At 47.0% G+C, this 131917-nt stretch overlaps 1 protein-coding gene across 1 annotated transcript; it reads left to right on the forward strand.

Moving 5' to 3' along the window:
• The first annotated feature begins 6653 nt into the window (after nt 1–6653).
• On the forward strand, nt 6654–116803 carry Sel1l3 (SEL1L family member 3). Its single transcript, XM_075943538.1, has 24 exons — nt 6654–7021; nt 21932–22502; nt 34479–34605; nt 36555–36676; nt 37654–37769; nt 40817–40875; nt 46641–46773; nt 48871–49003; nt 50897–51037; nt 65421–65632; nt 66845–67024; nt 74770–74889; nt 77273–77413; nt 81583–81645; nt 84839–85015; nt 86710–86837; nt 91359–91442; nt 99329–99419; nt 99554–99638; nt 101700–101809; nt 106494–106621; nt 107150–107252; nt 107329–107401; nt 115729–116803. Exons 1-24 carry the CDS (start codon nt 6944–6946, stop codon nt 115866–115868), a joined length of 3315 nt encoding a protein of 1104 aa, XP_075799653.1. The 5' UTR covers nt 6654–6943; the 3' UTR covers nt 115869–116803.
• The last annotated feature ends 15114 nt before the right edge of the window (nt 116804–131917 follow it).

Consider the following 131917-nt stretch of genomic DNA (forward strand, 5'->3'; position numbering starts at 1 on the left):
CCCCAGCAGCTGGTGAAGCAGTGACAGAGATCTGAGTCTGAAATCCAGGTGGGACCCCTCATCCCAAGCAGAGCCTGGCTGCCTCTTCACTCGTCCCTCACAGCCCGAGTCTGACACGCTGGTGGGAAAGCCTTGAATAAAACTGCGTTGGGTGAAACTGGGGTGCTGCTTGGTGGTGGTACGCCTGCTGCGCACACGCAGCACCCAGAGCTCAACCCCCAGGACCACAGTGATGTCACTAGCTAATAAATAAGCAAGTGTCAGGATTCAAACTAGCTCTGCCACCTTTCATCTGTGGGCCTAGGACTTTGATGTACCTTAATTTCCTCATCTGTGAAATAAGATTGATGGTTCTGACGGTGCCTGCTTCAGGGGCTTCTCGTGGGGTTGCGGTGACTGAGCCTAGCAAAGGGATGTTTGATAAGAACACGGAAGACTCGCCTTTGTGGGAAGAAGTAGAGAAAGCAGCCACCAAGAGGACCCGGAGCTTGTTAGCACCTTCTTCGATGTTCATGATTGGATGTGGAACTTATTAACCAGTGTCTGTCTAGCGGTTATTGTCACTGCTTCTGTTGTTGTTGCTGCTGCTGCTGTTTTTTGTTTTGTTTTGTTTTTCTGGCTTGATGCAGAACATTCTCAACAAATCGGAAGCCCCAAATCCATGCTAATGGCTGATGGAGGACTGTAGGGTCAGTTATGAAACACAGCTGTGACTTATAGGCACATCCTGCGTTCCCAGGGCCTCTTGGGTACACTCAATCTCTCCTTGATGATTTAACTGATACTTTGTCTCCTGGGTGCAGACCACTTTCCCCTTTAACTCTGTCTCAACAGCACCTGTGTGTTCCTGCTCACTCTCTCTTCACTGAAATCCTCTTTTTTTCAACTTACTCCCCCAAAGATGCCCCTATGCCTACACACAGACCCTTGGCTTCCTGTATCCTGGGTACCTTCCCCAGATGCTGGTGTGGCTGTGCTCTCTCTGAGCCTGCAGTGCCTCCATCTTATCCCAAGTTCCCATGAGGGTGGCTGAAGAATCGGAAAACATGTTTGCCGGGGGCGGGAGGTATGATGAGGGTATGGGCACCTGCATCTGCCTGCCTAGGGATCCTGCCTGGGCACGTTCAGTCCACAAAACTCTTTGATGCTCCAAGAAGGCCAGAGAAGGTGTCTCCCCTTAGCCCATCTGTACTCTGCCCAGACACCTCTTGCGCAGTCCAGAAAACTGCTGTTGTGAGCTGTTGATGGCGCAGGTGCTCCTGACCCAGGAAAGGCTTGGCTAAAGGAAGCTGCCTGTTTCTCCCAGCTCCGGGCGAGGGAAGAATTGAGCTGAACGCGCACCTATGCAGAAGGGCAAAGAGCCAAAAATAACTAGGAGCAACGACATTTCATTTGACAGGCCCAGAAATAGAGCTCATTCCGGAGCACACCAGAGATCCAGCCAGAACGATTCCGAGACATTCGGCAACCCCTAGAAACAACCAGGACAGCAGCCCTTCAGTCCCTCCTCGTTGCTCTTCTCACAGAGGTAGGGAGGAAAGGGAAATGGGGAAAAAGCAAACAAAGGAGAGAAGGAGTCAGTGAATGGCTAGGCTCTGCGGCCTCAGGAAGCACCGGCTGATCATAGCACAGGGTTCAGAAGATGGTGCTGAGGATGAGGCGATAGCAAGGTGATCTGATGTGGTGATCTAAGGACAGAACACGCAGGGAATGGTAAGAAGTGTGGCATCTGAAACAAGGAATGTGGGGGAGACACTCTAGGAATCAGCAGAGAGTGGAAACATCAAATAGGAAAAGAGACCTGCAGGGTATAGCTGGACCCCAGAGGTCCATGGCAGAGAGGAAAAGCCATGGTTTCCCTCCTGGGATGGGACCCTGGCTGATGACAAACTTCTCTTCTCTGTTGATGGGAAAGACAAATGGTGCCGTTCATCCAACACCCTTTGAATAAACAAAACTGCAGGAAAGAGAAGGGGTCCACGTGTGGAAGCAGACTGGGAGATTACATGATTGCAAGAGGGGAAGAGGCAGGGAGGGAAGGAGAATGGGGAGGAAAAGCAAGCAAACGAGAAGGACACAGTGAATGGCCAGCACATAAGGCGTGTGGCAGGCAGACAGCAGTGCTCAGGAGACATGCCCTGTTTCCAACACCTTCTGTTTTATTTAGGAGAATAAGCTACCAGCCAAGCGCAGTCTTAGAGCGAAGTGGCCAGTGGATACAAGAGAACTGACCAACTGTCATTTGAACTGAGCGGGGAGAATGTGTGCTGGCTCCAACCCAACACGAGCTGGAGTCCCTGGGAAGGAGGGAGCCCCAGTGGAGAAAATGATTCCACTTTCTGGACGTCCAAGATCTGGACACAGCTGTAGAGCATTTTCTTAGTGATTGATGGGGGAGGGCACAGCCCACTTGGGGTGGGGCCACCCCTGGGCTGGTGGCCATGGGTTCTATAAGAAAGTAAGCCAAACAAGTCATGTGGAGCGAGCCAATAAGCAGCATCCCTCCATGGCCTCTACATCATCTCCTGCCTCCAGGTTCCTGGTCTATTTGTGTTTCTGCCCTGACTTCCTTTGATAATGAAGTGCAAGCCAAATAAGCCTTTCCTCCTCAAGTTACATTGGTCATGGTATTTCATCACAACAATAGTAACACGAATTAGGACAGAGGCTTCTTAGAGTCAGTATGCCAAGTATGCCCTTTGCCTGGGGCATGGTTTCCAAGTGCCTATATGGATTATGCCAGGCCAGAGGTGAGTTCCTACAATTCCTACATAGTCAAGTAGTGAGTTCTTCACAAATTACATTTCGTCTAAAGATCTATCTATCTATCTATCTATCTATCTATCTATCTATCTATCTATCATCTATCTATCTTTCTATTTAACTGTCTGTCATCTATCTATGTGGTGTGTGTGTGTGTGTGTGTGTGCAATATACATGTGTGCTCACCTATGTGTGCAGGTGTGGAGGCCAGGAGTCAACATGGGACATCTTTGATTACTTCTCCATCTTACTTCTTTTGAGACATGGGCGGTCATTCAGTGAACCTGGAGCTCCCTGTCTTAGCTAGACTGGCTGGCCAGCACAGTCCAAAGACCCTCCTGTGTCTGTTCCCCACTGGTCGGGTACAGCCTGGCTTTCCTGTGGGTGCTGTGGTTCTAAGCTCAGGTCCTCATGTTCACCCGTGGAGCTGGAGCCGTCTCCCCACTCCAGGACTCTCTATTGTGAACTGAGATGATCTGTTATTACAGTGTTGGATGCTTCCCAATTAAAACAGATTTTTACTACATTTATCTATTTATTGGGGGGGGGCATGCGTCATCATATGTGTGCAAAAGTCAGAGGACGGTTAGGAATTTGTTCTCTTCTTCCTCCGTGTAGGTCCTGGGGAGTGCACTCGGGTTGGCAGGCTTGGTCTTACGTTTTCTATCCTGGGCTTTAGTTCTTGCTCCTCTTGCCTCAGTTTCCCAAGTGCTAACTTGACAGGCATGCACTGACTTCCCTCTCCACCTCCCCAGTTCTTTGATTCATATAAAAAGCCTTGTCCTTTTGATAAAATGATGTTGACAGAATACAACGTATTTTAGATCTTTTTCTAAATATCTTTCTTCATCACGCTTCCAGCTGGCCAATCACATTCCCTAAGATTTTGCTGATCTGAAAGTGCCTCAGAGTTTGAGAACAACTGGGTGAGGGGTAGTCCCTGCAGATCCCAGAGATGAGCAGGGTTTTTTCAAAGTGGGACTATCTTCTTACTCCTCAGGGTTCTAGATCTTGGCTTCCTCTCCCACGAGGTCACTTAAACTCCCTTGACTGCCGTAGTCTCTGTCGGGGTTGGGTATGGATTTGCTCTTCTCTCCCTGTCTCCTTAATGGGGAGATGATAAACTATCTCACACTGAGGAAGGCACAAGGGAGGCCAGATTCAAACAGTCTCCTCCTGGGGGCCTTTGGGTTTTAGTGGAGTATAAAAATTTAATCCAAACCAGTGAATTCTGATGATGGAATTTCAAGTCCTTCCGCAAGGCAATGGGGAAAATACATTTGTTTCCAAACAAAGGGCTTTCTTCTGAACGTCACACCCTTCAAATAATCTACTAGAACAGAGGCAAGGGTAAAACAGAGGCAAGAGATTGTGTCTTCTGGACCAAAAGGTCACTGTGAGACTTCCTGACCTTTCTCCGCCCCTTTCCAATACAGTAGTCATCAGGCAAACCATTCTCATTCCCTGGGCAACAAAGTCACTAAGTGATATTTTAGGTGAGCAAAGTGACCAAACTGTGTTTAGGTCAGTTCTCCGAAGCATGTCCATTGCCCCTGATGAAAATGGAAGGTTCTGCCCACCTCTGAATTCCTAAAAAGTGGGCTCATACTCAGAAGACAAAGGAACGCACAGCTGGATACTGAGGGCTACACCAAGAGCCGCCCAGCTCCAGTGGGGCACCTCTGCGTGGACTGCACTTGGGGAAATGCAGCTGCTTGAAGTTCACAAAGCTTTGGAAAATGTGCCCCTAACGGCGAGCCACATGGGAGACTATTCAGTTCCCTAAGGATAGGAGTCTGGGCCCACGAGGAAGGACAGAAACTCTGGAGGAATGCCCGGGAAGACAGGTGGACACCCACAGACTCCGTCTTGCCTCTGACACCCCCTTCTCTTACACAAGCCAACATTTCCCCATGCACATATATTAGCAGTGCCATGTGGTGGCCCCTGCCTGCAGTCCCTGCCTTCAGGAGGCTGAGGCTGGAGGATCTCAAGCTCCAGGCCAGTGTGGGTACATAGAATCATGACCTTGTCTCAAAAAAGAAGAGAGAGAGAGAGAGGCAGAAAAAAAATTCTGTGGAGTATTTTTTTTCTTTTGATGGAAAAAATACAGATGGGATCTGGGACAAAGCCACCCCATCTTTTGTTCCCTTGGACACTAAATGGAATAAATAGTTTCCTGCATCACAGAGAATTTTAAAGTGCTTTGTTTCTGTGGAAGTGGGACAGGGATCCTGGCAACATCTGTCAAAGCTCCCAAGTGCTTCATTGTGCTTGCAGCTGGCTGGGCAGGCGGAGTCCTGCCTGTAAGCCCATGGCTAGGAAAGGGAGGCCTCCCTGATCAGGCACTGTCACCCACCTGGAAACTCATGCACCAGGAGACTTCTCAACCCTATCCAAGACCTGCTGAGACAGATCTCAGGGCCACTTCACCATCTAGCTGCTTTGCTCTCCGGGTACCTTTGATGGAACTAACATCTGAGAGCCTTCCAGCTGTGATTGGGGTGTCAGGGGCCTTACACCGGCCCACAAACTCAGGTGACTTAAGAAACAAAAAACGAACAAGGGAGACCTGACTATCTGCTGATATCCCCAGCCAGCGTGGCCAGGGCCAGGATAACCAACTCTGGGCTTCTTATCCTCACTCTTGCCCAACCTCACAAGCCTGGCCAACAGTAGTGACAGCTCCTCAGGGAAGGGGCAGTGTTCTGTGGCTTCCAATCAATAAATACTTCCCATCCACACAAATCCACACCAATGCCAAAGGGGCAAACTTTCCAAGATGGGTTAACTATCTCACAGCACTAGCTGTTGTCTCCCCGCGCCCAATATTTTCTCAGCAGCAAGACAGCCAAGCAGTTCCCTGAACTACAAGGTACACCATGCCCTCAGCTGCTTGCCTTGTCCCCAGGCCCGTCTCACCTATGACTAGCTACAGAATCCGGGTCTACTAACAGTCCCACTCTGCCTCCACAAAGTCTAGGATGTGTCCTGATTAAAAAAAAAAAAGCTGTTTGTGCACTTCAAGGGCCTCACTCCCTTTCATACTGGACTTGAGTACGATTGGACTGGCCTAATTAATTCGTTTTCTTCTCGGTCCAAGTGGAAGCTGGAGCTCGAGGATGCAAATCAAATACAAACCCGCTCTGGGCGCCAATACTCCGGACAATTAAAACAAAGAGCGCCGTGGCAGCGGCGGCGGCACCGCGCAAAACCCTGAGGAAACATCCAGAACGTGTCGCCAATCAGGGGGCAGGGTGGGGCACAGCCTGGGCTCTAAACAGCAAGCAAGAAAGCGGTCCCAAGCCCTGCAGGTGGACAGGTGGAGGTTGGCAGGGGTCAAGATCCATCCCAAAGGTTTAGAAGCCAAGCGGTTGTGTGGCCCAACTATAAGGAAGCACCTTCAGCCCCCACCCTGAGGGAATGGCGCCCCGGCTACAACCCCACACACACACCCCGGGGCCCCCAAGCTACCAAGCAAACCCCACTGCTCAGTGCCCGGGCGCGAAGTGAGAATGAGCGGCATGCAGCAGGGTGGGCACGGGCGGGAGATACCGGAGGGAGAGATGGTTAAGGAGGGGAGTTAGGGAGAAAGGACGCGAAGGAAAGGGAGAAAGTGGGGAGAAGAGGGGGTGGGGGGATCGTGGACTGCAAGGGCGCGGAAGGGGAGGAGGAGGAAGCAAGAGAATGGGATGGGGGCGGCCGAGAGCCCAGCTAACCAGGCGGCGAACAGCGGCGCCGGTGGGAGGGGGGGCGGGACCACGCGGTCCCCACCTGCGTGGGCGCCCACGGCCCCTAGGGGTGGACGCCGGGGGCTGGAAGGGAGCGACCGGGGAGGCGGGCTGGGCAGAGAGGCCGAGGGAGGGAGGGGACCGTACTGCGAGCGGGGAGGAGCCGGCGCTCGGCTGGGGCTGCAGGGGTGGCGGCGGGAGCGGCAGTGGTGGCGGCGGCGGGTCCGGTGGCGGCGGCAGGTGGCCCCGCGCGCGGCGGGCCGCCGGCCGGGGGCGGGCGGGAAGGTGGCGCCTCGGGCGGGGGCCGGTCCCTGCACCAGGTGACCTGTTCCGGCCCGGATCCGGGCGGCCTCGCCAGGCAGTGGCGCGACGCGGGGCTTTGGTGGCCACGGCGGCGGCAGCAGCAGCAGCAGCCCCCGCCGCCCGCGCTTGGTCCCCGGGCCTCAGCCATGGTCCCCCCGAGCGGCGGTGTCCCCCCGGGCCTCGGTGGCCGCCCTGCAGGCGCGCTGCTCCTTCTCTGCTACCTGGTGAGCACCGGACCCTACTCGGGTCCTTCCTTCTGCCCGGGCCCTGGGGACAGGCGGGTGGGGTGGCCGCGGACCCCAACAGCAGGAGGTGGGCACGACAACTCGAGTTTTCTCTCTTCCTTGTCAATGCGCCCCGGGCGCTCCCAGCAGCTGGGATAAGTACCCGGGTGCGCGGACTGGACTTGCCGGCTACTCTCATTGGAGTCCATTCCCCTTCCTCACGACCTCGCTGAAGACCAGAGCCAGGTTCCCCTCAGTGACACTGGACCCTCCCTATCTTATATTCGTCTCCAGCCCCTCGGATCGTAACTCCCCACCCTGTCCCCACCCATGTTTGGCTTTTCATTCACCTTCTTGAAGCTTCCTTCCTTCTTGTCCCCAACTTCTTCTTCTCCCCTGCCACCCACCCCATCTCTCCTTTGACTTTTTCACTGGGTCCTCCCGACCCGGACGGTTCTGTGCCACCGCACCTTGCGTTTCCAGAGGCTCTTCAACTCCTTGGTCACTCCAGCCAAGTAGCAGCTGCCGGAACAAAATCTACTTCTTTGTACCACGCTTACCGCCAGAGTGGTGACTTTAGCTGCGTCTTGAAACGTTGTCATTTCAGAGCTGCGTTTGGCTTATGCACGTCAGTTTGCAGTTTGTACATTACTTGCCTTCTGTTAGACTTACGAACTAGATGGCACTAACCTATTTTAAATACTAGAGTAGTTGATACCCAGATATTTCCCAGCTCTTTGGATGACTCCCTTTCTCCCATTTGTTCCTGAGTTCTGAGCAGTAGTATATTTACAGAAGGCTACACCCTTGCTGCCCAGCCTACCTTATGTTCCAGGATCCTGCCGAAAGCTTGGGTTATCTCACCGTATATTACTGTAAATAAATGAAAAGGAAAATGCTGAATCATGAAACTGATGTAATAGGAAATTCACAGAATGCTTTAAAAAAACGAGCAATGCCCTTGTCCAGAACCCCGTTCCATGTGGCAGCCGGCAGTGTGTGGAGTCTGGTCTTCTCGAAAGCTCAACTGCTTAGAGATGCTGACAGGAACTGGAATTTGGGTTTGAGGAAATTTGTCACCTAACCCCAGTTTGCTGTTCTTTTAAATACTCTTTGATTCCTGGTGTCTCATCTTTTGAATCAAGACAGTGTAAAAATGATAATAGTGTCTGTGCCCCTCTACCTGTTGAGCAATGCTTGCTTATCCGTGTGTTCTAGAATTTGCCAATACCAATTTTCGTGGTTGGGCTTACTTCCTATTTTTATAAGAAGTTGCCAGGTAATGGGAATGATTTTCTTTTTTGCCCGAGGGATGTTATTATTTAATATTTATGCCATAGGGTTACAGTACACAGACTCATAAATAAAGCTGCCATGACAAATGACAGGGTTTTCATTTAAACAGATGATCCTGCATACAGGGCACTGCTGGTTAGCGTGGAAACAGAATTTATGTAGTTGAGCAGTTCATGAAAGATGTCCATGCAGGTAATCTGGAAAGTTCCACGTGTGAATCTCAAGGCCTTGCCGGGGGCGGGGATGGCTTTTTTTTTTTGTCAGCTGATGAAATCAGAGTAACAAGTGTAAAACCCAATGCCTAATGTGGTAGAGACAGAAGGTGGATCAAGTATAGATGTTCTATGCTCACCAAGGGGGGGTTAGAGGAACAGACCCAAAAGGGAACAGGATAGGGGAGTCAGCAGGAGCCACAAAAGGAAGTGGTGAGGTAGAACTGTCCCTTGGGGAGCAGAGCGTGGATGAATGACTTGGTAGTTGTTGAAGGGGTGGTTATGAGGACACGATGGGGAGGAGGGCAACCGTCACTATCCCTGCTTCCTTCTGGGGGACTTATAACATCCTGCTAACAGACGTGAGTGAGCAAGAGAGCCGTGCAGCACTGAGTGAGAGGGGTTTGCCCACCTGAGTGAGCCAAAGCTAGGATCCAGAGGAGGCCTCAGTGCTTCCTTAGGAGGGCCCAGCAGTATGCTGATGGTTGTACTCTCCCAGGGTGGACTACCTGAGATGTTTGCCAAAGGTGGAGCCTCTAGATCTTGGAGGAGCTTTGGGGTGTGAACTGGGGGAAATGTAAACATCTCTCTCTCTCTCTCTCTCTCTCTCTCTCTCTCTCTCTCTCTCTCTCTCTCTCACACACACACACACACACACACACACGGAGGGAGGGAGGGAGGGAGGGAGGGAGAGAGGGAGGGGGGAGGGAGGGAGGGAGAGAGGGAGGAGACCGGGAAGCAATGAAGATGCGATATCATGTGGGTTCTCCTGGAGTGCTTCCTGGAGGAGCTGACTGGTTGGGAGCTAGAGGCAGGCAGGTGGAGCAGAATGTCTAGCCAGGAGATGGTGAAAGCCATTCCAGAATTGAGAAGCCCTAACAGCTTCCATTGTGCTAACTCATGTGTGGTCACTGCCTAGTATTAATCTCAGAAATACCCTTTGTAAGGCAGGAGCTGTGAGCATCTCCGCTCTGAGGACAGAGCAGCCTCAGAGAGGTTAGCAAGCTGCTGCAGGCCACACAGACAACCTGAGAGGAAGCTCAAGCGCCTCCTCTCCAGAGCCCTCGCTTTGACCTACGCTAGCCCGTTGGCTTCTGGATGGTGCTTCTTATGGCCCATTCCCCTCTTGCATAAATGTACAGTCCATTAGCAGAGCTCCAGCAATTAGCAGCTATGGTCTGCTGTCCAGGATGTGAGGTCATGTCTCAAGTAACCTAAAATACACGGAGCAGGAAGGACAGACCACAGAATAGAAGCAGGATATTAAAGAGGAAGAAAAAAAAAAGTAAACTCAGAAACTATTTGCCATTGGTAAGGGTGAGGCAAAAACGGAGGTGCAGCCTCTGAGCGTGTATCATTGTGTCCCAAGCAGATGGTGACCAAGCAGTAGGCTGCACTTACAGTGCTAAATCACGGATGCCTTGGGGGTCGTTCCTATTTTATAGCAGCCTGCCCACAGGCTGGGATGCAAGCAGCTTGGTGAACACTCCCTTCCGGGGAGCCTGTCCCCTGGAGTCGGGGTTCTGAGGAAAGGCACCTCCCTTCTTCATCAGCTGGGACAAAGTCACAGGAGTGCTGTGGCTGTAGCTAGGATACTGCCAGAGCATAAATAATTGTGATGAGGCCTGAAAGAAAAGTCATGAAGCCATGTCAGGCAGATTTCTGAAAAAAACGGTGTCTGGTTCCAGTGACTACCAGAAAATCCTGAGGTCACCGAAGGGCAAGATGCAGACAGCCTCCAGGGAGAGTGAGGGCCTCCAAAGCATAAGGATGTATTGCTTCTGCTGAAGTCACTGCTACAGAGAAGTCCCCTCACAGGGGGCTATGCCCCACAGAATGACCTCTTGCTGTGTCCATACACCGTCAATGCTTCCCCTCCTCACCTTACCTTGCCATGTCCTTGAACTTGCCCTGTCTCTCTGAACTCTAGTCTCAAATGAATAATTTTTTTCCCCTTAAGTGAGAAAGTAAATCTCACTGTAGGCAATATTGATGTCAGCTGTATAGCTGAAGTATTCAGCATGGACATTTGGGCTTGTCAGACAACTAGGGCCAACAGAATAAAGGGACATTAGCATCACAGATAGATGGAGAGATCGTTAGCAGGCGGCGGCTATGATAGTCTTGTACCGGAACCCCCGTAAGTACGTACATCCCATCCATTACCCATCTAGGAATATTCATTATCCTTTCACGTTGTGCAGCACAGGATATAAAAAGTTTAAGATAAAAAAATGTCAGGGACCATCAGCTTGGGGAACTGTGGTTATGGATATTTTAAATTCAGAGGTAACCTTCAAATATCAGATCATTGTCTTGACTCTCCCATGCTTTTGCCCCCTGCTTTCCCTGGCTGCCAACAGTGCAGAAGCCATAGGAAATGTGTAAGAGAAGAAATAAAGAACCCAAGCAATTCTCTGCGATGATGGATAGACTGAGCAAACCATAAATAGCCCAGAGTGAATTCAGTTACTCTGTCTACTGGCTTGTCCTGTCCCTCGGAGGGAGGAACTGAAGGAAGAGGTTGAGGAATTGCTGACGAGCTTCTGCCTTGCCAGCTCCTGCCTCCTGTCCTTCCTGGAGAATGGCTTACTCATGCTGACGTGTACACCCAGGCCCACTGTGTGACAGACTATCTCGTCCCCCCAAGATTGACCAGAGGAAGACTTGGTCTTTCCCACTTGTAAGATGAGATACAGAGGATTCCAGTTCTCCTGACCTTACGTCGAAGGGTAGAGACAGGAAGTCAAGTGAACTGAGGGTGTCATTTGGAGTGTTTCTGGAAGGCAAGAGACACGAGGCTAGGAAGTGAGTGAGAAAAGAAAAGGAAAAGATTAACTGCACCTGCCACAGTAGTCAGCACACAGTAGGCCCCAGGGAAGCAAAACGAACCCTGTTTGTCCTTACAGGGTCTGAGTCAGAATGGAAGAGCAGGCTAACCAGTATTAGGGTTTCTCTTACACAAGTAGAAATATTGATCGTTGTTGGGATGGAGCATCTCTGGCCGGCTCTGTCTGGGAATGGATAACGCTTGACGGGAAATGTCTCCCCAGACAGATCTTGATGGTGAAGGCCATGTTGACATCATTGCCCGTTCTGTGTAATGGCATGCTTTGTGGAGAGCAAGAGAATTTTTTGCTTATTTAGTCAGCAGAAATTGGACAAAATGGGACTTTAAAGCCAATACTTGCTTTTTTGACCTATGAAAGTTTGATCGAGGCAGTTTGGAAAGAAAGAGTTCTGAGCCAAGGACTTCTTAGGTGATGGATGGATTGAGCGGGCAGGCACGAGAAAAACAGACGTGATTATTGTTTGCATATCTGATCTGCTCCCACACACGGGTAAGTGTAAATGAACTTCCTGTGGTGAGAGTGAATGATTTTAGATTTCCCCATCCCTGTTCGTTCCTTCGATACCTAGTGGACCATGTAGAGAAGAAAGCCAGTTTCCCAGCTCTGTGGAACAGGGCTATTTGAACAGAGCAACTCCTTATTGATTTGCTTAAAGGAATCAAATGCACTCATCCTAAAAGAAATTTAGCCCATGTGGACAGTTTTGTTTCTTTGCCCAGAAGATATATGGACTCATCTGTCCTTGATGCCCAGGCTGAATCAATGAGTTCAGGTTTCAAACCAGTTCCGGCCAGTTCCGACCGGTTCTGACTGGTTTAAACTGGTCTGGACCGGTTCCAACTGGTTTGAACTGGCTCAGACTGGTTCAGACCGGCCTAAATCGGTTCAGACCGGTTCCAACCGGTTTAAACCAGTTTGAGCCAGTTCCGAACGGTTCAGACCAGCTCAGACCACTTCCGGCCGGATCAGACCTGTTCAAACAGGTTCAGACCAGTTCTGACAGGCTTAAATCCGTTCAGACCAGTTCAAACCGGCTCAGACTGGTCCTGACCAGCTCAGACCGTTTTGAACCGGCTCGGACTGGCTCAGACCAGTTGAAACTGGCTCAGACCGGTTTAAACCAGTTCTGACTGGTTCAAGCTGGTCCTGACCAGTTCAGACCAGTTACAACTGGTTTAAACTGGTTTGGACCTGTTCCGACCTGCTCAGATCGGCTTAAACCGGTTCAGACCGGTCCGGACCAGTTCAAACTGGTCGAAACCGGCTCAGACCTGTTTTGACTGGTTCCGACCGGTTTAGACTGTTTTAAACCTGTTCAAGCCGGCTCAGAAGTTCAAACTGGCTCAAGCCGGTTCTGACCTGTTCAAACTGGGTTCACCTGGTTCTGACTGGTTCCGGCCAGTTCAAACTGGTTCAGACAGGTTTAAACCGGTTCTGATTGGTTCAAATCAGTTCTGACTGGTTCAGACCAGTTCAAACCAGTTCCGACCATTGTTTCTTGCTAAGAAGAGAGGACCTCTATTCACAGAGAAGCCTGACATCTCACAGAAACCTGAAATCACCATACTTATGTAAAGTCTCTTTAAGTATATTGCTCAGAAACCTAAGTCTATGAGCCTATCTATAAATAATATTAAACTTATAATTATTTATGTGTGAAATAGCTTGTACACTTTTAAGTCTACTGAGCATGGGGCTTAGGAAATGTTTTGACAATGCTTTGATACAGAAATTAAATATTTTACTTAAAATTAAGTATTTTGCAATGAAATTGTTATCAAATATCTATTATCAGATTGTTGAAATTAATATTTTCTTGGTACTTTATAGAGATGCTTCCTGACTAGCAGAATAACAGCCTGTAAGAAATGAGTTCCTTTGGAGGGGGCACCTGAAACATGAAGGTTCCTATCTCACAAATGGTATTATACCTTTTTAGAAGGGTTTCATATTGGGGCTCAAAAGATGGTTCAGCAGTTAAGATCACTGGATGCTACTCTAGAGGACATTATTTCAGTTCCCTGCATCCACATGGCAGTCCACAGCAGTTTGTTCCTCCAGTTCCAGGGAACCTGGTGTTTCTCTTCTGGCCTCCATGAGCACCAGGCACATGTATGTCTGTAGTGCAGACATATGTGTACAGGCTGTACACAGCCTTGACCACTTCAGTCCCCAGACTTCATTTTCACAGCTCCTATCATGAACACACATCAACTATCTATTTCATTCTCTAAAAATGTTACAGTACACAATTACAAAGGCAAAAAGGTTTCTGTTTTCTGACCGTGCATGGCATTCTCAAATCTGACTTTGACTGGGGCTCCCGCCTGCCAGAACCCGTTATCTGAGGACTCTGGAGTCTCTTCCAAGCCCCGAGTGTGCAGAACGGTTCTTTAGCTTCTGGAGTGGAACATTGGTATGGTCGCTTACACAGCATGATATGAAGGGGCCAGGAGTGCCCTTTTCCCACCTTGAATGCCTTGCTTAGAGCCACAGAGCATTTGAGCTGTGTGTGGTTTTGCCTCTTGTTTTTCTCTTTTCTTTTACGGCATCATCCCACAAGGCTGGAACCCAAGCGTGGGGATGTGGTTCTATCATATTATATTAATCTGGATGAACGCACCAGAGGAACCAGGATCCAGCATGAATGAGGTGGCGGGGGGGGGGGGATTTCTTAATTCAAGAAGTAAGTTTTAAATTTTTCTGGAGGCATGGGAAAGTTCCAGGTCATAGAGCCGTTGTCTGAAAGGTCAGGAGGGGTGAGTGAGCTGTGAGAGTCTACCCCAAATGGTCCAGCTGATGGCACTTCCGCGACCTCTCAGGTTCCTTCTGCTGGCAATGCTGATGTCAGGAGCTCTGCAGAGGAGACCAAGAAGGCTGAGTGAGGGGTGGGCTGGCAATATTACTTATGGGAGAACATGGGACAGCAAGGAAGGACAGTTTGGATCAGATATTTTGGTGTCTAGGTACCTGCCAGGGCCGTGAAGTTGTAGCAGGAGATTGACCACCAAAACACCTGGCAGGTGCTCTTTCCCACCTGCTTTTTTTTTTTTCAGGAAACACACAATTCCTACTGTATGCCAAGGTCTCTTTTAGAATCTGGAGTTGTAACAAGGATGTAACTCTGGCTTAGGAGTTTCTGGACTAGGGAAAGTGCAGGCAGGTTTTTTAGTTTATGTTAATGCGCCCTGGCACAGGAAAATACCTATGAAGCCTGGACACGTGTCAGGCCTGAAGCTGGAACTCTTCAAGTTAATTGCCTTATTTTCCTGGCAGGAAGCAGCTGACAACCACACACATGACTTGAGCCAGGAAATCAGCTTTGGCTTAATCAATATTTAGAGTGTGATGTGTTACTAATCGGTGTTAGTTTTGTACATAGCAGAGGTAGGCACAGCTCATGGCAGAGCAGCTGCCCTCTGGGTCTTCTCCAGCCCGGAAGAGGCCAGCTTCCTTCACTGCAGAGATGTCCCAATGACGGAGATCCTCAGGGTTCTCAGAGGACGTGGGCCAATGCTCCGCACGTGACACATAGGGTGATTTTTGGATCCTCTCTGGGGCTAGCATACCCCCATACTATACTATAACATACTATATTACAGAAAGGGCCTCATCCTAAAGTCCGTCTTACACACCAACTGCCACCGCCCTTCTCCCTATTCTCAAATAAGCTATCTCTCTGCACAGCCTAGCATCAGGGTCAGATCCAATTTGATTCTTTTCTGAAAGAAGCCATAGCAGGATGTCAACACCTCTCACCTGGGAGCCTTAAAAAATACATAGTCAAGCTTCATTGGGTCATCGTGCCAAGTTGAGTCTTTCCATCCCTTCTCTCCCATAGCAACTCCATTCAGGGCTCAGCTTCTATCACTCAGAGCTTCAGAACTCTGTCTAGGAAGAAAGCTTGGTGTTGTAGAGCAGTGGCTGACAAACCACAGGCCAACCCAGCCAGCATGCCTGTTTGTGAGCAAAAGTAGTGTGGGACAGCAATTTCCTTCGGTTATATGCATCCTGTTGGCTCCTTTCCTGCCACAGTGAACGCATGTGACCCAAGGTGAGTCAATCTTCATATCCCATGGCCTTCAAGTCCCTGGGATTGGACCAATCAAGGGTCAAAACTGTTTGAGAAACAATTGCACCTGTACTGGACATGTACAAGTATTGTTGTTGTTATTTTCTGAAACAGTATAATACAGCAAATATGCACAAAGCATTTATACAGTTTAGACATAAATCACTTAGAGACCATTTGCAATATACAGCAAGAGAGTAGGGAAGATGGCTTGACATCCAGAACACATGTAAAAACAAGTTGAGTATTGACCAGGCATGGTAGTACATACCTTTAATTCCAACACTCAGGAGGCAAAGACAGGCAGCTCTCTCTGAGTTCAAGACTAGCCTGGTCTTAATGAGTTCAAGGCTAGCCTGGTCTACATAATGAGTTCAAGACTAGCCTAATCTTAATGAGTTCAAGGCTAGCCAGGGTGACATATTTAGACTTTACCTCTAAAACCTATAAATGACCAAACAAAGCCAAATGTATATGATGGGGTGTATTTTTATTCCTAGTCCTGGGGAAGTGGAGACAGGAGGATACCAGGGACTTGTTGGCCAGCTGGCTGAGCTTGTTTTGCAAGTTCCAAGCCAACGAGAGATCCTGTCCCAGAAAAACAAAACAAACAACACCAACAACAAACCCAACATTCCTCACCCACAGCAAAACAAAAAAAACACAACCAAACAAACAAAACTAAGGTGATTGGTGCTTGTGGAACAATAGCTAAGGTTGTCCTCTGGCCATCGTGTCCATATGCGTGGACACACAGCTGCATGCATGTGCCCCTGTACACACAGATGAGGATCTGTTCGTCACAGTTACCCTGTCCTGTGTAAGGTCCCTGAGCATCACATTATTGGGGACTGGGAACCAGTGCCTCTCAGAAACTGAGGGATGACTGGTTTATATCATGTGGTCATTTTTTTTTAATAGAAAAAGCCAAATGATCTCCAATCTAGAATAGCACCATCTGTAGACAATTCCAGCCACATCTATAATTTTATGTTTAGTAGTCACCACATTGGAAAAAGTAAACAAGAACAGGTATGATTCATTTTGATATATTTTATTTAATTTCTTATATCCAAGTATTATAATTTTCACATGCAACCAGTGTAAAATCATTAATAAAACCCTTCACAGCCTTTTGTTAAATAACGAGGCTTTGAAATTCGGGGTCTGTTTTGTTCTTCCAGCCTGTCACAGTGGCTGTCCTGCCTCTCATGCTGGAGAACATATGTCTAGGATCTGCATCCTTTTTTGTTTGCTTTTGCTGACACAAGACTTAGAACCAGATGAAAATACATTCATCTGCGTGTGAATATCGAGACATTTTCTTTGAAACGGAATTTGGAAGGAAAGCCCCGGAGAGGTGGAGGGTAAGGTGTGACTCCACCTCCCTCAGCCACAGTGTGACGAGTGTAACACTCTAGGCAAACCGTGGCACGCTGCCCTTATTAATGCAGAAAAGTGTGACGAGCGCATTTTCAAGCAATCAGATGTAAAATAATGAACTGGGTTATTAGGAACCACACTTTTCAGGGGGAATCAAATGGCTTTCAGCCCACATTTCTGTTTAAAAGAGAGGTCTCTGCTTTTAATGTTGAAAAAAATGTGCTAGGAAAAAAATAGCAAGAAAACAGGACCTGGTGAGTTTTTCAGAGAAGCATGGAAAGACTGGGATTGGGAGTCATTCTTTGGAAGAGAACACGCTATGGTGTGCACTGTACCAAGGCAGGCTCCGGACACTGGGCCTTGTCTGGCCTCATGAAGTGAACAGCTCCTTGCACGGATGTCCCTGGGGAAATATCTGGGGCATCACTCGAGCATAAGATGCGATGTCCACCTGTCTGCTGTTCTTCTGACCTAGTTCCATGGGCACCAAGGACTGTTGGTAGAGCACATGTTCTGATTGGTCTTAATAAATAAAAACCCAAAGTCAGATATTAGGGGGTGACAGCTGAGAGATCAGAGAGGCAGTGGAACCATCCACTAAAGAGATCTTTCACCTCTACCAATGCTCAGATTGAAGGAGCAATCCTGTCTCTACTAATCCTCAGACTGCATCCTCAGACTGCATCTGAGTTCCTGTCTCTTCCTGCCTTATATTTCTTTCTCTGCTCAGTCATACCCCTTCCTATCTCCACCTCCCTAGTACTGGGATTAAAGGTGTGACTCACCGTCTCCCGGCTCTGTTTCTCTTTTGTACCAGATCAGTTTTGTGTAGCCCAGGGTGGCTTTGAGCTCACAAAGATTTATTTACCTCTGTCTCCTAAGAGTTGAGATTAAAGATGTGTGCCACCACTGCCTGGCCTCTATGGCTGACTAGTGGCTTAGCTCTGCCCTCTGATCTTAAGGCGAGCTTTATTTGTTAGATTACAAACAAAATATCACTGCAGTTGGCTCTTGGGAAATTCTTTTGGGTGTTAAATGAATGCATCCTTCCTGTGAACCAACACTGGATCATCTATTTGTGCAAAAGGAAGAGGTTGCAGCCCAGAGTTCGCAGGCTACGGTGGATCTGTCTTTCCATGATGTGACTTGAGGTGGGCATTGTGTTGGTGGGTGGGTGGGGGTGAAGAAAGAGCCAGGTTCCTGGCTGGACTCTGCTAGCCCACTCTAGTGGGGCGATGTGAGATACAGTAGTGTGCTTGCTGTCTCATCCTCTGCACAGTGAAGGACAGGACCAGCCATCTCCAAGGGCTCACAGTGAAGGACAGGACCAGCCATCTCCAAGGGCTCACAGTGAAGGACAGGACCAGCCATCACCAAGGGCTCACAGTGAAGGACAGGACCAGCCATCTCCAAGGGCTCACAGTGAAGGACAGGACCAGCCATCACCAAGGGCTCACAGTGAAGGACAGGACCAGCCATCACCAAGGGCTCACAGTGAAGGACAGGACCAGCCATCTCCAAGGGTTCACAATGAAGGACAGGACCAGCCATCACCAAGGGCTCACAGTGAAGAACAGGACCAGCCATCTCCAAGGGCTCACAGTGAAGGACAGGACCAGCCATCACCAAGGGCTCACAGTGAAGGACAGGACCAGCCCTCACCAAGGGCTCACAGTGAAGGACAGGACCAGCCCTCACCAAGGGCTCACAGTGAAGGACAGGACCAGCCCTCACCAAGGGCTCACAGTGAAGGACAGGACCAGCCATCACCAAGGGCTCTCCTGCTCCACTTCCAGCTACAAGATTATTTTTATGGGTGTTTTCTCCCTGTAATTTAGCCATAGTAAGTAGTGCAGGAAACAAGCCTCTCCCAGAGGGGTTGGGCAGTTTGAACTGTCCTCACTCCTTCCAGATTTCTTCCCCCAGGTTTCCCATGATGAACACGAAGGAACGGCCAGCCCTTCCTTTCCCTTTCGGCCATTTGTGGACCCTCACTAAGAATGCAAAAGCTAATGAGATAGCATCTCTCTCTCTCTCTCTCTCTCTCTCTCTCTCTCTCCTGGCCACTTCGTCCTTCCATGTTCCATGGGAGAAGCTGATGCTATGTGTATTCTAGTGATTCTGTTTTTACACCATGTATGGGTTTGTGCGCTCTGTAACCCACTTTATGAACCCACTTAAAAATGTCAAGAGCAACCAGAGTTCCAAACCCGAAGTACCCTTCAGAGACAATCCCCTCCTCTGTGTGTGAAGATCTTGAGTCTCTTCATGGCTACGGAGAGCTCCAGGGTTGGAGGTACTTCGTTTACATAAACAGTGGACATCTACACCTTTTCTCTTCCGCTGAGATGGGGAGTGCTGACATAAGCCTGTACTTACACCCTTTCCCACAGAGCTAGTGTATCTGTAGGATAAATTTCTACACGTGGGGTTGTTGGTCCAGCAGGTGACTGCACTTATCCTTTCGGTAGGTATTGCGCGATTGCCTTGTAGAAATGACCGCCAGCAGCAGCACACTGGTGTTCCTCCCCCCGATGCAGCCAGGGGAAGACAAAAATCTGACCTTGACCTTGAGGGTCTAATAGGTCAAAAATGCTACCTCTGTGTGGCTTTACTTTGCTATTCTGTTCCGTGAGTGGGGCCTTACTCATCACTGAGTTAGGACTAGCTCCTCATATGCCTGCTTGACAGTCACTCTCACCCGTGTGCGTGGAGTTCAAAAGAAAACCGCACCCCTTCCACCGAAGCCTGCACGCCGAGGGGAGAGTTCTTGCCCTGGGCTGCCACTCACTGTCCCCAGAGCCAAAGGCTCTCTGTTGTCTCAGGTTCCCATGGCTGCGTGCTCCTCTGCCGTAATTCTGTTCTCTGGCCAAGCCAAGCTGCTTTCTCCTGAACCCTTGGGTTCTTCGCCGCTTGCTTCTATTGAGCCCTCTCCTTTGCCTCTCCCTTGCACTGTCCCCAGAACTTCTCCTCACCCCTCAAAGCCCAAATGGAATCTTATTTCTTCCCTAAGCTAATCGAGACCCCAGTCAGTTGTGCATATGGTGCTGACTGCGCTGGGCGTGTTCCTTGTTTGGTTGGCATACAGCTATATTTTGCTTTGCTTTGTTTTCTTGTTTTGTTTTGGTTTTGACTGCTATTGACAGGTGTGTTTCCCTGGTGCAAGAATTCAGTTCTCTTCCCCCTTTGCTTCTCTATGGCTCTAAGCCAGAACAAAGAAAAGAGCCCCTTCTCTTCCCCTTCTCTTTCTTTGTAAGACCAAAGTAGTTTAAAATTTTTAAGAATTATATTTATTATTTTGTGTGTGTGTGTGCATGTGTACTATGGCATATCCCTGGTAGCCAGAGAGAATTCTATGAGTCACTTCTTTCCTTCCACCATGTAGGATCTGGGATTGAACTCAGGTCATCAGGCCTGGCAACAAGTGCCTCCGCCTACTGAATCATCTTGCCACCCCCTTTCCCCATTTTTAAGGCAAGGTCTCATTTTGTACCCCTGGATGGCTTGGAGCTCATTAGGTAGACCACACTAGTCTCAAACTTGCAGGATCTTCCCACCTCTGCCCTCAGAGTGCTGGGATTAGAGACATGCATCATCGCAGCTGGCAAATGAAATGGCTTTTCCTCACAAATTGTGATACAGTATTTATAAAGCTTGCTGTTTGGAAGCGCGGAGTTCGGTGGTGTTAAGTAAGCTCACATTCTGCCCAGCCACCACGTCTCTCTGCCTCCAGCACGTTCTCATCGCCTTGCAATGAAACTCTAACATGAACCACCCATCCTCTGCCCCTAGACCTTGGCAGTCCCTTTTCCATTTTGCCCCCATGAGGCTGACTCCTCTACCTTCTCCTAAGTGCCTCATACAGTACTTCTGTTTTATGTTTGGCTTATCTTACTAAGCATATCTTTAAAGTTCGTCCATCTTATGTGGGCTAGCGAATCCCATTCCGCTGTAGTGCACTTAGACGGCTCTTCCCGTCATGGATGAACACTTGAGCTGCTTTTAGCTGTCGGGGAGAGTGTGGCTATGGATGTCACCATATAGCTACGTCCTCAAGTTCTTGCTTTCAACTTTGTGGGTATATTTGGAAGAGGACTCATGGGATCAGATTACATAGTTCTTTTTTTTTTTTCCTGAAAAACAGAAGTGGCTTTCGTTTTACCTTAGGATCTGCGCCATTTTACATCGCCACCTGCAGTGCACAGGGATTCCAGTTTCTCCACACCATCACCCACACTTGCCTTTTAGGTCTTTCTTTTTCTTTCAGTCCTAACCATCAACATGGGTGTGAAGTGGTCACAGTGACCTTGTTTGCTCTGGACACCTGAGTCACAAAGTCATGTCAAGAAGGGCTCAGCTAGCCGTAGTTCATGACCTCAAGTCTCACAACTTGACTGCATTTTGTAACCAAGCTCCTCAGATTTCTGGAAGACAATCACACAGGGAGGGGAGGTACTTATAAAGAAGCCACCAAATGGGCATCCTGCTAGAATTTTCCTGTCATATCATGTATAGTGAAAAAACAAGGCTGTGGTCCTAGCTTGCCAGTGTGGAGCAGCAGAGACCCCCAGCTGAGCCACCAGCCTGGCAGGCTTATCCTGGCCCCACACTTACAAGAGATACATACACCAGGCTGGCCTTCTTTTTATGTTCCCTGGTGATGCTTTTTCAGCTTTCCTCCAGGCCTTTGATTGGCAGTGTCTGGCCCCCATTTGAAGTAGCTTGTGCGTGTCTGAAGTTGGCTTGCCTCTTTCATTCTAAAGCAGGACCCTTTCGCTCTTACCTCTGCCAGGGACCAGCCTTGTCCTTCAGAAAGCCAGCTCAGGACTGGCTGCCACAGAGCTTTGAAAGCCAGATTTTGATCAGCAGATGTTCCTGAGCCTAAGAGAGAGGCCAGCGTGATCTGGTCTTCATTTGCGTATGTGTGTTGGTTTTTTCCCAGTCTAATAGTCGTGCTTTTGACATCTCTCACTGCCCAGATTCATCGCCTTTTCATAGACCTATAGTTTTTAATGCCAAGAAAATAACAACCCCTGAATGTGCTAATAGGATGATATTTTAAAGCATTCTGTATTGCTTTCTCTCTCCTTTTCAGCATTTTGTGCCATCTCTGGGCAGGCAGACTTCCCTGACGACGTCGGTGCTGCCCAGTGCCGAGCAGGGTGCAACGTACGCAGACTTTATTTATTTTACTGCCTTTGAAGGGAGTGTGCGCAACGTCTCAGAAGTCTCCGTGGAGTATTTATGCTCTCAGCCTTGTGTTGTCAATTTGGAAGCAGTCGTCTCGTCCGAGTTCAGAAGTAGCATTCCCGTGTACAAGAAGAGGTGGAGGAATGAGAAACATCTTCACACCAGCAGGACACAAATAGTACACGTGAAGTTCCCAAGCATTATGGTGTACAGAGATGATTACTTCATCAAACACCCCATCTCTGTGTCCACGGTGATCCTGCGAGCCTGGATAACTCACAGGCACAGTGGCGGGGGCTTGAATGTCCGAGGGGAGGAGAATTTGCTGCACGCAGTCGCAAAGAATTACACCCTGCTGCAGACGGTCCCACCTTTTGAACGGCCTTTCAAAGACCATCAGGTGTGCCTGGAGTGGAACGTGGACTATATTTGGAGCCTCTGGGCCAACAGGATCCCACAGTGTCCTCTGGAAAGTGGTAGGTCACTTGCCTCATGGCAGAGCACAATTCTTGTGTTTTCAGATGGCCAGTGCCATCAAATTACAGCAGGTGCAAATTCCTTTCATAAATTACATGTGTGTGAGTGTGTGTGCATATGTGTATGTGTAAGTGTTGTGAGTGTGTGTATGCGTGTGTGCGAGTATGTGTGTGTGCATGTGTGTGTATGTGTAAGTGTGTGTGAGTGTGTGAGAGTAATGTGTGTGTAAGTGTGCACACATGAATGTGTGTGAGTGTATGTGTGAGTGTGTGTGTGCATGCGTATGTGTGAATGTGTGAGTGTGTGTGTGTCCCATAGACATCAGAGCACAGGTTTGCATGAGTCATTCCTCTTTTTCTACCATGTGGGTCTAAGGGATTGAACTCAAGTCGTTAGGCTTGGCAGCCACCACCTTTACCCACTGAGCTATCATGCTGGACCCCAAAAGCAAATTATTTAAGTTAGCATCAATAAGACAAGGAAAGTGGAGAGGTCCATTGTGTCTGTCATTTTGAATTTGGGGACAAAAGCGAGCGAATAAAAAAAATGAAAGAGAGGAGAAAGATTAAGGGAGAATAGGGAGGAAGATGAAAGACAGAAAGGAATCAAGGGGCCATGGAAGGAGAGAAGCGAACCTTTGAGAGCTTCTGAGATGCTTCGAAGTAATAATGCCGCAGAAACAAAGCCTGGCTCCCCAGCAAGCCCCACAGCTTTTGTTATTTATAAGAAAAAATGTTCTATCCTGGAGGAGATGAGAGAGACCTCCAAAAGCAATGCTTGTGCCAGATAGGGAGGTTGTGCCTCAGGGTAGCAGCTTGTAGCTGGGGCCTGCCACTTCTGAGTGTGTAGGTAGAACTTGCCTAGCCTCTGTTTCCTGACCTATAAAACAGGCTAATGGATCCTCCCCTCAGAATCAAGCGATGTCTACTGAGTCCATTGCCAGTCCTCAGCACCAAGCCGCTGCACTGATGGGCGAGTCTCAGTTCTGCATTTTATCCTAAATGCCATGTGTAACAGCCCATACAGAATCCATCCAGGGGCTCCTGGGTTGTTCCTCAGCACCCCCTCTACCTCAGGATGGGAGGTCTACGATGTTCCTCCTCTGCCTAGGACTGGGGATGGAGTAGACTCAGCATTTGAAATGGATTCTGTTGCACCCACAAATTTCAATCTCTGGGCTAGGGAGTGGGACTGAGCTGAGGACTTTGATCTTGTTTTGACTGTGGCCCAAACCCCCAGGCTGGCTTGGCAGGTGCATGAATTCCACAGCCCATGACACCAGACTTTCCCCAGTCCATTCCTCATACCTAGTCTTTTCCAGATCTGCTATGGGGGAAGGTGACTTAAGGACATGATTCTGTGTTCTTCCTCTAGTGACATGCTTTTTCTCACCTTTGAGATGGGACTTTTGGATGAACAGTGGCTGGGGTAGTTTCTTGGTAAGGCTCCAAAGTGACTTCATATAGAATAAAAACGTGTGTGTGTGTGTGTGTGTGTGTGTGTGTGTGTGTGTGTGTGTGTGTGTCTGTATAGGTCCTCAGTTCTTGCTGAATGCATTAAACAGCTGGCGTCTTGAAAACTATTTTACTCTAATTGTAGAGTCACAAGAAACTGTACAAATGGTAGAGAAAGTCCTTTGTGCCACAGCCCAGCTTCTCCCGTTGCTACTGTGTTTTGTAATCACAGCACAGTATCAAAACTAGGAAACCAGTGCCGTTGAATATTGTTAACTGTAGACTGAATTCAGGTTTAAAAGTATTTGCATTTCTCTCTCTCTCTCTCTCTCTCTCTCTCTCTCTCTCTCTCTCTCTCTCTCTCGTGTGTGTGTGTGTGTGTGTGCATTGTGGGAAGAGCTGGGTCATTAGATATCTGGAATATGGGAGCTGTGTGCCCCTTGTAATGGGTGCCACCCTCCTCCAGGCAGAGCCCTTCGCCAGTGCCTATCTGGACTGCCTTCCACAGGGATTCCTAATTTGTCAAGCAGAAGGGAGTACAGGGCATACACAGCCCCGGTTTTGCTTTGCCTCTGCCTTCATCAGGGCTTAATGATTCCATTTCATGTTTTGCAAATGTATATATTTCTCATTGAAAAATGACCAAATTGCAAGCAGGACGTCTTGAAATGAAATCATTTATAAACTGGCTCATTCTCAGGGCGCCCTGAAAATGGGAGCTGCCTTTTCTTCTGTCGTTTCCTGCCCTGCTTGCAAGGCCCAGCAATGGCACAGTGGGCATTTTCTACCCGCCTTCTTCGGAACATTTCTTCTGGCGTGAGAGCCAATCTAATCAAATCATAGCACAGAGGAAAACCTTTCTTAGGAGTTAAAAATCTCTGCAAATGGAGGCGGGAGTTCCTTGCCCTCTCAAACCATCTCTGCACCTGTAGCTATGATTTGTTTACCAAAATGAGTCCATTTTACCTCTTTCCTTAAGAGACAAGTCACCTGAGTGAGAAGCAGCCGGCTGTGGGAGGTGCTTTGACCTTTGTTCTGGATGAGGCTGTGGGCTGAGGCGGGGCTCTGGGTGGGGCCTAGGGGTGGGGCCAGGCAGGGGTGGGTGGGGGCCTTGTTCTTAGCAGGGCCCTTCTCACTTGCTTTATAGCCCCACAAGGGTCAGTTGAAACACAAGACAGTATCAGGAGACCCCCATCTGAGCTTCACCTGTTAAGTCTGGGCCTCTTTATAAACCGCAGTCCCCTTGATTCAGGGCTTGGGAAGCGGTTTCTGAGTCAGGCATCTCATGTCCTATATGGTCTTGCCTCTGAACCTCGGTACCCCTATCTGGGTTCATCTTTTTTGTTGTTTGTGCCTCGGTTTTCCAGGAGAATGGCTCAAGTCCCCGCTGCTGCCAGCTTGGCCTGTGCTCAGGGATGGGACTGAGTACCCCCAGACTCTCCTCTTTGCCAGGCCCAGGCTGGGTTACTGGTTGCACTGTTGGTGGACAACTGGCAGGTTTTCATCCGGCCCTGCTGAGCAAGCCCAACCCAGATCAAAAGTTAACAGCCTTCAGATACGTTGTGCCAAGGCCTGGCCACGTCCTTCTACATACCTGTCCCTGCTATGTTCTAGCCATGGAGCCATAGGTGGTTGGGCAAGAACTTACTGTTGTCTGTTTCCTTGGGGGAAGGGATGGGCATTATCTCTTATGTCCCCTGTGGGTCTGACTCATTCCTGAACTCACTGAAACAATCAACCACCTGGCAGTGGGGTGGGGTGGAAGGTTAACATTCAGGCTAGCCTGGGCCACCCTCAGAACACCTCTCTGTCACACCCTAAGGGGAGAGCCCTTCAGGGCCGCTGGCTACAGTTTCAACTGTATATGACTTATGTCCAATCTCTCCTTGCCACGTGTACTCTTGGCACTGTGGTCTAAGTCCCCACCCTTCTGGACTCTGGCCACAGCCTAGTGGTGGCTTTCCAACTTCACCCTTGCCCCCTCTCTCTCCAGGCTGCCTGTACAGTACAGGCCGGCCACCTCATGTCCCCTTTAAGGAGCTCACTCTGCTGCTCGGGATCAAACCACCCTGTTGTGTGGCGTTTGCTGGCTTGATCTCCTGGCATGCTTTCGTCCAGCCACGTGAGCCTGCTTGCTTCTCCCTAGACAGGCCATGTTCAGCCCCACTTTGGGACATTGAGGGACAGTTGCCACCTAACATGCTCATTCCCCAAGTCTCTGTCCAGTTTGCTTTCTTGCCTCTTTTGTGCCTTTGCTCAAATGCCCACTTCCCTGACCACCTGGTCTGAGCTGGTGTTCTTGCCTGGCATTAACCCCTCAGTCTCCTCTATAGCCTACATTCACTGGACCATGTAATTAAATACCTATATTTTCTGGTTTCCTATAGACCACCATAATGTAAGCTCCTGGTGCTATGTTCCAGGGAGGACCATACCGTGACAGTACCCTGATACCCTAACCCCTGTGGAGGGCGAGGAGGGGCAAAGCTGGCCCTGAATCTTCCTTTGGCCCCCTGCAGACAGGCCCACAGGCTGCAGCTTCCCGGGTGGCCCCTGAGAGCCACATTCGCTAAGGCTGCAGACTCCCAGTCATTCCCTTGCAAACTCACGTGCCTCAGCTCCGCCTTAGTAGGCTGAGGCTGATACTCCCACTTTTATGTCTCCCTAATTCATTTCCTTTGACCTAGAAGAGCCTATTTCCCTACAGCATCCCAGCCAGCCCTGCCAGCACCGTCAGCGCGCAGCCTTACCTCCGCCACCACACCCATGTTTCCCTCCCGAAATCCTCCCTAAACTTTGACAGCCAGTTCAAATCGCCGCTTCCCTTTGTCCCAACCCCAAATATCCATGTATGTTCATGAGCGTATTTCATTTCCACAATCAGAAATTGCCTCTCTGACCTCTGGCTTCCCAAGCCCTTGACGAGTACCTCTCCTGTGACGTGCATTGTGTTCAGTTAAATGGAACAAAGGCTGGCCAGGCCTCTATGGACCAGTTTCTTCCCCTAAGCTGGAAACTCATGGATGGAGACCTAGTCCCTCCCTTGAAGGTGGCTGTGTGGGAGACAAACACGGCTACGGCACAGTCACAGCCACTCTGCAAGTCCTTGTCATGTGCCAGACGCTGTGGGAAGAATCCAAGCGCTCTTGCCCACACTCTGCCTTCAGACTTGCTGATGAGGAAGTGGGCTGGAGTAAGCCCAACGACCCATCTCAGGTCGTACAGCTATTAACTACTGGTCTAGAAGGCTGGATCATTTGCCTCCCAAACTTCATATTTAATCCTGGGTTATACAGCTGGCTGGGTTTATGAAGTTGTTTATTTATTATTTATTTATCCCGTGTCAGTCGCCTTGGACAAAGCCCCTGTGTGTTTATTAGTCGCTCCGCTGGGGTTTTCCACAGGGCAGGTGACATTGGGAGGGACCTGATGGAAAAGCTCCGCTTCCGCAGTCAGAGGACTAGAGGGGAGGCCATGGGGCGGAAAAGGACAAGGGGAAGGGTAGTGATGGGTGGAGAGGGGATTGTATGACACAGCCTCATTCCTCCATGGGGGTGGCAGGCTGGCTTCTCATGCCTTCCCAGAGCTCTGAGGCTGAGTCTGCCCCGTGAGAAGGATCATGTCAGCTGACTGCCGGCATCTGCCCTGGGATGAAGGTGCAGACTAGCAGCCTGAAATGTGTTTGAAGTGCTTACTTGAACTTGGAGGCAGAATCTCAGGTGTGAGGGAGGTTAGGACCAGGCTCTGAAGATTTTCAGGAACCACACTAACAGCAGGAAGCATTCTGCCCTGGGTTCTCCCTTCATGGCAGTTCTTGTGGTCTCTGAAAAACTCTGGGGAATAATGGAGGCTTCTTCTCCTTTCAATAAAAGGCCATCCTCACATTTAGTTCCAGTGGATCTGAAGTATGATATTTTGATTATATTTGTTTATTTATTTGGGGTGGGGAGGGGGCATGTCCATGCCGTGATGTATGTGTGTGTGGAGGTCAGAAGACAACTGGGGGGGGGGGTTGGTTCTCTCCTTCACCGTGTGGATTCCACGGTTCAAACTCAGATCATCTGGGCTGAGCCATCTTGCCCCTCAGTTCCTTACAAGGAAATCCCATTACAACAAAATTGTTGAAATTTAAGTCCGACTGGAGCCAGGCTTGGCTTGGCTTTGTGGGGAGAGAAACAAAACAAACTCCCAAACAAACTGCATATGCATCGGGATTATTCAAGCCAGTGACGTGATGATCCATTTTTAATTATAAGCTATATATTTGGACTTTGAAAAAAAACCTACAGACTTAGTCCCCCCCGTCCCCAGTTAATCACAGTAGTCTGAGTTTCCCAGTAATAACACTAATTAGTGCCTCGCCTCTGCGTTGCCCTTTACAATGTACAAAACACTTTTTCCGGGCACTTTGTCTCATTTAATCCTTATAACAGTCTCGTGGGAAAGACGGTATTATTCTCATCCTCTTCTTAATGAAGGGGAAAAACAGAGGCTCGGAGAGATTATTTCACTGGAGTCCGAACCTCCATCCTTTCGACTTTGCTATGCCGCCTCTCTGAGATATGCTAATATAGCCCTAACCCAGGTTCCAAATTAGAAGACTTTTTTTTTTCCAGTTGAATTTTTATCGATGTGAATCATGTTGCCTTCACCCACTGGACTTCGTCTCTTTGAAGCGAATGGGCTGAGCCGAACAGCCTCAGAGGCCCGGGGTGGGCAGGCCGGTGGAATGCAGCTGCCTTCTTCTCTCTGCCTGCATGGAAATCTTCAGGGCCTTTGTTCTTGCCTTCCTTGGCTGCAAAGGTGGTACATGTACCTGGTAAAAAATTCAAATCGTGGAAAAAGGTTTAGCGGGAAGACGTTCCGCCCATCGCAGTCTTCTTTCTGGTCCTTTTCCCAGAAGCAAACTCGGTACAAGCATTTCTTGCTTCTCCTTTCAGAATAATCCCCTGCACATAGAAGCATTAAGCTTAGCTCCTTGTCTCCACAAGCAAATGATAGCCCGGGAGCAGCGCTGCCTTACGCTCATTAGCGGCACAGCAGAGATTTTTCTCCATCAGGCCGTGTTACTTGGCCCTGTTCTTTTTGACAGATCCTTAGCATTCCATTGTCTGGTAGTCTATCACTTGTTTAACCTGTCTGCTTGGATGGCCTTGCAGGCCAAGTGTGTGTGCCTGAGGGTGTTTTATGTGTGATTGCACTCATGTATGTTGGGATGCGTATACCGGCGTGCGCACATAGAGGCCAGAGATCATTATTAGAGATCTGTTACTCTCATGAGCCTTTTGATTTGGCTAGATGTGCCGGCCTAGCAAGCTTCTAGCATCCTCCATATTCATCTCCCGGTACTGGGTGATGCCATACCTAGCTTTTCTTTTCTTTTCTTTTTCTGCATAGGCGTGGGGAGCTGAACTTGGGTTCTCATGCTTTTGGAGCAAGGGATTTACTCACTGAGCCACCCCAACCTCCACACGGGGCTTTTCTTTCTATTTGTTTTTTTTTAAACAATCTTTTCTCATTTTGCATACCAATTCCAGTTCCCTCTTCTTCCCCTCCTCCTGCTCCCCCCACCTTCCACCCACCCCACCCACCATCCACTCCTCAGAGAGGGTAAGGCTTCCCATGTGGAGTGGAGTGAACAAAGTCTGGGACTTCCCTCACTTTGAGGCAGGAGCAAGGCCCTCCCCCGTATATCTAGGCTGAGCAAGGAATCTCTCCAAAGAGAATGGGTTCCAAAAAGGGCTTTTCTTTCACTTCCCTGAACATTCTTACAGGAATCTTCGTGTACCTGTGAGCATGTTTGGAAGATGAGTTCAAAGGACTCAAACCTGTATTCTCCAGACTCCTACGAGTGGATTTTCCACATACGTCCTAAGGAATCCAGTCCGTTACCCAGATACCTTTGGGGGGCATTTATGATTTAAATCATCCATACTGATTTGATCTTCAGGTTTGACTTTAAGGGCAACAGTACATTCAGTATCCACTATTATTTTAGGGATCTCTGTTTAAAAAGTCCCTCTGAGGATTGAAAAACCATACCTTCTTTTCCCTAGGTTCTGCCAGCAGATGTTAGCCCCAGAGATTCCCTGCAGGGAGATGCCTCCCTGTGCAGGCTGGAGGTCTTTCTCAGTGGGTCCTCCTGCTAGGTCTGAAGCTCATCCTGAGAAAGGCCTTGTTGCATGGAGACAGGACCTTCCCCAGAGTTAGGCTTCCATGTCAGGGTCCCAGTTCTCTGATGGGACTAGACAGTGGGTTACAAAATTCTCCTAGCCCTGACCCACCCAAGGTTGAGATTAAAGTATTCAACAGGGACCAAGAAAAACGATGTCAAAAAGGCATGAGGACCTAAGTTTAATTCCCAGAACCCATGTAAAATGCTGGGCGCTGTGGTATTGCACATGTAACACAGTGCTAGGCAAGGAGAGACCAGAGGGTCCTTGATTTTACGGACCCACCAGTCTAGCTGAATTGGTGAACCCCAGGTTCAATGAGAGACCCTGTCTCAAAAATGTGAGGTAGAGAGAAATAAGGAAGACTCCAGATATGAATCATTGACTCTTCATACACATACACACAAGCACATACAAACAAACTCTTGTGTGCACATATGCACACATGCACACACACACACTACAATAACCAGGGAGAGACAGGGACCCCCGTCTACCTCATGGGTGCGATGCGAGCCTTTGTGATGAAGCAGGGTGGTGCTGGAGGACCCCTACCCTCACCCCGGCTATGTCCAGCCAGTCCCTAACCTGAAGGGGAAGCAGAGAAGGTGGCGGGGCCTTGAGAACTCAAGGTGGCATTACTCAGCTAACCAATATCAAAACATTTTAGTGTTTCAGCAGCCAGTAGGCATAGCAGATGTACATCTGTTCTCTCAGAGCGCTTGTAAGATGTAGTTAGGTTAATAAAACCCTCCCTGGTGTGTATAGGGAGCTCCAGTTTGAGTCAGAGCTGGGTCCCTTACTAGTTACACAATTATCACCTGGACAGTGACATTTTTCTTGTCTCTCAATGAAGGGATTTGTACCATTTAGGAGCTAATGCCTCTTGTTGTTCTAAAATTTAAAGAAACAAAGCAAAAGCGATTCAGAAAGTATTCCAAACATGCATTTCTTTTATGATGTGTGTGTGTGTTTGTGTGCATGCGTGCACGTGTATATGTTAATGGTGTCTCCTCCGACCTCATCTTATACAAGAGTCAAAGAAATAGGCTTGAAGTAAGGATTTGAATGGATTGTTTGTGTTTGGTAGAGTGGTGCATATTCTAGAATTGTAGAAAGTGTTGGAAAAGAGAGACCCGTTTGAATTCTAACTTGTCTATAGTTACGTGTGTTCATTCATTCATCAAGCACTGGGCACTGTTCTAGGCTCTGAGAACAGAAGTGAATGAAGGTGGTCCCTGCTTTCATGGACCCTGCAGAGACAACTGGATAAGTCTCTAGATCTCTTTGGACCTAACTTACCTATAAACAATGTGATGGTGAATGGTATTGTCACTCCCTAGCCTGCTCTTGTGATAGACATCACTAGTCAACTGCAGATGATCCTTGATTTATGACGAACTGACTTTGGCTTTTTCAACTTGTGTGTGTGTGTGTGTGTGTGGTGTATGTGTGTGTGTATGTGGTGTATATGTATATGCAAATGTACGCACCTGTGTGTGCAAGTGGAGGATTGGGTGTCCTGCTTCATTACTTTTTCCTTTTTTTTTTTTTTTGAGATTGGGTCTCTCCCTGAACCTAGAGTTTGAATTTTTGGGTTAGGCTGGTGGCCCACAAACTCCAGTGATTACAAGTGCTGGGGCATGCACAAGACCATGACTGGCTTATTACATTGTTACCTCTATGTGACTCCAGGAGAGGACTCTTAACCACTGAGTCAGCCATTCAGCCTTGTATTTTTCTACGTTTGACTGCGGAAAATCATTTCTCCCCACCACTGAGGTTTTCACTGTTAGTAGAGTTTTAGTGAGTCCAAGGAGCCAACCTTGACTGTCAGATAGGTTTTGTATAAGATGATTTTGTTCAACTCTAGACAAATGTGTGCTCTAAGCACATTTAAGATAGACTAGGCTAAGTGATAATGAATGGTAGCGTAGGGTATTAGGTACATTTTTTTATATTTAATTTTTGCCATTGACGTTTTGGGGGACATTGTCCCATTCTAAGTCAAGGACCATCTGTTATTCCCAACAGCCTCTGTTAGCTATTGGACAACACACCTATATGCTCCCCTGTCCTATGTGGATTCTAAAATGTCATTCTTGCCAATAAACGTTGCTGGTAAGGGACACATAAGATGGATACAGAGGGGAAAAAAACAACAGAGCTATTAAACCTACAGAGTTGGTAAGAAAACGTCCATGCTTTTGATCTTGTTGGCCATCAAAACTATGTATTTTTGCAGAGTTATTTAGATGTTTTGGTTGAGAATTGTCCCTCCACATTCCTTGGCTGCAGGGCACTTTGGCCCCAGCATGAGCAAAACCTCTTTTGAGAAGCTTCATTTTCCCGTGTAAGGTTGCTCTGCTGTGTGCTTCAGGCTTCCTGGCACACATGTGGCTCTGGCCGCTTCCCTCCAACCCCTAGAAGCCAGGCGAAGAGTGAGCTGAAATCTGTCTTTCTGATGAACTGTCTTCGGAGTCTAAAGACCTCTGCAGTACTTCAGTTCACGGTCTCAATCACCGCACTCATAACAGCCCAGCAAGTCCTCTGTGCCCAAATGGAGCTCAAATTCACATCATGATTTAGATGCTTTTGGGGAAATGGCTTGCTTAATCCTATTAAATATATATATATACAAGGGCTGGTGATTCTAAAAACTGTTTTTGGGATTTTCAGATCGTATTAAATTCAAGGTACTTCTACATTTAGTAAGGTTTGTATCTCTTTGGAAAAAGAGCTGAGCTGTCTGGCCTCCCAGGCTGAGGATCCTGAAATCTGTGCCAATACTGTGTTTTTGACGACTGTTACAGATAGCAGCTCTTCTCTCCAAGAGTCCCAGGAAGAGTGGGCTGTGTTTCTCTCGTTGAATTATGGATGTTTAAACCCAAGAGCATTTTAAGAAAGAGAAAGGCATAGTTATTCCTAGGTCAAGGGAATATAGAAAATAGAAATGTATACTTAGCCTTCATTAAAGCAGTGGCTGTTAGCTAGAGAACCTAAGAGCCTGGTTTCCCCTGGATTTGCTGTGGGTATGCCTATACTCTAGAGCCCATGCTTGGGAAAGACAGTGGAGCCTGGCTCCCTTTTGAGGGATGCTATTAGTGATGTTGTACAGAGACAATATGTTGAGTGCAAGCGGAATCTGCATATCCAACTCAAAATGAGGTTGATCTACAGTAGGGGTCGGTGTGTGTTTAGCATGTGCAAGGGCCTGGGTTTGATCCCCAGAACTGCAAAACCCAAATAACACAAAAATCAGTGCAAACTCAAAAGCACAGATTTTAAAACCAAATTGCTTTTGTTTGAATCCCAACCCCATCTCTGTTTTGTTTTTTTTTTTCCCCTCTGTAAGGCTCAGGTTCTCATGGGTCAAGCACTGTGCTAACGGACCCACTTGGTCACTTGTTGTGAAGTTTAGTGATATTACCTTTGAGCTATGCTTGTCACGCTGCCTGGCACACACCAAATGTCAGTTACTACGTTGGCAAACTGTGCCTCTGTTTCCCCATCTGTACGCTGGCCATGCTAATGAGGCCTCAGTAAGGTAGTACATGTGTAATGTTTATACTGCTATAAACTGACTGTGTCACCATGAGTTCTGTCAGTGTTAACATCATTATAACCATAACACAAATTGAAAATGCTTTCCCTAGCGTTAAAGGGCTGCGTGCAATGTGGTTAAGAACAAAAAAAGCCAGCTGAAGATGTAACTTAATGGCAGAGTGCTTGCCTTTCTTGTGCAAGGCCCCTGAGTGCCACAAAGAAAACAGATGATAGACAGATACATACATATATACATACACACATAATATGTACATACATAATTAGATGATACATACATATATATGTGCATGCATAATACATACATAATACATAAATAGATTATAGATACATACATACATAAATAGATGATAGATGCATACATAATACATACATACATACATAGATGATAGATACATGCATAGATGGTGGAAACATAGATACATAGACACATAGGTAAGATAGGTAGACAGATGATGGATAGATACACAGATAGATGCCTGAATTTAAACCTGAAATCTGTCTTTATCACTTCTGAACGTTGTATACTTAACCTTGGGCTTTCTCTCCGCAGAATGGGACTAAGAATAACAATTTGGAGTAGTCATGAAAACGAATGAAGACTGTGTTGCTCAGTTAGCATGGTGGTCCCTGGCTTAGGTTCCGTGCCCTGCACATTCTTGATCATATTTTTAGGCTCTTCCTTTAACCGTGTGGCTGGGAGTTGAGGGTGCCAGAAGGGGGGTGCCTTGGGAAGGCGCGTTTCTCTGGAGAGAACTGAAGGTGAATTCTTTGATGGTTACAGATGCGGTTGCCCTCCTCAGTTTCCCGTATGCCTCCAGTGGAGAAAACACTGGCATCGTGAAGAAGCTCCTGAGGTTCCAGAATCGAGAGCTGGAGGCCACCCGAAGCCAGCGCGTGGACTACCCCACGTAAGAAGGGCAGGTCGTGAGCTAGTGGTTGGGCCTATTTGTAGCTGACCATCTGGCAGCTAGGGGGAAAACCCCTTCCAGAGACACAGCTTGGCAAGGTGCTTTGCACAAATGCTTAAAGAGAAACGGAGAACCAGGAAATGTAAGTGGAAATTATTTCCGTACCTAGGAGCTTTCCACTTTCCTCCATCTTTCTGGGCTGGTCCCAGAGATCCCATGAGCAAGCAGCAAACTGCTGAAGCTCGGGTCTTCTGAGGCTTCAAGTGCAGCCATCCAAAGCCAGCACGGATTGTAGTCGTGGCCTTGGCCCGTTCCGTCCTGGAAGACTGGATGAGCTGCTGGAACACCCTGGGCCTCTGATCTCCTCCACTGATTTTCAGCAGAACCCACATCTATTTTTCCTTCTGCCGAGCTGGAGATGCTGGAAATGGCTCCTAGCTCACCTCAGATCAGATGGATTTAGCCGAGTGATTTAATTCTTCCTGTGCTGCTGGCGGTAGAAAGATCTTGAGTCACTCACCGAGCGTATGTTCTCGCTAAGCTTCCTTGTAATAACTTATCTTCACGAGCTTGCTCAGCTGGGCGGGTCAGGAGGGACGTCTGTGACACCATCTGTTTGCACATTGTGACACTGACTTCAAGGCCAGCTTACAAAGCCCAGAATATTCTGAAAGAGTTCTTTGGCTGTATCCCCCAAAGAATTGAGGGCCACTGCTCCCGTAACCCCGGCTTCAAATTAGCTACCGGGCGAAACAGAAAGAGCAGGCTGCGTTTGTTTTACACTGAGTCATGGCATACACCAAATGGGCCGATTCCCGGCTGCGTGACTGAACTAATGGTCTCTGGCAGTGTGGAGCATCCCACTAGTGTTTAGCAAATATTTCCTGAGTGATGGGTGTATCATGTATCTTGGCTAAAACTGTCCTGGTTGAGTTTGCTACTGTTATTTTAGCCTCGTTTCATAAAGCACAAACATACCAATTCTCCCCTCTTATATGCGTTGCATGTGGGTGCGCATGCGTTCTGTATGTGTTCAGGCAGACATATGTGTGTGCTTTTGGAGGCCAGAGGTCAACCTTTGGCTGTTCAAGTTGAACTGTCCAACTTGTTTTTGAGGCACCGTATCTCACTGGCATGGAACTTGCCAGCTAGGCTAAGCTGGCCAGTAGACCCCAGGGATTCTCCTGTCTCAGCCTCCCCAATACTGGGATTACAAGCAAGCACACCGCTCCTGGCCTTTTGCCTGGGTTTCTGGGTATCCACCCAAGTCTTCATGTTTGTAAAGCAAGCACTTTATCAACTGAGCCGTCTGCTCTGTCATAATGTCCCTGCAACTGAAATAGCCCCATGCAGGAATAGAATAACTAGATGAGTTGTGCCTTGTAAGTTGGCCAGAACTGGGCTACTGAATTCAACACCTTAATGTGAGCATTAAGATGGTGCATTTGTGGCCACATGTCACATGGAGATGCCATTTGCAGTGCACGACACTCAGGGCTTTTATCTTTGAAAGAAACAAAATTGCTCAAAAAGCCCTAATTATGGGTTTTTTTTTTACCTTTTAATCACAGATATTAGAATAGCTCCTTATCACATCACCTCTTATTAAAATCCGTATTTTTATTCACTGTCTCGCTTTATCAGCCTCAATCAAGAATTCAAATTGCTGGCACGTGAGCATCTCAGAGAGCCCCGGAACAGTTTTGGTGCGAGGTAGAATGTCAGCGCATTTTGTACAAAGGAGCTTAACTCCGATCTTTGCAGTTACTATAACTACCTCCTTTGTCTCAGGATCTCAGGCTTTGCAAGCCGATCTCCCATGATGAACACTAAGGCAAATCCACCCCCTTCGTTAGAAGGAAAGCAATTTACTTGGTCATTGTTAGCTGTAATTACCTGTGCTTGGATGATATCAATCTGCAGAATTTTCTTCCGCCTCCCTTCTTTAGGGTTACTGTTTCGCTGTGGCTTTATTTACTCCATTATTGCGAGGCCAGTCTCTGTGGAATTCTGTACTTTGTTGACTCTAATGAGATGTACGGCACACCTTCCGTGTTTCTTACGGAAGAGGGTGAGTATAAACAGAGCCTTGAAATGATCTTGTCGTTTTCTTATACTCTTTCTCCTAGCAGAAACATCTGTCTGGGATAAGGAAGATACTGTCAGCATCGAAACTCCATGAGGCTAAAATGTACATTATTCTGCAAGCGGCCAGTGGTGATTGTACGGGCATGGCAATAATGCTACTTAGATGTGGGATCCAATAAAATAGGGATGGGGAAAGAAAAACGTGTCCCTTACACACACCACACCACACACACACACACACACACACACACACACACACACACACACACACGAAACAAACCCAAGGTGCTTATTTTGGGAAGACTTGGTCAAGTAATGTTACTAAAAATGATCATGGAATTACGACCGCTGTGTAAAGTTGGGAAAAATCAATTGATGAGCTCTACATGAGTGTTGGGTTCAGGTGGTCAGACAGAGGCGTCTCTGTTTTCTTTTCATTTGGAAATAGAAGTTGAAACTAGAAATGGGCTGTTGTTTATGCAGACAAGACCATAGGGAACCAGCCATGAGCTTCAAATTAAGTCTTTTTCTCCCCTTAGGGACTCAAAATAAATACCTTATTTACAAAGAAATGCATGTATGAATACTTTTTTGGGAGTTGCTGGTTTTGTTTTGCTTTTCTCTGCTCCCTTCCTCCCTCCTTCCTTCCCTCTCTCCCTCCCTCCCTTCCACAAAATCTCCCTATGTGGGAAGGTGGAAATTCACTGTGTAAGGCAGACTGGCCTTAAATCCTAACTCTCCATCCTCCTGCTTCAGCCTCTGGTGCTGGGATTTCAGGTGTGTACCACACTGCACCTGACGGCTTGGCTTTTGTTTAAAGGAGGGAAAAGGGAATTTTTATTTCCTTTTTTATTCTTATAACTTCTTAGACAGATTATTGAAAAAGCATTGCCTCTTCGCATACCATGAGGGGCTCCTTGAAAATGTCACAACCTTTCTTTTTTTTTTTTTTTTTGGCAGGCGCTTTGCACATTCAAATGCATCTTGTCAAAGGAGAAGACCTGGCTGTAAAAACAAAATTCACCCTGCCTCTGAAGGAGTGGCTCCGACTGGATATCTCTTTCAGTGGAGGCCAGGTACCTCTGCATTCACTCTGCCTGGAGAGCTAAACATTGCTGTGAACCCAGAGAGCCACAAAGCCTGGGAGGAAATTTGGCCAGCGATGGGCCCTTTACAATTACACACTTGCTAAATCGAACTTTATAGATGGAAGTTTAAATCATAAGAGTCTCAGCCCATTTAATTAACTTTTAAAGTGCTTCTCTCCACTCTGTGGTGAAGGAGTAAATAATATAGCCAGTTCCGTAGCCACAATTATCTGAGCGCTCCAGGCCTTCCTTCTCCCCTAGGGAGATAGGCTTCGTGCAGGTAAGTGTCAAAACCACATCTGCCATGTTTACATGGCCTTATTCAATCTACAATTTTTTTTGGTAGGGAATTTATTGGCTAGTTCAGCTAAAAAATGATTTGACTACTTTTGGCAATTGAAACAATTGCTTATGTTTGGCACTAAACACACTCATAATAACCAATGCGTATAAGTGATGATTGTAGTGGGATGGAGGGTCTCTATCTATTTTGTACATAAAGCATTGCTCATAGCTGTTTCAAGCCTCCCATAGCAGAGATTTTTATGGATTGTGGGAAATCTGTTGTTGTAATTGAAGACAATTCCATTTCTCCATCGATGCGATGCTGGCACGCTGGCTTTTTTCTGGTTACTTTATTTTCTCATCAGCTTTTCTTATTGATTTGTGATTTTCCTGGAACAAAACTGGAGGAGACGTTTTGTTTGTCTCGTGCATTAGATAATGCATGGTCCTCTCCAGTGCTTACGGTCTCCACGGTTCTGCTTTCTGAGGAGGAAAAAAAAATTAATCAGGTTAGTTTTTGCTGCCTTCCTGAGAAGACTGAGTAAGAGTCTAGCTGGGAATTTTCATGTGTTACATTTTTTTCCTTAAAAGATATTCAGTAACAGAGCTGAGGTCCATGTCGCCCATGCCCATATATGTGAGGCACATGGCACATCACCAAGACAGGCATCAAATCAGAACAGATTCATAGGTCTTATCCTGCACCTGCTGTATGTATGGAAGGCACCGGCTCCAGTTACTTATAGACTATTTATGGAAGTAACATTAAGCACGTGAAGAGAAGTCATAAGGCAAGCTTAATTGCCAAATGATTCATATTGATTTCTAGGAGGAAGACGGCGTTCCATGCTGGGATGCTCGGGGAAGCATTCGTGTACAAGATTTTTATGTATGGGCAGAATTTAAATGGAGAAGAAAGGAGGGTGATTTTCTGCACATGCTTAGCAAGTTCACAGACAAGCCAAGTTGACTAGCGTTAGTCTATTGCTACAGACTCTCTGGAGACAAAGAGGTTCATTCCTCGCAGTTTTGAGAAGTTATTGCGCATCTAGTGAGAGTCCTCTTGCTGCGTCACAACATGGCATGGGCAACCCTAGATGATAGCCAGAGGGAATATTCCGACTCAGGTCTTTCTTCTCTCTCTTCTTCTTAATTTATTTACTACATCTACATACATATATGTTTATTTTCATGTGTAGGTATGATATGCATGTGTGAGTGCCCGTGTTCACATGGCACAGTACATATGTGGAGGTTGCGGGACAACTCATGGGAGTCGAGTCTCTCTTTCCACCATGTGGAATCAAGCTCGGGTCATCCGTCTTGGTGGATCCACCCTTAACCATTGGACTATCTTTTGTGCCCTCTCTTCTTAGCTGCTAATCCCATCAAAGGAGCCTATCCTTATGGATTCCTGTAACACGAATCCTAGAGTTTTCACCTCCAAATAGCATCAACACATACATTTAGGATCAAAGTTTCAATATATAAACTTGAGGGATATAGAAAACTAGTAGAAGAAAAGTTGTTTCTTTGGGGCAAGAATGTGCAGAATCTGGGATTTGGACTCCAGCTTGCAAGGCAGTAGAGAATCATAGGTAGTGTTGGTTATCCTAAGGGTACAGTCCCTTCCCATGAGAGATGAGCTGCGTGATGTAATGCGTATGTAGCCACAGAGGAGTAGGAAGAGCAGAAAGGTGGAAAGAAATCAGTACTCTGTGTGTGTGTGTGTGTGTGTGTGGTGTGTGTGTGTGTGTGGTGTGTGTGTGTGTGTGTGATGTGTGTGTGTGGTGTGTGTGTGTGTGGTGTGTGTGTGTGTGGTGTGTGTGTGTGTGGTGTGTGTGTGTGTGTGTGTGTGGTGTGTGTGTGTGTGTGTGTGTGTGTGTGCTCTTTTGCCAGTGGGTGTCAGATGCTTTCAGACTTGTCTTTCTGCCTCCTCTAGACTCCTTAATGGATATTGGCCCAGACCTCTGATAAGATTGCCACACTCACTGCTTTGGCCGAGTGAATCACTCACTTAAAAATAAATGGTTGCTACGAGAGACAACTGGTTGAGTCGTTTTCTCTTCTCACATGCCCCATGACTTCTAGTGTTTTCGTTTGTCTTCTGTAGACATAGGGTGACCTCTAAGTCCTGTCAGTGAGACTCTAGCAAGGTCAGGCCACATTTGCTAAATATGTCTTCTGGAGTGCCAGAGTAAAAGTGTCCCCGTCAGTCCAGGAATTCACACAGTATCCCTGAACCTACTGAGACAACACATAACATCATGAGAAGCATATTGTCCTTGCCAAAATGAGGGTGATGACTATTGTTACTTAGGGGAAGGGAGGAGGGACCAGCAAGCTGTGTAGAACATGTCTCCGTCTGTCTCCTCTATGGCCCTGGTAAAATCAGTAAAACTTCAAAACCTACTTGTACTACCAGATGTACTTCCCCGTCTTCCTTATGAATTTAGAAGCACAGACACATCCAATCAACCTCTGGCGTGAAGTCTGGGAGCATCCAAATTCCACTGGCAGAAATTGCATTGTAGATATTTTTAGACACACCATCCAGTCACTTGGGAAAGCTAAATTTATTAAGTCTTAAAATATACACAGGGCTAGTAAACTGTTAATTTTATTTTTGTAGAAATTAATCAGGAGAATGACAAGTACATTTCATGAGTAATTTATACCAAGGACCGTATGTAGCTGTAGCGTGGGCTGTACGGACCTACCTGACGCTTTTGTTCTCTCTCCCGATGTAGATAGTGGTCACTGCCAGCCTTGGATGGGACTTGAAAAGCTACCATAATCAGACCATGAGGTAAGTGTGGTTTTCATTCACAAGTAGACCACTCTAGGGCTACTTCATGTGTATCTTCATGCTACAGCCCTCAACTGTGAGGTTATTCTACATACCTTTGCCAAGCCAGGCTTTGTGGTTGTCGTCTTCAGTTTGTTCTTGTTTTTCATGTGTATCCCCTACCCTGTGTGTGTGTGCACACACTTGCCTGTGTACAGATGCTATGGCATATATGTGGAAGTCAGCCTTGTTGGACACGTTTAGGTCAGCCACCATGTGCACATGGAAGTCAAAGGATAACCTGCAGGAGTTGGTTCTCCCTTTCCATCATGTAGGTTCCTGAGATCAAACTCAGGTTGTCAGGTTTGGTGGCAAGTGCCTGAACCCACTGAACCATCTCTGAGCCCAAGCTAGACTTTGTACTTTTAAATTTTACCAGGCATCAATTTTTCCTGCATATATGTATACACACACACACACACACACACACACACACAATTTGTACTAAGCAAGGGAAAGTAGTCGATCTTTTTTCCAAATCTCACCATAAATTCTTCCTTTGTAGCACTTTGTAATTTATTTTCTTTGAAAATTATCTTTTGCGAAGGATTCTAAAGAAAATAAATCTAAGTATTAATGTTGCTTATTGTGAACAGCTGGAAACTTTGGCATAGTGGAGAGCATAAAAGTAGACAGTCTTCATATTTATGTTCATAATCTCGACTTGAAATGTGTGCAGCTATTGATATCGGCACAGCTTTTCATCCCCTGTAACCATCTCCACGTGACTTAAAGAAGCTGAGAGCTGGGTCCCTGGCCTTGTGCTTTGTCGTTTCTTAATTTGTTCCTAGATCCACACAGAATAGTGGGTTTTATAATGTCAACCACAAACAGCCTTCGTTAGGTATCTGGGAAACCTTGTTATATCGAGATACCCAGATTCCCTCAGAAACTGGCCACTGAGGAAACCAGAGCAGAGAGAGCGTGAGACGGGACTAAAAGCTACACTCTTTTACACAACCATTCCTGTTCACGTGTAAATCCAACTGGTTTCTAGTAGGCTCCAGGAGTTTAGAACAATTCTTGGGTTAGTGTGTGTGTGTGTGTGTGTGTGTGTATTAAAGGATTTTCTTCCCCCTCCACCCCCCGCCCCACCAAAAGACCAAGGATCTATCATCACTTAGCTGCGGAAAGGTCAAGAGTAATTTGATAGCTACATCGAAGCCTGGAGAATGAAGCTAAGGATAAATCAGAAGTCTTGAGGTGTGCCAGAATTGGCAGAAAGCACCCGACACAGGCAGGTTTTCTTTATGGAAGTGACTTCTGTGACTAATTCAAGGGATAGAGAAGCCCAACAGGATCTGGGGCTCCTTCAGAGAATGCACCCCCCAACACACCCTGCCAGTAGAAGAACGGGGGTAAAGCCAGGACCACAAGGTATGCAACCCTCTCCTGGGGTTCCTGTGAGCAGGTGTATAGAATCTCAACCAGAGTCCTACTTTCACGGTGATGCAAGTATTGGAAAGACATCCTCCTTGCTCTCATCTTTGCTCTTGGAGTGTTGCTCTAGTGTTGGCTATGTCTACATAGTGGGGGGAGTGTCAGAGAAACAGAAATTAAGTGTTCAGCAACATAGTGCTTGGTACAAGTAAGAGGCTATGAATGACATTCAGTAACAGGAATGCCTTCAGATTACATCCATCTGTCCATGCATCCATCCATGCATCTATTCATCTGTCCATCCCATACTTACTGAGCAAATTTTACATGCCAGACACAGGCTTGATTCAGGGGTGGGGGAGAAGGTAAACAGAAGGAATGAAGTCCCTATTTCCAGGAAACTGAAAAAAAATTCAATAAAGGGAAGTGATACCGAACAATAAATTCACAAATAGATTTAAAGTTTCAGGCTATCAGAAAAATGCTAGGAAGAAACGAATAAAGTGTCTTTAGAGAGTCAGAACTTATATCAGGTCCTGAGGAATTGACACCAGATAAAAACTATGGTCAGAGGTGAGGTGTCCTTAAGTCTCCTCTCGAAGAAACTGCAAGTCTGGCTGTTTCCTAATTCTGAGCAGTAGCCTTTCTAACAATGTCTGTGAATCTTCTGGGCTCTGGTACTCTCTGGTAATAAACGCGAGCCCTCTATGTCCAGATAAGGGGAAGATCGTTTGCCAGAGTGTCTGCGGTTTCCCAAAGAGACTAGTCGGAGCTCTGGAAGAGTCTAGCTCAGCTTTCGTGTCAGCGAAATTGATGACCATCAAGCCGTGCACAGCACATGGGTTCTCTTGCCATCGTGTGCAAACGCTGAGCGCCTCAGAGGGGAAAAATGTGGAAGCCTAATGTAGAGATGCACATGGAGATCAGGCTCCTGATGGTTGATCATGATGACAATTTAAATATTCTTGGGCAATGACATAGAGATCAAGTAATTTGTTATTAGGTAAAAAAAATAAAACAGTTAAAGCATCTTATGCTAATTTAAAAACATACAGTAGTTCCTCTTAGGCAGGGGTTCACTTTCCATGGTTTTACGTAGGCACAGGCAGCAGAGATCCAATACAGTGAAGTGGAAAATTCCCCCAAGTAAGCACGGTGTACATTTTAAAGTACTTATTGTTAGGAGTGGCAGCATGAACTCTCCGCTCCGCTCAGGTGCCTTGTCCTATATTATGTATCCATGCGGTGGGTGCTACTGTTACTTCTCTTGGTCTTCAGTTATCACACCCACTGTCAAGACATCAGTGTTCCTCCTGTCCCTACTCTACTTACGAACTTCCCAAAGCACAAGAGTGGTGTGGCCGGGGCTTGTGAAGCCCCAGGGGAGCTGTTAGGAGCTTCTACAAAGTATCATCTCACTCCCACAAGAAGTAGGAACACAACACCGAAAGGAGACCACATTTGCATATGTTCATGATGGTATGTTACCCGGATGGCTCTACGTTATCGTTTGCTATTGTTCATCCTTTACTGTGTGGAGTTTATAACTAAAGCTTATCATAGGTGTAGCGATGCAGGGACAGAAAAGCAGCATAGGCAGGGTTTGGAGCCATATAAAGGTTCAGTCGTTTGTTGGTGGTTCTTGCGCTGCACCTCCTGGGTGGTTAGGGATTGCTGTGTAAGTCTGCACTAAATTTTCTAGACAGGGCCTGCCTTCCTTGGGTTCTGAAAATTGGATTTTGCTAAGGTTTTTGTTGTTGTTTTTGTTTGTTTGTTTGTTTTGCAGAAACCACACACAATTTCTTCTTTCCTTTCCAAAGTAGGAAGAGAGAAGACACTTGTGAAACAGTTTGAGGCTCAAAGCCCTTCAAGATTTATCTTGTCAGTCTTTCATGGTTATTTATCAAAATGCCATGACTAAAAACTTCCCTCTATTGAGTCTACTCAAAGTAGTAATGAGTTTGCATTTGTGTGTGTGTGTGTGTGCGCGCGCGCACTCTGCCACTGAGTCGCTTTGGCTTTGTTTCCAGACAGTCTCACTATGCTATCCAAGACAGCCTTGAACTTTTGATCCTTCTGATTCATCTCCCTGAGTAGCTGGGATGACAGACCCAGGTTAACGTGGTCTATAATAGAAGGAGCTGTCAGTTCCGGGGAGTTCTGTTTTAGTAGAGTACTTATTGGAGTAAATGCCAGGATTACAATGAACATATATAGTTGGCAGTATTTTGTTTGAGAAATGAACACATCCTGGTGTAAGCCTGGGCCTCAGATGGTGGGAGCGGAAGTCCAGCTGCGAGATGAGCCGTGCCCACCACTGTACTAAACACATTGTGTATTAGCTGTTAAGTATCCAAAAATCTAAAACCTCGATGCTCAAAACCTGGCAGTTTCTGAGTGTCACATCGGATTTTAGAGCATTTTAGATGTTCAAGACATTTCTGATTTTAGAGCATTTGGGGAGTTTTAGATTTTCTGATTCAGGATGTTCAGCCAGTTGCATCTATGCATGCCCTGGAATACCCAAGCCCTCTGAAATCTACAGTACTTTTGGTCTGAAGCGTTTGGCTATTCAACCTGTATCCATTCAACCCTCACAACAACCATATAAATAACCATTGTTATTTCCATGTTTAAAAGAAAGGGGCAGTGTTAAGGGCTCAAGAGAGCCTCTCCTAGGAGCACCCAATATGTTGTGAGCCTTCGCCAATAGAGTTGCAGAGTACAGGACCTCTAGCAAGCTGGTTCATTAACAAAGCTTCTCATCCATTCAGCACCAAGTACTCCCACGAGAGTTGTTAGAGCATTCCAGTCTTCCCAAGGTCCTGAAGAACAGAGCCTGTTCATCTCTCAGAGTTACTAACTTTGTGATCTCTCCTGGAAAGAGAGAAAGGAGAGAGAGAGGGAGGGGGCAGAGAGGGAGGGAGAGAGAGAGAGAGGGAGGGAGGGAGAGAGAGAGAGAGAGAGAGAGAGAGAGAGAGAGAGAGAGAATCTTCCCTCCTCCATCAAGGCTGAGATTATGAAAAGACAAGTCCCCAGAGTGGAAGCCCTTTGTGACGCTGGTTGCCACCAACACAAGCCTATTCCCTACACTCCCACCTCCTCCCTGCCTCCCTGGCTAGGAACATCTGCTGGAGAACTAGAGACCAGGGTCTTGCTGAGGGGCAGTCAGTCCATCTCTGTCCTGGAATAACCGCCGGCTGCCTGGCTTCCCTCACCCACCTGTCAGGAGCTTGCTGGCTCCCTGGCTTCTGGCGGCCTGCCTGTCATTTTGTGCCCTCTTCCTGGCTTTCCATCTGCCCTCTCTGCCCGTGGCTCTCTCCTCTTTGCCTGGCTTCTCACTTGATCCTTGCCTCGAGTACCCTGCTGTTCGCATATGCTCCATCACCCAGTTCTAGTTTGGGTTTTAAGTGGGTAATAAGTGCACATGGTTTAAGAAGTCAAAACTGAGGAAGAGAAAGGAGTAGAAAGGAAGATGGAGCCGAGCCTTGCGTCCAGCGCCCCACGTACTCCCGCCTCTACTCCCCACCCTATGGGGAAATGGTTTCATTAGTCTCTTGACTATATTTCAGAGTTTGTGCAGATGCAAAAAATAGTCACTTTCTTTATACAAATAGAACCCCCTCCCTCTCTCTCTCCCTCCCTTCCTTCTTTCTTCCCTCCCTTTCTCTCTGTCTCCTGTGGCTCAGACTGGTCTTGAACTCACAGTGTAGCTGAGGATGACCCTGAGTTTCCTACCTTCATGCCTTATAGATTCATACTGCTCTTCCTGGTTTATGTGGTACCGGGGCTCGAACCCAGGTCTCTGTGTATGTACCACTTAGCTCCCTTCCCCCCGCCCACATCTTCATTTTTAAACTTAGCAACATAATTTGGGTCTCCAGGTTTTTTACCCCTTTTCAGTTTACATTGCAAATAAAGTCATGTCTGAGGCTTGCTGGCTGGCCATCCCTCGCTGGTGCACACCTGGGCTTCTCCAGTCTTGACTAGATCACCTTTATGCACTTGATCCACACCACCCGCTTGTCCCTGTCTCCTCCCTGGTGGGTCACACTCTTTCCGGTAGCGTGGACATTCAGCACATCCCCTGTTGTTGGGCTCTTGTCTCTGGTCATGACCTTTGACCTCGCTATGGATACCTCCTCATCACTGATTTTTACTTATCATTCTTGTCAAGTCATCTGCATTTTAAGTTTCTCCTTCATCTACTCTCTGTTCACTCAGTAAGAAATTTGCCTTTTAGAACAAAAAATTGAAGGACAGTTCTCAGTATTTTCACCGAGTCTCTTTCTAACTAAGCGGGTCCCAGCCCCAGGACTGTCTTCATCCTTTGTGCTCCTCTCTAGCTTCCACGAAGACATCTATTATAACGACACAGCTGGATACTTCATTATTGGCGGGAGCAGGTACGTGGCAGGCATCGAAGGGTTCTTTGGACCAGTGAAATACTATCGCCTCCGCAGCCTACACCCTGCACAGGTGAGCCTGGGGGATCGGGCAGTTTGCCGGGAGCGTGTGGGACAGTGGGCCACGGGAGACAGGAAACACTGTAAACAAAAGAGTTACCCAAGCGGACTGAACCGTGCCTGGGCTCAGACACCAAACATAATTAATATCGAGGCTTCCCCTGAGCCGGTCCAATAATAGATTTCTGTTACTGTGCGGCTCATTTAGTACTCATAAAATGGAAACCATTTACTTCCTCTGTTTTAATAACTACTAGCTTAATTATAGAGTAGATTTTTATCAGGCTGTTGCCTATCCAGTGATTAAGCTAATGAAAGGAGAGAATCTTAGTTATTTGGTAAAGCGTCTTTTCTACGCTATTATTTAAAGTATCGGAGGATGCGATACTCCAGCAAATTAAAGCCCTGATGCCCGTCCTCCAGTCTTTCTCCTTCTCGGCAGAAGCCCGTCCTGGGGTAGGCAGACCGAAGAGGACTTTGGGTCCCAAGCTTGAACTGGCTATACCTTTATCACACATCCCAGCCCTCCCACAGAGGGCTACCCCAGCCATCTCCAGTCCTTCGAGAGGATACAGGACTCCCTACTGTGTAGCTTCCTAACAGTGTCTTCTCAGCCCTCCTGGGAGATTGGAAACCCTACCAGATGTCTGACAGGGGACTGTTCCCTCATTCCCTTGACCCTGTGGGGTCCAGGCCGAGACTCAACAAGAGAAAATAGGACTCCTGATTTCCTATCTTTGAGATGTCAAGGAAAGGAAAAGTCATGTGTTCACTTGTTCAGTAAACACTTCAGAGTGCCTGATTAGTGCCAGACCCTGGGCAAGCATCTGGCTTAGGATGAGTTTCACACACTTTGCTGTTGTGGCACGTGGTGGTGCGTGCCTGTAGTGCCAGGAGTCAGCGGGTGGAGGGGAAAAAAATCAAGAGCTCAAGATCAGGTTTGATGCCAGCTTGGGATGCAGGAGACCCTGTCTCACAAAAACAAAATAAAAATATTTTTTGTTCCCAGGGATCGAACATTGGGCTTTATACTTTCTAGATAAACACTTGACCACTAAGCTTTCTCTCCAGATTTAGACTCTTTCCTTTCTTAAAAATATTATTTAAAAAATTCTTTTTGAGACAAGTTTTCAGTAGGTTGTCCAGGTTAGCCTGGAATTCACTCTGGAGTTCAGGCGGGCTTTGAACTTTTGATCCTCTTGCCTCGGTCTGTTGAGTAGATGTGATTGCAGATGTGTGCCAACAGGCCCAGCTTTTAAAAAGTGTTTGAAGATAGCCTGTTTAATATCACGAACAACACACACACATAGTCTATGTATTCATACATGAAACTGAAATAAAAGTGTTACCAAGAATACCTCCTCCTGCTGGTTGAGATGGCACACACCGTAGGATTTGCTGAAGGAGGCAGAGGCAAGGAACACCACGAGTTCTAGAACAGCCAGGGCTACAGAGAAACTCTGTCTCAAAAAGCCAAAAAAAAAATCCTCCTTCTCTGCTGTGTTCTAAAGTTTTGAATCCTTTTATATAAAAGCAAAAGAAACCACTGCTGCTCCCAACTAGTGAGTCCGTTTCATGACGACGTGCATGCGAAAACGCGGAGTTAAAATTAATTCCCCTGGTGCTGAGGGGCTTGCTCTTTGGGATTTAGACCTGTTTGTCATAAAGAAGTCACATGACTTGACTTTGCTCACTGAGATGCACATGTGTATCTGGCCACCCTTCGGGCTGTAGGGAGCTGTGTTTTGGAGCAGTGGCCCTGCATTGGCTCTCGCAGACTGAGGATGCTGCCAAGCAGAAGGAAGTGGGAGGAGGACCTCAGGTGACAGGCACAGCTTGGGGAAAATTAGCATCCCTGGGGAAGATTGGGAAAGGACCAGGCCTTCAGGTCACACGGATGTGCAAGAAGCTTCGCCGATGAGATGGGACACCAGGCGCCCGGAGCTAGCATGGCCTTGAATTGATCCTAGTGGCAATGGTATGCAAATCCAAGTGACATGATTTCTGGTGACGTCCACGAGAGACCTCAGTCCGCTGAACATACTTGACTCAGTATTAGCTGTGGGCATTTGATAACTTGTAGTTCATGCCATCTCTTGCCTTCCTGCAGATTCTTAATCCCTTCGTTGAGAAGGAACTGGGGGAACAAATCAAGTTATACTATGAGCGGTGCGCTGAGGTGCAGGAAATAATAGCCGGGTACACTGCCACTGTCCAGGTCGGGCGTGAGAGACGGGACACATGTAAGTACAGGGCATCCTAAGCTCTGAGTTTGCATGGACATGCTTGGCTGCGCTCTGCGGGGGACTGAAACAGAAACGTACACTGTGTATCACTTGGCCCAGACAGCAGCAGGATCAGATGCACCTCCAGCCTTCCACAGACGGATGGGAACCAGAGCGTGCCCTCCACGTCCATCCCCACCCCCCCTACCTACCTAACTCCCCATACCTGATCTTATTTAAGAAAACAGATGAATGAGCATGTTTCAAACCTTGCCTAGAGGTCTCCCTACCTAGAAGGCAGTTCTAAAAAGAAAATGCTTTGGAAAATTTAAATTAATCACTAGAAATCATTGTACACATCGGTGTACTTTTGTCTTGGACCATTAATATCTGAACAATGATTTTGCTGTCTGGGGCCCTGTTCTATTCTCAAATCCTTAGAGTCAGCTCAGGAAAGCACTGGGGAACTTAGCAGAAGGAACAGCTCTCAAACAGACTGCTTTTCGGGGTGCTCATTTTGTCCAGGACCTCCTTTCGCACCCCAGGGTCCCAGCTCAGATTTAGCACTTGTAAATGCTTGTGTGCTTTAGATCTTCACGTTCGATGTAGTGGCACTGCAGTTAGCCATGCATGTCCCATTTGGAAGAGAAATTCCTGTGGGACATTTGTCCTTAGCAAGAGCAAGTTCAGTATCTCAGTCTTGCTTGCATGGTGTAGGTCCTCCAGAGTGGAACTTCCAGTTCCAGGCCAGCGAAGGAGGGGTGCATAGATGTACCCCAGTCATGCCCCAGCCTGGTAGGGTCACACAGCTGTCAGAGAGGGTGGCGGGTGATAGGCACACCTGCAGTTCTAGTCAAGAGTGAACTCTCAGGCTGGCGGTGTAGCCCAGAGGGTAGAGCCACCAACAACCTAAATTCAAACCTGACAATGTAAAGTCATTCTCTGGGATCCACATGGTGGAAGAAGAGGACCAGCAGCTCCAGTTGTCCTTTGATCTTTTCTTGAGCCCTATGTACATCCCCCACCCTCCACATGCATACACACATAAGATAAATAAACAAAATCTAATAAAAAAAAAACTTGATCATCCTGGGCTAAGGAGATGACTCGGTTGGTAAAGTATTTGCAAGTGTGCCCAGAACCCACATTAAAATTCTAATATGGTGTCACTCGCTTGTATTCTCAGCGCTGGGGAGGTAGAGCCTGGGGCTTTCTGGCCAGGCAGGCTAGCTCCCGGGTGAGCTCCCAGGACAGTGAGAGATCCTAAAGGATAAATGACATCCCTGAGAGTGACACTGAAGATCGTCCCCTGCCTCTGCGTACCCACACATGTGCACCCCTCCCGTACACATGGAAGCATACGAAATGCGAAAGAATAGACCTTCCTAATCAGCCACTGTGCTTCCCGCTGAATCATGCAGAAGCAACAATGCTGCCAGGAGAGGGGCAGACACACAGGAATAGTGATGCCCCAAAGAGGAAACGCTTTTGGGTAATTTACACAGCACCAGGCGTGAGACCTTGAGGCGAAAAGCCGGTCCTATATACTGACTTGTTTGGTGACATCAGGGAGATTGTCCTAGTCTTTAACTGTTTCACTTCCTTGGGGGCTCTTGGGCCTTGCTCTTCAACACACAAAGTGGTCTAGATCTTGGCCTCCTGGGGGCAAGCCAGAGGCCAGCTGCTCACTCTGCAGAATTTAGTCAACAGCCACCAACATCCTTGGCTTGTTCTCTTGGATTTGACCCCAAGGCAGGGCATGGCTAATTTCAAATCCCCGAGGGACCCAAGCCAAATCCAGGAATGTTAGTTTGACACCTCCTATTCCAAGCACCCCTCAGGGAGGACCGTTTTGAGAAAGAAAATGCCTTTGCTACTCCTGAAGGGGTGATGGCTTGTACTTTTGCACAGGTGACGTCTATAACTCCTACCTGGACCTCAAGCGCAGGTATGGGAGACCGGAGGTGTGTCGAGCGTTGCCCTGGGAGAAGGAGCTGAGAGACAGGCACCCCAGCTTGTTCCAGACACTACTGCAGATGGACCTGCTCACTGGTAACCGAGCCCCTGCCTAGGTTTGGGGTGCTAACTGGAAAGGCGCCCTGCTTTTCTGTCTCTCTTACTCACTCACTCGGTGATTTATGCCTTGATGTTATTTTTAACTCTAGTGTTCCAGTTTAATTTTCAGATTTAAATTCTGCCCTTGTGTGTCCACGCGCTGAATATATCTATGCACATTTCCAAAAACTTAAATTTAGGGATCACTCAAGCGATTCTTTATCTAAAGCCAGGGCTGCACACGGACAGGCTGCGGCCAGAATTGGCCTCCAAATGGAGTTAGTTTGCAAAATATCTTTTTGTGTATTTGAAAAGAATTTCATTATCGGTATCTAAAAACTTTCAGAAAAATGCAAATTTCTAGCTTTACTTGAAAAAAATCTTCAAAGGGGCGGCTTCCCTGGGCCTCTGTTCCTGCGATCAGGGATCCTGGAGGGAAGGCCCAGGTGCGGGCATGCTGTCTACACACAGCCTCTCTCCTCTGATTTTCACTCCTGCCATCTACTGTCATAGACGTTGCCTGCTGGGCCCTGAGACATTTGAACTTGAGCCTCCTGGTTTGAAGTTCATTTCATTGTAGTCTCAGATTTACGGGTCCCCCCTGGATGCTGGCGGTTTCTTCTTAGGCCCACTGCCATGTGAATTTGCTTAGTTAAGTACACCCTGTAGGGCCACAGCGGATCTTGAAACCATGCCTGTTAGAAAGAGATGGTCACGTGGGAAGCACACCAAGCAGGTACATGTATAGATCCTGGTGATAAAGACCCGTTGTGTTCCTGGTTACAAAAGCAGGCCTTTGAGTCGAGGACATGAGAGCATGACCTCTGATGAATGACAGTGTCCCGGGGCACAGGCCTTCTTTATATACAGGATATTTGTTCTTCTATTCTTTAATATTGACTGAAGGACTGCTCAGTCACTTAGCTTGATTGAAGAGATGACAGAAGGTGCCTCCTCTTGAGTGATGGGCTTCCACACAAAGACAAATTGTAAGTCATTTTAGGAAAAGCAATGGAGGTGAAGGCACAAAGAGAGGCATGGCTGCTTCTGGGCCCAGGTGTCCCAGAGGGCTTCCTGGAGGAGCTCCCATCGTGACTGCTTCTTGAGGTATTTTTTCAGATGAGAGAGGCAGGAGTAGGTGCCGAGGCAGGGAGGAGGGAGCAGCACAGTGTACTGAGTGAATCCTACAGAATGGGAAGCCAGAGATGACCAAGGAGATGACTCAGGCAAAGCTCAGTCACCAGTTGGAATCCGCGTGTGCCTATAACTTGTCGGAGGGCTTCGGACTGTAGGTGGAGAGTTATCAGAGGGCTTTTCTGATGTTGCTCTGGCAGCGGCCGGGGCAGGAAGGTGAGCTAGAAGAGTATGGAGCAAGAAGGGGATCGCATAGTCTTCGGAAGAAATGGTGGAGGCCTGAGTAGGACAGTGATGGCGACAGAGTCTAAGGACTTGACAAGGGTGGCTTTGTAGCACACGTGTCTGCTGGGTGATGTGACAACACACATCACGCTCCATGACACCAGTGTCTCTGGAGCTGGGTCACCTGGCTCCAGTTAATTTAACATTGACTCACTGTGTGCTTTTAGACAAGTGTTTGTTCTCGCTGAGCCCTGGGTGCCTCATCTACGTACTGAGGATGGTAGTGGAGGTGGTGGATGTTGGGTGGTGGTGGGAGTGGTGGTAGAGATGGTGGTGGTGGTGGATGTGGTGATGGATGTTGGGTGGTGGTGGAGGTGGTGGTGGAGGTGGTGGTGGAGGTGGTGGTTGGTGAGTGGTGGTGGTAGAGGGGGTGATGGGAGCCTCCTGTAGTAATCCTTCCCTCCTGGTTCAGTGAGCGGATATGCGTATGAAACACTGGGGGTTGGAATGGGAATGTAGCTAAGTGGTAGAACACTTACTTGCCTAGATTGTGCAAGACTCTGACCCTAGCACTAATAGATAGATAGATAGATAGATAGATAGATAGATAGATAGATAGATAATAGGTAGATAGATAGATGATAGGTAGGTAGATAGATAGATGATAGATAGATAGATAGATAGATAGATAGATAGATAGATAGATAGATAGATAGATCACTCCAGACTTAGCAGCATCCCTGATCTTCAGCATTGTATTCATTTGGGCCGGAAGGGTCTTTGTTTCAGGGTCCCCCTGTGCATTGTAGGGTACTCCACTACATGTTCCCTTCCACCCAGATAGTACCAGTTATGTCCACCCCTCTCTTCCAAAACGTCTCTAGACACTGACCAGTGCCAGGGTCACCAAGAATTCCAGTCACCCCAAATGCTATGATGACTGAGAAGAGGTACCCCATTTTTCCCCTGTAAGGTGGTGGAGATGTCTCACACCTAATAAATACCTAAGGAGACGGAGTGCATGCTGGATGTTGAGGAGTTCAAACCAAGATTCCGACCACAGCCACCAAAACCGGTGCCTGTGATTTCTGATTGTAGTTAAATATAGCGTCACTGGTGGGAAGAGAATCGAGTCATTTTCACAATGCATTCTTTTTAAAGAAAATACTCTCAATACAAATGCTTTCCTGTTATTTTTACAGCTCACAGTTTTGTTTATTTGTATTTAGGACTATTTTATTCTCCTCAGAGGCCTGGAAATAAAATCAAATGAAAAACTCAAATCATGAGCTCGTAGGACAGCTAGAGCTAGCAAGTCCCACCGGCAGAGGCCAAGCTGCCGAAGCCCTCAGGAGAAGTAGGCCTCCCCGCCCCCAAAGCCAGATACTCCACCCTAGGATCTACCATTAGACTTGTCAGTCAAATGCAGACAGAGTTCAGGCCAAATGAGATCACCAGGAAGCAATGCTCCCAGGCTCTGTGCCTCTCCTGAAACCATAGCCGTGGCCTCCTTGGGGCACACAGCCATGACTTGCCTCCTCTGCCTTTCCCTGGGGACCTCAGAGCAGGGGTGCAGGAGTGGAAGAGAAGGTGCATTTCTGGAGCCAACACCCCTTTCTGCCAGAGGCATCTGCTTTCCTTGGTTGGGTTGGAAAGGCCCCGGAGCCTCCTTCAGGGGCAGGGTACACACACCATCAAATTCATCTCTGCCTGGCATGATGCCCTTGCTTGGGGCTGTAATAGCATCATCTGGCTAACCCAAGAGAGAGCAATTGGTGTCATATCTCATACCCAGCTTCCTAACAAGGTTGAGAAAAATGCAGAAAACTTGATTTTAAAAATTGAAGGTAGAAAATCAGTTTACATGTTTAGTGGCCTTCGCTATGGTCTCTTACCAAAAGAATGGTAGTAAAGCTGCCAGGCCTGTGTCCTTGGTCTCTTGAGTACCCTTTCTGACAAGGTCACCCTTCCGTTAGAATCTGGCTAGCCCCAGCATGCTCCTCACAGCTCATCCGTAGAAAGTGTGTCTGCATTCTCTCTCATACCGTCTCCCTGGCATGTCTTGCCTCATTGATCGGCAGACTGGTGTAGACTTCCCTTCACTATGGTTTGCTTTTGGCTTCTGCCACATGGGTTCAGGTGATAGAGACTTGATCACTAGTGTGGCATTGTGGGATGGAAGGGAAGGTTCAAGAGATTAGTGTTAGGGGCTGGAGGAGTGGCTTAGTCAGTTAAGGAATGGCTGTCCAGGCAAGAAGACCTGAGTTTGGGTCCCTAACACCCAGATGAGGTGGCACATGCCTGTAATTCAAGTACAGGAAAGGCAGAGACCAGAGGATCCATGAAGCTGGCTGGCCACTTAGTCTTGCTGAATTGGTGAGGCCCAGGTTTGGGTAAGTGGCAAAGTCTCAAAACTTAAGTTGAGGAGAGTGAAAAACCTTTGGCTTCCACACAGGTGCATACAAGTGCATGTGTATTCTTGAATACAAACATATGTATGAGACACACACATGAAGTCTTGGGTACTACAGGCACTGCCCTCAGAAGGGATTCTGATTGTTCTCATGGGATCTCTGAACTTTAAAGAGACTGAATTATCATGAGACTAAGTGCAGACATGGACTCTCTCTTTAGACTCAGGTTTGGCCACGTGGCACCTCTCACTTGCACTAGCTCTCACCATCAGATGGTCCCTAGGGTCAAGCTGAGGCCAGCAACATCTCCTTTAACTTCCAGAGCTGTGCCTTAAACCAAACCTCTCGTCCTTACAGGAAAATACCATGCCCTGAGCATTTCACTTATAGTAATCAAGGCATGTAGGTGTGTGCATCCTGTTTTCCACATCTGAGATAGGCTTGGAAACGGACTTGAGTGGCAGACGTTTGATCTTAGAACTCTTGCTGCAGGGCTGGGATAGGTACAGAAGATAAGGCTCTCGTACTCATGAGTACGTTCTTAACTCATTCTCAACGGTTCACGCCTTAATTCCCTGAACAGGTATTGGCTGAATGGTCGCCGTGAGTTAGAATAGAACAATAGAGTGTTTTTTAAAATATTTTTTCAGTGTGTGGGTGCACGATAAGTATTTGTGGATGTTCACAACACCGTGTGCATGTGGAAGTCAGAAAACCATTTTGTGAAATTTGTTATTCCTTCCACCTTTATGTGGACTTTGGGGATCAAACTCAGGCCACCAGCCTTGCCAGGCAAACGCCTTACCCCCTGAGCCATCTTGCCTGCCTAAGTTATGTTTAGACAAGATGTTTTTATTTTCTTACACTGGGGATTGATCCTGGGGCCTTGTATGTGCTGGGCAAGCATGCCAGCACGGAGTCGCAGCCTCAGCAAGGCCGTGTTTTAAACAAGAATTAGTTGGGCCAAAAGAAAAGGTAAACAACAGCTTTCTTCATTTCCTCAGAGAAACTAATTTGTGGAATTAATCTTCCTGGTTTTTTAGTGTGTGTGTGTGTTACATATATGTATATCACGTGCATGCCTGGTGCCCAGGGAGATCAGAAGAGGGCATTGGATCCCCTGGAACTGAAGTTACAGACATCTATAAGCCACTGTGTGGGTGCTGGGGAATCCAACCCAGGTCCACTGGGAGAGTAGTCAGTGTTTTTAACTGTTGAGTCCTCTCTCCAGCCCGATGTTTTCTTTTTTTAAACAGAGGAGATGAGACAAGACAGTGGAGATTCTGATTTCTTATGAGGAATCCTTTTTCTTTGGAAGCATCTCCTTATGTATCCAGCCAACATTCTGCTTCCGGGCCTCTGCATATGCCCATTTAAGACTTAAGAGTGATTCCCCCTCCCTCTGCCCGCCCCCCACACATTGTGTAATTTCATATGGTGCATCTGCTCCCCCCATTGAAGCCAGCATTTGAAAGGAGAGATTGATCGGGAACTTTGCAGGGGTGGGGAAGCTTCCACTCCATTGGCAAATGACATGAGCACAGAGTAGTCTGCATGTCCCCACCTTGTTAGGTCAGCTGCTGTTCACACCGTTTGAGGGCTGTGCTAACTGACTGTTCTTCGTACAGTTCAGTACTGTCAGGAGTACGTACACGCTATGCTTCAGATCACCAACACTCTCTGTCTTGAACAAACTGAAATTTACACGTTTGTTTTTAAAAATCCCATCTACCTGACCCCAAGACCCTGAAAACCACCGTTCTACTCTCTGTTCCTGTATCACTACTTCAAATGTTCCCTAGAAGTGGCACCATCTAGTTTTTGTCATTTTGTGGTTGGCTTATTGCACTTAGCATAATGTCTTCACTCCTGGTATAGCACGTCAAAATCTTCTTTTCTTCAAGATTCCATTGTGCGTCCTGGCTGCATTCGATTTATCCATTCATCCATTGGTGGAGACTTGGGCCCTTTCCACCTCTTGTCTATGTGATAATGCCGCTTTGAACATGGGAATGCAAATGTCTCTCTTCAGCCATGTTTGCTCCCAATGCTTTGGGTATGCTGAAAGGAGGCTGGAATCTTCTCAGTCCTGCACAGGTAGTATGCACTACCAAAGGATTTCGGAAGCGTGGCTCATCCTCTGATCTCTGGTGGCGAGGTGTACAGGTGGCCAGATGTGAAGGAGTCTCCGAGGTTCATTGCAAAGCCCAGTTTGGGACCCATAGACGGAGCGCCTCCTGGCTCTGTGCTAGGCCCTGGGGCGACCACACGGAGAGTGAGACTGCCCCCTACACAGCTCTAGGCCAAGTGCCCGGGGGTGCTGTGGGGGAAGCTTGCTAAATGCTGACAGCTGATGTGCTAACATGCTGTACAACTCAGCTGTTCTCACTGGTGTCTTCCCTCTCGTGTATAACAGGGCTTGTTCTCCACCTCACAGAGTCTGCGAGCCTTTGAATTAAAGATGGCAGCACTCCTGGGGTACCCAGCTGCAGTGCATATAGATGCTCCCAAGACCCTTCGTCCCCTACCCCGCATTCCAGAGATGGGCTCTACATCCCGATTGCCTTACTCGGTCTGTAAAATCCGCCATGCCTGCTGTCACTAACTTCCCACTGTGCACGGTGCCAGGGTCGCATCCAATACAAGACCCTTTGATCAGGATGTCAGCAGATTGGTCAGCCTTAAAACTGTCTCCTGAGCCTTGAATTCTCTAGGAAAATGGCAGTTGCTGGGGCATAGAAATGGCCCTGTTAGCATTTGGGTTTTTTTTTTTTTTTTCCTGATGCAGCAACAGTAGAATTTAGCCTACGTGGTTTTCATTATTTAAGAGTTGTTCTGGTCGTTTCATTCTTTTCTCCTCCTGTCACACCAACCTTGTCAAAACGGAGTAGTTTGAAATCAGAAGCCCGTTAAAGAGTGCTGTGGTACCAGGGCCAGCGGAGCGCTGGGCAGAGTGACACTGGGGGCTGGACTCCGGGGCTCGAGGGCCGGGGACAGGGAAAAGACCACAGAGGCTCACATTCAGGTAGGCAGGGGTCCGTGGGGAGAACCAGGCGCCATAAGGTCAGGAGGGATGTGCGAATGAAGCTGCCGTGATGTCCGTGTGCCCCTGGGGACATCTGCCCCAGGCCGAAACTGCGCACCATCTCCTTGCCCTCCTTTCTGCGGGGCACCACTAAGCCCACATGGCTGGTGCCAGTGCCTGGAGGAAGTCTAGGAGCTGCCAGTAAACCGTGCTCTGGGACGAGGCCAGGTCCAGGCCTGGGCTCCTCTCCCAGGGCTGACACCATCTGCCTGGTTTCCGCAGAGCCTCTTGCCCCCCTCCACCCTCACCCCACCCCTCCACCCCCTCCACCCCCGGCTTTGGAGCACAGTGTAGAGAAATGGCTGCTCTGCACAGTCTGCCGAGGGGAACACGGCTTCGCGAGAATGCCACTTTGATCTTAATTTGGCCCACAGTTCTACTGTTCTCCCGAGGAAATGTAGAGCGTGGGCATGATGGACTTGTGGTTATGTGACCCAGTAACACCAGGGCGCCCCTTCCCTTTAGAGCTACGCTTGACTGTTGGAGAGCCATCGCCTGTATCATTAGGATCTGAAAGCATTGTATTGTAGGGTTTTCAAATACGTTCGGACGGAGGTGATGAGGAAGAAAACAAAGAAATGGGTTACAGTTTTCCCACCTGCAGAATTACAATACTGAAAGGAGAGGGGGAGGAGGGTGGGATTAAAGAAAGGAGGAAAGAAGGAAGGAAGGAAGGAAGGAAGGAAGGAAGGAAGGAAGGAAGGAAGGAAGGAAGTCAAGTTTCTGAACCTTAGGTAAATATTCAGAAAAGCAGGCTGGATAGCACTCTGCAGCAGGTGTCTAGTAGATGTGAGGCCCTTGGACCCACCTTCGGCACTACCCAAAAGTAGAAAAAAAAGTCGCATCTGTAGTGAAGATGTACAAACATTTTTTTCTTATTATTTGCACCTAAATGGTGCAGGGTAATGCCCCTTTCCTGAGCATTCCCACTGTATTAGAAGGAAGGGGAAAGAGGGACAGCTTGGTTAGGACCGGGTTCCCAGTGCTGAAAGACATGCGTGCCGTGCCAAGGCGGTATTGCAGCCAGCTCTTGGTGCTTCTTGGAGCCCGTCGGGACCCCAGATCAGAATGCAGATGAGAAACTGAGTGTTTTTGAAGTCAGTAAAGTTGACGAAAAGGGCTCCTTACAACAGCGAGTGGTATTTCCTCCTTATACTTTTCTCCTCTTTCAAACTTCTACTTTGGATGCTCTTTGCCACTTGGAAGGCTGACACTAAAAATGACTTTCCTATTGATGTCTCTGTCCCTCTCCCAGGGAGTGAGGGTTCCTCTCTCCTCCTGAATTCTCAATCAGAAGCCGGCTCCAGCTCAGGCTATTGTCTCAGATTGTGCTGTTTGGTTCTTCTAACAACCAGCACACCCCTTCTGGTATGAATGAGGAGTAAAATGGGTTGCACCGTGCTGCCTGGAAAATAGGACTCAAGTGATGGCGGCTATGCCTTTTGTTCCTTAGCGTCTGGTACAAAAAGAAAGAAAATGGAGAAATGGTGGCTTTTCCCATTCTGTTTGTTTATTTCTTCATTATACCATTAATCTCCACAAACAAGACATGTTTTCAGTTACAGACTAGCTAGGAAAAAATGCATATGCTAAACCAGATGGGTGAAATTAACAGTTTCATTAAACTGACTTTAATATCGACAAAGACACCATGGCTTTGATTTTTAGACAATAGTTGCAATCCGAACTTTACCAAATGTGTGAAGTGAGTAATTTTACCTTAGAATCATTGCTTTTATTAAATCCAGTAGTGCAGAAAATTGTTTAGATTCTTGGGCTGAGAAAATATCAATTGGTGATATTTTTGAGGGAGGGAGTTAAGAATTTTAATATAAAAAATATGAAATGAGCTAGGCCTTTCTGTCTGCAAAACTTTTGGGGCCCAGGATAGACTGAAGGATTCTGGGTATGTTTCCAGCTACCTGGGCAATCCTGACGCTGATTTCTGGGGTTCCGTGGGAGGGGTCAGTGGGGCAGGTGTTTCATTTAGAGTTTCGTTTCTTTTGGAGCCTTCCCTCCTCAGCACACGAAGCTGAAGTCCCTGCGTACTCAGCAAAACCCATCATCTTGGACTTTGGCAGGTGAGGCCAGGATGAATCGTTAACAATAATGTGGATGCCACTTTGCAGGGAATGACCTGCAGAAGCGTCTGAAATGCGCACATGTTTAAAACTAAATCTATGAAGAAGTTGCAGTAGGATCTGTGTGTTTGGATCTCTATTGTTCTCATTGAATTCATGGAGAAGGTTCTTAGCAAGGGAACGGTCCAGTAGCGAGGAGTGCTCCTCTCAGTAGGGCAAAGGGAAAACCCAACAAAAGAGACTCCCAGAGTCCTGGTGGAGAAGGATGCTATCCTGCAGGCATAGGCCAGCAGGAGAACAGACAGAAGCATCTAAGGCCACCCATCGCTGTGGTGTTTGTTATAGCAAAATCACAAGGAGCAGCCCAAGAGTCTAAAATTATAGAACTTGGTGCAGCCATAAAATACAGGGTGGTTGGCCCTCTGCGGGCTCTGCATCTCTACACAACCAGGATGGATCAATGATATTTAGAGCAGTAGGCTGAGGGTGCACCTATGGTCTCCAATGCTTGGTGTGTGTGAGGGTCCTCAGGTCAGTCCCCAGCACTGAGAACATACACACACACACACAATCTGCAGTCAACATGTATGAGCATATTTTTCTTATTACTAGTCCTCACGATTCACTGTAACAACCATTTCCTTAGCGTTTCCAATGTATTGAGCACAAGGAATCTCGAGATGGTTTGGAGTTGAGGTCATGAGCCGCTGTTTCACAGTAACAGGAGACAGGTGGTGTCACCCACAAAATTCATGCTCTAGAACCACACGATTGAGTTGGAAAAAACTCCACAATTGTCTCAAACTGTTCCAGTACATTTAGATTTGTGTTAGGCTGAGTTCCTAGCTGTTTTTGGCCACATGTGACCACAAGCTGCAGAGAGGATCCTCCTGATAGAGTTTTCAGGTGGATGTCCACAGAAAGATGTGCATTGGTCACATGCAAATACTCTGCTATGGGCAATTGGGGAGGATGCTGGAAGTAGTACCCCAATTGCTATCACTTCTATCTATCTGTCTATCTACCTATTTATCTCCTATCTATCTATCTATCTATCTATCTATCTATCTATCTATCTATCTATCTTCTATCTGTCTGTCCGTCTGTCTATCTATCTATCTGGAGAATGTGGCATGTGCATGCATGTGTGTGTGAAGGTCTGGGGTCAACACTGGTGTCCTTCCTCCCTCACTGTCTGCCTTTATTTCTTGAGACAGGCCTCTCACTGAACCTGCAGCTAATGGATAAGGTTGTGCTTGCTGGCCAATGAGCTCCAGGGATCTTCCTGTCTCCCTTGCCCTAAGACTGGATTACAGACATGTGCTACAATGTGTAGCCTTCCATGTGCATGTTTGGGGATCTGAATCCAGGTCCTCATGCTTGCACAGTGTGCACTTCATCAACAGAGCTAACGTCCTCCTTCCTCTGCGGTATCGGCGCATCAAACAGACCACAGGGAACTATTAATAATCCATAGTTAATTTACAAGAAAAAGTCAGGCTGGTGAGATGGCTTCATGGGTGAAGGGCTTATCACCAAGCCTAAAGACCTGAGTTTGATCCCTAGGATCCAGATAATGGAACAAATGCAGTGACCCTTGCAAGGTGTCCTTTGAGCGCCACATTCATGCTGTGGCATGTATGCACCTCCACACAGCCACACAAAAATAAAGAAGTAAAATTTAATAGAAACGTAAAGCATAAAAAATGAGGTCAGAATCTATAGTGGCATAATATGCCACTTGGGGAAAAGAAAAAAATATATGTAAATAAATGCACACATGAATTGCTGTGCATGCAGAGGAAAAGTCTCCAAGCATAGGTACCAAGCGTTTTAACAGCTTTTATCTTCACCCAAGACAGAGTGGGGGAGTGCAGGCTTCTGTTTTATTTAAAACCATTTGCATTGTTTGATTTGTCTTACCAAAACAAATAGTTATGTTTCTTACATAGCAAATAGTTATGTCTTTCGCGAATAAAGCAGGCAAGCAAATAAACAAAGAGAGAATACGGAAAAGGCGCCCTGCTGTTCCTACACACTAGGATGGCTTTCTCAGCTACTGTGCTTTTGGGTGTTTGGGATCTGTGGGGCCTAAACAGATGCAGATGGAGCTGGGAGGGTGTCCATCCCTGTCTTTGGATACAGACCTGCAGACCGCGTCTGCCTTGGCTGGGTGTGGGAAGCACATAAGGACCCCCAGCAGCTTGTATGTTTGTTTGCATACCAACCACAGTTTCTCTTCCCTCCTCTCCTCCTGTTCCCTCCCCCACCTTGCTTCTATGGCCCCCTTCACTCCTTCATCTCCGTTCAGAAGGGGCAAGACAACAAAGAGTCAGCTCATGTGTCAGGGACAGGTCCTGGTCCCACTGCTAGAGCCCCCCAAAAGACCAAGCTACACAACTGTCTCCCAGATGCAGAGGGCCTAGGTCAGTCCCGTACCGGCTCCTTAGCTTTTGGTTCAAAGTCCATGAGCTCCCACAAGCTCAAGTCAGCTGTCTCTGTGGGCTTCCCCATCATGATCTGGACTCCCAGAGCTTGGCCCAGTGTTTGGCTATGAATCTCTGCATCTGCTCCCATCAGTTACTGGATGAAGGCTCTCCGATGACAATTAGAGTAGTCACCAATCTGATTACAGAGGAAGGCCAGTTTAGTCATCCTCTTCAATATTGCTAGGAGTCTTAGCTGGGGGCATCCTTGGTGAGTTTCTGGGAGTTTCCCTAGCACCAGGTTTCTCCCTAACCCCACAATGGCCTCCTCTATCAAGATACCTACCTCTTTTATTACGCTCCCCCTCTGTCCTGCCCCCAGCTCGACCATCCTGATCCCTTATGTTGTCATCCCCCATCCTCTCCCCCTCAAACACCATCACCCCTAGTTTCCCCAGGACATCTCATCTAGTTCCTCTTCCCAGGGAGATCCTTGCATCCTTCTGGGGTCTTCCTTGTTACCTAGCTTCTCTGGGGCTGTGGATAGTAGCCTGGTTATCCTATGTTTTACATCTAAAATCTACTTATGAGTGAGTACCTACCATGTTTGTCTTATTGAGTCTGGGCTACCTCACTCAGGATGACTTACTTTTTTTTTCTAGTTCCATCCATTAGCAGCTTGTAAACAAATGTGTTGATTTCATAATGCCAGCTCTGGATCTTTCTGGTCTTGTGTGTGTGTGTGTGTGTGTGTGTGTGTGTGTGTGTGTGTGTGTGTGTGTCTGTCTGTCTGTCTGTCTGTCTGTACACACACTTATGCATCTCTATGTGAAGATGCACATTAGTTGTGTCCATGTCTGTATGTGGAGACCAGTGGGCACCGTAGATATTGTTGCTCAGACATCATGTCCCATGTTTGTTGTGACGGTCCCTGTAGTTTTTTTTTAACTCTTTTTTGGTGGGGGGGGGGGCTATATCCAGCTCCCAAATAAATACATGGAGACTTATTCTTTCTTATGAATTCCCAGTCTTAGCATGGCTTATTTCTAGCCAGATTTTCTTAAATTATCCCGTCTACCTTTTGCCTCTAGGCTTTCCCCCTTTCTCTATTTCTGTATATCTTTTCTTTTGTTCTTATTCTGTCTCTGGGTGCGTGGCTAGGTGGCTGACCCCCCCCCACCAAAACCTCCTCTTTCTCCTTTTCTCCTCCCCTCTCTTCTTTTTTTTCTCCTTCTATTTATTCTCTTTGCCTGGCAACCCTGCACCTCCTTGCTCCTGCCTAGCTGTTAGCCATTCAAAACTTTATTAGACCAATCTAGTGTTTTAGACAGATAAAATAACACAGCTTCGCAGAGTTAAACAAATGCAACGTAAAAGAATGCAACACACCTTTGCATCATTAAACAAATATTCCACAGCATAAACGACTATAACACATTTTCAACTAATATTCCGTAACACGTCTCACATTGGCCTCAGGCTCACCAATTCCCCTTGGCTAGCTGACCGGCAAGCCCTGACATTTCCTGGTCCTTTCTACCCAGGACTGGATTTATAAGTAAATGCCTCTCTACCTTGCTTTTTATGTGGTTGCTTGGGATCAAACTCAGGTATTCATGTTTTGTGGCAAGTACTTTACCAACTAAGCCATCTCCCCAGCCCTCCTGACCCATGTTTTCAAAATGAACCACTGCAAGGGAATTACTCTGCAGTAAACTTATTCCAAACCTCTCCTTCTGGACAAAAATTTCTCTGCTTGTTCCTTTCCAGTGTGCTAAGAAGAGTGATTTATCCGTTGTCTCCTGAATGCTTTTTAGCATGACTTTTTTAAAAACAGGATGAAGAACATAAAAACGTTAGAAGTACCAGTTTTTTGGCAGGTGAAACTTCAGTCAAGGTTGACATTTAATTTCACATTCAAGCTGACACTGTTTACGCATAGCTTAGGTCCTGTGTTTCCTGTAAATAACATCTTTCCATCCTGTATGATCTTCTGTAGAATGGCACCAACACTAGTGCCTGGCCTCTCCTAGAAGCATTCCTTGGTTGCATTGCTGAATAAGCGAGATGGATAGCCAAGACAGACTTTTAAAGATTCTAACAGGCACATCATGGAGCCATCACACTCGCTCGCTGGGCTTGGACACTGATCAGCATAGAGATTGATGAGACATTTCATGAAAGAAAGCACCAAACATATTAAGGCAGACCAGACAGTCCCCCATCCATGCTGGGAGGGCCCTGGTGAATATATCTGCTTGCCTGTCCACACGGGAGTGAGTGAACTCTGGCTCTCTCGTGGCGTGGCCTGTCTAGCCAGGTTCAAAGGTTGGCCCAGCCCTTTGCCAGGCTTTGTAACTGTAGACAAGTTATTTTGCTTCTTCAGGCCTTCATCCCCTGCTGGGAAGGAGGAGAAGGCTAATAATAGTACCAGCCACCTAAGCTTGTGCAGATGCAATGGCCTCCTTTGCATAGGACACTTGACCTCTGTTAGGTGGCTGCAAGCCTTCCTAAGAGTTGACTCATTCTTTTCATTATATCGAGAGACCCATGGGCAAAACTGGAATCGAAAGATGATGAGGAAGCATCTTAAAAATAAAATGCTCTTGCTCAGATTTTGGGAGCGGTACCAAGGAACTATTTCTGGGATAAGACACATTCTTCTTCTGCGTCCGTCTCAGAAGAGTCTCTCTGGAAGTTTCGGCAGCCCTGATTGGGCGGTGAATTACACTGAGTGAATGACTCTCTTGAGGCACTCTCTCGGCTCTGTGAGGCACAGTCTTTCCCCCAGGATACCAGGCTGTCATTTAGTGCCAGAGGAAAAGCTTTTTACCGAGTGACACCATAGCTTCCCCCAGAGGGTTTAATTTACTTCCCCAGAGGGTGGTATATTTCAAGGTACTGCAGGACCCACCTTGTCAATAACAGAGGTATTTAATTGACTTTCCCTCCTTCTCCAGCCACATCAGCCCTGTGGTAATTAATTCTGTGTGCTGCGAATTGTGTTATTTACAGTGCCAGGGAACCAGAATGACTCCGTGTTAGAAATCGGTGGGAGGATATTTGAGAAGGCTGTAAAGAGACTCTCCGGCGTTGATGGCCTCCACCAAATTAGCTCTGTCATCCCCTTTCTGATGGATTCCAGCTGCTGTGGCTACCATAAAGCATCCTACTACCTCACTGTCTTCTATGAAACTGGATTAAACGGACCTCGGGATCAGCTGCAGGTGGCGTATTTCATGGGTTCAGGAGCGTCTGTCACCTGGGTTATGTGTGCAGAGAGATGGCCCTGCTGGCACTGGATGTGTTGCAACTCCTTGGAGTCCCCTAAAAACCTTTACACCCAGGAAAAAAAATGTCCTTGGCTTGTGGAACTCCACGACAACCCATTTTTAGACGGAAAGAGCTACTTCTCAATTTTTGCACATGGCTCTCATGTTTGGTAAACCAGCCCAGGGACAGTTTGAGCAGGGCCAGCTGGAACTGTGTCCTTCAGAATCAGGGACCTCTTCCCTGATAAATGCGATGGTCCTCACACCGAGGACCGCATGTTGAGGCTGTCACATTGACGCTGTCACCCCATATTACTCCTTGGCTCAGAAAAGCCTTCAGATCTCTCAGCAAAGCGTCGCCACATCCACTCTTTCTACTATCAAAATAAATGCCGCAGTAGACTGTTTTACTTTGGGCCTTGAATCCAAATTGATTATGCAACGTGCCTAACATTTAAAGTCACATTTTCCTAAGCGTATTAGTCAGGGTTCTCTAGAAAAACAGAACCAATGGGATTTGATATATATAGGAAGAGATTTATTCTGAAGAATCAGCTCATGCAATTATGGTGCCTGAGAAGTTCCCTGCTCTGCCATCTGCAAGTGAGAGGCCAGGAAGGCTGCTGCTGCTGGGTTTCTCATCGAGGTCAGAAGATCCCAATAACCAGGGGAGTGGTAGTGGAAAGCCCAGCCCTTGGATGGGGCCCCACCTCAAGCAGGCAGGCAGGAAGCCAAAAGGGATGAATTCCTCCTTCCTCTGCCTTTGGTTTTCTTAGGCTCTCAATGGGTAGGATGCTGCTCCCCCATCCTGGGAAGGACCATCTGCTTTACTCAGCCTCCCAATTCCAGGCCTCATTGGAAACAGCCTACCAGACTCCCTGAGAAAGGATGCTGGGCCCCTGCCAGCATAGTCACGTTGACAGATAACACTATCACAAGAAAACACTACATGCTCTCTGATGACTTTTAATTCCTGATCTCCGTGTGCGATTGCTTGTCTTTGTATGTGTGGCTTTTGTTTTAGTTTTTTTTTTTTAAGGTACATTAACTTGTCTAGGATGGCTGAGATTATAGAGAGGGAGCAGGGCAAATGACCTTTCAGTTTCGGGGGATTTTACTACCTTATCTATAGCCTTGTGAACACTTTTATCATTTTCTTCCTTACAGGGCATGCTATACAGTCTGGTTGGAGGCCAGGGCAGTGAGAGACTGTCGTCACTGAATCTTGGGTACAAACACTACCAGGGTGTCGACAGCTATCCGCTGGACTGGGAACTGTCATACGCATACTACAGCAACATTGCCACGAAGACACCCCTTGACCAGCACACACTGCAGGGAGACCAGGTAGGAAAGAGATGGCTGGGGAGGCTTACGGCCTGGGCAGCGTGCTGGAGGCTGCACCTGCGTCTGGTTCAATCTGCTGGCTCTCCCAGGACATGCCCTGTCGGAGGGAGAGCAGAGCTTTATTGTCCTGTCTCCGGTTCCCATTTCCTGCTGGTGTGCAGGTTCATGCTCTGACCTCAGGCGTGAGCCCACATCTGCGAACTGCCCATGAGTGGGCAAACTGTTGCGTGAAGGAGAGATTGGCTCCGGGGGTAGATTTTGGTCTTGAAAAAAAGGAAACATTGCAGAAACAGAAGCATTTTGTCCATGTGAGACAGTGATGTCTGGATGTTAGGAAGGAAGGAATCAAATTGAGAGGAGGCTTTAATTTCCATGCTAAACAAGCAGGGTTTACTGCACATAGCAGCCAGCTCTATCTCCAGCCAGGTGCCCAGTGCGGGATGCTTAAGAAAGGTCTTCTTTCCGTGGGCCTACCTTCTCATTGCTGCCAGGTGGCTGACGCTGAAAGAGAAGGGGGATTTAGCACCCGTCCCTGCTTCCTGGCTCTGCTGACTTACTGGACAAAGAAATCAGTGGCTCACATCTGCCAAAAAAGCATAATGCATTAGATTAGACTCACTGATGGCTTGCTTCCGGGCTTCTTTGGGGGATGAGGATAAAAGGCTGCCAGTGAAGGTGTCTGTAAGAACCGCAGGAGAGGCTTCTCGATAGCACAGCCCCACAGACGGATGTGAGAGGAGACAGTGGGCTCCTCGGTTTCCAGGTCACAGAGGTGTGTGAGATGATTCACGTTGATAAATGCAACTGGTTTGCTGCGGGGGTTGAGGGTTGGTTTGTTTGGTTTTTTGGTGTTTTGTTTTTGTTTTTTTGTTTTGTTTTTGTTTTTCTATAAAGGGTCAGCTGGTGACTATTTCATGCTTAGACTGTATGGTGTTTTTGCACCTGCTGATCTCTGCCAGGGAAATGTGGAACCAAACGGGGCATCTGGGTCTGTGTAGCCACAGACAATATGAAGCACCATGGCAGGATCTATGCTGTGAGCTTCTCTGTTCCTGCCTGCTGGGCAGGCCTGTCTAAGGGACAAGCCTGACTAGGTCAGAATTGTTGAATCTCAGGCTTAGTGACTGACTGAGAGCTAAACTGTCCTTGGATTGAGTCAGAAGCCCACAGGGTGGAAAAGTGGCGTTTGATACTTGGAAATAGATACTCGAAAATGGTTTCTGGAAAAACGAAAAATCTACTGTGGCCACTCTACTGTTGTGAAATGGTTGGCTCAAAGAGATGAGGCTTCAGCGGCTGTTAAACGTGGCAGAGCGGGCCAAGGATGTGGCTCACTTGGTAGGCCACTTGGCTAGCATGCACAAGGTTCAGTCTCCAGCACCCTGTGAAACCAGGTGTAGTGGCATGTGCCAGCAATCTCAGCACCAAAGAGAAGGATGCAGGAGGATCAGGAATTCAAATCATCCTTGGATACATAAGAAGCTCAAGATCAGGCTGGGATTTGTGAGACCCTGCCCCAAGATGGAAGGGGGAGAAGAGGAGGAAGAGGGGCGAATGAGAGAGGAGGGAGGAGGAAGAGGAAGAGAGGTGAGGGGGAAAAAGAGGACAGAAGTCATAAAAAACCAAAAGCCTGTCTCTATAGAGACATTCTAATTCCTTTAGACGATGTTGGTTCTCTTTAGATAAACCCGCACAACGCTTGTCACTGATATCTGACTACTCTTTCTCTGTGGATAAGTGATTTGCAAAATTTGACCTCAGCTTGACAGCAATTAATTAGTCAACCTTTTTGTTAAAAAAAATATTTCCCTGCGAAAACATTTTTACGAAATCAAGTTGCCAGATAAGGCTGCCTTTACCTTTCCACCAAGCCCAAACATGCCCCTAACATCCTGCACATATAGATCACACATCGAAGAATCCGAATTCAGCATCAATTAGCAGCGGGAAGTGGTACGTTGCTGACAAGCTCCTCTTCTTTTGAAGACTTGGCATGTGAAATGTTATGATTAGGAATGAAAATGTTTAATTGGTCAGAACCGGAGGAGATGAGCAGAAGAGATGTGTCTCGCAGCTGAAAGGCCGTATGATTAGGCGTCGTGGATAGGAATTATACACTTAGAGGAGTTGTGTCAGCGCTCATTTTCCTAAGAATTCATAATTAATGGCTTCTCGAGGACTGAAGCAGGTGTCATGCGTTCACTGAAATGTCCTTTTGTTGAGGTATCTATTAATTCACCAGCATAATGTAACAAACGAGGAGCTCTTGAAAGCCAGACCGCTAATTAAGAAGCGAAGGCTCTGTCAATGGCGCCTTTCTTCATTCTCTTTGCTTCTGGGATTTGCATCGTTTCATCTTCTCCATCAGGATTCTCACTCCGCTCCCACTTGTGCCTGAGTGGGCCTGTGCTGCAGGTAGAACAGGAAGGGACGCTAGCTTTCCCTCTGTCTGGACTGTGGCTTAAGTTGCAGATGAGTTCCATTCCTTCAGCCCAGTACTTAGAAGTTCCCCTCCCCCCCTTTTCTCTCAGCTTGGTCACAGCTTTCCTTTTGCTCTGTGGCTTCTGGGAGCATGGCAGACTTCAGCCACAGTCCCCAGCAACAGCCGCCTTTGCATGTTGCTAGTACTTAATCTTTATCTCCACCTCCTATCTTTCTAACTTCTCACAAAAGAAGCTGGCCATTCACGTCTCCCTTCCTCTAGTGCTAACCCCTCCCCAGATGACAACCCATAGCTACACTAAGAAATGGGGCTGACCCTTGACCCCTCATCCTATCTGAGAACCATCCCAGTTTCTCTCTTCCCCATCTCCATCGCTGCCACCACTGCCTTCTGTGGTCCTTGATGGTCTATCCCGAGCTCCTGCAACAACTTCTCTTAGGGATGCAAAATTGTGTCTCCCCTGATTCAAATGTTGATGCCCCAACCCCCAGTACCCTGGAGTAAGATCACACATAGACAGAAGGTAATATGTGTGTGTGTTGCTTTTTACTCTCTGCCTAAGAGGCCACACTCTCAGATGCAACCAAGTAGAGATGGAAAATATTCCAAAAAAGCAAGGTGTTTGTCCCAGTGCGTATTGATTTCTCTCTTCAGTATTCCTAAGAAACACAGCATAATAGCTATCTGTATGTTATTTATATTGTATTAAGTATTATAAGTAATATAGCCGTGATATAGAGCATGGGGGTGGAGCTGGGGCACAGTGGTTGGGTGCATTTGAAGTGCACTTGAGGCTCTAGGTTCCCAATTACCACATAATAGATAAGAGACAAGAATCAGGGATTTCATTGTTTGTAGGGGGTCTTACAACCAATCCTCCTGGGATACTGAGGTGTGTGTGTGTGTGTGTGTGTGTGTGTGTGTGTGTGTGTGTGTGTGCATGCACACATGTGTGTGCTTTTATTTATTTGTATATGCATGGGTGGGTTCATTTATGCAGAATGCACATATGTGTATTGCTGTGGTAGGTGTGCATTTATGTATACATGAATGTATATGAATGTATATGTGTGTGTGCACGCATGTGTACATTAGAAGCGCTTCTCATTTTTATAATATGTAGATAGGGTTAGGAACTGACCCCACCCATTAGTATTACAGGTATACAAGGGCATTTCTTGTCTGCACTCCCTCCCTCTACCCATTCTTACCTTGGCAACTCTGCCTTGGCCTGCAAATTTTGGCACTGCCATATCTTGGACACAGCAGACTGTTCACAGTCCTGGCCCTGTTCATCTCTTTGCTCTCTCCTCCTTCACAATAGCTGTGGGACCCTTCCTACTGTACCGTGTGCTCATCAGCAACGTCCTCTGGGGCCTGGCTGTTGCTCCCACATAGCCCCCAGCCACAACTCTGCCATTGCCCACCCAGGGCTGGAGAGCTGGATCCTTCAAAAAGACTGAGCTTTCAGGGCAGGGACCCTGGCAGGATCCAGCTGTCAGCATCTGCGGAACCTTGCTTTCCTTTCTCTCTACTGTAGTAGTCAATACTTTCCTACTGTTGCTTTAAAACAGAACGTTAACTTTCAGCTAAGAACCACCCTCTCAAACTGGGAGCCAGCAGTATGACTGGCTAGAACTAAGCAGCGGTTAGCAGGTGTAGGCATTGGCTACAACGCTGGCCCAGCCTCTCGCCAGCTTCTCCTTGGCTCTCTGGGGCTGCCTGAGTGGCAGCCCACAAGTCCTCAGAAGGCTGCATTTCTAGACAATGTCCAACTGCAGCCCAGCCTGCTGGCCTATCCTGTCTCCTGTCTTCCCCCTTCCTTTCTCTCTCCCTTTCTTTCTCTGTTCCCTCTCTTGTTCTGTTCTCCCTTCCTTTCTCTCATCTACTCCCCCACCTCCTTCCTTTCTTTCCATCTCTTCCCCTTGTCCCTGCCTCATTTCCTCTACTCCCTTCCCTCTTTCTTTCTTTCTTTCTTTCTTTCTTTCTTTCTTTCTTTCTTTCTTTCTTTCTTTTTCTTTCTGTCTGTCTGTCTGTCTGTCTTTCTGCCTTTCTGCCTGTCTGTCTCTGTTCTCCCCTCTCTGACCTTTCCTGAAACCAGTGACAGCATCTTTTAACAGGATAGCAAGTTCCCCTGGCAGCCTGTAGGCTGGGCAGAGGGAAAGAAGGTGAAGCTTTTCCTAGACAATGCGGCGCCTTTCTCTGGCACTCAGTCCAAGGATCTGAGGGTGACGGTTTCCAGACACTGGTCCTCCGGGAACTTGGCAGCATGCTCTAACCCTGTGATATAAGATGTGAACTTTTGGGCTATTCATTCTGATGACACTGATTTATGAAAAAAGCAGCCACAGGACCTTCCGGGAACCTTGGGATTTCTCAGAACAACCAGCATGGCACCCCTGGCTCTGCATACCTGCCTCACCCCGCCATGGCTACTCTCTGTATTCTACCTCTGCCCTGGCCACAACATACTATTTGAATGAATGAGCACCTTTGAGCCGCCCCTCCTAAGGCCATTCTGTCTTTAGGTGTTTTGTAGACTATCTCCTTCCACAGAAAGCCCAGGCATAGGCATCTGACATGTGCCAGCTGCTGCTTTGGGGACCGCAGGATCATGGAGAAGCATCCCTTCCCTGCCTGGGTGCAGCACACTGTGTGGTTGATCAGATCTGACTGGCTCACTCCCAGTCTGTCTGCACTAAGAGGGAAGCCTTGTCTCCATTTCTCACTCCTGCCTGGCCACCATGACTGTCTGCCTCTCACACGGTTGTTACAACACACATCAGTTCATCCACATGCTGGACAGAGCTTGGTACAGGGTATGAGCTCTCAAAAAAGTGTCTGACATTTGGACATTCTCTCCAGATTGTACTCCTTTTGTTTTCGTTTCTCATGTGAGGCAGGCTAGCATGAAACTCACTCTGCAGGATGACCTTGAACTTCTGATCCTTCTGCCTCTGTTCCCCAGTGCTGGAACTATGGATATAAATAAATTGTATATAGATTATGGATATGCGTAGATCACATATAGGCTTGCAACCCTGTGGGGTCAATTAAAGTTACTAAAGTGACCCAGCAAATGAACAGCAGCAGAGTCTAGATTTCAGCTTAGATCTTCCTTTTTGTGCTGTAAAAACGTAACGGCTCACCTCTTAAGTGCTCTGGAGGTGGGAGGTTCTATCCTCCGCCACTTTTTCCCATTGCAGAAAAGCAGTACCATCTAAATAAAGTGGCCCAAGGCTCACATTTAGTTGGTGGTGAGTCGGAACCAAAATCCCCTGGGTCAGAGAGGAAAGGGCGTGGTCCTGATACTTGCAGCTTGCTGCTAAGCCCAATGGCAGCACCCACAGGTCCTGGCAAGAGCCATGGAGCCAGAAGCAGATGTGTTCTTTTCTCCCAGCTGTGCATGGCTGCTCAGCCCCCCCTCCCCCAACACACACACCGAGAAATGTGGTCTCAGCCAAGACCCCCCTGACAGTGCCCACAGAGAAACATTGTGTATGGGAGGGCAGGGGACTTTGAGACAGTCCAGCGTGTGCTCCTTCCCAGATGTACCAGTTCTTCCAGAGAGACTGGCTGCCAGGCACGGGTGTGAGCCAGCCTGGAATTGACTCCTAGCATTGAAGCACTGATGGTGTGATCTTGGGCAGTTTAGTTAACGTCAGTGGGCGTCAGCATTCGGGTGTATGAAATGGGGGATCATAACCAAGCATGGTTGTCCGTTGGAGTAAGGCGCGGGACAGTGCCTGGCACACTCCTCGTGAGGGTCACTGGTATGTAATCAGTTCCAAAGTCACAGAGACACAAGAGCATGAAGCTCTGAGGCAGAACTGTCTCTGTATGCCAAGTCTTTCTCTTTCAAGTCTCAAGACAAGGAGAAAAAGAAAACCAAAATTCAAAACACCGGAATTCTCCAGGTGGACATAAAACCGAGAGTTCTTCATCTGCCCAACCCCAGGCTCCTCAAAGAAAACAAAAGTGTCCTGGGGCCTCACCAACCCTGTGAGCTGTGGACACATGGAGTCAGTCCCTTGACCACACCAACTCTCTCCCAGTTGAGACTGCAGGGTCTTCCCACAGGAGGGTGACGGAGGAGGATCTCTTTGCTTGCCTGTCTTTCAGGGCGGAGCAGCGGGGAGCTGGAATTTGTGTTTCACTTTAGGAGCCTCCGTTTGTTACTTTGTCTGTAAATCAGGGCTGGGGGCCGTGGTTTGAGTGAAAACGAGTTAGACACCCTGCCGCCATAGTGGATTTCAATAAAAGGAAGAGGCTGTCTATTGTTTCTACACTGAACATGGCAGGAATGGACTGAGCTGGGTCCTGTGCCTTGCAGGACTCCTCAGTCCCCTACTGCTCCTGAAAGGGACCCTGGACCACACACAGACCCAGCTTAGAAAGCCGCTGAGAGACAGTCTAAGCAATGGAGCTACAGACCAGAAACTGTGACTGAATAATTTTCTCAAGAAACAAAGGCAGTCAGAAGGGAAATCAGGCCTGGCTCCTCATTCTCTGAGGCTTTGCTACCAATTTCTCACACCTGCCCATGGCTTGGCAGAGCATGGGTCTCTCGCTCCAGAGCCCCCTCATGGCGTGCTGTGCAGACTCCGTCATATATGAGAGTAGTCCACAGAGCAATGGGCACCGGTTCCTAACACAGGGCCAGAATGTATACACTGTATACTCTTCTCTGAAGAGGTCAAATATCTGACGGGCTGTGTGCAAATTCGAACTACCCTGTGAACTTTCCCTCTGGGTTCATCTTTAGAGCATATGGAACATCCCACCTCATCGTCTTCGAGTTTAGTACGCTTGCTTCTTTGCAGGGTAAATTTCTAACTTTGGGGCTATAGCAGATGATTACTGAAACCGTAAAATAAACATGTTTAGTTATGTCAGATAAGGATGCTTCAGTAAAAATTAAGGTCATACTTAGAAAATAACATTTTTTTTTTGCTGCTGCTGCTGCTGTTGGAAATGGGAGCTGGTTCTGAGAACCGTGACATCAGGCAGACATTCGAACAAGCTTGAACAGTGAAGTGGGGGCAGGGAAAAAAATCCTGGCTTCCCCAAATACTTCGATAGGAACAAATAACAATGCAGGCATGCAGGATGTGGTATACTCGTTTAAAAATAATTCGCTCCCGTGACCATGCAGTCACGCCTAAGATTTAAATTATTCGTGTGGCTTTCGCTTGACCAGTTGCTGGTTTGACAGCATTATGTCTGTGCGGGCTCATGGTCTTTGGGCGTTTACCTCCTCTCTCCCCCTCCTCCCCCTTTCCTTTACTTCCTTTCCTTTTAGGCGTATGTTGAAACTATTAGACTCAAAGATGATGAAATACTCAAGGTCCAAACCAAAGAGGATGGAGATGTCTTCATGTGGCTGAAGCACGAAGCCACCCGTGGCAACGCAGCAGCACAGGTAAGCACAGGCCCACCATAGAGAGTCTGGCGGCCATCTCAGATGAGGGTTTGCTTCAGTAACAAAACCGCCCCATCCCCAGTGGCTTGAAGCAATGCTGCTATGCCTTCTGCTTGCCACTGTGTCCCATGGAACTCTTTCTTGCAGCCTTAGAACCCAGGTGGATGAATGGGCCTTCTCCACATACTTCCAACATCATCGTCAGGGCCACAGCCATGGCACGTCTGAGCCAAGCGGGCAACACTTCTGTTTATAAGGGGCCCAAGTCCCAGAGCATATCACATGGTCATTCTCAAGTTCAAGAGGCTGGGGTGTGGTCCTCCCACCCAACCAGGAAGAGAAGATTCCGGGGTATTTGCACCCTTAAAGATTTTTGTTGGTGCATGTGTCAGATAGCAAACAAAGAACAGCTTGAGTGGGAAAAATTAGATGGCCGTGTGTTCAGCCCGGAGAACAATCATTGTTTACAGAGTGTCAAGCCAGAGAGACTGACCTTGTCTCTCGAGCATCTGACTTCTCTGAGCAGAGTTTTAGGAGGGCTTTAGCAGTGGGTGAGTGCTCCTTGGGAGCACTTCAGGCTGGGGAGGAGGCTCCAGCACTGCTGAGTGGTAGGAGTAGCAGAGATAGGAAAGGGACAAGAGTCAGAGGCACTAACAAAGTCTCCTGATAGGGCTCCCTAGAGATCTTCCTGGCGCTTTAGTTGATACTGTCTTTGCTGGACATTGAAGGTATTGGTGTGAGGGCAGAAATAAGGTCAGACAATAAGTGGCCCACATGGGGCCAAATGATTAACAAAGGGGGGCCCTGCCCCCATTCTTGGGTTTATAACCCTGGCCTGCTGTCCTTCCAGTAGGGAGTAATGTAGTTATAGAAATACCGTTTCTTGGGGACTCCAGAGCTCACAGTGATCTTTTAACAGTGGACACTTACCTATTCCCTTTGGCAAATCTATATATGCACAAGCTTGTAGGAATTTTTGAGAGTGCTAGGTAAAGCCTTGTGGGATGTGTGTGTATGTGTGTATTTGGACCAGAACCAGAAATGACTGGAACATATCTAGTGACCCCAGAACCAGACTCCTGTAGGAGGTACTGCCTTTGCCGTTTTGTCAGCGACCAGCAAGGAGGTCTGTCTTGGGACCTTTCCCAGTGGCTGGTCTCTTCTGCACATTGCTGTCTCTGTCGTTGGATCCATCATGAGAGGAAGGCTAGGAGCTTTCAGGAGGCAAGAGCATACGTATGTGTTGTAGCTTGCATTTATGCAAATATGCCTTCAGTCTCCTCCTCCTGTCTGAAAATAGTGTGTTTAAGTCTTTATTCTCCACCTAAAACGTGTTGTTATTATTAGCACATATTAATTATGTAATGTGGATTTCATTATGATATATATGCATAATGTATTTCAATTTTATTCACTCCTCCATCCTCCTACTCATTCCTTTCCTCTTCTCAACTAGTCCCCTTTTACGTGTGTGTGTGTGTGTGTGTGTGAGAGAGAGAGAGAGAGAGAGAGAGAGAGAGAGAGAGAGAGAGAGAAGCAGGAAAAGGAGAGGAAAAGAGAGGAAAGGAGGGATAGGGAGGAGAAACCCCTGAGTTTCATGAGGGTTGTTTACAGGAGCATGGGTACCACTGGAGACAATATCTCTCCATCCCTCATCAGCTGTTAACGTGGGGAAGGGTGAGGACCCACGAACCCCTCGCCCTTCTGTGATGGAGTGTTTAGAGTCCTGTTCTTATTGAGGCAATATGCAGGCAATATCAACCGCTGTGACATCAGGAGTGACAGGTGTCATGGGGGGCTGGAGCAACAGCTCAGCAGTTAAGAGCACTTACTACTCTTGCAGAGACCCGAGGTTCAGTTCCCAGTATTCTCATGGTGGCTCCCAACTGCCTGTAATTCCAGTTCCAGAGGATCTGATGCCCTCTTCTGGTCACCAGCAGCTCCTGCATGCCTGTGGTGCACCCAGACTTTCTTGGATACCCACACATGCCCTTAAAAATAATAAATAAACCTTAAAAAATGAAGGGGCCTGGTGAGATGGTTCAGTTGATACCCAGCTTATCTGAATTTGTTCAATGGGACCTACATGGTGGAAAGAAAGAGCCAACTTCTGCAAGTTGTCCCAGACCTATGACAGCGGCCGCGCACGCGCACACGCGCGCGCACACACACCTATCCCCACTGCTTCCACCGGCTCTTGCGTTCTTTCTGCCTCTTCTTCTCAGACATTCCCTGAGCCTTCGAGGGGTGATACAGATGTCCCTTTGGTGGCTGGCCATTCAACCTAGAACATTTTACATTAGGTTGGCCCGCCCACTCCCTCAAGTGTCATGTGAAACATCACCCAGGAAACTCACTGTTCTAAATCGCTCTTGTCTTTAAGCAACGATTGGCCCAGATGCTGTTCTGGGGGCAGCAAGGGGTGGCCAAGAATCCAGAGGCTGCCATCGAGTGGTACGCTAAGGGGGCCCTGGAGACCGAGGATCCTGCCCTGATCTATGACTACGCCATCGTGCTATTCAAGGTAAGAATCACCGTTCTAAAATTGTTCGATTCTGATAATAGACATCCCGAGACGTTTCCTGTGGGCGTGCAGGCAAACAGGGAGTCTTAGAACAAGCTGCTGTCACCTGTGATGGAGAGGGACACCGCTGAAAAGGAAGAGTCAGAAGCACTTCCCTGGGCTCAATTTTAATTGACAATCTTACACTTGTCTCCTGGCTTCTCTATACCTCTGTGACATTCTGAAGGAGACACCCATATTTCCTGGCTTGGTGCATGGCCGCCAGCCTCAAAGGGGCTGCACATTTGTCTCTGGTTCAACAGAGTGTGTGCTTGGGCCAGATTCCAGTGATGGGGCGGGGGGTGGGGGGTAGAGAGGAGTGAACCTGGTTGCTGTCTGAGGAGGAAGAGCAGAGAAGAGTCCAGGAGACAGAGGGCAGGTATTAGAGTTCTGCCCCTGCCTCCATTGTGGGTATCATTGAAGAAATTTATATCCTGGGATGATGCTTGTGGCCATGGACGGAATGAAACAATACGACCAGCGGGGTTTAAAATCTGTACCACACGTGTGCCCTTTACAAGAAAATCATTATTTCCACCAATGAGTGGGGCATTTGCTCCCTGCCTCACATAAACTAGCACATTGAATCCTCATGGCCAGGGAGTGCTACAGGTCATTTTAGTGTTGTATTCTCATATAGAGCAGCAGAGACACAGAGAGGTTTTGTAACTGTCCCAGGGTCACCCAACCTATGCGTTTCGCACCCGGGGCAGGGATCCAGGCAGACTGGCTTTATGGCAGTGATCTGCATGCCCAAATGCAGATGTAGAAAACCACTAATCTCAGGAAAGTCTCCCATCCAAGCACAGATCAAACTTGGCCCCCACTCAGCTTCCGAAATCAGACTGGAGCAGGTGCACTCAGGGTGGAATGGCTGCAGACCTCAGCTTGGAAATGGAGACACTTTGGCTTTGAGAAGAAAATCCTTGGACCTTATGCCCATGCCCCCAGACGAATGTCATCAAATAACCATGGGTCACCTGTGTGCCTGGCCAGATCTGTGTCCAGATCCACGGCTGTGGCCGCTCACTCACCAACAGCCATGATGTCGCTACAACTCAATCCTCTAAACCCTACTGAAGCCTGAAAATCTAATGGTTGTTACCGTTTCCAAATTGAAGCCTAGACCTTCTCTTTCCAGGCACCAAATTGACAGAAATTATCTGAATCTTCTCCATATGCCATGTATTTATCTAATACACATTCATTCTGTGCTGGCCACATGCCAACCTCGGCGCTGAGTGGAGGAGGGACATATGGAGACATCCCTGGCCTCAGGGGGCTCATACGCTGGAGGGGAAGACAGAGGACAGAAACGGGGTAGCAGAGAGACACTTGTCCACCAGAGTTGGGGCTGGACACTGTGCAAAGTCCAGAGAAGAAGGAGGCGTAGTCGGCACTATTTCTGCCCACAGGATCTGATGGTGTAGAATGGGATGCACAGACGGGCATCTGTGACTGTGGGTGACATGTTTCCTCGGGTCCCATTTCCCAGATCTCAAAGCTGCTTTTGTTTTGCCAGTGCTACAGAATTCTGCCTAAGTTATCTCTGGGTACGGTGCAGGAAGCCTTTATCCGCATCTCGGAGAAGAGCATCGCTTCTGGCAAGGAGCTCTTTTTAATTACAGCCCACATAGAAGGGTCTCCCATGGAAATGGGAATTCATGGGCATCTCTGGGTGTCAAGGCAATGGTGTGCATTGGCTGTGTAGGGCACCCAACATACCACATGCAAAGATGACATACCAACATACCACATGCAAAGATGACATACCAACATACCACATGCAAAGATGACATATCAACATACCACATGCAAAGATGACATGCCAACATACCACATGCAAAGATGACATGCCAACATACCACATGCAAAAATGACACCAGAGTGGGGTGTGGCTTATCCAAGGCAGTTAAGAGCATCATATCTTATATTCACCTGATTGTGGAACTTTGGCTTAGATTCAGTGTTGTCCTCTGTCACGGCATTCATAGGCTGTCCACTGAGCACACACTCTGCCCATGTTTGGCATTGGGCTCATTTAAGAACTTCCAGTACTGCTCAGATTAGCATGTGGTACAGGCTTTGTTTGAGAAGTTACATGATGAAGCTGACGAGAATACTAGATTAAACAGCAAGGACTGCTGGAAACAATGCCATGGAAAGCACAGTGTCTGGTTTAGGGATCTGCTGTGTTTCTGTGAGCCTTTGTCCTGTTTTCATTCCTATAAAACAGAGAACTGTGGAAGATGAACCTTGTATTCTACCAGGGTTAGATGTCCCGTTATTCTGCTGCCTCTGATGCTTCTCAGGCAGTCCAAGTGTTCTCTTGTTCCCCAACTCTTCCAAGTGTACAGATGTGTCCTCAGCCTCTGCCTGATTAAATGCCATAATGGCATTGTCGTAGTTCAGGCTCCTATTGCTTTGATGAAACACCATGACCAAAAGCAAGTTGGAGAGGAAAGGGTTTGTTGTTGTTCATCATCAGAGGAAATCAGGACAGGAACTCAGACAGGACAGAAACCTGGAGGCAGGAGGGGATGCAGACGCCATGGAGGGGTGCTGCTTACTTACTTGCTCCCCATGGCTTGCTCAGCCTGCTTTCTTCTAGAACCCAGGTTCTTCTAGAACCAGCCTAGGGACAACACCACCCACAATGGACTGCCCCCCCTCCATTAAGAAAATGCCCTATAAACTTGCCTACAACCCAATCTTGTGGAAACATTTCCCTCTTCTCAGATGACGTTAGCTTGTTTCAGGTTCACATAAAACTAGTCAGCGCAGAGATACTTCTGGGAAAAAAAAAAAAACATTTTCATTCTACCTTTCACTTTGGTTTTACTAAATAATTATGGTCCAGTAGAAACATGGAGAGAATTTAACCTTCAGTTTGATTCTTATTTCTACTGGTGGTCATTAAAAATATAGAGCTAAGCAAACCCTCGTCTTTTCCATACTATGCAGGGAGTTAGGAGTCATTATACCTCTTTGGAATAGAACCAAAAATACACAGTAGACAGTGTAGTATGGTGGTCATAGACTTAGCCTGCTTGCGTGTGTTCAAATCCTGCCTCGTGCTCTCACATATTATGCAATTCTGGGAAGTCTGGGGTAGATGGGAACGTCAGTGGCTCCCTGTACAGTGGCTGTGATGGTTGGTTGGATGTGGTGATGGGGGTGCTGCCCCATGATCATCTAGTGTGTTAAACACCAGCTCCAGTTCTTCTAGAGCCAACCAAACGGAGCGAAGAAAGCCCTCCCGTGGTCATATCGTGTGACCCTGTGAGTCTTATCCGGGTTAAGGAAGATCCACGCAAGCATTGGGAGAGTGGCAGTGACTCACAATTATGAATAAATTTGGAGCGACAGAGACCTTCAGCTGACTTCCCTCTTGCCATCAGACTTGGGTCAAGATCTCAGAGACATCTTTTCTGCCCACTCTTGGACCCACCATTTCTGCACATAGTCCTTTAGACCCCATAGAAAGTCCTTTGACAACAGGAACTGCAAAGCCCATCTCTGTATACAGAGGACAAGCCCCTGCTGGTGGAGTTCTCCAGTCTGCTAGAAAGAATCTTGTTAGCATCCATCACTTGCCTTGGAGGCAGGTAACTGCTTTCTCAGGGTCCTTTCTCCTTTACAGCACACTCTCACTCCGATTAGGAAGCCACAGCGTCACACCCTGGGGACCTGCGCCAGTAACTCTTGATTCTTCAACACAGATAACATGCCTTTATCTGGGCATCAAATTAGATAATTCCAGAGGAAAGCCCCCGGGATGACCAAAGCCATCCAACCTGCCTTACAGCTTCTTCCCCAGCACCTGTGGAATGATGGGGGGAAGTTCCTATTGCTGATGAGCTGGGAGGTTGGGGCTTGTTCCTCTCCCGCTAACATGAACAAGATGATGATGATGGTGGCGGTGACAACAACAACGATGATAATCTTGCAATACTGCGGTGCTAGAAAGGCTTAAGATTGTGTGTGGGTTTTCTTTTTTCTTTTTTTAATTCTAAAGGTTCAGGGTTTGTTTGCAAGCGTTTTCTATTGAACGCGGGTGTCTCTGTGTGATGCTTGTGGGGATTCGGGATTCATTTTCCTCATAACCATTGCTGTTTGTCAATGTTTAGGGTCAAGGAGTTAAAAAGAACAGACGGCTCGCCTTAGAGCTCATGAAGAAAGCTGCTTCCAAGGTAACCTGTGCATATTGTCTGGAGGGAACAGCGCCTCACACCCACGCTCTCAGAAAGCTGAGCAAGGAAAGGGCTAGCTTTCTTCCACAAAGCAGAGGTGAAAGTGAGGTGGGGAGGGGTCCCCCCATGCAGCGACTAGTCATTTTTAGGTTATAACACATACATAATCTTCCCACAATGGGGACAGCACCGTTCAAAGGCTGAATGTACCTTGCCGCCAATAGAATCTGGGCTGATTTTGTTTGAAGGCTAAAATTACAATCACGAGCTTCCCTGATAACAAGCAGTGGGGCTCCTCGAAACTGAATGGGGAGAAAGGCCATTGAATTAGGAAAACCAAAGCCGAATTTCCTGGAAAGTTAACCCTGTTCTGACCAATTCCCATTTGCTTCCCTGTGCTTTGGTAATGGGCTGTTCACAGAGATCCTCACCAAGGTCAGAGCTTTATGAAGCCTTTTGCCTCTGCCACTGCTTATATTCCAATAGTACCTTCAGTCAGCTGGTTCCAAGAGAACCCTGCACTGGCGGCCAGAACATCCCTTGAAAGAAGACACGCGGGTGCACACATGCACACATATGCGTGCATGCAGGGAGGTGCAAATGCATGGACACTAGTCCTCCCATGCTACCACATGCACCTGTGTCCAGATGTGCATGTGAATAGATTCTAAGAAGCCGCTCTGATTCTCCACCTCGCTAGGATCCTCTATTGCTCTTTACAGCCCCTGGCGGTCCATTGTTCCCAAGGCTTCTAAAAGTAACCATGCTAATTTTTCTTCCCAATTCTTTTTCTTGGGGGGAGCTCAGAACATCCTGCCCCATAGGGGAGGAATTTGAGTTAGGGAGTCAGAAATTCAGAAGGCTTATCTATCTATGTGTTAGCAGTGCACATGACCCTGTTTTTTTTTTACTTATTTTTTTTACATTTTATATGTACCAACCCCAGCCCCCCCTTCCCTTCTCCTGTTTTCCCCACCCTTCTCCCTCCCTGCCCCCCATCCACTCCTCAGAGGGGGGTCGCCTCCATTGGAGAGTCAACAAAGTCTGGCATACCAAGTTGAGGCAGGACCAAGCCCCCACCCTCAGTATCAAGGCTGAGCAAGGTATCCCACCATAAGGAATGGGCTCCAAAAAGCCAGTTTATGCACCTGGGATAAGTTCTGGGCCCACCGCCAGTGTTCCCACCACAAAAGATCAACTATATAACTGTCACCCACATTTAGAAGGCCTTGATTGCTCCCATGCAGGTTCCCCAGCTGTCAGTCCAGAGTCCCCGAGTTCCCATGAGCTCCAGGAAGCTGTCTCTGTGGATTTCTCCAATCATGATCTTGACCCCTCTTGCTCATCATGACCCCTCCTCCCTCTCTTCAGCTGAACTCCAGGAGCTCATCCCAGTGCTTGGCTGTGATGATCTTGCTTGTTATGTGCATACATACTATTGACCTAACCCAAGTGATGCACAGAAAGAGAAGCAGCTCAATAATGGTCATTGATGGTACTGAGTCCAGGGCATCCTCAAGTGTGAGGTTGCATCTCTTTAGCGCCCCTAGTGGTGAATTCACATTCAGCCTGCTTTATTTCAGATTACAAAACATTTTGGAGTCTCTGTGCCTTAAGCGCTGTGTGATTCTCACTCTCATTGGCAAGGACTCACTGGGAGCCTCGTGTTTGATGGGGACTGTGGGGGAAAGATGCTTACAACTCGAATTTTGGAATTTGGAGACACACAGAGGCAGATGTGTTGATCCAGTTAAATAAAGGTCCAGAACAAGGGCTAAGGGCTAAGTACTAAGTAATATGACAGGATTTCTTGTGGGATCCTGAACTGAAATGAACCCAGAGCAATTCCCAAAGAAGCGCTAGCTTTTGGCTTGTGGTGGGGCATCGGAATCAGGCTGTGTGCTCTCCAGCTGAGCAATGGAAAGCCATTCGGATGTTACTGTGGGCATGGCCCCAGAATTTTGCTGCCAGTTTATAGGATGCCTTGGTCTATTACTTCTTTAGACATAGTTACAGTACTTGCAGGGAATTTAGGTTGCCCCAGGCGTGTAAGATGCTCTGTGAAGGTCGTGTGCAGACTCTGCTCAGGTGGCTCTGTTGGTCTGCGTGTCTTGGTGGCCTGCAGGAATGGCCTCCACCTTAAGGGTGGAGGGTTTTGTTTTGCACCTGCATTCAGAGTGCAGATTTCACCCATCTGGCACTTGTTTGAAAGTGTCTACTGTGCGGAGATAAAAACCAAGATGTCAGTTCCTCCTGGATGCAAGAGGAGGCTAAAATGCCTACGTCCACAATGAGACTGTCCTTACAAGTCTGCAGATGCAAGGGCACTCTTGGTCCCTCCCATCCTTTTTCCCTCTCTGGTCTTTAGGTCAGGCAAGAACTGAGAAATAAGAACTCAGTGTGCATGCAAGTGTGTTATGGCAGGGCAGGAAGCTCTCTTGGGATTATTCTTGCCCTGCAAGACAGTCGAGTTTCATCATCTGTGCATCTGTGAGAACAGGAAAGGGTCCCCGATGAAATACACTCAGGAAGAACAAGGACTCTGGAGGACAGATTGACACAAACAGCTCCCTCCCTGGAGCTGATATTACCAGCTCCATGTTGAAACCTTCCCTCACCATCCTTGTCTGCGGCTCCAGTCCCTGTCAGAGCCTGAATCCCATCAGAACTGGAGATGCCAGCTCATCTCAGAGCCCCGAAGCTGTGCAAGTGGATTGTCACAGCTGCTGCCCTCAGAGGCTTGTTGGTGTTTAGGGTAGAGGACTCAACAGATGGGCAGGCGGGTCGCCTAGAAACTATCCCAGCCAGGGCGGGTTTCAATCTTAGACATCCTGCTGCCGCCCGATTCTCGTGAATTTGAAGGGCATACAGGATCCTGCTGGGTAAGGAGTGGCATTTGCAGGGGTGTTGCGTAAGAGCCCATAGGCATTGAGAGATGATTTGGGGGACCAGCGTCACTATTGAGGCTGCAAGGCAGAAAACCCAGCAGCAGCCGGCCATAAACCACCTGGGAAGTCTCTCAGGCAGGCTCGTGCTGTCTAGCCGTTATCTCTCCTCCAGTGCCATCTGCCCCTCGAAAAAGAGAAAGGGAAGACTCGGGGAGAATGCCGCCACAGCAACTGCTTCCAGATGGCTTTAGATTTTGTTAAAATAATAATAGTAATAATAATTTCCCTCCTGTTCTAAAATTCAGGGATTACATCAGGCCGTCAATGGCCTGGGATGGTATTACCACAAATTCAGGAAAAATTATGCCAAAGCAGCAAAATACTGGTTAAAAGCAGAAGAAATGGGGAACCCAGATGCATCCTACAACCTTGGGGTCCTGTATCTGGATGGCATTTTCCCGGGAGTTTCTGGAAGGAATCTGGTGAGTGAACCTGAGAGGGCTCCACGCCTGGCCAGTGGCTGGTTGGGAATGCTTGGGGAAGGTTTGCGAGGGCTCAGACCTACAGGAGGTGTGGTATCATGGGAGGTGTGTAAGAACATGGCCTGAGGCATGGGCGTGCCCTCAAGGAGCTCACTGAGGAGGGCATGGCGACCTTAGCCACTGGGAGCTCATGCTAGTGCTTCCAGGGAGCAGAACCAAGGACAGCCCGAGCATCCATGAAGTCTTTGTGGCAGAGGAAGGCCTGAGAAGAGGATGATAACGGGAATTATCCACCATGGGAGAGCAAGAGATGGTTCAGGGGAACTGGCCTTCTAAGATACAGAAAGGGCCAAGGGCTGGTAGAGTTGCCAGAGGTGAGACCAAAGTTACAAACCAAAGAACAGAGGCCATGTTTGGTGCTTCCGGGGCACTTCCTCAATGCCAAGCACTTCAGAAGTTTGGAAGATGGCAGGTTCATGTGTGCCAGCCTCTGAAACATCAGCTATGTCTGTGCCCATCTTCTGGAATGGGCCACCAGATCTCTGAGTCGTTAGAGTCGTATACTTAGTTTAAGTCAGGACCTAGGCCCTGATGTGATGTGGGAACCCTCTCATCATGGTCACACTGCTGATGGGAGTCATAACTCAGACATATATCCCCCTCTGCCAGGCACAGGGGTGGACATACCGGTCCCTGTCCTAATGAGAGGGACAAAGAGGCTGGAACTAGAGGAGATTGGGGGATGCTGTTTTAGAAGGGGGGCCATGAACGACTCCTCTGATGACATTGTAATTTATTAAGTAGTCGGGGCAAGCCTTGAATTTCGGATCCTCCTCCCTTCACCCCTCAAGGACGAGGATTACAAGTGTGTACCGCCGTGTCTGGTTTCAGAAGCCACATTTACTGTGGAAAACAACAACGACAACAACAAACCAGAACCAAACACAACAAAAGAGGTTTGGAAAGAATAAGACCACATGGCTGGACAGACGGCAAGCAGAGATTCAACCCCAAGTCCCTCTTGCTTATAAAGACCATGCTTTTTAAAAAACAGTAGTTCTCTACCTTCTGAGAAATGTTGGTGACCAGTGGAAGTCGGTACACACACACACACACACACACACACACACACACACACACACACGCACGCACTAAATGTTTGTTTTCCTTCTTCCCTCCACCTCTCCCCGGCTGCACTACAGCTGAGATCCCTGTGCATTGCAAATGTCTGGTAGCCCTCCCACACATCTGCGAGCGTGGATCCATTCCCCGCCACTTTCTAATTCTCACTTCCGCACTAGAAGCGCATGGGCGTAAAGAAAGGTATTAAGTGAGGTTAGGAAAGCAAATGCTGGAGTTCTCACCCTGTGCGACTCCTGTCACACGCCTCCATCGAGCCTGCAGAGGTTTTGTGAGGACTCATTGAGGTGACAGCACACTCCTGGATGCAAGGTGTCATCTTTATTGGGTAAACTTAATCAACAGAATAGTTCTCAGTGAGGCTGTATATCCTGAGCCTCTGGGGCGAGCTCCCTGTTTGAAGCTCTCTTGACCTGGTTTGCTCTGAAGTGTCAGAAGACATAAGCCTGTGATCGTGTGGGGCTTCAAGTACCTGCAACCTCGGCTGTGCCGAAGGCGCTGCGGCCAGGAGGGCTGTGCACTAAGGAGGGGGTCTCCTGTTCATCTCGTTACAGACGCTAGCTGGTGAATACTTCCACAAGGCCGCACAAGGAGGGCACATCGAAGGGACGCTGTGGTGCTCTCTTTACTATATCACTGGCAACCTGGAGACCTTCCCTAGAGATCCTGAGAAAGCTGTTGTGTAAGAATCTGCCAAATGTCCCCTACCATTGAAAAGCCGCGTCCTCAACTCACCTTGCCTGACAAAAGGGATATCTCTCTCCCCTCCCTCCTCTTTCTCTCCTGTTCCTTTCTCATTGACCCCCCTCACTGATTATTTCTTTATCTCTCATTGAATGTTTTAAAATTCAGTTTTTACATTTATCATTTATACATGCCTGTAGATTTAAAAGGGGGGGAACCCAAATAATTGGGGATGCAGAGAGGGCTCAGAGGTTAAGAGCACTTGCTGCCCCTGCAGAAGACTTAGGTTTGAGTCTAAACACCGCATAGCTGCTCATAACCAGGGGATCCGATGCCCTCTTTGAACCTCCCCGAAACGCGTTACACAGATATACATGTAAGTAAACATCCACAAAATTAAAACACATAAAATTAAAATAAGAAAGAAAACCAAATACTTGACAAGCAGAGTATTTTAATTTTTTTTAATTAAAAAAAATTCAGCAAGACAAAACAAGCAATCCCAGTCCCCACCCTCCACTCCAGTTCCTGGTCCCTAGAGCACAGCACAGTCTGACTGTTATTTCTTCTTTCTCCATCTCTAAGCAGCACGCTCTCCCCACTGGTCTCGGTATTCTCACCACAGGCCTTGTGTGGTGGTGCTCCCCGGGAGAATGGAGGCATTTCTCTGCTGCCTCCCAGCACCCAGCACCCCAAGGCTTCCTGTCTGCTGCCATCTTCCCCGGGAGTTTTTTTGTCTTGGTGAGAATAGTATCAGGGCTGAGTTAATATGACTAAGCCATGAATCAAGGTAATCATACTATCCTAGGTTTTTCTTTCTTACATAAGCTTCTATTGAGGAATTATTATTTTCTTCTCTCTATGTATCATTTTCATATTCTTTTAAAAAAATAAACCTTTATTTAGTTTCCATTTTTTATAATTTCATATGGATGGGTGTTTTGCCTGCACATCTGTCTGCACACCGCATGTGTGCCTGGTGCCCAAGGAGACTGGCAGAGCTCGTCAGATATCCTGGAACTGGAGTTACGGATGGTTGTGAGCAATAATGTGGGAGCTGGGAACCAAACCCGGGTCCTCTGGAAGAGCAGTCAGTGCTCTTAACTGCCGAGCCATCGTTCCAGTCCCATCATATGTCTGTATTCTTGATCCAGTTCTCCTGTCACTTAAACCCCTCTCTCTCAGTGTGCCCAGACACATTGGGTCTGCTCCATCGGGTCTATTCTACTAGGTTAATCTTCTCACGGTGTTTCTCCTGGAGCCTTTGTGGGGGCTCCGTTTTGGGTTGTGATCCTGAGATTGACTTTGCCCCACATTGAGGCTTCTCCTTCCTTCTGTTTTTGGCAGTGTTCTGACACTCCAGGCTGGCCCTTGTCTTTCTCAGTCCTCTTCTCAGAGTTTTGTTGGAACATATTCCGCAATAACTTCCTGAAGATTGGCGAGGCGGCCTGTTTTAAAAAAAGATTCATTTATTTTTACTTCATGTGTGTTTTGCCTGCATGTAAATCTGTGTACCATGTGACTGCTGTGCCCACAGTGGTCGAGAGAGGGCATCAGATCCCCTGGACTAGAGTTGTAAACAGTGTCAGGCCTCATATGGGCACAGAACCCAGGTCCTCTGCAAGAGCATCAAGTGCTCTCACCCACTGAGCCCTCTCTCCAGCCACCCAGCAGGCACGTTTCTCAAGTCTTGCTTACCCAAAATGCTTTTCAGAGTCTGGCCTTTTGCGGCTCTCGGATGAGATGCCGTCTTGTGCCTGCCCTGCAGGGCTTTAGAAGCTTTCTGCATTTTTAACAGGTTACAAAGCAAACAAAGAAAAACCATTTATGACCTACGAAGTTTATATCTCACCCTTTATAGAAGAGAGAAAACATGGCTGACCCTGCCTTTGGCTCCAGCTCACCTGTAGCCTGACTCCCTTAAAGGATGTTTCTCTAAGACAGTTGGGATCAAATCCATCTGACCTCACCTTAGTGAGAAAACGCAGGCTAATTTGAAGCCCTTTCTCATTGTTATATAGGGTAATGGGGTGAACATTCACTCTGTGTAGATTTTCTCAGGACTCTTTTGTCCATGATGATCAGAGTGTATTTGCAATGACCTCATGTAAAGCACTCCCTTGTCTGCTCTACGGTCTATGCGCTATGCGCGCGAGTCAGGAACCAGGCTGGAGATTTAAAAAAACGCAAGCACACAGACAGACAGAGACACAGGACACAGGTCATCCTTGAGACAAGAATGCCAAGAGTGTCAATTTTATTGTGCTCTGGGGCAGCTTATATGGGACTCGGGCCACACCCCAGCAATTAGGATCTTTCAGCTGCAGACCCATCACTCCCCTGCCATCAGGGTCTTGTACTCAGAGCAGCTGCAGGCTGCTCAGAGCAGAGAAAGACAAGTTGTTTACAGGAAATCCAGGGTCTGGTGGTCTGCAGTCCCCAACAACCTCAGTCCTTGGGAACTTGCTGGAGCATGCTCGGTGAACAGTGTGTGGACAATTTGATCGATGCCTTCTGCTCTCTTTAAAACAGGCTCTTCTAAACTCTTGGGTAGGAGTATGCATGGGTATGAGCATACATACATACATACATACATACAGCTATGTCTGCATACATCGCTACACTAAGTTTGTTGATTGCATTGTTTAGACCTTCTGTCTTCCTTCTGGCTTTTCTTATTCTGCTTGTTAAGCCATTTACTGAAAGAAATGTGTTCGAACTCTCTGTGTATATAGACTTAACTTGTTTCCTTGGAGTTTTATCAGTTTTGTGCTGTCTATTGTGAGTTTATGTAATTGGATCGCATAGATTTATTTTGCTTTTCTATGACTCTTTCATAATTTTACATAACAGTGTTCTTGTTATCTCTGTTAATGGGCACTGCTAACTTAGTCTCCATTTACTTTAATTGGTTCTCTGTCCTTTAATGTATCACTTTTTTCTTTATTGTATAGCAGCATGGAGTTGGGTTTTTATACAAATTATTCCATCTGACAGTTTTAGTTTTTAATTGACATATTTAGCTCATTTACATTTAGTGCAATTGTAGATACACTTGGTTTTAAAATCTAATACTTTAGAACTAGAGAGATGGCATATTGGTTAAGAGTACTTATTGTTCTTCCAGAGGACACTCCTGAGGACTCGTAGACAACTACAGCTTCAGTTCTAGGGAATCCAGTGCCTCTGACCACTAGAGAGCACCAGGCATGCATGTGGTGTACATATAGATGTGTAGGCAAACATACACACCAAATAAAATAAATAAGCCTTTAAATATATTATTTTATTATTTCCTATTACCTTATCTGGTTCATTTTCCATCTTTGGTTTCCTCTTTTCTTATTCTTCTTTTGTATTAATTGTTTTATAAGTTATTCTAACCCCCCACTAACTTGTAGCTATTTATTTTTATACTTTTTATTTCTTTGGTTTTAGTTTTTGACATAAGTTTCTCTATGTAGTTTTGCCTGTCCTGGAGCTCACTATGTAGACTGAGCTGGTATCAAACTTACAGAAATTCTCTTGCTTCTGCCTCCCAAGTGCTGGGATTAAAGTTGTGTACCACACCACACCTGGCAAAGTTATATACATTTTTTAAAAGTGGTTTAAGTCTACAGATCACAACACAGTAATTTATTGTTAATAAACCCCTCTCAGATACATTAGGGAGCAGACTTAAAAACAAAGAAACCTTATCATGTGTCTTAGTTGGTTTTCTATTGTGATATGACACCATGAACAAGGCACATTATAGAAGAAAGAGTTCTGGGGGTGTCACAATTTCAGAGGTGTAAGTCTCATTTACCACTATGGTGGGGAGCGTGGCAGGCAGGTGGGAAGGCAGGCATGGTGCTAGACCAGTAGCTGAGAGCTCACAGTTTGATCCAAAAGAACAATGCAGAGAGAAGGGGGGGGGGTGAGGGACACTAGGAAAAGTGCGGAAGGCTTTTGAAATCTCAAAGTCTAACTCATTGGGACACACCTTTTACAACAAGGCCACACCTCCTAATCCTTCCTAAGCAGTTTCAGCAAGTGAGGACCAAGTAGTCAGACATCTGAGCCTATGTGGGGTCATTCTCATTAGTATAGCAGTAAATGTATTTGTTTTTTTATTTTCCTGGTACCAGGGGTTGAACCCAAAGCCCGGCATGTCCTAAGCCCCTGTTGTACCTCTGAGCTGTCCGATAGCTCTAGCGAACCCATTTTAATAAGAGCAGCTATGGCACCCTGGGCGGAGATGTCTTTCTATAGCAGTAGAATTTTACATTTTATGCATTATGGGTCTTTGTTTCCATAGCAAGCTGCTACTCAGCATTTGTAAACAAGGACATTGAACAAGAGCTCTCCAAATGCATTCTCTTTACCCTCTTAATATTCTGTTCTGCTTTGTTGCTTTATAAAAATTCAAACAGGAAAATATTCCCCAAGTGGGATTTACGGCGATCATATGAGGAAAGGTGATTATTTAATCCGCTGCAGCCCGCATGTTTTCCCTTCTCTTGCCTTTCTTTTTCAGATGGGCAAAGCACGTGGCTGAGAAAAATGGATACTTGGGTCATGTCATTCGCAGAGGCCTCAATGCCTACCTGGAGGGACTGTGGTAAGCCCAGGACCCACATCAGAGTGAACTTCCTCAGCCCTCCATGTTCAACCTGTCAGCATAGTCTTAGGAGGGGGGGATCTTAAAATGCAACCCCAAAAAGGCAATTTGCAGGGAAATCACAGCCTCCCAGTAATGCTATTCAGAGCCACACAGGCTGATTGGCTGTTGATTGGAAAACATTGCATTTCCATGTTTAATTATACACAAAAATTAGTTCTCTGGGGGGGAATGTCCACATTCATCAAGTTGAGAGACACACACTTACATTGATTTCTCTTTCCTTCAGACCTGTTCTGCTTGGCTGTAGAGTTAGGAACAACACGGGCAGTCCTGGGGAAGACCCATCTTCATCCCGCCAGGCCTCTCAAAGCCTAGCATATCCACCTGGTTGGTGGGAAAAGAGGCCGGTGTAGAAGGTCAAGGCTTTGCCCTTTTCCTACACAGATAGTTGCCTACACCTCAGAACCCCAGATTGTTGGATGTCATTAACTGGCTGATGCCCCCTTTCCTGACCTTGGCATGGGTAACCCACCCTGTCCTGAAGAGATGAGATACTCTCCATCTCTGTCACTGTTTGGTGATCATAAATCGCCAGGCGGCTTTCAAACGCCACCTGCCTTCTTTCCCCGTTTTGTTTCCTTCTGTGGACTCTGGCACACTCCATCTTTGCTCCCTCAGGCCGCATTTTCTTGGCTGGTTTATTGCCTAAATGATCTGGGTATTTCCATAATAACAAAAATGGATATGCAAATCATCAGAAATCCCCTCGGTCCACTGCCTCAAAGACATTAGACCAGACCTAGAATAGATCACACTCTGATATGAACCTTAATTAAAAATAAAAGCGTAGGCCCAAAAGGATGCCATTTTCCCTTTCGGTCCATAGCTGAGCCAACACATCAGTGAGCAAGGATCTTAAATCAAAGCGTGCTGGGAAATGAGACCCTTGAAAAAGCACCAAATACAAATGTTTGTTTTGTCATCCTGGAACTGTTCATTATCTATAGCTTCCCCATGCACGATCATGAAGAAGTTTCTTTAAATGAAATAACTGTCCCCAGCTGTGAACACGCCTCACCCTTTCTGCCCTGTGTTATCCTGATTCCCAAGTGAACTTGAGTTCATAAGAACCTCAAACCCAGGGCTGGGAATGGCAGTGCCTACCTTTAGTCCCAGCGCTCCAGGAGACCAAGGCAGGAAGATCATAGCGAGTTCAAGGTCAGCTGGGTCTCCACAGTGAGTTCCAGGCTCGCCGGGCTACAGAGCAAAACCCTGTCTCAAAAACAAGCAAACAAACAAACAAAAAAAAAACACCTCTCTCAAATCCATCCTTAACCTCTCTCTCTTCTTCTCACAAGCTTCTTAGGATGAACTAAACACCCAATTATCAAAGCGTTCCTTTGTGGCGGTTTCCTCAAAGAGGAACGCGCCTGTAAACACACTCAGGCCTGATGACACCCCTCAGCTGTCTGCTGCCTGACTTTCCATACAGAGGGTTTGTTTTCTTGCCTGCTTTTGAATTAAACTTCACAAAGCACTTGAGCTCACACATTCTAGAACTTGCCACGAGGATTAGATGAATAGGTTGGGCCTGTTTTCTTTCTTAAATTCCAGCCCTAGAAGGAGTTTCCCCCTACACTCTGTGGGTGGCAGGGGTAGAGACTGTGAGTGTGCGCTGCCCGCATGTCAATTCTGATTCTGCTAAGATTCACTGTATAGGCTGGAGGGATGGCTAAGTGGTTAAGAGCATGTCCTGCTCTTCCAGAGGACCTGAGTTCGCCTCCCAGCACCCACATCAGAACCAACTCACCACCAACTCCAGGGGATACCATGCCCCTGGCCTCTGTGGGCAGGGCACCTGCAGTCATGGGTACATTTCCACATAGTTATAATTCAAAATAATAAAAATTAAAAATAATTTTTATTTAAAAACCCAACGGTATAAAACTTTCAAAAAACACAAAGTATTGTTTAAAAAAAGATTTAGTGTAATGCCTAAATGCGGGGCACCTTGCCATTGGCCAAGAGGATGGCAGAAGTCACCCTTCATACCGCTCGCTGCCTCTCCTCTTCCCTGGGTCTTTTCTCCCAAGGCCAAAGTTCAGTCTGACTCCAAGCCTCTGCACCTACCGTTGCTTCTATCCAGGAATCCTGCCTAGTCCTTCCCTGTTTTGTCCATCATGGGGTATGCCTGTTCCTAGCATGTCAGCTGAACAGCCGGCATCACAGTGCCCAGCACAGGGGAGCCCCTGAAAGCACCCAGAAACTCTAAATGAGTTAACTGAGGGGACTGGATGAAGAGCCGTGGCATGGGCTTTGGAAATTTGGATGAGGGAAAGATGCTACTTGGCTTGGGAGGCTTGGGACAGCCTTGACAACAGAATTAGGGAGACTGCAGCCTTGAAGGACGGGCAGTGTCCGCTTAGCCTGCAGGGGGCAGAGTTTCTAGCAGAGACTATTGCAGCAGCAGAAGTAAACAGACAAAACAACAACAACAAAGAGACAGAAATCTTTAATAAATAAATAAATTAAAAAATAATGATAATAGAAAAAACAACAACAACAACAAAAAACCCCAATCTAGTGCAAATTTTTAAGCCATTCCATTTGCAACGAGAGCAACTTTTGAATAAAATCTAGCCAGAGAAGCGTGGTTTGATGGGATTATGAGTGAAGAGATATCCCTTCTTACTAATTGGTGACATGGATAGAAAGGGGGCCAGTTCAGAATCCAAGCCAAGGGAACTTCACATTTGAATCAGTGGACTGATTCCGCTTTGTTTATATAATAGAGACCTACGTGAAATAGTGTGTGACATGGGCATGAGTGCAGACACTAACAGTAAAGTGCCCCAGGTCTCTCTTATCTAAGGAAGTGGTGTGAACCAAAGACGATGGTGCAGGTCTAGGTCTGTCTCAGTGCGAGGAGGCTGAGGCAAAGGGCTCTGAAGTTCAAGGCCAACCAGGCTGTGTGGGCAGTTCAAGGCCAGCCTGGGCAACTTAGTGAACTTTTTCATCGAGGAGGGAAAGGAAGGAGGGAGGGAGAGACGACTGAATGTGGTGGTAATGGCAGTGCTTTGGAGGCAGAGGCAGGCCGATCTCTGTGAGTTCAAGGCCAGCCAGGGCTACACAGGGAAGGAAGCTGGCATGAGAGGAGAGAGGAAAGGAAGAAAGGACTGGAAGGGGCAGGGGGAGGAAGCATTGCTCTGGTCCTATGTTGACGAAACCTGCCTGTCCCTCCCAAACTGAATTCCGCCACTACCCCAGTACATCTTGTTTGCTTTTAGATTCTTCTATGGATATGGATATAAGGATATGTTTGCATGCAGGACGTTTGGTTTGGCTTGCTTCTGACCTTTATATTATTAAAATCAGTATATATGTAATCACTCAACTGCTTTTCAAGTTAGCCTGTGTCTACAGTTCGATTCCCGCCTCTGGGTAGCATTGCAGCGCACCCTTGGTGGTCACATGCCAAGGTTCTCATGTTAATGCATGTCTGTGTTTTCTCTTTGTTGTCTTGAAGCCCCGTGTGGCTTGACGTTTGGGCTGGAGGACCTGCCGACAATTAAGCTTGCCAGTGGGGTCCCTGGGTCTCTGTGTAGGCACCTGTTGCCTGAGCAACCTTATACAGCGTTGCTAGTTGTTCGCTGAAATGGCTTCCCGTTGCTGTCCTGCCCGTCATCCACACATCTCTGCCCCTTGTTGTCCTTGCCAGTCTTCATCCTGATGCTAAGTACAGCTGAAGCAATCAGTTTGGATTTGAAGCTTTAGTCTGACAGGAAAAAAATCGTCTATATCCATCACAGTGGGAAGATTTTGTCAAAATATATTTGGAGCAAAGTGCTTCTAAGTTATCCTGTCCTCCCAGCCTCCCAGCCCTCCCCAGGGGCAAACAGGGAAGAGACATGCGCTTCTCCCAGCCTCCAACTCTGAGGTACCTTCTATTTTGCTGTAATAGAACTAAGGCATCCATCAATGTCCCCCGCCTCTGGACGTTATTTCCAAATTACATGTGTCAGTTTGATGTGCTTGTGGCTTTTTCTGTTGTTCCAAGATTTATGTGGAATTGTTTAAGAGAAGACCATGATGGGGAAAGGGGCTTCGGCTGCACTGACATATCTTGGAAGATTATGTCGTCATGCCCAAGGCGGTCCTCGGACCCTAGAAGGTGTTATCAAGGAAGGGCCAGCTGTCATGTTTCATTTCAGGCTGCTTTATTTGTGTGTATTTTATCTTTGAGCTATGAGTTTGACTGCCCTTTGTCTTCAACACCCCAAGTACTTACCCCTCCATGTCAGCCGGCACACAGTTGACTTGCTGCGGGACAAGGAGGCACATGGAGCTGGGGATGAAAGAGTCGCCTTTTTGCAATAAATTCCACGGGGAGACTCTAAATGTTAGTTTTTTGACTTTTTTTTGTTTTTGTTTTCCCCCCTCATGTTTCTTGTCTGAGCTGCTTTAGGCATTAGCACAAAAAGCCACAGAAGCAATAGTTTAATTGTCTGAGAACCCACTCAGACATACTTGAGTGCTCAAACTCACCGTTCACAGCAGGTGGCCACACAAGCTCTTAAGAAGATGTATCACCAGGAAAGTGCCAGGAGCATTTAATGCTAGGCCTGAGACGAGAAGGGAGAAAAGGTTTCTCAGCCCATTCTCCGCGAGTCCCTTCTTATGTGTGCCCTTTCGACCTTTCTGTCACAGCGACTGTCATGGAAGAGTTGTGTCTGTGCTTGGGAATACTATTGGCCCTTCTCCACCTTGAGGATATTCGTGGAAGAACAAGAAAGCTTTGAACTCTGTCTTTGGGCTTCTGGGGACAAGCTGATGTTTGTTCCAGAATGCAAGAGTAGATATGTCTGCAATGAACGCTTTTACATGATTTCCGTGGAGATAGTCAAGTGAATGCTGGGAGGTTACATGTGGGAAGGTCTATGTCTCAGAGGAGTGTGTGTGTGTGTGTGTGTGTGTGTGTGTGTGTGTGTGTGATGTATGGGCATGCACACACTTGGAAGTAAGAGGTGGACGTGGGGTTTCTGTTGACAGGGTGCTGTTGAACCCTTTTCAGCTAGGCTGGCTGTCCAGCAAGTCCCTGAGATCTGCCTGTATCCAGCCCCTCCCAGTCCCCCCTGGGTTCTCGCGCATACACAGCAAGCCCTTTATCCTCAGCCCCCCAATGGTTTTAATAAGCGGGGAAGGTTGCTCTGTAGTGTCGCATCCCTAGAGATGGCCACTGTAGGAAATGTGATGACATCAGGCACACAGGCGTTGAGTGATTGGTTCTGCCAGATGGAAGATGAGGCAGATTTCTGTTGAGACTGATATTGACAAAGATATGTTTAGACATCTCATTTTGATGGATCTCAGTTCTTCCTTGATGGCAGTGCTCCAGAATGCTGCTAACTTTCCTCTGGGTTTATGTAATATTTGGGCATCGGAAGTCTCTCTTCCCTCCCTCCATCACCAAGGTGACTTGAGAGAGGAGGTACTGTCCTTACAAGCTCTGCCTAGTAAGTGTTCTTAAGAGGAAGGAGATCAATCTCACACTCACCTCTCAGTCCTCAGTCCTCTCAGCCGGCTGATGTTTCTTTGCTCAAGAGAAGCTTCTCGCATTATGTTTTAATAATGTGAGCCCATTTTGTCTCTTCACGGCCCAGATCTTGACCTTGATTTGTAAATCAATATCATGTCCTTCCCTTGTGTTTTTTCTGTTTCTGAGATGGGGTCTCTCTATGTCGTCCTGGCTATGCTGGAGCGCCCCATGTAGACTAGGCTGGCCTCAGACTCGCAGAGATGCTCCCAGAGTGCTGGGGCTAAAGGCATGGGCCACCTCACCTGACCCTTGTTCATTTTGGGTGGAAACCAAGGCATGAACATACGCCAGCTATCTCTGAAACAACTTGAGTTCTTGAGACCTTAGGTCTAAGGATGTAACTCAGTAGAGTGCTTGCCTAGCAAACAAAGCCCTGGGTTCGATCCCTGGCACCAGTCATGGTGGTATGCTCCTGCAATCACTACTCAGGACGTGAAAATAGTCGGTCAGAGTCATCCTCAGTTGCATTGCAAGTCCAGACCAGCCTGGAGCACAGATGCATGAAGCCCTATATCAAAAAGAAGTTGGGGGGTGGGGGGGGAGAGGGAGAATATGTAAGAGCAGAACCTTGCTGCAGAAGGATGTAGCTTTTTGCTCAGTCCCACTGACATGCTTTCTGGGGTCTGCTCTGCTCTGAAGAGTCTGGTACCCAAACATGGTTGTTGCAGGCTGTGTAACATTTATGGTTCGGTTTTGGGCTCATGACTTGTCTTTGCAGGGAACACTGCTCACCTGGTTGGCTCTCCTTAGCAGGCATCAGCTAACGGGTCTACTGTTTGGGGGCCTCTCGTAGGCTGGGAATTGGCTCCCTTCTCAGCCACGCAGCCCATGGCCTACGTTTCTGCTGAAGGTCTGACTGCCCCAGTTTTCTCTCTAGCCACCTCTCTGTTTCATGGTCCGCCCAGAGCTGCTAGCTCACAGCTGTTTAGAAGCAATGACTTCACACTGTTACCTGGTTTTGTCTCTCCCATGCCCTCCCTATCCTCCCCCCTCCCCCGGTCCACTTTCTAAGCAAAAATGAAGAAAACATCACCACTATCATCTGCTCCAAGTGAAAAAATTAAACCTTGGAAACAACTACTTATGATCCATTTTTAATCATAAACTGGGCCATATACATAATTGAGGAAGCAGGTAATTAAAAAGAAGGAAATAAATATTACATGCACTCTGACCAAATGAGTTAAGGCCTCAGAGCCTCAGAGGCTCGTCATCTATGTGTGCCTTCGTGTGTTCGGTTTACTTTTCCTTTGCAACCCAGAGCTTTGTGTGTCATACAGCCCAGTCTGTCCTCCAATATACTAGTTAGCTAAGAATGCCCTTGAGCTCTGAACCCCCCTCTCCCCGGCTCCTGCCTGGAAGGTGCTGGGTTTACGGGCATGTGCCACCACACCATCTTATGACATTGTTCTGAACGACCACCTCTGAAAGGAGCTACCCACCACGGAGTCCTTCCGCCACTCGGTAGTTGTCAAATGTATGTTTGCTGTTTTCTTTCTTATTGTTCCTGTGAGCAGCCCTCCCACGAACTCCTTGACAATGGAGTCTCTGTACATAGCTCTGATTTTTTCCTTTTGAATAGACCCCGCAGGTGAGATGTGTGGGACCATGTGGTACACATATTATTGATGCTTCTTGCGTTGGCATGGCTACCTCATCCTCCAGAGACATTGTGCTCGTGGCCCTCCCTCTATTAATGGATGTGGGGCCATATCCACAGCCCCAGGCCCTTGTCACAGCTCCATGCAGAAATCCTAGGCAATTACTCGCTGCATTCAATGGTTATTTTTTTGTCTGTTTTGACCTCTGCTATCAGCCCTTCTAAACCAGGTTGCTTTTGCCCTGCTTCTAATGCCCAACAAAAGCCCCCACTTAATTAAGCTTCTTCAGACCCCTAAGACTTCAGAAAGCCTTTCGTGAAACAGAGAGCTGTAAAGCTCAGAGATTCTTCTTAATACCACTCATCATAAACGCTGAAGGTAAGGCTTCAAGAATCTAGGACCTGCAGACAGTTCCCAGGCAGTGTGGCCACATGCCGTTCAACCAGTAGAGGTAGCTGTTGCATCGAGGAGCTCCCCGCCTTATCTGTCCTTTCCGCTTTTAAGAGAAAATGAATCAGTGCAGGCAGTATTTTTAACAACAGTATTTATTTAAAGGGGGGAAAAACTCATGATTTTGTGGTTTTAAAAAACTGCTTATTTCGTGCCCTCTTCTGTTTGAATATAAGGCTCTCTGAGTATTAGTAAGAGCCACTATATGAAATTCATTATTAATCATCTATTTTTAGGCATGAAGCGTTGCTGTATTATGTTTTAGCAGCAGAAACTGGAATTGAAGTGTCACAGACAAATTTAGCCCACATCTGTGAGGAGCGGCCAGTAAGTAATGTATTCTATTCTTCTCTCAGCAGAAGCTCTGAGGGTAAAGATAATGAATTGAGTTTTACAGGGGCCAAATTAGTCATTGGGCCAAAATATTAGTGAATTAACTTTCTCTTCCCTTTTCCTTCTAGGACCTGGCTAGGAAATTCTTGGGCATTAATTGTGTTTGGCGATACTATAATTTCTCTGTTTTTCAAATCGATGCCCCTTCATTTGGTATGTATAGAAAAACAGGTGCTCAACTTGAGTGTTGGGGAGGTTTTCATCTATAGTAACAGGGACCATCTAACAGTGTGGTATGGAGTGTGGTATTTCTAAAGAATTAGGGAAGAAAGTGAAAAACGTCTGCTATTAAGGTCACGGCTAAACTGCTGTCAGCCTCCCGCTGTGTACCTCCTGCAAACCAGCAGCTTCTTTTAAACCAAGACATCTCTAAAGAGAGCGCTGATATGATGTGGTTCCCTGGGCGGGTCCTCTGTCTTTGTGCCCGTGGGTGGGCTCCTGGACCCTGCACTCTGGTCTCTGCATAGAGGTCAGCCTCCAGGAAACAGTCCCCAGACTCCTGTGCCCAGGGCATTCAGGTGAACTTCTGCTAACTGGATACTGTTGAAAGATTACATCATGAGGGAAAGGGAGAAGCCCAGGAGTACCTCTGTCTTTCTCTTTGCACCCAGCTCCTGGCAGCAGCCCTTGAGTGTTCTAGCTCCCATCAGCCAACTGTTCTCTTTGGTCTCAGCTCTCACGGGACCAGGAAGCCCTGGAAGTATCACGTCTATACCCTGATACCACCCTCTTGCATGCTAAGGATGGCATTTGCTTCTTAAATCCTGATTACTAAATCTCCTCTGATTTCCATTTACCCCTTATGCCCTTCCAACACCAGCACCCAATTCACATGCTGGATGTCCTCTGCAGCTACCGGAGACAGAGTCTGCTTTCCTCGGTTGGCACTGAGTTATAGCTATACCCCTAAGAAAATGAAATACATGGCTGAAACAAAGTCAAAATCACGCAGGACACGCGAAGGCCAGGCCACAGCGCTGCAGCTGTGACACAGAGTCAGAGACGGCCTAACTGATGCGTTGTGAGCCTGCTGGTGGAGATTCTCCCAAGCAGATCTGTTCAGGGCGCCAACATGGAAACTCGATATGTCAGTAGATGGAAGTGCTCAGGGCATAAGACTTCCACCAAGGAAAACGTGAAGATGTTTGTTCCATCTTCCTTTCTGTTGCTGTGATAGAAACACCCCAGGAAAAAGTGACCTGGGGCGAGAAGGGTTCATTTGGCATACGCTTCCAGGTCACATTCCATCGATGAGGGGAGTCAGGGCAGAAGCTCCAGACAGGACCCTGGAGACAGAAACCAGGGAGAAATGCTGCTTGCTGGTTTGTTCTCCGGCACGCTCATTTACAGGACCACCCGCCTAAGGATGGAGTCACCCACAGTGGACAAGGCCCTCCCACATCAAGTGTCAATCAAAACAGTTCCTCATGGGGCTGGAGAGATGGCTCAGCGGTTAAGAGCATTGGCCGCTCTTCCAGAGAACCTGGGTTCAATTCCCAGCACCCACACAGCAGCTCACAACCATCTGTAAATCTGGTTTCAGAATAGTTCCTCACAGCCGTGCCCACAGGCCAGTCTGGCCTAGGCACTTCCCCAGCTGAATTTCCTCTCAGATGACTCATTATATCAATTTTACAATTAGAGGTTGACAGTTAAAGTTATGATAGTGTTTTATAAGCATATGTAAACATTATAATAGGAAATATCAGTGGTTTAACATGTTGATCTAAAGCTGGGTATCCACGTGTGGCCCCAAGATAGTACAGAATACAAGAAAAATCGGAATCATACATTTTCTTAAAACATGGCCTTTTTTGTTTTGTTTATTTGTTTTTTTATATTATGTATATTCTCGGTATTCTGTCTGCATGTGTGCCTGCAGGCCAGAAGAGGGCACCAGATCTCATAGATGGTTGTGAGCCACCATGTGGTTGTGGGAATTGAACTCAGGACCTCTGGAAAAGCAGACAGTACTCTTAACCTCTGAGCCATCTCTCCAGCCCCAGTTATGACTTTTTTCACATGTATTTATTTATTTATTTATTTATTTGGTGACTTAATTGTGTGTTTCTAGATCATGAAATTTCAGATGACAGTGTCCTATCACAATGTCACCAGAATAAGCATATATGCTCTCCCAGCCTATGGGCAATGGGTTAGACACCCTGGAAATAACACTACCTGGCAGGTAACCGCATGGTTTGTGTTCTGCAGCATATTTGAAGATGGGAGACCTTTACTACTACGGTCACCAAAACCAGTCCCAAGATCTGGAGCTATCGGTGCAGATGTATGCCCAAGCCGCTCTGGACGGAGACTCCCAGGTAAGCACCAGTAACTGCCTCTCGAGGCCCAGGGCCTATCAGCCCGTTCTGTGGCTTCAGCAGCATGACTTGATGACATCGCTCCTCATTGCCACATACCCTTGCCCTCGGTTCTACGAGGTGCATCTTGACAGAACACTGACAACGTTCCTCACGCAGGCCTGGAAGGCCCACCCCATTGTCTACCTGGAGAGACATTAAGGGAATGAATTGCTCAAGGCCAAACAACTGGTTGCAAACAGAGTAACCAAAACTCCGTCTCTGGTGGAAGTGACTAGCATTTCTACACATTCCATAGTAATAACTAACTCATGGGGTAGACACTCAAGGCCCTCGAGGGGCGCCCATAGGAAGAAGTGGTTTGCACATTACATGAGTGAGTGATGGGCCTTGATCTCCCGAGACCTTTTTGGAACTTTATGTTTTTGATAATTTCAGACTTTAAAAAAAAAAGGTTATAGAAAGAACCCAGAGAGTCAGCAGCACCATCCACCCATCTCCCCCATGTCCCCCTCTAGCAGCGACGTGCCTCTGCTGAATGACGACGTTGACAATGCAGTGGTGGCGTTGCCTACTCCAGTCTTGATGCCTTTCGCAGCTTTTCCACACTGTCCCTTTCTGCTCTAGGGTCCCATGCTGGGTCCCACACGACATGCATGTGTTTCCTTTCCTTCCAATCTGTGACAGCTCCTCAGTCCTTCCTTGACTCCATGACCTTGAATTTCTGAAGCATCCTGGTTACACAGTTTATTAGAACAGCCCTCTTTTGGAGTCTGTCTTTTGAGGATGTTTCTTGTTTGCTTACAAATACCTTAGGCTATATATATATGGGGCATGAATATACGGAGGCACAGTGTGTACTTAGAGCACCCGGGAGATGATATGCCCACAAGCATCGCAGCAGGAATGCATGCAGTCAGAAAGCCTCAGCAGTGGCAAGCTTCTTTTAGCTACCTGGTGTGATCAAATATCCTGACCGAGAGCAACTTAGGAGAGAAAGGGCTTGTTTTGGCTTTCAGTTCTATGGCAACAGGAAAGGAGTCTTGTTAGGGGGAGCTGGAGTCTGATTTGTCACACTCAGGAAACAAAGAGTGAACAGGAAGTGAAGCTGGGCTGTAGAGAATGAAGACCAACTCCCAGGGGACCACTTACTCCAACTCTTAAAGATTCTACAACCTTCCCAAACGGTGCTGCCTGCTGGGGACCAGGGGTTCGCGCACATGACCCTGCGGGGGATATTTCACACTGATCGCACAACCAGTGATTTCTGTAAAGTTTCTTGCATTTCTAGTTCATGAAGATCTTGAGGGAAGTGCTGCAAAGCTGTCCAGGCATCTTGCTTGTCTTCCAAAGTTTGCCCAGGGATTTTAGGAGGTCTCGCCTGCAACAATCACTAGCGTGTGTCTTTACAGTAGTTCTTTTCTTCATCCCCTTTCAGCTTCCTAATTAGAGTTAGGTGACGATCTCAGGCTCTTTTCCACAGTGGAGAATGGGAAGGTTGCTTCCTGCTTGTGTAGGTGACTGGGAGGTGTGTGGTCACAGAGCAAATTTGGAAGCTCCTTCCTGCCTCAGGCTTCTTTTAGTTCAGAGGCATTACATCAGTACAGTTGTGTGCCCGGGTTAAAAATCCCACGTCTTTCCCACTCGGTTGCTTGTACATGACTTGTCTCTAATCTCTGATGTTGTCATTATAGCCTCTCCCCTGTGGGATGTGAGTATTGAACGTGATGTTTGTTAGAAAGCTCTGATTCTATGCCAAGTATGCTTGATGAACATGATCTGCCTTATTATTATATCGCCTAGCTCTGCTAAAGAAACAATCTTCCCAGTTATTAGCTGTCTTTTAAAATTAGGCCTAATAATTTGATTTTCAATTTTGTTATTTATTTGTTTAGAAAAGCAATGTTACAGTAAAATTTAATCTTAAACGGCAAAAAACTGAAATCAATAATGTGTCTGTAGTTCCATAGCAAAGTCTTTTGCTTCTTCCTTTTTTCTTTTTTTTTAATATTTATTTATTCATTTTTGTGTGTTGGAGGGAAGGGTGAGCATGCCACAGCATTCATGCAGATGCCAAAGGACAAATTTTAGGGAGATGGTCCTCTCCTTCCCCACTGTGGATCCTGGGTATTGAACCCAGGCTATCAGGGTTGGTGGCAAGCACCTTTACCCACTGAGCCATTCCTCTAGCCTGGGCTTCTCACTTCTTCATGATATCTTCACACCCCTTCCGGTCCCTGCCACCAGCTCTGTAGGCTACATCATCTCCCGTTGAAGACCAGCTTCAACAAAACTCCTACGTTCCAGGGTAGGAGCGTGAGGATTAGAATTATTAAGCAAAAGGAACAGAGATATGAGAGAAATAAGAGACAGAAACACAGCACAGCATCAAGAGGAGCATTCAGTGAATACTGAATCCATCCGCATTTATTTTCCAAAAGGAAGGAGGGATGCCATAGGCTTTATTGGCGTGATATAAGGCATAGACTTGAATTTTCCGACCTTCGGTCCAGGTGGAGCGGATCCACCTCTATACCCAAAATACTAATTAACCACACCCTGGGTCAGAATCTCTTTGTAGCCACACCTGTCGTTAACAACTTTGAGAGAGCAAAACTAAGCTCAAACTCACTGACCTCCAGTCAAGGTGCAACGGGTTCACAACTGTGGGTTCCCACAGTCTCCAGTGTGCCTACAACCTTGGGAATAATCTTATCACTCAACTGATAGACTGTGTACATTTTATTACACCGTCTCTATCATTCATACCCATGGATGAATGGTTCTTCTTTTGTTTGACAACCTATTTATTGATTCTACGTGTATCTATCCAGTCCTTCTGTGCTACAAAGTTCAGTGGTCACTATTCTTTTTTCCTTGGTTAAGAGTCTCCCAAGGAGGAGCTGGGGAGCGCCCCCTCTTTGGCCATAGTGAACACTTTGGGATCTCCACCTTCCCCCACCCCCTGCACTTGAATACCTCAGTTATATGCTGAGAATGACCGTCACCATCCCAGGGGTTTTACGACTGCAGAGTAGTATACTGCTGGTTTATATTTCTGTGTTCCAGTCGTTATCTCAGTGAGCAGTAAGTAGCTAAGCCGAGGAGGGTGGCAGAAACCTTGTCGGCGTGGACGGTTTAATTCTGTTAACTGACTGCGGCTGACACTTGGTTCTCACTTCAAATTGCTTTTACATAATTGCTAGTAAGGTAGGCGATTTCATCCACGCTTGTTGTTGATGAACTAACCGCCCTAGCTTCTTTATATGAATTCTCCATTCTCGTTCTTTGCCTGGTTATCTATTGGTCCTTTGATACATTTTCAAACTCAAGTCATAATTAGTTCTTTATATATTTCCCTACTTGATAATGAACCACAGAGCTGCGTTCAAACACACAAACGCTTGTTCTCCCGGCCTAGCTGCCGCTTACTTTGATCTTATTTTCCCATTGATCAGAATCCTCGCAATTTTATAGCCACGTTCTCTCTTTTCTTCTAACACTTCAAGTTTTAAGAGCCCCTTCCTTTCAAAGAGAGGCGAACGCTGTGCATTCTGCTGGATGTGTGTGTGCATCTTAAAGACACGTCAGACTCTTTCTACAGACCGGCAATGAGTGGAGTCTCTGGACCCTGTCCTCTTGCATCTGAATCCCAGCTCTGCCATTTTCTAGCTGGGTGACCTCAAGCACATCCCCTAACGTCTCTATGTCCCAGATTCTCAATCTGTACGATAAAGGGTGATAGTACCAGTAATGACTCATTGAGACCTTTGAGACCGAGTGAGTGTTTGGAAAGCAGATGCTGCCCCCCACACAGCCAGCACTCGCAAGTTAGCTGCTGTTGTGTGTTGACAGTGATTGCTGCGTGAGCTGGTGGGGAGTCCTGGTATACACAACGTGGTGGATGTTGATGGCCCGCAAATTATTATTAGTAGCCATCGAAATACAAGGCCAAAGGGAAACCATGAAAATACAACCCATCATCTTTTGAAGGGCAGTAACACTTCTCTGTGGATCTCTAGTAGTTTATTGGAGGACATGCTGATCTGGCCACCTACCCTCATGCTGGAGGGGCTGTTTCTTTCTGGTAGTTTAAGAGTACCCACAGTTTAGACACTTCTCAACCACCCGGCTCTCGAATGACATTCTTTTATGGGAGCTACACAGTCCAAAGGATAGGTCCCACTCTGAGGGTCTGAAGCAAAGTGTAGAAGAAAGATGTAGAAAAATAACCCAGCGCTGAGATTTACACCACCAGGAATCATGTGACGTTTTCCACACTCACTTAGAATACCCCAGATATGTGTTCATATGCTATCGTTTATTTGATTAGTTGTCCAGTAGACGGGTGGTGATCAAGGGCCTGGTCTTTTAGCAGTGACCTAACTAGCGTTCTGGCTTTGTTGATGCCAGGACTCGTTTCCCAGGTCCTGGGTAGGAACCAGAGTCGGGAAGGCTTGCCCGGCATTTGAGCAGATGCACTGTGGCATTCTTTGAAAACCTCCCACTCTCCTGCAGATATATTTCTCAGACGCATATTTTTAGGGGAACGACTCATCAATGAACACGACCAAACCATCTGGCTCTTGGGACTGTGAAAAAAAAAAGTAGAGGTTGTAAAAGTTTACAGTTGTGTCTGGGTTTTATCCAGGAGTCGCTGACTCGGGTTTTGCTCACTTTTTAGGGATTTTTCAACCTAGCTCTACTGATAGAGGAAGGTGCTGTCATCCCACACCACATTCTGGAGTTCCTGGAAATTGACCCCTCACTCCATCCCAGTAACTCCTCCATCCTCCGGGAGCTGTATGAAAGGTGAGCTCTGAGCTGCTCTGATTCCGGGGAGAGGTGGGGACCAGAGCGGGTTACACTCTTGCCTTGATTCAAGCTAGCATCACCCTGATTTTGTGATGTCAGCTGTGAGAAAATGTCAACAAAATTGCTTCTGTCAGCCTTCAGCTCAGTTGAAGTTGTTCCTTTTCTATTGAGCTTCCGGTCTGTCATGGAATGTTCTAGATCTGAAGTTTAAGTGCTGACCAAGATTTTCCATCAAATTAGCTGGCTGTTCTAGAAGATAAGGAGGCCATCCTACACCTGGACTTTGGATAGACACTCAGAAGATCCTTAGGGTCCTCCTTAGGTCTTCCTTTCCAGAGGTTTCTGCTAGAATCTCCAAATACCAGGTTGGGCCCAAAACACTTCGAATTAATTAGCTTCATTCTCCACCACCATCTTGAGGGAGTTCCTGTATGCAAAAACAAACTCATGTGGGTATGAGGGGCCAACCATGGCTGGTGCCACCAAAGCCAGTGATATCACAGGTAGCCTGGTCTTGGTTCACAGGTGCTGGAGCCTCAGTAATGAGGAGTCCCTTAGCCCCTGCTCCCTGGCCTGGCTTTACCTTCACTTGCGGCTTCTCTGGGGTACCATTCTGCACTCTGCCCTGGTGAGTATCCTCCCTGAGCCCTGCCCGAGGTACTGCCCTTCCTCAGTCATCTGATGTGTGCTCCGAATGCCTGCAGATCTACTTCCTCGGAACCTTCCTGCTGTCCGTAGGGATCGCCTGGATGGTGCTTCATTTCCAGTGTGTCTCAGGTAAAGCTTTCCGGAAAGCCAGGGCAGGAGGGAAGCGGGGCCTTTTTCTATCCTAACAAGTGGCACATGCTCTCCTCATAATCCTGGACATGCTTCATTTCTTCAGCACGGTCCTGCATGGGATGAAGGTGTCCTTACAGGGTACGGTGTCTCACAGTCCCCGACTGTCAGGAAACCTCAGTCTGTTACAGTTTTCAAAGGAAAGGGCTTGGGATTTTGGCTGTTTATTTTTTGAGCTCAAAAAAAAAAAAAACAGAAAACAAAAACAAAAATAAACTAAAATGTTTTCTTTTTTCCTATATATTCTCCAAACCCTCATTTCAAACCCAGCAGCTGTATGAAGTATTCCCACTCGTGTAGCAGGATTTCCTGGACCACCAGCCCCCAAGTCCTGACACAGAGACGTGTGATTAATTATGAATGCCCGGCCTTAGCTGAGGCTTGCCCCACTAGCTCTTATAACTTACTTTAACCCGTTTCTCTTCATTTATGTTTCACCTCAGGACTTTTTACCTTTCTTTGATTCTGTGTTCAACTTTCCTGCTTCCTCCATGTCTGTCTGTCTGGTCCCTATTGGCCATCCAGCTTTGTTGTTGTTTTTTCAGTCCATGCGGCTTTTTAATCAGACCAGTCAGGTGCTTAAGCAGGCAAGGTCAAACAGCAACACATCTTTATGCAGTTAAACCAATGCAGCACAAACAAAAGCAACCCATCTTTACATAGTTAAACAATTATTCCGCCACACAAACAATGTGACACATCTTTAGTTACACAAATATTCTGTTCCACAGCACACTCATCCCAGTCGTATTGCGTAAGTGTACCTAGCTAGCCAGGTAGACACGGAGAGGCCACCTTGGTTCCTTCCAGACACGGTCATTTTTTTTCACGCTAGCATAAGGAGTAGCTAATGCAATGAGATTTTCATTACTTCTGTTTGGGCTTAGACTGACTCCTGACTTGGAATCTGTGTGACTTGGTGTGAATTACTCAACCTTTCTGATCTTCCAGTTTCTCATCAATGGAAAGAGAGTCCATCATAGCTTTCAAGGGCTGTAAACTGAGGGGATAGTTTAAAGTGCATATAGGATGCGTATCCTAATGGCAACTGTAGTTAACTGAGAGCCATCAAACCTGAGTGGTGTATAAAACCCTCTCAGGGAACATTAGCTGTTTTATTTGTCTTCCCAGGGTAAAGAATGGCCCAAGTCCTACCGTTCATGTTACTATCTCATACTTAACAGAGGCTCAAACTGCAAGTGTCTCTTGGTGGAAAGTGACAGATTTCCACCATCTTGAATGGCAACCAGAGGAGGGAATAACTCATGAAGACTAACAGAGACACTTACAATGGGTAAATTAGGGACAGGCTGGCATCTGAGTGTTTGCATGCCCGTTATTCGTGCTGCAGATGATGAACAGTGAAAGGAGGGGGTGGGCTTCCCTCTCTCGAATGCAGCGCCGTCTTCCTCTAATTTACCGAAGGAGGTGCGAGCTGCCCTCCACAGCCCTGCAGGCTGGCTGCCCGGTCCTCTGCCCCTGCATAAATCTCCCTAGGGCACCGTCTGTCTCATCCCGGAATTTGTTGCCAGCTATAGCACATTTATTTTGCATCTTGTCAATGTTTCCATTTCAAATTATCTTTGTCATTTTTACTCTGTGGAGACACTGTTACGACTGCTCTGAACGCGCTTCTGTTAGGGTTGCTGGAAATTGACTTGATGGCTTTATGCCCGCCGGTAGCCATGAAAATTCATGGGTGGGTGGGAACTCCTTTCTTAGACACTGGCTGCTTCTCGTCTTCCCATCTTCATTATCAGTCCTTCTACATTCTTGTCTCCCGTCCCTATGGCCCTTTCATAGATCACATGTATTTCCCCCCTGTCCCTCCTTGGGTCATTCTGTCACCTGTTCCCCCTCACTTTTCAAAATGGTTTCACTCGCTTTTTCTAGTGTGTCTCCCCTTTCTTCTGGACAACCACAGAAGACTGTTGGGATAAGATCTAAAAAAGAACTCAGTTCTGCATGTGGCATGTTACTGATGAGAATATGGAAGCCAGAGAGGTGAAGTAGCCTGTTCAGCTAAGGAAACGAGACCAAGAGGGATGCAGAATTCCAGACTAGCTTTCAAAACCTCAGTACTTTAAAATGTTACAGACTATCTTAAACTAATTGCCCCTTCACAGTAGGAATATTTCCTAATAGGTTTGAGTATCTTAAAATAAAATTCGTAATTAACCTGCCCACATGCATATTTGCTTTAAAAGCACTATAAAGGATAATTAAAAGAAAACAGCTTGTTACAAAATAATGTTTCCATATGTAAAATCGAGCCCAGTGCTTAGTGTTACTGGGCATATGAATCATGCAGGGTTCATAGGCCTTGAAGATTCTGAGAGAGTGAGTCTAGACAGACATTTGTAGCAGGCCTCTGGGTCATGCCCACACTGCCATTCTGTACAACATGCCTGGACCGGGAATGGTGGAAATGGAAAGGAAGGGCTATCGTGCTGCCAGAATGTGCCTGCCTGCTGCGGTGCCACCGGCCATGTGAGAACTCATGCTGAGAGCTGACGCACCTCTCCCATTCCTTGACTGGTATCCATGGTCCTTGTACAAGATGAAAACATGCCAGTCGTTTTGAAATAAGATTGTCCAACCCAGGTGACTGAAGAGGTGATAGGCAGATGACAGGAGCACGGTGCGTGGGCTTCCTAGAAGCCAATGCTTCTGCCACTGGCCTTGATGGGCTGCTGGCATCCACATGTCCCTTGCACCACAGGAAATGGCGGTGTGGATGACTGACCTTTGTGGCGGATGAGGGTGTGAAATAAACATAGTAATTCACCCCGGGTACCGGTCAATAGTCAATAGAGAAGGCTTTGGTTTGAACACTGCTGGCCTCTAAAAACAGCCCGGGGTAAGGATTGCCACTAGAAGTTGGGGTTCTTATTTATTTCAGAGTTTTGATTCCTTTTAAAATCAATTGTTTTTAAAGTTTAATCCTCTGTCAGCAAGCTGTTCATATCGGTTATGCGTTCAACTCCAGCTACCCCCATTTTTCTCCCAAGTTTATATGATGTTCTGTGATATATAGTCAACATGCCCCAGCCTTTGCCACGTGAAATGGTCCCATGTTCAGTGGTGCAGGACAGGAGTTAGTCCCACCAGCAGTGGGGAAAAGAGCTGCTAAGATTCTGGCCCTACTGTTACTTGTGGGACAATGTTGAGCAAGGGAGAAGCTTGCCTTTGCCTCCGTTTGTTCTTCTGTAAAATGGAAGAGATAATACCTTACCTTCTTCTTTCTGTAGCTGAAAGAACCAAATGAGATGACATGGTGTATTTAAGCTGTTAGTTGTCAGTCATGTCCTAGTGGGACATTTTGCCTGCAATTAAAGAATTCTGCCACAAGGAGGCGATCACACTTAACTAGCCTGATTTGCCTCTGTAATAGTTAACCGAAGCCTAGCATGCTTTTGCTATGTTGTGGGGCTTTCACTTCAAAAGCATTTAAGCAAAGGTGTTTACAAATCTGTCACAAGTAACAAAATAGGAGACAAATAGTGCCATCAAGAAAACCTGTTTCTGGTTCCTGGCTTGCCTTCCTCCAGGCAGCTACATCTTTCAGAAGATCAGTGCTTCTCAGGGTAATAAGGCCCCTGGAGTTACTTGGCTGCCTCAGGTCTGAGAGCAGAACTCCTACTAAATGTTCCAGGTGCTCGGTTAGGCAGCTTCTGGGTCACCCTGCTTGGGCATCTTCCCCTAACCCCAGAGCCATTAGCATTTTCCCTGGAGCCTTCCAGTTTCAGGTTGCTCCCGGGAAAGGAGGGGGCGCTTTGCTAGAACAATCCACAGATAGATCAGCCTCACTCTCAGACCCTAAAAAGAGTTTATTTCACTGCTTGAGTGTGTCTCAGAAGCACCTCCTCCCACTCCTGCCAAGGGCACAAGCATAATTAGTGTAATGGAGCGGCTGTTTTGAAGCCCAAAATATCCCAGAGTAAAGTGAGTCCATACTTACCTGGACCTGCTGCAGACGCCCCTCAAGCAGAGGAACCTGGAGCCTGGCTGGCCGCCTGATGGGAGGTAAAAAAAAAAAGGATGGAAAGAAAAAAAAAAAAAAACAGAAGCACCATGTCAAAGAGTCCCCGTTTGAAAACTGAAATTTGAATTTTGAAAACACAGAATCCCTAAGACTCTAAATCCTAAATTCTTAAACCCTGAAACTTGAGTACCAGCAGCATGAAGCCACAGAGGGTCCACACCTAAGCACCCAACAGGTTGCAGAAAAATGCAAGGGCACTAAACATGTAAAATTACCTTTCAGTCTGTGCATATAAGGTGTATATATGAAACGACGAGTTTCTTTTTTTCTATTTGTGTCCACAAGATACATCATTATACATAGTCTGACCTAAGCCCCAGCTCTGAACTCTGAAACCCATCTGGTCTGGTTCATTTCAGAGGAAAAAAAAGAAAATGCCCGTCTGCAGCGTGACTCTAAAGAACACACAACATAGAAGAGATCTGTAGAGCTTTCCGCTCCCAGGGATGGCAGGGTGGCTGAGTCCCTGCCAGTCTGTCCCTACCCTGCCCGTGAATGCTGACTCATTCTTTTAGACGGTGATTATTCTAGGTTTTTTTCTATTTTCTAACAGAATGTAAGGTGATCCAAGTGAGATTAATTAAACTTTTGTCTGCTCTGCCTCTGTCCCCTACGCTTCCAGCTAATGAGGTTTCTGCTAAAAGCACAGGGAAATCACAGCAAGGTGTCTTCCCCGTCTCCCCTAGTCTCCCTCTCTTGGCGCCCACCAGTGCCAGTGTTGATGACAGGAATCTTGTTCCTGTCCTGGGCCCTGCAGGCTCCCGAGGACTGAGTCATGCATAGTGTGAGATTTCCTTCCCCTCATTCTCTCCAGTCACCTGCCATACTCTTTGCTGAAGCCCACGTTTGATTTACTGGCAGCCAAATATATGGGATGGTTATAACATGGATCAGCATACTTTTCTGTTTTGTTTTCTAGGCAGAGTCTCCCATAGCCCCTGCTAGCCCCAAGTTAGTAGAGGATAACCTTTAACTTCTGCTCCTCCTGCCTCTCCTCCCAATGCTAGGATTATAGGCCAGCATCTCTACATTTACTTTATGTGTCTAAGGCTGGAACCAAGGGCTTCACACATACTAGGCTAGCGCTCTACCAATTGAGCTACACCCTAGCACCCCACTTTTCTGTAAGGAGTTAGATAATAATTACTTTGCCTTTTCCTCTCTGTCCCTGGAGATCAGAGCAGACATCATAGTTGGGCTTCTAATAAAACTGTGTGTGGACCCATTTGAATTTCAAATATTTTCACATATCACAAAGTCTTAGGCTTGTTTTAATTTTTGTCCTCCCATTTAAGAGTGTAAAAGCCATTCTTAGATCATAGAGCCATACAAAACCAGGCAGTGACTGTCCTTGGCCACAGGTCCTGTGTGTGCCAGCTCCCGATTATTCCCACTAATATACAGAAATGATTCCCCAGCCAGCGAATAATCCACAAATCACTTCCCCTTGGCTCTGGAACATACTCTGTTATTTTTTAAGTGGCGCGATGATATTCCTGGTTACCTTGGTTCTAGTCCAGTAATAAAATCAGCACACTTTCCTGGTGAGCAGAGACAGAGGGCCCGCTCCAGAATTAAGATGTGGGACGGGGGGGGGGGGGGGACTAACACAGTGATTGCAGCGCCCACAGAAGGGAGGGGACCCTCACAAAGATAATAACAAACTTGCTGGGGAAACGCCAGCGTTCATTATTGTCCCCATCCGGGGGATTAGGTGGCGGCGGCGCTAATTAGGCATTCCTTCTACATTTACACATTGGCACTTTTTGTTTTAATCAGAAAACCAATTGCTGATTTATCTCGTTACCATGGTGACTTAGATGGTCCCTAAGCTTAAAAGTCCCTGCCTTAGTGTTGTATTAACTTCCACTGGGGTCACAGGAAAGGCAGAGCCTATGGCAGATGGGGGTCCAGACACCAGCTGTTGCAAACCCTTTTGTTCCCAGGGGAGGAAACAGAGGAACCAGGGATTCCAGCATCTTAAAACTGAAACATCCACATGTTCATATCTAGCTCAGGAAGTAGCCAACTTCCTTAGGCAGCTAAAGAAGATGCCCAGGGTTGGCGTCGTACCGTGGCATGGTGATCTCTGAACCTCGTCTCTTGATCACCCGTCTCCAAGTCTTTCATAGCCCTTGTAATGTTCCATATTTCCACGATACTGTGGTCTCTCCCCTAGTCTCTGCTTCCACATTTCCTGTGAGTGGTTGGAAGAAAAATCCTGTTCGTGGACAGAAACGCCAACCTGCTAGGATGCTCATGCCCCAACTTTCAGCAGCAGCTCTTGGGGTGACCCCGTTCAGACATGGAGCTGTTGAAGAGTTGGGTTGTCAGTGCAGGGTGGCATCTTTGTGTGGTACATATGGTTCAGAATGACCTTTAAAAATGGCTCCGTCAGGCCGTCAAGATGGCTCAGCAGCTAAAAGTGCTTGCTGCCCGTGCTGGAAGCTTGCATTCAGTCCCTGAACCCACATGATGGAAGAAAAGCACGGGCTCCAACTTGTCCCCTGACCTCCACATGTGTGCCTGGCGCATGCACATGCTTACATATGTGCGCTACACATAAGTACAAAAATAATAAATAAAATAAAAAATGACCCCACTTTCTGCAGAGACTGAAGTATTACCAAGTTTAGTTGAGATCACTGCTTACAGGTAGACCGGCTCGAGTTTGAACCGTTCATCACCCAGCTGCAGGTGTCACTGTCCCCATTTTACAGCTAAAGAAACTAAGACTCAGAGTGGTTCAGAGCTTGCTCGAGGTTGCCCAGCTGGTAAACATCCCTGCTATTCAACTTGCGGCCTTTCTGGCTTTGAAGTTCTTGCTGGTTTTTGTTTTGGAGCCTCAAAGGAGACTGCAAGCAACCAGAAAACAAATGCTTCAACCCTTTTATCAGTCCCCTAAGCCATGTACCTGAAACAAACAAATCTCAACACATTCTCCACATACTTAGGCATTCCAAACACTGTTCTAAGCTTTTCGAGAGCTTTTTCTCAGTTAACCCGTGGAATGATTCAGTGAGGCAACTACGTTCCTCTTCTCCATTTCCTGGAGTTGGGAACGTGTGGATAAGTTACCCGAAGTCACTCACACAGCTGTTAAGGGTCAAAGCAGTTGGCCTCAGGAGCCCACAGTCTTTCCTCAGGCATGTCTAGGTTTTAATACATAAAGCAGGCTTTGCCAGCTCCAGCGTAGATGACATGTAGAGCTAATCACTCATTGCTGCGAGGCTGTCGCGTATACTACAGGAGGCTTAACGTGATCCTTGGTTTCTACTCATAAGATGCCATCATTCCATACCCTGGGCAGGTATGGCAAGTGGAAATGTCTCCAGACAGTGCCACAGCGCTCGGGGGAGGCAAGATCACTAGTATCAGAAAGTTACTGACATGGGGTCTGAAGAGGTGGCTCGGCTTTTAAGATCACTGGTTGCTCTTGCAGAGGACCTGGATTCAATTCCCAGCCCCCACATGCCAGCTCACAACCATCTGTTACAGTTTCAGAGAATCCAGTGCCCTCTTCTGGCCACTGTAGGCACCAGGCACTCAAGTCGGACAAGACGTACATGCAGGCGAAGCACTCACACGCATAAAATACAAGTTAAAGAGAAAAGACAACTACCCACATAAACTTGATATAAGTTCCTCTAAAATCAGGGTAATTGTGTTCTCTACTAAAGATATATTGAAAAATACTGAAACCTAATTTCATGAAAAATGCAGCGATTGTATTTTCCAACCATTGCATGCAATTATTTAAATAAAATAACTTGGGCTGAATATGACATACCATCCAGATGGCATAAGAATGCAAATAAAACCAGCCCTCCTCTGACTGTTTGATATTATTTATGGTTTGTATTATATTGACATCATGGGGAAGATGGGGGAGGGGAGTTGGGGAGCTGGGACAGGGCCACAGTTCAGGAAACTGACGACAGTGGCATCTTGCCTGGAAATTCCTTCAGACGCTCAGGGACTTAGAACCCCAGGCCGTAAGAGCCACCAGAGATCTTTACATATCTATTCCAACCTGGTATTTTATAGAAGGGGACACCAAAGTTCAAAGAGCATAGATAACGGGTCCAAGGTTGTTTGTCTACCGAGAGTTGGGACCACCAGCCAAGGAGTATCCCTCTTGCTTGCTGGGTCCTGGCTGGGGCTGGGTGTCCTGTGTGTGCCTCTCTCAATCGTCAACTCCCTTTGCACTGTGTCTCCGCAGCCAATGGCTCCTCTCCAGCACCAGCCTGGGTCGTGGCAGACCCCACCTCATCTACCCCAAGTCCAGCTGTGCCTCCAGCTGCAGATGCCTCCGACCACGACCCACCCACAGTGGCTAACAACCCCGAGCCTTGTGGGTGAACTGTGCACTCCAAGTCTTTCCAGCTGAGAGACAGCCCTTTCAACATCTGGCTGGGGAAGGCCAAGGTCAGGGCATTGTACTGATAAATACCTTAAATGTCTCGTGAACTGGATGCCGGCTTTGCACTTGGTGTCTTTTTGTTTATTTCTAAACAAGGACATACCCAGAGCAGGATATAGGTATCAAACAAATTCAAGGATCGCCTTGAAAACAGGGGCATGCGGGGAGGTGAGCCGAGGCATTGGACTTTCATTCCTGGTCATCGTTCTGGGAACCACAGCCTGCCTTGTAGAACATCCATGGAGGTGCGTTTGAAAAAGTCTTGGTCTTTGTTCATCCCCTCTGACCGGAGGACAGGAACTTCCCTCCGAAGCTGATGATGCTTCAGCGTCTGTGTTTGCCACATCCTGCTCCCCAAAGCCCGGCTGACAGATTGCTCTCTGAGTTTCAAGCCCAGCAGTTAGAAGGCACCCTGAAGCAAACAAAACAGCATAGACAGGGAAGGCAATAGCATTGTATATTGGTTTACATTTTTTTTCCCCTGTGGATTTTTCTAGAGTCGTAGTGCTTCCAAATCATTTGATGACATTATTGGATATCGTTTATGTTTCCATCACAACCCATGCAATAACATCTAGGAACTCTTTAGTATTTAAGTGTAGTCTTCTTCATGAATTGCCGTTAGACTAGACTGGCAGCAAAGGGATCTGCAGAAAAACAGCTGTTAGCTCATAGCTTCATCTCCACCCCTTCTGCCTGCCGGTGTCTGTATAGGGATGTGTGTGCGTGCACGGGTGTGTGTGAGTGTGTGCGTGAGTGTGTACTGTATGCTGCTACTGTAGAAAATACATCAGTAAGGCATTACTGTGGGTTCAGACTACTCTTTGCACTACTTTATTTACGGTAGTAAATAAAATTATTTTTCTACAGTTGACTACCAGGAAGTTGGCTTCTTTTCTTTTTCGTTGTCACTGTGGTCATTCTACCAAGTGCTGACGTCCACATGTTCTCCTCAGGAGGCTCCCCATCCTCAATGCACAAAACAACCCCCTACACAAGAGGGGTTGTCCTGGAAGCCACGGATAGCTGTGGATATGAAGGTGGCAGGAAGCTCCCTTAACGAATCCTAAGCCTACACCTGCCAGGATGATGTTTGCTGAGCCTCACACTCCGTGCTGGACCACCTGCTCTGATGAGTTCTTCCTTGGATTCTAGGCTAAGCCTCCAGCTCGCCCTCTTTCTCATGTGTGCATTGCTCCCGTTTGAGCAGACATTCCCTGAGCCATTGGCGAAAGAGTCAGACTTCAGAGTCTAATAGTCCTGGTCCTGTAACTTACTCAGTAATTTTAGGATTAACCCTCCTTGGGCTTCACATTCTTGTGCGAGATAATGAGGATGGGAAAACAAATCCACCGCTTGCGCATCTCACAAGTCTTAAGTGAGATTGTGCATAGAGCCCACAGGAAAGCGCAGGGTTGGTTGTGTGTAGGGAGGTTATATGGGAGGAGCCACGCAGGCGCTCAGCTCTGCTCAGGGCTTCTGTTGAGGGCAAACACACCCATTCCCTATCTGCTGGGTCCCTAGGCTGCGGACAGTCACAGTTACACTACTCAGTGGGTCAAACTCCAGCCATGGGTTATAAGAGGAGTCTTTCAGTCCTGTCTTCATTAGTTACTTTTCTGTGGCTGTCATAGAACACCCATGACCACAAGCAACTTACAGAGGAAGGGGTTTATTTTGGCTTATGGTTCCAGAGGGATAAGGATCCGACATGAAAGAAAGGTAAGGCCATAAGTGATAGAAACATAGAACTGGAGGTGGGATGAGGCTATGAATTCTCAAGGCTCACCCCCAGTGATGTAACCTCCTCCAGCAATGCCACACCACCTCACCAAACAGCGCCACCTACTGGAGACCAAGTGTTCCAATACCAGAGTCTATGAACCACACTGTGGCTATGGATATTTGGGCTGGATGGTTCTTTGTTGTGTGGGGTTCCAGAGTAAGAACCCACAACAGCAGGGTGGGCATGGTCCAAGTAGCACGAGCAGGAAGCTGAGAGGCCACCTCTCATCCATACACGGGAAGCACAGAGACCAGATTGGAAGTGGGCCAAGGCTATAAACTCTCCAAGTCCACCCCGTGTACCATACTAACTCCAGTAAGCCACCAGCTTCCCAAACAGCATCACCAAATGGGGACCAAGTCTTTACATACATGAGCCTGTGGAATCCATTCCTCATTCAGACTCCCATGTGTGTCTTCTCTGAGATGCCCCGGCCTCTGCACAGTTTGAATGTGTCCAGGCATCTGCGTATGCCCTGGGAAAGATGGAGGGCAAGATGCAGATGCTGGCTTCCTGCACTGCAGCAGCAGCTGTGTCCACAGGAATCTGTAAACACCAGTGAAGCTGGAAGCAGGACCAATTGGTGAGCGGAATCAAAGGCCAGAGCAAGATGCTGCTGCATTGCCTGATAGTAGATGCCGCCATCTCCCACAGGCCCCAGTGTTATGCCAACTTCCCGAGGAAGGGGAGGTAAGGTAGCACATTCTGTGGCATTTGACCTTAAGAGACTAAGCATTTCCCAAAGGAGCCTATTGGTTTATTCCATTGAACTAAATAGTGATTCCAACCTCTGCAGCCACCTGCCATGATTGGGGCCCAGGGAGTGCACTCTCAGAAGGAAAACTTGATGGTAGATAAAATATATTCCAATATGCATCTGAGCATCACATGAATACATTTCTACTTCACTACCATGACAATACAACAGATGTTTTGAGGTATTCAGCAATGAGTGTGGCTATTAAATGCAAAATTGTTATGGGGCTGGAGCTGAGCCTTGGCAGGTGGCAGGGTTTTGACAAGGGGGATGGAAGGAGACGCTGTCTGGGGAAGAATACCTGGCCACGGGCCTGGAGGTGGAACTAAGTCTAAAATACTGCAGGAATGGTGGGAGATGCAGGGGTTGGGGGACAAACATTCAGGCTCCTGTTGATGAGGAGGCCAGCAGTGTTCCAGTTGGTCAGAATGGCCCAGAAACTCAGTCGTGCATGAGAGCAGCAGGCAGGCTCTCCCAGGCCTGAACTTGCTGTCTGGAAACTGCCGGTGGAAGCTAGGGACATGTGGCCACCCAAGGTTAGCTTTTCCCTTCATGACTCAGGAAAGTGACCCTCCTGACATCTCTCAGAGTAACAGCTCCCGAGACTCACTTAGAGAAAGTCAGACTGTTCTTTAGGGAGGGTCTGGGGCATAGAAGCCTCAAAGGTCATTCCCCTTGCAGGAAGCAGCATACAGAGACCAGCTAAGTCTGCCAGGACAGCTCTTATTTGGGCCTTGTCTTCCCTCCACAAAGATGTGTCCGATTGATTTTCTAGAACTGTCAGGCTCACGTTGCACCCTCTGGTGACCGAGTCACTCAACCAGGCAGGACGCCTTGCTGGGAGAGCATAGATGAAAACAGTGCCAGTCAGTGCAGGCTGAGGTCTGGGCACAGCCGCCCATCCCTCAAGGCTCCAGTAGGTTCTGCCAAATAGCCCGTTTGTGAAATTGAACAAAATCTCTTCTCTCTCTCTCTCTCTCTCTCTCTCTCTCTCTCTCTCTCTCTCTCTCTCTCTCACACACACACACACACACACACACACACACACATCCACCCCTGTCAAGGGGCACACCCAAGCCTATCTGGGCTCGATGAATCAGTGTGTTTTCAAAGCGAGTCGGGCATGTGAAGCCCATGTCTACAGCTGCCCTCTGCATGTCTCCAAAGGAGAACGGAAGATGCACGAGTCCCTTCCTCAAAGAAAAACAGATGAAAGAGGTGGAGTGTGCCCCACCTTCGTGAGTTTCCAGCTCCATGGAACTATAAATGTCTGTTGCTCAAGCCACCTAGCCTGTGACATTTTGATATTTTGAGCTTTGCAAGCAAATACAAAGAGCCATGGGTGTAAGAAAAATTGCCCTTACTATACTTAGGAGATGTCTGCAGGGATTCCGGAAGGCCTTAGAAGAATTTCAGCCCCAGAAGAGGCCTGAGTCATCCCAAGCAGAGAACACCACTCCATCTTACCCATCCCACAACCCAAGCCCAGTATCCAGGCCACTTCCTGGCCTCGCTTGTCTACCCCAAGCTATCCCCAAGCCCCGCAGTACAAAGACACTAAGACGGCCTCCTTTCCCATTCCAAATGCTCCATGTGTAGCTGCTTCCTCTCCCCCAGGAGTTGGAGGCCAGTCCTGCTTGAATTCTCCCTCCCACCCAACCGCTGCTCTCCACATCACCACGTGTGGCTAACACTGGCTGTCAACCACACAATCTAGAAGAAAACGCTGTGTGCATCTATGAGTGATGTGGGAGTGATTTTTTATTAATAAAGAAACTGCCTAGGCCCATTTGATAGGCCAACCCTTAGGTAGGCGGAGAAAACAGAACAGAATGCTGGGAGAAAGAAGCTGAATCGGAGAGTCGCCATGATTCTCCCACTCCAGACAGACGCAGGTTAAGATCTTTCCTGGTAAGCCATTTCGTGGGCTACACAGATTATTAGAAATGGGTTAGATCGATATGTAAGAGCTAGCCAATAAGAGGCTGGAACTAATGGGCCAGGCAGTGTTTAAAAGAATACAGTTTCCGTGTAATTATTTCGGGTAAAGCTAGCCGGGTGGCGGGAAGCAGCCCGCTGCTCTTATTACAACATATAAGAGAGTTTTTAGATTAACTCCGTGGAGGTGTCAATCTAACACCCATGCTAAATGTGAGCAGCACCCGGTGGTGGTGCACGCCTTTAATCCCAGCACTCGGGAGGCAGAGGCAGGCGGGTCTCTGTGAGTTTGAGGCCAGCCTGGTCTACAAGAGCTAGTTCCAGGACAGGAACCAAAAAGCTACGGAGAAACCCTGTCTTGAAAAAAATCCAAAAAAAAAAAAAAATGTGAGCAGCATCTCCATGGGCTAAGGTTCTGGGGAAATCGAGTTGAATTTCCACATCCATCTTCTTTCTGCTCCCTGCTTGTAGACGTCACGTGGCCAGCTGTCTTGAGCTCCTGTGGCCATGCCATCCCTTCCATGATAGACTGTGTCCCTTTATACTGGAAGGCGAAATAAACCGTCCTCCCTCGTGGTGTTTTTTGTCACACCCTGTATGTGGGGATTCCGGTGACACCCAGTGCCTTAGGAGGCCCAATGATGTCTCCCATCATTGTCAACTGTGTGCAGCTTGGATCAGCATGGCGACCACAATGTCCTGAGGGAAAATACCTTGACCTCAGCTCCATGACTGGGACGGAGACACTTTCAGGTGACTTCCAGATCTGAGGGCCACCAATGGCGGAGATGGGGTGGGCGCTAGGGCTCTGTGGCCCAGACAAGCCATACACTCTAAGAATCGACCGAGAACAGGGGAGTTTATTGTTGCTGTCAGAGGATCGTCTGTTAAACCTGCCATTCTAAAAGCATTACCAAAGCAAAGGAGCTGCTTCGCCAAACTGTGACCCCTTGGGGACTGAGCAGACTTTTTTGTTCACTGCTGGGCACAGAGGAGATAGAGAACACCTTCTGTCCCTTCCCCCTTATCAGAGCCATTGCTGTAGTACTGCATTTGGCTCAGTGCATATCTTTCTACAGGTCTCTCTGTCTCTCTCTCTCTGTCTCTCTCTCTGTCTCTGTCTGTCTCTGTCTCTGTCTCTGTCTCTCTCTCTCTCTCTCTCTCTCTCTCTCTCTCTCTCACACACACACACACACACACACACACACACACACATCACCAAGCTGTGACTATTTATTAACTGACCAAGTACCGTGGGCAACACCTTAGTTCGCTCGTTCCTTAAATAAATGCTTGTGTTGTCTCATATGGTGAAACTCAACTGCATTTTCACCCATGACCAGCCTGAATCCATTCAAGGGAGCTGAACCAAACACAAAGTGGTCGTCTAGCAGAGGCTGAGTCAATACTGCTCACGATCCTCTTCTGGGAAGGTGTTTTTTCTGCTGTGAAGGAACCGTAGTAAACCAGCCTTCCGTGTGAATGTGACCACAATTGCATTCTTTGAGTGTTGAAATCTGAGACCTTGGTTAAATATCTCTGATTCTCGTAATGCCACTGCAAATCAGGAAGCACATTGCCCGCACCTCACAGAGGATGAATCTGCCATTACTACAGCAATTCCGAATGATAACCAACAGCAAGCTCTCTAGGCACAGAGCCAGGCACCTGTGGTGTGGCTGTGGTTCAGCAGATCCGAGGCAGTCTCTGTTCATGTGGTTGCAGCCTCTGGATGTGGGGATCCAAGTGAGTTTTGTATGACTTTCCTTCTCCTGGGGAATGTTTATCTTAAACAGACCAGGATCTGCCACACCAACATGCTATCTTGGCCTACAATTTTTAACCAAGAGATGCAGAAGAGATCTCTGCCCTCCATTTCTCTGCCTAAAAGCAAGACAGATTTTCCCCTTGAGCAGTTTTCTCTCAAGGGAGGGCACTCATGGACCAGGAGAGGAGAGAGACACATGATCAGAAAGAGTCAGCTCACAATTCAGCCTGCATAAGCCAACCGCATCAAAATAAACACATTTACGGTCTGGGGACATCCCTCTAAGTCAGAGTCTTGAGCAAGGACTTGAGCAAGGTCCTTGGTTTAATTCCCAGAAAAAACAAGACAAACAACAACAGCAGCAGAACCTTCCAAAACCTTCTTCTTTTGCAAGTACCCCAAGGTTTCCTAATTACTTCCCATGATTCATCCCTCCTTGAGGTATAAGCCCCCCACCCCTTCTTCATTAAAATGGTACACAGGACTGTTCTTACCACCTGAGTTTCACTTATTATTATTATTTATTTATTTTTGGTAAATTTCTGCACATGCAACACATTCAGAAAAAAGTGTGCCTTTTCATCTGGCACTCTATTGTTACTTTAATTGTCAAATCTCCCCAGAATAACTTAAGAGAACAGAACATCCTTTTGTCATTAGCCAGGCCTCCATGTTCTTTGGTATTTGTTTGTTTCTTCCATGTAATTTCTGTGTTATTACAGCAAGGGTGCTTTCAGGCCTAATTTTCTTCCTATCAATGTAAAACAAACGAACAAAAGTCACTGATAAAAAACAACTTGGGGAGGCTATGATTTATTTCACTGACTGCTTATAGTCTATCACTAAGGGCAGTTCCGGGCAGGAGCTAAAGGCAGGAATCTCCAGGCAGGAACTAGAGCAGACTGGTAGAGAAGTGCCGCTTGCTGGCTTATTCTCCGTGACTCGCTTTGCTTGCTTTTTTATGCAATCCAGGTCCACCTACTCAAGAGTGGTTTTCATGATGATCATTAATTAATAAAATGTCCTCACGAAGTTGTTGCCTATCAGGGTACCTGATGGAAACATTTGTCAACTGAGGTTCCTTTTCCCAGCTGTCCCTAGTTTGTGTCAAGATGACAAATAACTCTCCAGCAAAATTGATCCCTTATCGACTTGACATAGAACTACATCTCTATTAAACTACAATATTTTTTTTCTTGTTTAGTCCCGTGATCTCATGTTAATATCACGGTATAAAATAAAGTATTACTTTTAAAGTCCACAGTCTTTCAAAATTTTAAAGCTGATTTAAAGCAATGGTTCTGTAGCCAAGAGCAGTGCTGCTTTCTCAGAAAATCCAGGTTTGATTCCCAGCACCCACACGGCAACTCCCAACAGTCCATAACTCCAGTTCCAGGAGATCTGATGCCCTCTTCTGGTCTCCATAGGTACCAGGCACATACGTGGTACATAGACATACATGCAGACAAACATGCAATATACATATTTTTTTTTAAATTTAAATTCAAGGGTTGGAGAGATGCCTCAGCAGTTAAGAGCACTGGATGCTCTTCCAGAGGTCTTGAGTTCAATTCCCAGCAACCGTATGGTGACTCACAACCACCTGTAGTAATGAGATTTGATGCCCTCTTCTGGCCTGCAGGCACACATTCAGACACACCACTGTATACATAATAAATAAAGAAATCTTTTTTAAAAAATTAAATTCAAATACTTTAAAAGGTCAAAGTCTCGTAAATAACTATGGGTTCGTGTAAAATTCAAAATAGATCACATATTTTCTAATTTTAGAGCACAATCATAATCAGATCAAAGTAAAACCAAAGACCAACTAAAAGGGAGGGACACTACAGTGTCCAGTGTCTGGGCTCACTTCTGCTCCTCTGGACTCTGGAGACTTCAGCAGCTCCTCCTCTCCAGCTCTGGCATCTACAGCTCATGCAGCTTGTCTCTCAGGCTCCGACCACTTCCACTCCACACCTGCCACTGTCCTTGGTCTTTATCCCACTGTCCTGGCATCCCGATATCCTGCCTGGGGTCTCCACTGCACCTGAGTCTGCACCTTCACCAGTGGCCTCTCCTGGCCCCTCACAGTGCCAAGCCTCCATGACCCCTCAGTTCTGCAGCCTCTTTGCTGCAAAAACCAGTACGGCACAGGAGACTCTTAGACATTTCCGAGCTCAGCTGCCAACTCAGGGTGCAGCTCTGACCCCATGGACCACAGCTTCTGAGTGCTGAGCACCACTGAGCTGAGCATGTAACCGGGACCCACAGCGCTGCAAGGGTGGACAGCTCTTCCTTATCTTAAAGCTTTTTTTCCCCAGCAGTCACAGCATGATTAATCAGCCCAGGATCATTGAAGACTTCATTAACAGCTCCTTGTTAGAACTTAGCTTCTTATTAAAGCCAGGCTAGAAAGAAGAGGCAGTGGGTCAATGGCATGGCTCAGTGGGTAAAGCGCTCGCTGAACAAATGTGATGACCTGAGTTCAATCTCTGGAGCACTCTGTGGAAGGAGAGAATGGAATCCCAAGACTTATCCTCTGACCTCCACATGTGGAGTTCACTCACTCACACACATCACACATACACACACACACACACACACACACACACACACACATACACACACTCATCACACACAAGCACACACTCCATACACACAAGCACACACACATAAGCACATACTCATATGCTTGCTTGTACACTAATACTAACAAAATGCAAAATATAAAGGAAGAGAGAGAAGGATGGAAGGATGTGGGGGATGAAGGATGTGAGGAAAGATGCATGGGAGAGAGGGAGAAAGGAGGACACAGGGGGATGAGAAGGAAGATGAAAGGGAGGGAAGAACGGAGGAAGGAAGGAAGGAAGGAAGGAAGGAAGGAAGGAAGGAAGGAAGGAAGGAAAAGAGAGAGAGAAAGAAAGAAAGAAAGAAAGAAAGAAAGAAAGAAAGAAAGAAAGAAAGAGAGGGGGAGGGAGGAAAGGAAAGAAGAAGGAAGGGAGGGAGAGTCAGAGGAAGGGAGGGAAAAGGAAGGAAGGAAGGAAAGGAGAGAGGGGGAAGAAGGGATGAGGCTTCTGGCCTCGAACTCACAAAGATCCACTTACCTCTGCCTCCCGAGTCCTGGGATTAAAGGCCTGTGCCACCACTGCCCAGGTCTCTGGAGCTTTCAGAGCCTCTCCTGGAACTAGCTCTTGTAGACCAGGCTGGCCTCGAACTCACAAAGATCTGCCTGCTTCTGCCTCCCAAGTGCTGGGCTTAAAGGCGTGCATCACTACTACCTGGCTTCTAATTGTTCTTAATAACAACAAGCTGAAGTCAGTTATCAGGAGTGAAAGATGAAGAATCAGAAAAGCAGAGTGGCCAACCACTAGAGAGACCTTTTACCTCTACCAATGCTCAGACCAAAAGGGCAATTCAGTCCTCAGACTGCTTCCTCGGGCTGCATTTGAGCTCCTGTCTCATCACACCTTATAGTCCTCTCTTCACCCAGTCATACCCCCTTTTGTCTCCACCTCCCTAGTGCTGGGATTAAAGGTGTGAGTCACCACAACCTGGACTCTAGTGGTTTAGCTCTGCCAGCTGATCTTCAGGCAAGCTTTATTGGTTAAAACACAAACAAAATATCACTACACTGAAACTCCCTGTCCTGGTGGGGCGGAGGGAAGTTCGTCTATTCCTGTGGAACTGAGGCATTGGGTCCTTTGACATGGTGGTGCCTATAATTACAATACACATCCACTCAAGGCTTTATCTGTTCTTTACACAGGCAGGGCTCCCTCGGTTCCCCCTTTCCAAAACCAAAAGAAGAACAGAACACTATTAGAACTGGTAAATTATTTCAGTAAGGTTACAGAATACAAAATAAATATATAAAAACAGTAGTTTACATCACAATTTCTTAAACATTTTCCACTTGCGACTTCTTTTGGACCATGACATTTTTATGCAATTCTGGGCACATAGAGATAGAAAAATACAAGAGCGGGCAAGATGGCTCAGCAGGTGTGAGCATTTCCTCTTCCAGGGGACCCATGCCAGAAGACTCACAACCACCTGGGACAAGGGATCCAACACTCTCTTCTGGCCTCTGAGGACACTGGCCCATGTGTAGTGCACACCGAGATACACATGTTCACTGTGTGACAATGATCCCCAGAGGCTCAGTCATCAGTTGATGTACTGGGAAAGATCAGGGGGTGTGGCCTCCTTGGAGAAGGTGTGTCACTCTGGTCTTGGAGGTTTTTGAAAGCCCACACTATGCCTGGTCTGTCCCTGTCTACTGCTTGTAGAGTAGGAAGGAGATCTCAGCTACTGCTCCAACACCCTCACTGCCTGCACGCTGTCATGCTCACCACCATGTTAAAGACTTTCTTTTCTTCTTCCTCAGCACTACCTGTGAGGTGGCTGCCATCTCTTTTGCATCATTATGGCTGCCCTCCGGCCTCTGGTGAAGTCCAAGGTCCTCAAAACCAGGGCCAAGAAGTTCACCTAGCACCATCCAAGCCATGGCTTTAATCCTACCCATATTGCTTGGTAAATTAAAGACTCAAGTGGTCAGAAAAAGAGAGAGAGATACAGTAAAGAGAGATTCAAAAACAAAGAAAACCTCTAAATAATTTACAGTGTGTTAAGAATATATGTAGCTAAAAGTTAAAGTTCTTAAAGTAAAAAACAAAAAAAAAAAGAAAGAGAGTAGTTGGGTGTGGTAGTACACACCTTTAATTCCAACACTTGGGAGGCAGAGGTAGATTGACCTCTGTGACTTCAAGGAGCAGAGGTAGATCGACCTCTGTTACTTTAAGGTGTGGTAGCACACGCTTTTAATCCCAATGCCTGGGAGACAGAGACATACAGATCTCTGTGAGTTTAAGGTGTTGTAGCACACACCTTTAATCCCAGCTCTTGGGAGGCAGAGGCAAGTGGATCTCTGTGAGTTCAAGGACAGCCTGGTCTATAGAGTTATTCCAGGACAAAGATACACAAATAATCTGTCTCAAAAAATAAAAGTAAAAAAAATAAAATAGAGTTAAAATAAAGCCACACAAAGATGGAAAATACACAGAGAATCTTGATAGTGTATGCTATTATGCTGTCTTTGAATTGTTTGAATGCTGAGGAAGGAGCAACAGCTGCTAGAAGATATTTATTTATAAATGCTGCTGAACTAATACAAGATAGATATTTTGAAAATACCTTTACTTCAAAATTTGGCTCTAAGGTTATGATGCTTTGGAAAAAAGTTTCTTCTTTTGTTTTCACAGAGGATGAGAACCTGTGGATTGCTTTTATCCCAATATGGTATGATAGACCATACCCTCCTGAAAGGTTGCTGTGAACACCCTCAAAAAACTACTTCACTTGACTGCTGACTGAGATGAACATGGCACACAGGGTTTTTCATGACAATGAGACACTCTTCTCCTGGCAGCACCAATCTACTTCAAAAAGAAGATGGGCATCAAAGAGGCTCTTTATGGAGTTGGTTAGCCATTTGGGCAAGAAACTGCTCTTGCTCGGACTGTTGCCTAAACTGGACACAAAGAACCCACAGAGAGAAGACTGTTGAACTTGCCTAAAGGTAAGATGGTCTTTCGGGGTTCCTGATTCATGAAGGAGTCTGCGAGACATTCTGCAGGACACAGCAGATAGTGACTGAACTGCCTTTGAATTTTCCTGCTTCATGGAAATATCTGCTGGATACTATGGGCCTGTAGGCTGAAGATGGATGCCCCAACGGTACAGAGGAACTTTGGGTGACTGTCCAGGCAGCAAAATGTCTCTGTCATTTCTAGAGTTTGGAAGTTGCTTATTTCTTGTTTGCTTAGGTAATATATTTTTTGGGAGACTTTGATGGAGTTGAAGAATAGATAGATATAGTTATTGTTTTCCTTAGTTATGATAAAAGATAAAGTAGATATAAATATTGTAATTCTTGCTTTGATAACTGTTTTGTTATATGTAATTTTGCTATGTTAAAGTGAAAGCCTTTCCTTTTCGTTTGAACAGAAAAAGGGGAAATGATGTGGGAAGGTGATCAGTCTGTGGGCAATCTTCTTGCTTGACCTTCTACACACTGGGATTAACTGTGGAAGGTTAGAGATGCACTAACTTGCTTATCTATAGTGATTACCTCACTCTGCACATAAATATCAAACATATTATGTACAACCTGTACAGTGACTCACGCTTATAATCCTAGTACAGGGGAGATTAAAACAAGAGGACCTAAAGTTTGAGACCGGCTTGGAGTGCTGCGCACCACCACCCCCCCCCCCCCGTGTCTATGCTCTGTGCTCTGGCACCCAGTTCGCAAGCTTCGGGCAAAGGAGCTGGAGGTTAAAATACACAGACACACACAGACAGAAAGAATTCCCCAACAATTCCCCAAGATTTCCCCAAGAATGCCCCTTTATTGTTTTCAGGGGCAGATTATATAGAGATAGCCACGCTCCAGCCAAATCCACCAGAAACTACTCTCCTGACATCAGGAACTCCTGAAGGTCTCGTGGTCAGAGCAGCTGTAGGCACTCAAATCAGAGGATTACAAGAAATTCAGGATCTGGGGTCTCACTGCTCCCAACATTGGAGCATCCCCTTCAGCTTCTTCTACTTCTTAGAAATCTGCCTTAAATACAGAATTTATTACTATGGGCGCTTCCTAAAATATATACATTTACATAGATTAAAAAAGAAGTCTGGGGACTGGACAGGTGGCTCAGCAGTAAAGAGCACTGGCTGTTTTTCCAGAGGACCCAGGTTCAATCCCCAGCACCCACATGGCAGCTCACACCCATCTGTAACTCCAGTTCCAGAGGATCTGACTCCCTCACACAGATATACATACAGGCAAAGCATTAATGCTCTTAAAATAAAAGTATATTCTTTAAAAAGAAAAGAAATCACCTTAAGCCAGAATATTAGCTTATTTCTGTCTCTATTTCCATACCTGGAAAGCAGAGACAAGAATCTCTAATAGGCTACAACAAAAAGGTGTATACAGTAAAATGTCGGCTATAATTACCAGCTTGGACAACATTTACATTCAGAAGTATTAGAAAAACAAATAAAAGATATAAACTCTCCAAGTGATGGGAAATCACTTTACCTCCCCTGTCACATGCATGAGCTCCAACTATTGAATATGGATATTGTCATAATGGTTTGCACCATGTATTAGACTTATGCATTTTGTGTTTCAAATCATTTTAGCAGTACCACTCAACCTATCTTTGACATGGCATCAACCAAACACTGCAGTTTGTCCTGCAGCTCTGGAAACGCCCTCCTGTGTCCTCTGCCGCCCTGAGCAGCCCATCTCGGCTAACTCCCACGTCTAGACCAAGAGAGGCGACACCAACTTTTCTCCACTTGTCCGTGCCTACTCTAGAGAGGCTGGCCTGGTTTACCCAGAAAGTTCCAGGACAGTCGGGACTACACAGTGAAACACTGTCTCGAAGAACTAAAACAAACAAATATATAGATCTCAAAATGGATCAAACACTCTGAATGTAACAGTTCAAGGCACTGAAGTCTAGCAGAAATGTGGGGTGAATTCTTACGCCCTCGGATCTGGTGATGGATTTCAAGCTCTGCCATCAAAGCATGCACAGCAAAGAAAAAGAAATCAGTTCACCTCATCAGATTTGAAGACATCTGTGCATCAAAAGACATTCCCAAGCTAGGTGTGATGCTATATATCTGTGAGCCCAGCACTTGAAAGGCTGAGGCGGAAGGATTACCATGACTTCAAGACTAGCCCAGGAAACATAGGAAGTATCAGAGCAGCTAAGACTTTTTCAAAAAGAAAAAATGTGAACCAAAACTGCAAAGCCTTCAATAGGGTGAAAGATAGCCTACAGACAGGAGAACATGCTTACAGAGGTGGCGGTTTGAATGAGACGCCCGCCATAAGTCTGGCATTTCAATACTTGGGCCCCACTTGGTGGCTGTTAGTGGAGGATAGGAAGGATGGGCTTTCCTGGAAGAAGTATATTACTTGTGCTGGGGGCGGGGTGGGATTGTGATGTTTCAAAGACATGTACCACTTTGATTTAGCTCAAGTTTGTGGATGGAGATTTGAGCTCTCAGCTGCCTGCTACTGCTTCTCCACCATCATGGAACCATAAGTTCAAAATAAACTTTTTCTCCTGTAAGTCATCTTGGTCATCTTGGGTTTTTTTTTTTATCACAGCAATAGAAAAGTAACTGCCTGTGTATATCTGGTCAGGGTTTAGTATCTTAAAATCCTGCAAACTGGGACTTGTATTGAAGACTCCACCACAAGTCTGAACTGTGATCTTTTCATGAGCGAGCAACATCCACTATAATAACCTCACAAAGCTGGCGGTGTTGTAGGCTATTCATGAGAGAAGACTGTGCAGACATGGGTTTAAGCCAATAGAAAGTCTTTATTAGCTGGCTCCCATCTACACTGGGTGTTCAGGTTCCCTGCGTAGTCCCGAGCCTTTCACAGGGAACAAAACCATGTTCTGGGTTAATATAATTCAGTTAACAAGAACAATTAGCCTGGAACAGAATTACAGAAGTAAAAAAAGCAAGGTTAGTACATCTAGAGACTGTTCCAGAACTATGGACTTGGATAGATTAGGTCTTTGTTTTCATTTTGGCTGGTGATACTGTCTACATGCTTCAGTTTTATGGCCTTGAACAGACTCCATCAGGGAGTCTGTTGTGCTACAGTCTAGGAGCCTACTAAGGTCTGGAGGCCTGGTACGGGGAAAGCAGGAAGATGACCATCTGGGTAAACAATCAACCCTTTATTGTATGCTTGTTGTATTAGGGGTATTCGATGCATTTTTAATCTATAATATTTTCAATTTATGAAGGCTTTATCTGGACATAGCCCCATTCTAAGTCAAGGAATTCTGTCTAGAGAACTTTGACAACTCAACAAAAACCATAAGCTAGTGTAGTTTGAATGTCCCAACCAAAACTCACATTGAAAATGAATTGCAGTGTAGGTGTTAAAAGTTGCCACCTCTAAGAGGTGATTACGTCATGAGGACTCTGCCCTTGTGAATTGATTAGTGTTACTCTTCAGAGTGAGTTAGAGTTGCAGGAACAGACTCCTAATAAAGGGCGTTCAGTTCCCATCCTCTCTCTGACTCTCCTGTGTAGTTTTGCACTGCGTCAGCTCCAATCATGTCATCACACAGAACAAAGGCCATCCACAGAATTGGTGTTAATTCTCAGATTTCCACGTTTCCAATACCATTAACAAAATAAACCCTGTGTTATTGTAATGACCTACTCCGTGCTTTTTGTTGTAACAACAAAACAGATAAAGATACAAATCAATCCAAGAGAGAGAGAGAAGTAGGCACAGGACTAGAATAGACATTTCTCCAAAGAAGATACGCAAAGGGACATACATCTAGGAGAATTCAATATCATTAGTTAACCACAGTGAGCTATGACTTCCTAAACCCAATAGGACTGTGTTAAAGAAGAGAACGAAACAGGGAGATCAAGTGTTGGAACTGAGGATGTAGCTCAGGGGTGGAACGCTTGCCTAGCCTGCGTAAGGCTGTGGGTGGGTCTCTAGAATCACAAACTCAAACGACAGGTGCTGTTGAGCATGTTGAGAAATATTACCGGTGGGACTGTGAGGTGGCTCAGCTTCTGAGAAAATCAGCTTAGTGATGCCTCTAAAAACCTTTACGTAGCACTGACACCTGACGCCACAGTCCCCTTCCTAAGCGTGAGCTCCAAAGCA

The sequence above is a fragment of the Microtus pennsylvanicus genome, chromosome 12 (genome assembly GCF_037038515.1).
Source record: "Microtus pennsylvanicus isolate mMicPen1 chromosome 12, mMicPen1.hap1, whole genome shotgun sequence".
Classification (NCBI taxonomy): Eukaryota; Metazoa; Chordata; class Mammalia; order Rodentia; family Cricetidae; genus Microtus; species Microtus pennsylvanicus.

Excerpts from the sequence above, each read along its gene's own strand:
- Sel1l3 (XM_075943538.1), top strand. The coding sequence starts at position 6,944 with ATGGTCCCCCCGAGCGGCGGTGTCCCCCCGGGCCTCGGTGGCCGCCCT. Across the intron at positions 46,774-48,870 it reads GCAGCCTACACCCTGCACAG|ATTCTTAATCCCTTCGTTGA; the intron begins GTGAGCCTGGGG and ends GCCTTCCTGCAG. Across the intron at positions 77,414-81,582 it reads ACGCCATCGTGCTATTCAAG|GGTCAAGGAGTTAAAAAGAA; the intron begins GTAAGAATCACC and ends GTCAATGTTTAG.